The 144,179-nt window shown below is 42.2% G+C and overlaps 1 protein-coding gene across 2 annotated transcripts; it reads left to right on the forward strand.

The window, feature by feature from the left end:
• The first annotated feature begins 16,797 nt into the window (after positions 1-16,797).
• Positions 16,798-118,114, forward strand: LOC107382964 (anoctamin-4). 2 transcript variants are annotated; one of them, XM_054739510.2, is made up of 29 exons: positions 16,798-17,372; positions 19,792-19,866; positions 45,942-46,166; positions 79,850-80,050; positions 82,132-82,280; positions 82,363-82,512; positions 84,002-84,102; positions 85,962-86,006; positions 86,460-86,591; positions 86,686-86,792; positions 87,132-87,187; positions 87,339-87,460; positions 88,052-88,186; positions 89,507-89,603; positions 89,677-89,737; positions 101,145-101,227; positions 101,544-101,684; positions 101,898-102,062; positions 102,196-102,232; positions 102,389-102,500; positions 103,339-103,396; positions 103,926-104,023; positions 105,406-105,548; positions 105,943-106,095; positions 106,158-106,305; positions 107,419-107,538; positions 107,702-107,807; positions 108,585-108,785; positions 117,573-118,114. In XM_054739510.2, the coding sequence occupies exons 1-28, from the start codon at positions 17,114-17,116 to the stop codon at positions 108,771-108,773; spliced, it is 3,468 nt and encodes a 1,155-aa protein (XP_054595485.2). In that variant the 5' UTR covers positions 16,798-17,113; the 3' UTR covers positions 108,774-108,785; positions 117,573-118,114. The 2 variants fall into 2 exon arrangements, with proteins under 2 accessions (XP_054595485.2, XP_054595486.2); XM_054739511.2 differs by lacking the exons at positions 16,798-17,372; positions 19,792-19,866; positions 45,942-46,166 and adding an exon at positions 50,672-51,110.
• The last annotated feature ends 26,065 nt before the right edge of the window (positions 118,115-144,179 follow it).

Genomic DNA, 144,179 nt, shown 5'->3' on the forward strand with positions numbered 1-144,179 from the left:
AAAATAAAATGTTTCCTGCTTTTCATCAACTTATATGTATATTGCTTTAAATTAGACCCTCACATGCACCTACTGATTTCATCGTGATGTAAGAATTTTGCTGCTCAGCTTGATGTAGGAGAATTCTTGTTGCGTAAGACAGCAAAAATATGTCGGGACATAAATGGAGAATTAACAAAATACAATCCTAGCTTTACTCACTGCTCGGTATATATTCTAAATATAATTTTCATTATTTATAAAAGCAAGACTTTCCTGTTCTCTGTAACTGAACACTGAAATCAGAGTTATAAACTGTGATGAATATGATTTGGGAATGGTAAAATGAGCTGAAAAATAAAGTGTCACTCCTTTGGTAAACACTTGAGTTTTATTTGAACAATCTCTGTGAAAAATGCATTTTCAAAAATAAAACAAACTATTGTTTCCTCTCAAATGTAACAGTAAAGGAATGTGGAGGAACATTAACATGACATAGTAACATGTGCATTAAACAAATGCTCTGAAATATCCTTTTGGATGGAGGTTTTCCCTCTCAAGAAGAATCACTAAAAGGTGAAAATACAAATCTAAAAATTGAACATGATAAAAAACTTAAATACACATCAAAAACAATTTTAAAGTAAGTATTTGATGTGAATCTGGACTTCATTATGCTCAATGCATTACCTCAGAAAGGAATAAAAGAAAAATGCTCTTTCCAAAAACATTACATAAAAATAACTGAGATTTACAGCATGTTTTATACTGTTTAACTTAAAAAAAATCTTAAGATCTACTGCAATAATATGACCCCTTAAACTAGTTATTTATGTGTTATTATCATTTTTTTTTTACTTTCTGGCACAAAAACGTATTCATGTTATAGTTGTGCATTGCCTTTGTTTGTGTTCCTGACATAATCTTGCCTTTATTTTCCTGAGTGAAATGCAAGTTTTCCTTTTGAACTTCGTACACTGTTGGACTTTGCTGGCATTTGCTAATATATTACTGTAAAATCAACAGTAAAACACCTCTAAAAGTGTTTGCAGTGTAGTACTGTAATTTCCATGCACTGTTAGACTGTGCTGTCATTCCTATAGTATATTACTGTAAAATCAACAGTAAAATACAGCTAAAATCTTAGCAGTGTAGTACTGTATTTGGCATGTAATGGTGAGTAAATTCAACAACATCACATATTTTTCATGTCACTGTTTAAAGGAAACAGGTAAAGTACAGCAAATATAAAAATTTGGTATACCTCTGACATTTTTCTGTCTGTGGTTTTTCAGTGGACATTTTAAAATACCTTGCTCAAATCTTCATTCAGAGTGCATTACCAAAACAATTCTTTGTGAGATCACCAATGAAAAAACACTATGCCCCATAGTAAAGAGAAAATGCTCCAAGAATAAATGTTTTAATTGAGCTATTATAAAAGCATACAGTATGTAAACACTCACTAAAATCTGTTTAAAAATATTTTAATTAAAATCCCATAAAAAAAAGATTGGATGCTTTAACCAAGCCTACATTGTAAATAAAAAATCATCTCAGATTAATAAAATCATGTTTAAGCTAATCTATTAGTCCTACTGCCTAAATGACCGTAATTGACATCTGCCTGGTGGGCGATTTAAACTGATAAATGTTTACAGAATTTTATCAAAAACCTGGCATGATACCAGTTTACAACTTTATAATTGTAAGAAATTTTATGTAAAATATTCCATAAAATATTGATCATTTCAAAATTCCATCAGTTGTTTTTTTTGTGCAAACATAGCAATATTATAGGATAATTACAGCCACCAAAATTATGCTGTTGTCTATCCATTGTGTTCACTATAGATGTAACAAAAAATTCAGACAATTATAGATGGAATCTTGAGGAAATGGGCCAAGGAAGAACTCATCAAAGGTATTTTCCACCCCTAGGTATGTTTTATGTTGTTGGGTTTCCCAGAATTAGATAAGTGAAAAAGAATTCATCACTTTCACCTGATACAACCTGGATATTTGCTTTCAAAACAACAACATTGGAAAGACAATATATGATCGTTGTCTTGCACTTTTAGGAAAAGAAGAAATAAAAACATTTTCCAAATGTGACCCATTACAGGGGAGTTGGTCTGTCTGGTAAGTATTTTACTGCATGTTTTGGCTTTTAAACTACCTATAGCTGTGATCTTCATGCAAATTCTGCAAAATGGTCCCTGTCCATAAACGTGTAAACACCTCATTGAAGTTACCCGGATGTTTTAAAAACTGACAAACAAGGTGATTAATTTTCAGCTGCTACCCATGCAAAGTAATGTGATGCTTAAAACCAAATTTGTTAAGATCTACAAACACTGCATAATCTATTTTTCAATTGTCAGCATGTGATTGTATTTTGGACTGATAGCCAAAGCTAGATTTAACTTAAAACATACGACATTTAATGATGTTCTTTACCTCATGGACAATCCAGATTCTAAAATATTTGATGTTTTCTTTTTGTAAATATTCTATGTAAATAATTTATTTATTCATGTAATTGGAAAAACAGTTCTCTGTTCATCATTTTCTTGAATAACTTTTCCTTATATTTTTTTCACTCAAGCACATCTCAGATATGAATAAGAAAACTGCTTGTGCCAAAATGTTTCTGCTACTTATTGTTTTGCTCTTGATCATTTTTTCTTTTTCTTTTTTTTTTCTTTTCAAAGGTAAAAGGATTTGCTTCACATTTTCTGTAATGGAGACTGCTATCAAAGTCAGTTTGTTTCCTTGACTTCTCTTGTGTATGACATTTGTTTTCAATAAAGTTAGGAGCAAAAAAATCAAAGGCTAATTTGACAGTAAGTGTTTGCAGGTGCAGGCTGCTGGCTGCTGGCAGTGCATGCTGTGATATGCAGATTAAGTTGGAGAGGTTTAACTCTGATATTGAGGTCAAATAATTTTCCTTTTTGTGGCCAATGTGAAAGCTATACTACTTTCCTTTTTTTGAGGGGATGTTACATTTTAGGCATATTTGAGCCTTTTATGACTATTTAGCCTACTGTTAAGGTACTGTTTAGTTTTCTATGCATTTTTGTTGTATTCCTTAAAATATCCCTGGAAAAGAAACTATTGAAGATATAGGGTACTTAAAATGTTTCTCTGTAAATATTGTGGATTCCATGCACACAAATTTATATTGTTCAGTTCACATGTTAGAAGCCATAAACACAATGCAAACTATATGTTTTCTTGTGGAATCGAGAATTCTAAAGCCACTTTTAAAACATTCACTAACTTTCGTTCCCATATGCACAGAAATCATAGACGAGGGGAGAACACTGAGGAGGAGATCTGGAAGTTCACTGGAAATCTTAGCTGTCAAGTTCCTGGATGTGGGTATGTTGGACAAAATATTAAAACTCTTTGTGTCCATCTGAGGATCCATATTAAAGATAGAAAAAAGTATTATGCCCATTTAGAGGTTGCTCTAAATATTTCAGTGTTCGAACATCACTCTCTAGTCATATTTCTCGGAAACACATGCAGTCAAAGACTGTTCAACAGACAAGTCAACAAGAAATTGGTGACATTAACATGGTACAAGGACAAGACACAAGGACAGAACAGGACACCTTAGAACAGTGATTCCCAAACTTATTTAGCCGCGCACCCCCTTCTATGTCCCGACCATGTTGACGCACCCCCCAGCCCCACATCAGGGCATGGCTATATATATATATATCAGACGTCACGCTAAACCAGGTGTCGGCAACCTGTTCCCATCAAAGAGCCATTATTACCCGTTTCCCCCTGTAAAGAAAACACTGCAGCAGCCGCAGCGTTGTGGGCGGGGCCTACCCTCAGACAGCAGAGCGCTGCTCACAACTGGTGACAGCAGCCGGTACCGGTCGCTCGTGTACGTCAAAGTTATCTTTCATAAGAAGATAATCAATAAAACGATTTATATAAAGTGGATCCAGAAGTTGTAGCCCGTCTCTGCCTACAATATTTTGATATTTTTCACCCTGTTGGTGGTTTTACTGAGCAGGTGCCACTTTTGTCATACGTTTCTTTTTAAAATATGTTTAGACTGTTCAGAATACAAATCCAGACTCTGTCACGTTTGATTGTTGTAATTAAACTTTGTAGGTGGGGAAGGTCAGAAAAGGATCTGATCATTTTGTTTTTCCCTCATTTACAGTGACGGAGACAACGGCGCAGTGCGCCTGGCTCTGGTGTTAATCAAGTTAAATGTGTAACAATTTTCACAAGAAAACAGAATAGTTAAAAGCAGGGCTTGTGTTGACCGGCCAGTTCCCGTAATTGGCCGTTTATTTTGATGGAGAAAGAATAGAAAGAATTACCCCGACGCATGCAGACGAACTGACATTTTATTCGTTTTGCAAATCGCAGATGTAGCTAAATCACTCAAGAAATGATTCCCATCTGAACATCTGAGCTGGACATTGCTCAGCGCAGCTCACTGTCAGCACGTACGTACGGTGCACAGCGAGCTGAAGATGTGGAGATTTGCTTGGAGCGTGTTGCAGAACCAGAGCACATGCGGGAAGATTCCTTCCACTGAAGCGAGAGTTTTCCAAACCCGGTCTCTCAGAGAGACTTGTCACTTAGAAAATGTTCCCTGATGATGAAACTTTGGCTGAATTGTGCTTGTTCCTGTCTCCAATGTGGCGTCTGAGGAGAGTCCCAGAATCTCACATCGTCTTCAGCTCAGAAAGCGCCGATATGATTACGTACAAGCGTGACCCGTCAACCCGGTCTCACAGTCAGACTGGGTTGGACCTGTTCAGGTTTACGCAGACAATCTTTACATTTAGAATTAGGTTACAGATGTAAAATTAATGCAGTAAAATATAAAGCATTTTATTTAAATATCCATTCATTATTTTACAAGCACAGAGAGCCGCATCAGATGGATGGAAGAGCCGCATGCGGCTCCAGAGCCGCAGATTGCCGACCCCTGAGCTAGGGCATGTGCAGAGGACACACACACACACACACACACACACACACACACACACACACACACACACACACACACACACACACACACACACACACACACACACACACACAAGCAAAATATACTTGTTTTCAATTAAGTGAAGCTAAGTGGGCCCACTTACTTTTTCTTTGGCCCACCCACAAATGAGTTTCTGGCTACGCTAATGGTGACATTTGACAGACTTCTCTGAGCTCCGCAGCCATTACACTTTTCACCTCGCGCACCCCCTAGCGGCAGCTCGCGCACCCCCAGGGGGACAAACGACCGCGATCAGCGAAATTCGTCACTGTCGCTTTTATTACCTGACACACGGGAGGCGACCCGCGGCAGCAGCCAGCGGCAATGCCGTCTACGCGTTCTGTTCCATGGCGAAATTGAAACTTTCATTGTTTTGTTTGGCTGTGTCAGGTTGGAGGGAATTAAGGTTGTTTAAGCGGTTCAGTTAAAAAAGTGGTAGATATGATGTTTCACAAGGTGCTGCTAGAGTTATGTGAAATCTTACTTCTGATTTTACTTTATAAAACATAATAATAATCAACTTCTCCTCCATGCTTGCTCGGAGATGTACGGAGCATCCTGTCTGGTCATTGGTCAGTGAATGAAACCTCCGTTGATTGGTCCTCGTCCAAGCGACAGCGGTGAAAAGTTGAAAATGTTTCAACCTTCTGGAATCGCATCGCTGAGTCGCCTGTGCACGACACGTGCACGAGCGCAAAATTTCACACGCACTTTTTTCGCGTTTCGCTTGGTAGGAGGGAGACCCGCGATTATCGCTTTGTCGCACATGTCTCATTGAAAATGAATGGAGGAGAGGCGATGTCGCCTCCCGTGTGTCGAGCCCATTAGAAGACAGACATTTACAGAATGCTACAAATAATGAAGAGCCATTTCTAAATCAATTGGCACCGTTTTATTTAAAAATGCAATCTAAAATGCTTTTGCCAGCCAGCACTATACAGTGCATCATAGAGGTATTCCAAGATCTTCACAGCTCTGGAGTGCACAATGTTCTTGGAAAACTATTTGATAAACTTTCTGCATTTGATATACCTGAAGCATCTATAAACAACATTATTCAGGAACTTTCACAAAATGACTTCCTAACACAGTACAATAAAGGTGTCTTGAGGTCAGACAAAACAAGAAAGACATTTTTCAAAGAAAACTTCAGCTATATAGAGCCCACTCAAATTTATTTAGGATGTGACCGTACAGGGAAAAAGCGTTTCCTTTATTATGTGCCAATTACAAAACCCTAAAGCCTCTCCTAGGACAACGCACAGTGCAGGAGCAGTACAAACAGTCAAAACTCCATCAATCAAAAGACATGCTGTTAGAGGATGTCTCAGATGGTCAAAATGTCAAAGATAATTTACTTTTGCAGCAGTATCCATCATCTCTGTCCATTATGCTCTACCAAGATGCATTCGAAGTGGTCAATCCATTAGGTCCAGGCAAAACAAAACACAAAATCCTAGCAGTGTACATGACACTAGGTGAGATTTTACCGCACAACCGGTCTTCTGTTGATGCGATGCAACTTGTTTTGCTTGCAAAGAAGCCAATTTCAAGACTTTTGGCCACAACAAAGTTTTTGCCAGTCTTACTGCAGACCTTAAAGATTTGGAAGAGACGGGATTTCTGGCAGCAGACGGAAACATGATCAAAGCAGTTTTGATAGCCTTCTTAGGGGGCAATCTGGGCTCACACTGCATTAGTGGTTTTACTGAGAATTTCAGTTGCAGCAAACATTTTTGCAGATACTGCTTAGTTGACAGGGAAGGCTTCATTAAAAACCCACTAGCACTTGGCCCAAAAAGAACTGCTGACAACTATAAAGATAGTATAGAGATCCTCTCCACAACTGACCAGTCAGTTGTGAATGGCATAAAATTTAACTCTGTATTCAATTCACTGAAGTACTTCCATGTGTGCTCTGGGCTACCTCCATGTTTGGGCCATGACCTATTTGAAGGAGTAGTTTCAGGTGACTTGTCACTATATATAGATACCCTTGTTCGAGTTGAGAAGCATTTCACATATAATGAGTTAAACAGAGCTATTGCAAAGTTCAAACACATAGGAAGTGATGCTTTAAGTAAGCCATGTGAGGTGAAAACAGGACAGAGGTTGGCAGGTTCAGCAGCACAAAACCGGTGCCTATTGCGACTTATACCTCTGTACATTGTACTTAGGTTTGAGAGCAAGCACTCTTATTTCAAACAATGTTCAAGAAAAGTGCATAACTTTGTCAATTTATGCAAGACTCTTGCTGAACGGCATCAGCTACTGCAGTCCTACCTCTTGGCAGGGCAAATATTTTCCTACAATTCAAATCATTGGGGAAGCGAATGATTATAGACATCATCACAACTCTGCCACTCAGGATGCTGTGACAAAAGCAAACGTCTCTAATCATAACATGCTAGATGTGCCAACAGTTGTTTACAAAGGTACCAAATATGTCAAAGGTCATGTTGTTGTAGTAGATCACACTGATGAGAGCACTGACTTTGGGAAGATAATTGTGATACTTGTTACTGATTCTAAATTGTACTTTGTGCTAGAATTGCATCAGTCAGTACGCCTTATTGACCTTGGACTTTATTGCCTACACTGCCCTGCAGACAGAAGTTTGTGTGTAAATGCTGACAGTCTGATGGATTATTACCCAATACCCCTTTATAACATGGCAGATCTTTTTGTTGTCTCCCTACACCATTCAGTTTCTTCATGATTTTTTCCTCTTATATTTCAGTGATGGAAATTGAGGATGAAATCACATGCATCCTGCCGGAATTGGAGAGACAGAAAGTACTGTCCATTGCAGACCACCTGAAAGATGTCATTGGTGTCCAACAAAAAACTGACCTTCTGTTAGTAGAGGCAGATGATCTCAAACAGTTTCTTACACCAATTCAAATACGTAAACTACTACTTGCATTTAAGAAAGGTTTGTATACATTTTGTATACATCTGACTATGTATCAGCTGTAGGTCACACAGGTCACTGATTCATTTCTTTTTTACATTATGACCATCAGTTGCCAATTTCTTCTCACTATACCATTCTGGATGTTTAACTACAAAGCATTTTATTGAAGAGACTTTTACCAGCTATTGGTATGTTTTTCTGTTTTAATGGAAGAAATCAAATAAAAAAAAAGATAATCCAGTGAATTTTGTTTACATCTTGATCTTAAATATATCTAACTATTACACAAACAAGTGTCCAGGTGTGTGTGTGTGCGCGCACAAGTATAAACCTTTTATTTTGGGAGCCTTTATTTTATTACAGTATGTTACCATTTACTCATATCTTAGTAAAATATGACATGAAAAAGGTAAATTACTGCCCACAAAAACACAGTACCCTCTGACAGCGTTGACTATTTTCAGTAGCAAAAGTGTATGTTTACGGTAAATCACTGGAAAAGGTATTGCAGCATACCTTGAAATGAGCTTACGGTAACATACCATAAACATACAGCACAACACATATTTATTAATCACGGTATAATGTTGCGTTATTGATGTAATTTTCTTGTGAAATATATTACGGTATTTTACTGGTAACACTGTTGCCAGTACCTCACCGCCATGCAGTCAGAGGGTTTTTTACAGCAATAAAATATACGGTATAATTCTGGGATCAACACTAATTGGTAAGTTACCGTTAACCGTGCATCACGGTATCATGCTGGCAACAGTGTTGCCAGTTTATTACCTTAAAGTGGATAGGTAAAGTCTAACAGTGCACCTTTGGCTGCTCAATATGCTGTCAAACTCCACACACAGCTCTGGGAAAGACAGGTATGTCCAAGGTAGCTCCAAGACTGGACCACATGTAGGGCTGCTCGATTATGGCCAAAACAATAATCGCGATTATTGTGACTGAAATTGAGATCTCGATTATGTAAGACGATTTTTCAATTTATGTTGATTTTATTTGTTTTTATTCAGTCATAAAATTGCCCAGGGCACAATCAGGACAAAAATAAATGAGAAACAAGATTATCACTAAAATATCTCCTGATTCCCAGTATAAAAAGACCAATATACTTATAGCTCATAGTTTATGACCCAAGGGCTATATTTCGAAAAAAATCTCGTTAAAACGTGATATAAATCACGTTTTAACGAGAATTTTTCAAATTTTAACAAGAAAGTATCTCGTAATAACGAGAAACTTTGTTGTTAAAATGATATTTATATCACGTTTTAACGAGAACATTTCTCGTGATTACGAGATACTGGTCCTGAGTTTTTTCCCCGCACTAACGGTAATACGCTTCCGTAGTTGTTAACTGCCACCCTTGTAGATCCGCCTCTGGCAGAAAAACATCAGCCGTCTCACTCAAGAAAAGTGCAGCTCTAGGAACAGCTAAAGCCGGGCGTACACTGTGCGACTTTTTCACTTTTTTGAGCCGATTTTCCAGCCGTGCGAGAAGCCACGACATCGGGGCGAGTTTTGCGCCGAGCGGTCGTGTAGTGTACAGGGGGTTACGAGAGGCGATTAACACCACGTGACCAGCCGCCGATCAGCAGTCGTGAGGTCACAGGGACTTCTGGTGTGTTTAATATTTCGCTCGTCCCTCGTGAGGGTATCGCACTGTTGAAGCAGCGCTGCGAGCAGCTACGATCCAAAAAAGTATCAGAACCGCTCACGGCGCATGCGCGCGCAATCCTGCATCAACGCCGGGCGCTCGCTATTTCCCTAATAACACACGCTGTTCGTTTTTGTTTCTACACGTTTTTTTTAACTCACAAAGATTGTCAAGAAAGCGTGTTTGTCGTGTTCATGTCAAATTAAACTGATCACAAAACACAGATTCACTTTCTTTATTTCGTTTTCCTCATCCAACCCCCAAAAATCCCTGTGTCCTCCTGCAGCACTCCCGAAGGACAACAGGCAAGACAAAAAAGTCTGACGTGTTGAGTAAAAACTGCTATTTTTAGCACATTTTTAGGGCCGACGTGTTGCTACCAGACGTACAGTGTGAGCAGTCAGGTCGCATGCGAGAACTGGGTCGTGCAGTGTGAGCACATAAAGCCGGGCGTACACTGTGCGACTTTTTCACTCGCAGCGTTCAGCTTCAGCTCAAACTGTACGACTTCCTCGCAGAGCAGATCTCACGAGTCATGCGCTCACACTGCACGACCCAGTTCTCGCATGCGACCTGACTGCTCACACTGTACGTCTGGTAGCAACACGTCGGCCCTAAAAATGTGCTAAAAATAGCAGTTTTTACTCAACACGTCAGACTTTTTTGTCTTGCCTGTTGTCCTTCGGGAGTGCTGCAGGAGGACACACAGGGATTTTTGGGGGTTGGATGAGGAAAACGAAATAAAGAAAGTGAATCTGTGTTTTGTGATCAGTTTAATTTGACATGAACACGACAAACACGCTTTCTTGACAATCTTTGTGAGTAAAAAAAAACGTGTAGAAACAAAAACGAACAGCGTGTGTTATTAGGGAAATAGCGAGCGACTGGCGTTGATGCAGGATTGCGCGCGCATGCGCCGTGAGCGGTTCTGATACTTTTTTGGATCGTAGCTGCTCGCAGCGCTGCTTCAACAGTGCGATACCCTCACGAGGGACGAGCGAAATATTAAACACACCAGAAGTCCCTGCGACCTCACGACTGCTGATCGGCGGCTGGTCACGTGGTGTTAATCGCCTCTCGTAACCCCCTGTACACTACACGACCGCTCGTCGCAAAACTCGCCCCGATGTCGTGGCTTCTCGCACGACTGGAAAATCGGCTCAAAAAAGTCAAAAAGTCGCACAGTGTACGCCCGGCTTGACTCGTGAGATCTGCTCTGCGAGGAAGTCGTACAGTTTGAGCTGAAGCTGAACGCTGCGAGTGAAAAAGTCGCACAGTGTACGCCCAGCTTAAGATTCTGCACAGAACCCTCAGGCTTCCAGGCCTCTGGTAGAGGACCCGACCTGGAAAATTGGTTTTATTTCATCATCAGAAGATTTCAAGTGATAAGCAGGACTTGGCCTGCACTAAAGTCTGATCTTTTGTTTTGTATAGGGAGCCTTTAAGTCATGCCCATCTACTTCTGGACCATGGGTCCCCAGAAGAAAGAAAAGAAAGCAAGGCAATGGGGCTATAAAAGTTATTTCCTAATCCTGTTTGCTATGGGCAAACATGATGCTCGTGAACTTTTAACAGCGCATTTTGAAAGCGCTTCTTTTCAAAAGATGTGTAGAACTACAAACGTTTGTCTTACCATATTGGTGTCGTTGCACCAGACATGGAGAAGAAAATGGCTGTAAGTTTAGTGATCTGTGAATCTTTCTTCCAGGACAACGGAAAGAAAAATGAACGTGGGGAAAACAAAGCAAACCAATCTGGCCATGTTGTAAATTAGTGAGATTCTGCGGTGACGTCATATGTGCGACGTCTGATTTGTTGTAATTTTATTTACGCATTTTGACAAGCTAACAAATCCTAAATTACATGACAGACATAGTCAAAACTCACTTTATTTCTTTTCATAAATATTGAAATATATGTGTGATCCTGCATAAGGTGATTTAGGCCCTCTTTAATACATTTTCATCTGATATATGATTTGTTGCACTGGATGAAAGCTGGTTTATGTCTCATTTAAATGTCTTTTCCCCCTATCTAGACAAATGTCCCGTTCCCTTAAGACCCAGATTATTACTGTCTGATATGATAACGAGATTGTAAAACCTGTTTGAGGTGATTTATGACTAAGCACAACTAAAACCAACAGACTGCTTGGAGACAAGCACAGGCTTGTGAATATGGAGCAACATAAGGGATCTCTGCAGCAGCTGAGTTATTATCTGACGGATTTGGGCTGTTTCCCCGAGCCAGAGGCACCTCCTCAAGGTGATGAGAAATCCTCTCAGAGTCCTCAGCAGTGCACGGCCAAGGCTGGGGGACGGATATTTTTCTCAGGTTTTAATCAGGTCTCATCATCAGTTTTCATGTAAATTTACTACTTAGGTGTCAGGTGTCTATGGCAGAGTGGGAAAAGACAGTCAGCAGTCAGATGAACAGGTTGGATCTTTTTAAGACTCAGAGTCCAGGTGGGTTGTGTGAGAGGTGTGTGGCCAGGAATGTAAAATGTGAATGATCTCCACACAGTAATGATTTGACTGGTAGGTGATCAGGTCAACACCCCCTTAAGAGCAGGTTCACTGAGAAAACACTTTTTTATTTGTTACTTTTGAATCATGATCAGTCACTCATAAAGGCTGAACAATAAAAATATCTTCTACTCCTATTTCCTGTATTTGCAGCCAATAGAATATGGACAGGGAAATGCTCAGGTCAGAAAATGCCACGCAGATCTATGTCACACTGAAAATTAGCATTCATGGAGTCACCTATCTTAGGTTCAGACCAATGACGTCTGTTGTTGATTTAGCATGCAGCAGAGAACAAAGCACGTCTAAGCACGTTTATAACTGTAATTCAGACCTCCACTTTCCCTCCCTCCCTCTCCTATTTTCTCCACATGCATAGAAGAGAAGAACGAGACCGGGCTCACCACCAGAGTCAGGGAGGTCAGCCATCGGTGTCCCTCTGGATAGTTTATGTTTATGTGTTTAGCAGATGCTTTTGTCCAAAGCAACTTACAGGTGATAATCAAGCCAACAGGTTGCCCTTGAGGCCATTTGAATGAGAGGATAGAAAAGAGACTCAAAAAGAGGTTCATAGCTATGGCACCTGCTCTCAGGTAGTTATCCACAACAATACACAGATTGCGTAACACTGATGTCATGGAGGGGGTGCTGGTGCCTATTTCCAGCAGTGTTTGGGCAAGCAGGCCGGGTACATCCTGGACAGGTTGTAAGTCCTGTGAAGGGAAACATGGAGACACTGAGGACAATCAATCAAAAACATGCACTCACACCTATGAACAATATTATGAGAGACACAGAGAAACCAATCAAACTGCCATGTTTTATGAGTGTGGGAGGAAGCCGGAGAACCTGGAGAGAACCCACATATGCACAGGGAAAAACATTCAGTCTCCAAGCAGATAGACCCCTGGACAGGATCTGAACCCAGGATCTTTTTTTTTTTTTACCGTGTCCTGTCTGGCTGTGAAGCAAACAGATTTGATGTCTGAGTGCTGGTAACAAGCCTTACAGATCTTCTTGCTGTAGGGCAACAGCGCTAGCCACTGCACCAATTCAATTCAATTCAATTTATATAGCGCCAAATCACGACGAGTCATCTCAAGGCACTTCACAAAATAAACATTCCAATACAGGTCAGTTCATTAAGCCAATCAGAAAAAAATGTTTCCTATATGAGGAACCCAGCAAATTGCATTATATTTATATTTAGAACATAATGACCTGCCTGGAACATCAGCATGTATTCTCTGGGAGGCAGGAAAAGCAGTGATGGGAGGTAAAATAATCTCTTTCTCATCACATAAGAAAAAATCAGAAAACAAACGTATTCAGGAGTTAGAAGAAATCATTAAGTCTTTAGAGGCATCCACAGAAGAAGAGTTAATGAGCAAATTACGTAAAGCTAAATTAGAACTTCTTGGAATCATTGACAAAAAGACACAAATTTTAGCACAAAGACTACGAATAGAAAACTTTGAACATATCAATAAATCAGGTAAATTTTTAGCTAGCCAGTTATAAATAAAGACAAAACTACCATATCTGCTGTTAAAGACCCAACCGGGAATATAGTTTGACCCTGAAAGCATAAACAACACCTTCAGAGACTTTTACCAAACTTTGTACTCACCACAGATAAACCCATCAGATAATGAGATCAATGAGTTCCTTGACAGGATAACACTTCCTAAATTATCAGACAGCCAAGTTACAGTCCTGGACTCGCCACTAACATCAGCGGAGCTCCAGGAAGCCCTTAAATCCATGACGAATAGGAAAGCTCCAGGTCCAGACGGGTTTCCAGCAGAGTTCTACAAAGAATTCTGGATCATTCTGGCTCCAATATTTTTCAGAATGGTGAGGGAAATCGAAGAGAGCGTCAGATTACAGCCAAACATGAACTCAGCCAATATTAGTCTCTTGTTAAAACCAGGCAAAGACCCTGCATTTCCTATCAGCTATCGCCCAATCTCCCTTATTAATATTGATCTCAAAATAATTTGTAAAGCCCTGGCAAAAAGATTAGAGAAGGTAACCCCCTTCATAATACACCCTGACCAAACTGGTTTCATCAAGGGTAGACAGTCATCCACAAACTCGCGTAGATTACTTAATTTTACTTAATTTGATAGATTTCTCTTACAGTAGAAACATAAACTAGTATATTATCTCTAGATGCAGAAAAGGCTTTTGATAGAGTTAACTGGAAGTTCTTATTTGCAACTTTACATAAGTTTGGGTTTGGGAACTTCTTCTACAAACATTATACAGTTCGCCAACTGCACGTGCAAATTCAGCTAGCTTCTGTCTTCAGAGGGGGACCAGGCAGGGATGCCCACTCTCCCCCTCACTGTTTGCCATTTTTAATTGAACCACTTGTGGCAGCAATTAGGCAAGCAACAAATATTAAAGGGATAGAGTGTAAGAAAATAGAACATAAGATCAGTCTTTATGCAGATGATGTTTTACTCTTTCTCCGGAATTCTCAATCCTCTCTCCCATTCAATAGAACTGATTGTCATGATGTGAAGGGTGGAGATGGTGGACCAAGTGTGGTGGAGGGTTCCAGGAGGCAGAAGAGCAGGCACGGATGGCCCCGACCACCCTGAAACAGCTAGGATGCGCCGGAATCTCCCAGAGGGCTCGACCACCCCGAGAACAGGTAGGATGCGCTGAAAAACCAAAAACTCCAGGCTGAAATCTCCCTCCGCTGAAAGGGACAAAAAGAAAAAATAATCCTCCAGAAACAGAATGGTAAGCTCACCACAGGTCTAGGTTGGTCGGATCATTCTGTCATGATGTGAAGGGTGGAGACGGTGGACCAAGTGTGGTGGAGGGTTCCAGGAGGCAGAAGAGCAGGCACGGATGAAATAAAAATGGGTTTAATAGCAACAGGGAGCGACAGGACAAAACGAGACATGCACATACACAAACATCCGACAAAGGACAGGAGAAAACAGGTGGTAAAAATACACAAGGCTAATTAGGAAAACATGGGCAGGTTAACGAGGGACAGGTGAGAACAATATGGACTAATCAGGGCATGAGAGAGACAGTCAGGAGGGCAGGGGCAGATCGTGACACTGATAAACTCTTTTTCAAGAGTTTCAGATTACTCTATAAACTGGTTAAAATCCACAGTTCTACCAATTAATTTCTCTTTTGTCAATTTGCTTAATACACAATTGAAGTCAGGGTATATCACATATGTCTCTCCCAAGTTAGCAGATCTGACCAAACTAAACTACATCCCACTTTTAAAGAAAGTGGAAGATGATCTTGCAAGATGGAAATCCTTACCAATATCACTCATGGGGAGGGTTGCTACAGTTAAAATGATGGTCTTACCCAGAATAAATTACTTTTAAATTACTTATTCTCGATGGATATAATTAATTTTACTTGTAAAAAAATTCCATAAAGTTATTGCTGCTGAGGGCTAAGGGAATAGATGGCTCAGAGCTATGATTCTGTGTAAGTTTAGCAACTGTACTGAAAAGAATTTTAGGATTATTCTTATTCTCCTCAATTAACGCTGAAAAAAAAGCACTTCTAGTTTGTTGAAGCTAATTTTTATAAAGCACAAGACTATTTTTCCAGGATAAGTAGGACTCCTCATGGTACGTAGAGCGCCATGTTCTCTCCAATTTCCTAGTTTTGTTTTAAGGCTCGTAAATGAGAATTAAACCAGGGAGCCGGCTTCCTGTCCCTAATTACCTTCTTTTTTAAAGGGGCACCGTCATCTAATGCCACACGTAAAGAGGAATTAACATGATGAACTAAGGCATCAATTTGTGAGGGGTTAGAACTGAGAATATTGCCCTCTGCTACAGGCCTCTGAGATGCTGAGGACAGTAAAGATGGAACTGATTTAAAAGATGCAACTGCGTTGTCAGATAGAGACCGACTATAGTGAAATTTACTTTCATGTCTCGAGAACTCAGTTATAAAAAACTCAAAGGTTATCAGAAAGTGGTCCGAGAGGACTGGATTATGTGGAAAGATTGTTATTTCCTCACACTCTATGCCATAAGTCTGCACAAGGTCTAATGTATGATGGCAGGAGTGAGTGGAGCTATGTATTCTTTGAGTAAAACCAATTGAGTCTAAGATATTACTAAAGGCTACATTGAGGCAATCATTTTTAATGTCCACATGAATATTAAAATCCCCCACTATAATGACCTTATCAGTATTTAGCACCAAATCAGATAAAAAATCAGAGATCTGATCCAAAAACTCAGAGTAAGGGCCTGGTGGACGATATAAAACTACAAACAAGAGTGGTTTTACAGTTTTGCAATCTGGATTAGGAAAACTAAGAATAAGATGTTCAAACGAACTGTAGCTATTAATTGGTAGGGACTGATTAATAAGTCCGAATGAAAAATGGTTGCTACTCCTCCTCCTCGCCCTGTACTTCGAGCAATATGATGATTTAAATAATTAGAAGGAGTCAACTGTTTAAAGTAACATAGTCCTCGTTTAAACTAGCAAAGTCCTCTTGCAGCCGAGTCAAGACCAATAATTCATAAAATGTGTAGTGACTTCAATACAATTTGGGTTAAATTAATCATTTTTTAATTAATATACATTAAATTGTAAGAAGTATGGATAAAACAAGCACGCACAATATTTTAGATCGACTTTTATTGGCAGCAACAGGATCATGATGAAACGGTGAACAGTTGTAACGGTTAACTTTTACACAAAAGTTGAAATAAGAATATCACTTCACTCTGACTATTGTGTTGTCAGTTATTAACAAAGATATTCCCATATGAGCCACTGCGTCTTCATCAGCCACGCCTCGCGTGCGTAAAAGTCCGCAACATCCACGCGCAGAGCCCGAGAGCTTTTTTGATGGAGCCGAGGTAAGCCGGTGCAGGTGGACTCAGTTCTCACATTAACGTGTCCAGTAGGAGGAGTTCGGGATGCGTTCGGTACCGGAGCACTGTCTCACGTGCCGACATCATGACGCGTAATGTATGAGCAGAAGGAGGAGGAGGAGGATGCTGGATCATGATAAGGCAGGAGGAAGCATGATGAGACTGGTCCAGCAGCAAGTCGAAACCGGTATGAAGATCCAGGCCACGGGCGAGCACGTCGGCTGCAGCAAGGTTGGAGAGAATCCCGACAGCCAGGTCATCTGTCTGCAGTGTCAGGAGGAGGTGGTTCGGGTCTGTCCGGGGAGTCCGAGAAGTCCCCGCCGCGCCGTCGGCACGCGTCTCTCCTCCGGTTCGGCAGGTAAATGCGTCCCGGGCAGCGAATCAGGTTAGAGATAGAGATACAGAAAGAGGGAAACATCCTTGTTTCTATCAATCAGTGGTAAAGTGGGAGAACTTCAAACATCTTTCTTCAAGAGAACGTTGCATTGTGATATTGTGCATCAATGAAGCTGTCCGACATGATTAATTATGGATGGCTCTGAAATGGCTCTAAAGGAGCTCCAGGGCTTTGACAAGAAATAAATTACAGTTTATCTGCAAACTTGGAATCAGGACGTGAAGGAAAATGAATGTGCTGCGGAAGATCTTTTAGGATGCAGCTGGGATTAGAAATAAGAAAATGAGAAATTCCTGAAACGTGAAGCATTTAGTATCTGTTTCTCATAAAGTCAGTGTTGTGAAGAACCTGTTTCCAGTCTAAGTTCCAGTTTGTTACCCTGAAATAACATACATTTATAATATAATTTATGCAAGAGTCACAGAGATGTGTTTTAGAGCTTGTTTGAAAAAAAAATACTTTTTGGTGCATCTTAACTTAAAATAACCAAATGGGTTAAATGTGTTGCTGTGACTGATTTAGTTGGTCACGGGTGAAAGTTGCTCTTCTTTGCAAAATTGAGCTTGCAAACTTCAGTGTCACAAAAAGTAATAATTTGCATTCTTGTTTTTGTGTTAAATTTATAAATCAACAAGATTTTACCCATAGATCGCTTCCTGAATAGCCTCAATTTGGAGAAGTAAGGTTTACATCTAGGACTGATGAGCTAACGGCTAGTCTAAGTGCAAGACTAAAATGTTGCTGCCATCTTAAAACAGCTCCAGCCTGATAGTTTTGTCAGTGACTCATGCAGATGTTTTGTATGAACTGTTACCTCACAATCAATTATTAACTATGAAATAATGGAGGAAGGTGTCATGTTCCTGTTCCTGCCATGCCCCATTTTCACAGCAACGTCAGCCTGCATCTCATCAACTTCATTCATCTCACCTGTTCCTGTCATCAGCTCATCACACACACCTGCTCCCACTGCTATATATTCACCAGCCAACCACCAGTTCCCTGCCAGATTACTGAACGCCACAGCTAGTAAATTCTCCAGCCTCGTTACCTACCTTGCCATCACGGATCCCGAACCCTGCCTCGTCTTCTGACCTTCCTTCTCGTTGTACCTTCCTTGGATTATTCTGCCTCCTCCCCGACCCCGTCTTTGGATATTCCTGTTTGGCATTCTGCATCTCTGCTCCTCTGGTTATGATGCTGCTCCGCCCTCGACCTTGTTTTTGGATTTCCCTGTCTGCACCTCTGATCCTCTGGCTACGACCCTGCTTCATCCCCGACCTCGTTATTGGATTCCCCTATCGGACATTCCTCACCTCGGATCTCCTAGTAACGACCGCTTGTCTCCTGACCAAGTCTCTGCCCCCTCCCATCATCATCTTTCCCCTTTTAATAAATTAGCTTAAAACGTGTCATTCTGTGTTGGGTGTTTCTTACGGGTCCGCCAGTTAAGTTCTTGTCAAAGGGCCAAATTAACTGCATCATAATTGTTATGAAGTATTGCTTGATATGCTATGAAATGTATTAACTGTTTTGGGTCAATTTGGTTAAGCACATTCTTCGGTTTGTTAATGCAATCCACTTGGACTCACTCCAGCCGTCTAAAATCAGCTCCTGGAGCCACAAGTTCACCGTGTTAATGCAAATTATTTGATGACCCTTTACATGTAGGTCAGTCACAAGCTGCTGTCATGTAACTTGTGTGTGAAAGTTTGTAAAATTATGTTGCAAAAGCTACTTAGGACATGTTTCAGGACATCAGCAATACACTTTAGTTTTGCCTCTACTTTACCTAGCCGTTAGCTCATCAATCTTTAACAATATAAACATTATTTCTTCAGATGATGCCATTAAGAAAGTTGTCTAAATATGTAAGATCGTGACTGTAGATTTTATTCAGCAGGAACACAGAACAGTAAAAATGCTATAAAAGGAAATATGTTATAACATATATTAATTGTGGCTTTAAAAATGAACAAAAAAGTCCATTTCATTAATTCATTCATTCTTTGACAGCGGATCGTTTCTTTCAGATCTCATTCTCTTAACTCCACCAGTGTTTGTTTCCTGCTGTGGTTTGTGGCACATAAACTGCAGGATTAAGGGTTTCATTCCTGCGACCTCACAGATTAAAGACTTCTCCCTAGTCCCCCGAAGCAGTTCTTAAACTTATGAGGCTTGGTGGACATATTTGAAAGTGTAACATACACCATCATCTCATCCCCAGAGACTACAGAAACTTTTCCCCTCACACTACAGAAAGCTTTGATTGTGAAACTAACAAATGTTCACCGATTAGAGAAAAAAAAATCAATTCCTTTATTGCAGTGTAAATTGCTTTTGATACAAACCCCATGTAATGTGTTTGCCTCATCCACAGACCGTGAACTCAGCAGCAGCAGCTACAATGTCTCTTCAGGAACCTTTTACAGCTGTGTCAGTCAGATCACCATCGGTAAGTCTCAGAGTAAACACGTAAAAGGAAGAATACAGCTTTCTCCATTCAGGTGTGTGTGTGTGTGTGTGTGTGTGTGTGTGTGTGTGTGTGTGTGTGTGTGTGTGTGTGTGTGTGTGTGTGTTCATATCTCAGGCAGCAAATGTTGCAGAGAAAGTTATTTACCCTGGATAAGCAGCCTTGATCTAATTTCACTTTCAGGCAGAACGTTGAACTTTGCTTGAACACATAAAAAGGTGCACAAATACTAGGTTGGACAAACAAGAGTGTACATGTGTTTCCAAGTCTACAACACACTGTATGCTGGCACACATTCAACAAACTTTTTTAGTTATTTGAAACCTAAAATATCTAATTTTTCTGCAGCTTTAAAAAACATTGTAATCAAAGTTGTAGTGCTATGTCTAAAAAGTTTGTATTGCACGTGCAACATACAGTATACGTCGCAGTGTACAGCTCTGCCTAAACAGAGGCGCAAACTTGTGAAGTGGCTTTCAGCCCCTTGTTCAAAAGGAACCTCTACCTGAGAGAGCCATTAGCTCCTCTTTGCTTCTCTGTTTATGTTGTTCCCAACCAGGTCAGCGTTACGTCAGCTGAGGTTTTAGCTTCAGCAAGTTTGTTTTCAGCAGGTTTACTGCAAGTTTAGCTGCAGAAGTTCTCTGCATGCCTGACCACAATTTCCTGACTCCGCTGCTTCCTGTTCACAGACACGTGTAAGGTTTCAAACTGAGAGCTTTAACACTCGTCACCCACATTCATGAATATCACATCTCCTGTTTCTCCCTACAGAGGTGAACATACGTTTACCCTTTTTACAAGAATGAAAAGCCTGTGAATGGGGGGGGGGGGGGGGGGTTCCCCAACTTCTGTACTGTCTGCCCTGTGTACTGTATTAAATTTTTTTTTTTTGCAGTTTTATTCTCACAGGTGGAGCTCTATAGCTTTGGCTATAATGCCACGCCTAATACCAAAACTTTATTATAAATATTTCCAGTTGTTTTAAACACCAACCGACACGGAGACAGAAGTGTAGGAGAAAGGAGGCGAGAGAGGGTGATGGGTTCTTTATGTTTTAAGACAACATGAGAGAAAACCAATGGTCCGTCACAGAGTAGGGCTTCATTTCACAATCACCACAGTCAGCACTGGAAAGCGCACACAGCCTCCTCTTACAGCAAGTTGGGACTATTTCAATACTTTACTGACGTCAGTACTGCATAACCAGGAAATGGACCTAACACATGATTTGAAGTCTAGTTGTCCGACCACATGTTTTTACCAGATTCTGGAAGGCAAAATGTTGTAAATAATGAATAATGGTGATGTGGTGATACCACATTGTGTTTCCTGGAAAAGTTCAGAACATTCGTAATGCCCAAAATACACTTAGTTATACATAAACCCCCAGGAAACATCTGCTGCCTGTTGCCTTCAGATCAATTATCCTCACACAGAATGTACTACATAACAGGATGCTGGCTCCAATGAACCATTTACTGCCTTGGTTCTCAGGCACAACTTTGTAGCTCCAATAAAGGGAGAAGTGGAGGAGTGGGGTTCAGAAAAAAGAAACAATAAATGATGAACAAGAATCTGCTTCTAGACCCGCAGAAAGAGAGAGAGAAAAAAGGGGAACACACAAAAATACAAGATCACTGCGCCAACAACATGAGGATATATAAAAGTTTAAATTTTTGCTGAGAAACACACGGTGATGATTCATAGCGCATTTACTGCGAACCACAGCCACCACACAGGTGATGTGTTAAAAATGCCCAAGTCCATCCTTGTGAGAGCACCATGTGAGCACCTGTGTGCGTTTCTCAATAGGAGTGTCAAATTGTGAGTGTGAGGGGCCACAGACCTGCCCCCAAAGACGTGCGGAAGATGGAGGAGTCAGAGCCATGAAGATCCGAGCGTCTCTCTGAAGCTCAGGAACCCCTGGGAGACAGCAGCCGGAGAAGCCCCAAGCCCCCTCCCGAGAGACGCAGAGGATTACCCTGGGGCCACAACCAGCAGCCGCCCACCCTCGAGCTGGCCGAGCTCAGAACACAGTGGCCCAGGACGACCAACCCCACCAGAGACCTGACAGAGCCCAGGGATCCAGACCCCACCAGGAGCGACCCGACAGATCCCAAAAACTTCCTGTCCCCGATACAGGAGCTGTAGATATGCAAACAAACCGAGGCACCACCAACTGGCAGAAAAAGTGGCAGGTGGAGGGTAGGTGAAGATGTTGTAGCACCACAAGATGTCCCAGGAGAGGGGAGGAGTCCAAGACCCCACCTGACATATACAGTCACACACAAACACAGTCACACGCTCCCTCCCTCATGCCCACACATACACATGTGACCTAAAGACTTACAAGAATGTTCGTGATACACCCACTCACGCTCCCCATACACACCCTACTCACTCTGGTCCCGGTACTGCTGCACAGAGGGTACAACCATTCCTGGACACCAGAGCTAGCACTGTTCTGCTGGGGTAATGATGAGCAGGTACCCCCGCTCAAGGCACAGCAAAGCGACACACCATCTCAGACCCCAACCAGATGACCAGCTCCCACTCCTAGCCTCCAGCCCCAGACAGCTAACCTAGAACAGAGGTATGATAAAACTGCTAGTCTCCCTCCACCGGCTCCAACGGGGTGTTGATGCGTGTTGCTAACGTGCATTCTGTGGTTTGGGGGGGCAGCGCAGGCATCGTCTGGCCTACACCAGCTGATGCCACCACACAACCCCACTTACCCCAGAACCCTCAGTGTCATGTGTTGCTTTAATGGTGTGAGCAGTTGTGTAGAGCAGTGGTTCCCAACCTTTTTCCCAAGGGATCCTGTTTTTTACCAGTAAATTTTTTTTACGACCCCCTCCCATTCTCTCTTCCAGTACAAACATTATTAAGAAATGATAAAATAGTTCAAGCACATTTTAATATGCTTTGATTCAATAGATAACAGTAATAGTAGGCTCCAGTACAGAACAAAGTCATTAACAAAACCAAACAGAGCATAATGTGCTTGACAGTTTGTATTACTTTTCTGAACACATTGTTTCTTGTAAACACTGATAAATCAGTCATTCCTTTCAATAAACGTTTGACACATAAAAAATACACTGAGCAAAATGTACTTAAATGTGTATATTACTGTTTATACTAGATTATTTACTGTAAAGGCTGTGATTAATCAACCAGTCCTATCTTTAATGAACTTTTGACACTTCAAAATAAAACAGTGAGCTGAGCAAAATGTTCTTAAAAGTGTGTTACTTTTACTGTACTAATTATTTCCTGTCTTAATATCAGTAAACTTTTCACTCATGAAAAAAAAAGTGAGCAAAATGTTGGCTATAAACAAGTAATAAATGAAGTTTTAACCCCTTAAAGTGGAGAGGTCCTGGCGACCCACTGAGAGGCTTTGGCGCCCCCTTGTGGGGGTCGGGCCCACCAGGTTAGGAACCACTGGTGTAGAGTACAGATCTTGGCAGGAGTACTAGAGTAATTTTTTGTATGTAACAAACAATGAAAATAAGAATATTCTGATTCGATTTTATAATCTTCAGAGGCTGTGGTGCATGTGTGTTTGTTTCAGACTACAGATAGTTTCCACCAGTTTCGTTTGCTGTTTTTCATGAAAGAGAGTTGCCCCCAATTAGGCCTTAAAGAGGTCCTTCAATGAGACACCATTTTTACTCATATTAACTTCTGATAGAAAATAGAAGGTGACACACTGGGATTAGAAAAGCCTGACAGATCTACATCACACTGTCACTTAAGTCATGGACTCATCCACCCTTACTAGAAACGGGGAAGGCTGTTGTTGGTTTAGTGTCCAGCAAAAACCAGAGAATGTCTCAGCTAGTAGAAGCTAACCGTTAGCATTAGCAACTCCATCACACAGCAGAACTTCTTCAGGCTTTAGAAGATAAAAGATCAATGCTGCAAAGTAAACAGAGTCAATGGTAGAGTCGTGTTGCTGTCATCCAGTCAGAGGCGAGATGCCCAAATATAATGAAATAAGACTCCAAATCCTGCCGCCTGAAGCTTCGTTCTTCTCTGGCTGAATTCTCTGTGCTGAAACAGGCGCATCTGAGCTTATTTTCCCCAGAGTACGTCTTACAAGGCATTCATTCCTACTAGAGACCACTGCAAAGATACTAAACATATAAGTGAAGGACCTCTTTTAGTCAGTGTCACAGCTCCTTTTTCAGCGGTTTCTTTTTTCTCTGAGCTCTAAAAGGTAAATTGTCTAAAAAGACACTGTTGCCAGCCAGGCTTTGGCCTCTTTCTTTGCAGTAAATTCAGAATATCTTAGTCCTTTTGTGAGTAATGTCAATGTCAATTTTATTTATATAGTACATTTAGCAGCAGCAAATAGCTGTAGCCAAAGTGCTTCACATATTAAAGACAAATAAAAATACAATCCTGAAACTAAAAACAGAATAGGATGATGATTAAAAACCAAACATAATAAATTGACAATAACTAAAAGCAAGGGAATAAAAATATACCTTAAGCCTAGACTTAAACAGGTCAGTTGATGGAGACTTGTTAATAAGTTATGGTAAAGAATTCCACAGACGAGGGGCTGCAACAGCAAAAGCCCAGTCTCTAGTTTTACATCTCATGCTGGGAACAACCAAGGTCATTTGACCAGAGGACCTTAGCACTCTGGAAGGGCAATAGGAAGCACACAGGTCAGATAAGTAGGTAGGCGCCTTCCCATGCAAAGATTTAAAAAACAACAATAAAATTTCAAACTCAATTTTAAAGTCATGGCGGCCAGTTCAGAGAAGCTAAAATCGGAGATACTGAGTCATATTTCCTTGCTCCTGCTATGAATCAAGCTGTAGCTTTCTGGACCAACTAACCTACACAATAATACATCATTATCTAGTGTGTCAATTGCAGCAGTGAGATCACGTAAAACCAGAACTGCAGCACCACCAAAGTCAATTATTAGTAAAATTTCATTAAAAAATGTATTGCTTTTCCCTACCAGTTCCCAAAATCAACTGATCTTAGCTTTGATAAACAGTTCTCGTACTTTAGCTTTGCTCAGCAACCAACTGCGCAAACAATTCCTTTGCAGTTCTTGGAAAGACAGCACGCGGACATTTTCTTGAAGCAAACAGGCTTTTAAAAACTAAGATTCACAATTCAGTTCTGTGCCATTCTTACAGATTGACCTTTTCACCTTTACGGCCACTACAAGGTGTTATTAGAACTACCTGTGTACCACCCAGCTTCAGCTATTCTGTGTTTGCGTCCTCCATCAGATTTGTGCCTCTTCTAGTGTCATTTTAAATGATTTTATTCATTTATTTAACCATTACTAGATTACAGCAACAGAAATGCTACTAAAAACACACAAATATGTGAAGCTGGAAAAATTAGAATACTGTGCAAAATTACATTTATTTCAGTAATGTAACTAGACTGAGAGACCATTTAAAGGCTCAGGGACCTTTACAGGTTTTTCTATTTGCAATTATAAATGTTAGCTGATTGGGGTCTTGGTCCGAAAGTAGAGAAAGCAGTACATTAATATTTTTGTCTTCTTCACAGAGATGGACTGGAGTACAGTCCTCCATTCTACCAACCCGTACCCTAATCTGAACCCTAATCATATTAAGACACTACGATACCAAAATTCCCTCGATTAAATCAGTGACTCCCTCCTAACGTGAATGCAAACTTCACCCTTTCTTGGTCTGTAAGACTCTTGTGGAGGCTCTATTTGATTTTTTCTGTTCATCACAATGATTCTGACAGATCTCTGAGGTGTGGATATGAGGCTGCAGTAATAAAAATGTGGGGTGTCGGTTGACCCAAATGAGGAAGTGCAAACGCGTTACAAATGGGTGTTTAGCACGTACTCATCTGGAGGAAATCTGAGTTCCAGCTGGACAAGTATATTGATAATGGTGAATTACTGTGTCTGGATCAAAGATGATGGAGGTTGAGAAGAGCTTGAGACATGGACTGAATAAATCGATGACTGAGTGGTGAGCAAGTGAGTCATCAGTGCTGTTTTGGGGGCAGTCTCAGACACGTGGCTGCTGCTAACTGACAGACTCTTTGTTCCATTAAAAAATTAGATTTTAAATCTGGACGTTTTTATTACATGAAACATGTGAGCGTGTTTTATCTCCACCAAGCCACAAAATACACAGTAATGATAGACTCCCTTATTTACTGGTGGTATCATAGGCGTCAGTTTAACCGGGGACGCCGGGGACATGTCCCCGGCAAAATTTGTGATTGGCAGCTGTGTCCCCCCCACTTTCAAAAAAGCCTGCTGATGAGGATTTTTGTTTTACCATCTCAGATCTTATACCAGGGGTCGGCAACCTATTCCCATCAAAGAGCCATTATTACCCATTTCCCACAGTAAAGAAAACACCGCAGTAGCCGCAGCGTTGTGGGCGGGGCCTACCCTCAGACAGCAGAGGGCTGCTCACAACCAGGTGACAGCAGCAGGTACAGGTCGCTCGCATGGACATCGCACCCGTGGGGGATTCAACGCCCACACTTTTCCAGCTGTTTTGCTCACCTCCACACCAGTCTGGTTTCTTTATGTCGCACTCACTCTGTTTGCCTCATCTCCTTCTTCACCTCCGCTTCTGACAGCCGATGTCGGGTTTCCAGGAGAGCAGGAGAGGGAGGGACGGAAGAGCTCGACTGAATTCATAATTTTACATCTTGACATTAGCTGTACAAAGTCTGAGTTTGATAAAGTGAAGAACAACAATTTGCAGAGGTTTATAACTGGCGCGGCGCCAGGTTTTCATTTTTGGGTGGGCCACGGTTTTTGGACAGACCTTAATAAGCAGTGACTTAGTGAAGCAGGCAGGTCGCGCTAGAAAATTTAGTTTAAAAAGACGTCATAAATGTGTTCCCCCGTCATTTTAATTTCTAAAATATTAAGTAAAAACTCACAATTTAATTTTCATTCATTTGTCATTAATATGTAGTCTACACCTGTGCGTTAAGTGGACCATCTTCCAGTAAAAGCAAAGCATCCAGTCCATCTCTCCAAATGCGTAAAATGTGCATCACAGCCACTAGGCGCCCCACGCGCACCGTCAGCTACATCAGTCCAGACAAGAGCAGAGCAAATAGAATAGAGGATCATTCCGTCTGGATGTGGATTGAGATTAGATTTTACAGCAGCCTGATCATCATTTAAATAAAACCATCACCTGTCTTCTAGTCCATGCTATCAGCATTATTTTAATTGGTGTGTGTGTGTGTGTGTGTGTGTGTGTGTGTGTGTGTGTGTGTGTGTGTGTGTGTGTGTTTTCCACTTCAAACACTGGTCTAACCAACCAGACCAGCGTGTCCAGTAACATATTAATGTTACACTTCATGTAGGCTAGGAACGTTTCACCTGCCGTGGCCCGACCGCTTCTGCTCCACATAAACTTTGTGCGTGATCAAATGTCTCTACAGGTGCTTTCTGCGCTGCTATTCTGCCTCAGACTGGATGCGTCATGCGTGTCCATATTAGAGACGGGAACAAGCGCTGTTCAGCCAAACTTTCATAATTTCATAAAAAGAACATTTTTCCAAGCTCATCCATGCGCATCAGTGTGCGTCGGGGTAATTCTTTCAAAACAGCCAGCATCCTTGAGTTTATCCGTCAAAATAAAAATCTAATATAAATATCTGTAACCTGCCATTTAACTGTTTTGCCTTCTTGTGCATGAAGATTGTTGCAAAGAGAAACAACTAAACCTGATTAACCCCAGAGCCACGCGCACTGCACTGTACATCATGACTGTAAATGAGGGGAAATGATTTAATCGGATCCTTTTCTTTTCAACATGGTTTAATGTAAAGTTTCATTCAGTACAAACTTTAGTTACACCGATCTAACGAGACAGAGCCTGGATTTGTATTCTGAACAGTTTAAACATGTTTAAAACGGAGACATGCGTGACACGTCTAAAATTCGCACCTGCTCCGCTGTTATGGAAATTAAACTAACAAGATGAATAACATCAAATTATTTTAGGCACAGACAATATTTCCCACACTTTTGAAAATCTTGCAACGCGCCTGGTCGCTCGTGTACGTCAAAGTTATCTTTCATAAGAAGATAATGAATAAAACGATTTATATAAAGATGATCCAGAAGTTGTAGCCCGTCTCTGCTACAATATTTTGATATTTTTCACCCTGTTGGTGGTTTTACTGAGCAGGTACCACTTTTGTCTTACGTTTCTTTTAAAAACATGTTTAGACTGTTCAGAATACAAATCCAGGCTCTCAGAACCAGAGCGCATGTGAGAAGGTTCCTCCCACTGAAGCGAGTGTTTTCCAAACCCGGTCTCTCAGAGAGACTTGTCACTTAGAAAATGTTCCCTGATTATGAAACTTTGGCTGAATAGTGCTTGTTCCTGTCTCCAATGTGGCGACACATCCAGGAGCCGTCTGAGGAGAAGCCCAGAATCTGACATCCTCCAGCTCAGGAAGCGCCTATGATTACGCACAAGCGTGACGCGTCAACCCGGTCTCACAGTAAGACCGGGTCGGAACTGTTCAGGTTTACGCAGACAATCTTTACATTTAGAATTAGCATACAGATGTAAAATTAATGCAGTAAAATATAAAGCTTTTTATTTAAACATCCATTCATTATTTTACAAGCACAGAGCATCAGATGGATGGAAGAGCCGCATGCGGCTACAGAGCCGCCGACCCCTGTGCTAGCCTATATTGTCCCCAGCAATTTTTAAACCCCACTCAAGTGTATGGTTATTGTCCCCAGCAGTTCTGAAAACAAACTGACGCCCTTGGGTGGTATTGATGGTTTATGACAATAACCTTTAATATCCTTTTGTACGTAGTTTTGGCCGAGGGTAAAGATTGTCTGTCAGCTGCACAACTGCAGTAAATTTCCTTCGCCAGTAAAAGGAAAAAGAAAGATTATTATTGATTAGAACTTTTAGGGACCTCCAGCACTGCTGACCTGTTCTTTCCTCTAAAACAAAGGCCGTGGCATTTCAATTACAGGAGGCTCTTTTTGATGTGAGAGAGCCAGACTATAGATCTTTCCCTTTGTCAACTCAACAGAGTGGGTCCAAAGCTCTCCCTCAGCACTTCATTAGCTTTTTAAATCTTCTTTTATATTCAGCACAGAGGAGCGAAGAACACCTCCATTCAGCAATAGAACTTGAGCTGAACGCTTCACTGTCAGAACTCTGAGCTTTCACCCTCTCGCTCTGCAAAACACGTTGATGGTAATTACCGCAAAACGCCATGGGGCCAAATGTTCCAAATAGGAATGAGATGCAGTTTTATGACACTGAAAAAACTGCCTCAAAGAGCTTTTCACTATATAGTGCAGGGGTGTCAAACTCAAACTCACATGGGGCCGAAATGAAACTCTGGGACGGAGTCGAGGGCCAAACTTAATATTTTTTGAAAAAGTGACGGCAAATTTGCACATTTTCTTTATCAACATATATGCAATTTTGAACCTTTAAATTTGGAAACAAACTTATTTCTGCATTAACACTGAATGTGGAATAACCAAATTACACACGAGCAAGTCAGTTTGAAATAAAAGGCATCAGTGGTATTCATTACTTGTGGTATATTCAGCATTTTTAAAATCTATTCAGGATTTATGTTTTCTTGTTGATTCATTTTTCTTATTTTTTATTCTCCTTTTTTCTCCTGTAATAAGTGTCATCGCTGCTGTGACGTCTAGCTTTCCCCACTGAGGAACAATAAAGGGATTTTCTATTCTATTCATCTATCTGCAGCCTTTCCACTTCCTGTTTACTGTAGGTTAAATCTTTTCTCATGGGCCAACAACAAAATAAAAATATCATTTTATCTTAAATGAAAATGCAACATCTCACCTGTTAACTTTCATGTTTTGGAGCATAAAAAGAGCATAAAACCAGCATATTTAAAGCTCAGTTTGCTCCACTGGTTTACTGTGATGCTCACCTGTTCCAGCCAGATACCTGCATCATGGGGTTGATCTGAGCTGAGGAGGAGACTCCTGTTGTTTTGTTCATCTTCATCATAATAATGACAATGACAACAGCTGCTCACATAGATTTGTGCTGATGAACATGTCTGAGCAGCTTGACCACGTTGTTGTGTGTGTGTGTGTGTGTGTGGGGGGGGGGGGGGGGGGACACGACAGCAGCCACAGAGTCGTGCTGGTTTGAGCATGTCGCTGCTCGCTGGAGTTATATCAGCTCTGTCTGGAAGTTAGTTTGAAAACTTTCTCCTTAAGTCTTGAACACATTACTGAGCGGCTAGAATCTCCGTTTCTGGGCTTCAACGTCAGAAAACAGCTGAGTGAACTCGGCGCTGAGTGAAAGGAGTGTAGTTCGTCCGAGACAGCGGAGCTGCAGACACCCAACTACCTCTGACTGCCTCGGCGCTGAAAAAACACAAAGGAGGGGGCGCGTCTGCTCCGCGCTGGCGCCGCAAAGCATCATGGGAGTTGTAGTCTTTGCGGTAAAATCGGCCAGCGGGCCAGTTTTAATATATTTTTGATATTTATCTCGCGGGCCACATAAAAATGCTCCGCGGATCTGGCCCGCGGGCCTTGACTCTGACATATGTGATATAGTGCCTCCACCCAGTAAAGTAAAATATTATTCAGATGCAGGTGATGCAGCATTGACTCTGTTTTCTCTGCAGGGGGGTTCATTAAAATGAGACCATCAAGCAATGTCCTAAACACACAGAAAGCATTGCTCTGCAGTTTTTCATACTTATATAAAAATGATTAAAAATCAATTGGCATCGTTTCCAAATATCAAAGTTTTCATTGCAGAAAGTTGCAAATTATTTAAAAGATTTTCAAAACTCACTTTTTAACCCTCCCACTGTCTTCATGGGTGATCCTGCAAGAAAGTTGACCATTGAGCAGGATTGATGGTTTATCCCTTGAGGTCCATGTGGCTGGGGTGAGGTGATGCTCACTCCTCACCCCAGCCACATGGACCCAAGGGATAAACCAATCCTGCTCAATGGTCAACTTTCTTGCGGGATCACCCATGAAGACAGTGGGAGGGTTAAGGTAACTGCAGGCATCGATATTAGCATGGTAGCGTGTCGAGCCTTCAGCTAATCAAATTTCTTTCAGCCATTTCATTTAGATCTGAGCTAATTCGTCATTTGTTTATATCATAACTAATTAAGCAAGGTCACCTTGCTGTCTCTTTTCTTTGTTGCACCATCAACTGATGTAAATAACTTTCAGCTACTTACTTAGCCTCTGGGGTGTTGACTTAGTCATTGCTAGTTAAATTGAGCTGAATTGTGTTGTGGTAGCTGAAAGGGTGCTAAGACTTCCCCAGCCCACCCCCTCTCAATCAAGATGGCCGTCATGGCAAACACAAAAAATGGCTAGACCTCAGGTATTTTTTTTATCAGGGACAATGTCATTTATTTATACTTGTGGGTAGTTTTGGTTTGCCAGGATATGAGATCCGACATCCCCCGCTCTCACACCAATTCCACAATCATCATTAAAGGTGCTCACTCACTAATTAATTAATAAACAGTGCTTTACAATAAAATGCCATAAAACAAAAGACGGCTATCTCATTAATAAAATACCTTTAACATGAACATAAATAAATGAGTCCTAATAATATGAGTGACAAGTTATAGATTGTTATGAATGGTGGCATCAGTAGGAACAAAACTAGCTCTATACCTTCTAGCTCGTCACCTTGGCACCAGAAACCTCACTGAAATGTAAAGTGCATTACACATAAAAACTATTATCATTTATTATTCACAGTAATCATCAGGGCAGCTGAAAAAACAGGAACAAAAGTAGAGTGCTGAAAAAGGGGCAGAAGATTGGTTGAACAGAAATTAGGACTAAAGAGCAAAGATTGGATGAAAGGCAACACAGCAGACAGACAAACAGACAGCTACTGCCTAAAAGGATTTAATAACAACAATAAGCACTTTGTGCTTCTGCGCCTCGTGATTTTTAAGCGCCTCGTGATTTTTATCTTGCGAGGCGCTATAGAATTGCTACAGAGTGCTACAGCAGAAAATCAGAACAACCTAAAGAAAAAAATTTAACAATCAATAAAAACCAATACAAACTATATATAATAAAACTGTGATGGTTTGTTGCACCTTCGTTCACTAATCTCTAGGTTTGAGTACTTTAGTTACAGCACAGCCTGTGCAGAATAAGAGTATCACGTTTTCAGCTGGTGTTCAGACTGTAACTCCCTCTAATGGATTCCCCCTCATTGTCCTCTGTAGACACTCACATCTGACCTGTTATTGCTCGCTGCATCCTGTGACCCACATATCTGCACCTGCATTGAGTTTTTAGACATTAGAGGTGAAGAGTTTTACAGATCTGGGCCTTACTCTCCTTTGAGAGCCACGGGGGCACATTTTTTCCGGATGGCTGTAACACAGATATTGCTTAGAACACACCTTTGTGAGTTTTGGAGGTCGGTCAGATGCCAGGTGTGCATTACTGCGATGCCCCTCCCACTCCTGTCAGCAGAAGTTGCTTTTACGTGACACTTGGGATCAAAGGCTGAAATCAGCCATCGCTGTCATTCAAATGGCAAAATGCCTACTTTTTATAATGTCACTGTGGAATAAAAGAACACCAATAATAAAATTATTACTTTATACATTAACATCTCAACTTAAGCTTTGCTGGTGGATTCTTCTCTTTAAATTTTCACACTTGATCACATCTTTTGTGTTGTACTTGTATTTTTAATATTGCAGCCATCTCTGTTGTGTGGCACAAGTGACTCATTCCTTAAAAAAACCATCATTGTCCAGTTTTGTGCATCCTGCAGTTTGCAGCCCACCTCATTTAGCAGTAACTGATACGTATGCACTGTAAATGACACTGTGGTATAATTTATCAAACCATTCTGCTCTTTTGATCTCCTTTAAATAGACGCCAGTAATACGAGCTGTCCATGAATTATTGTTTTGTAGCTTTATCTTCTGGACCCTATAGGAGGTTTGGGGTCGATGGGATATTCCAGAACACTGTCATGACTGAAATGTCACAAAAGTCTAAAAATGTATTTAAAGAGTGCACTTGCCCCATCTGTTAGTTTGTTGATGGGTACCTGTAGCCTAATGAACTAGACCAACTTCTTCCTTTGCAAAATTTGGTCTAGGAACGCTCCACTGGAACCTCTGCAGCCCCTAGCAGCATTCTGGTTGGCCAATCACAGCTCTCTAGAGAGGTTTCAAACACATAGAGAGCTGCGATTGGTCCATAATGGTGGGCCAATCATAGCGCTCAATCTGCTTTGTGAAACAGTAACAGCGCTTTATCTGCTTTGTGGGCCAATCAGGGCCTTCTATTTGTCTGGTGGGCGGGATGATGCAACAGAGTGGAACAAGATGGAAACAGCTCGTTTGAAACGGCTTTTACATCAATTTTGGACTATTCGGACTTGGGCTTTATTATAATCAGGAGCAGATAGATGTATTAAGTTATTTTTTTAGAAAACAGGATGTATTTTCACCTTCTTCAATAGCAGACTGTCTCGTTTACCAACATCCATTGCGGTGAGCAGTCACGTTGCTCGTTGTCCACTAGCATGCGGAGATCGTTTGAAAGACAACTGTAGAACCCTCCCCACGACCGAGAGCCTTCAATGGAGCGTTGCCAGACTAATCAACATATTTATTTAGTCTGGCTTGCCGTAAAGATGCACTGGGGGTTTAGAACCCTAGAATAAAGGCCATATACCAGGGGTGTCGAACTCAAATTCACACTGGGCCAAAATGAAAAACTGGGACGAAGTTGCAGGCTTAACTCAATATTTTTATAAAAGTAATGGCAAATGTGCACATTTTCCTTTATCTACAGATATGAAAGGTTGAACCTTTTCATTTGGAAACAAACTTATTTTTGCAGTAACATTGAATGTGGAATAACCAAATTACACACAAGCAAGTCCACTTTAAATAAAGCATACTTTAGTGGTATTCGTTATGTCTCAACTTTTAAAAAAATATTTTACTCCTTAAATCTGCATATAATCAGCATTTCTTCTTATTTTTATCTTTTGAATCTTTTAAGTGTTTCTATTTTATGTTTTCTTGTTTATTCTTTATTTTTTACTCTCCTTTGTTGCTCCTGTAATTAATGTTATTGCTGCTGTGATGTCAAGCTTTCCCCACTGAGGGACGACAAAGGGATTTTCTTTTTTTTTTCTATTTTATTCTTGTATCTGTATTCTGTCCTGTTTTAAAGTAAGTGAAATCTTTTTTCACAGGCCAACAACATGAATAAAAATAGTAATTCTCTTAAATAAAAATTCAATATCTCACCTATTAACTTTCATGCTTTGGAGCAGAAAAGGTTAATAAAACCAAAATAATTCAATCCCAGTTAGGGATGTCCCGATCCGATCACATGATCGGAAATCGGAAGTCGGAAATCGGCCCCGATCACGTGGTTTCAGACTGATCGGGACTCGGCTTTACTTCCCGATCCGGACTCGGATACTGGGTTCAAATTATAGGAGAGCAACTTGGTTCTCCTTAAAGATTGTCAGGCTCCCTTGATGCCCTTAACTTACACACCCAGAAGGAGCACAAAAAAGATCCAGTTTCTACCTATATTATATTATTTATATGGACTCAGTGTAGCGGGGATTCTTTTGAGCAGAGCAGCAGGCAGACCGCTGATTATTCATGAACTCCAGCTGCGTTCTGCACACGGCCACAGTAACATTTTCTAAGTTTCTAAGTGGTGTCACCAAAAAATATATAATTAACACACAGTCATTCGTGTCCGTCCATTTTCTCTCTGGTAAGTTCTGTCTGTATTTGATCATGACGTGTGGACGCGCTCGTCACTGGCGCAACCGGGCAGCGCAGTGCACACTTAGCTTTTTTTGCAGTCAATAGATCAATTTGATCTGCTAGTTAAAAAGTTACTTGTGAGGTGAAAAAGAAGGAAGCAGACAGGAGTTTTTCTGGAGGACTGGGAGATGCAGGAAGATCAGAGACAGACAGGACAGGAAGATAGGAAAATAAAAACCAAGAAAACAAAACAAAGTTCTTAAAAAAATAAAATGTAGGTAGATTTATCCCACTACACGTTTTTACCTGTATAAAGCAATAATTTATCAGCATGTAGTATTTATATAGATTATACAATTCAGATCATCTTCAAAACACCGTCCCATGCCCAGGGACGTATCTAAGCATTTTGGGGGCCGAGGCAAAATAAACCCCTGCCAGGTATTTCAAGTTGAAGTGCTATCTGTTTTTATATTAGACTTTTTATATTTGCAATAAAGTCCAAAAGTGAAGAATTTATGTTATTTATTACTTGATTGTTCAAGCTACCTCACAGAAGTGATCTGTTGTTAAAAATTAAAATAAAAAGGTAATTAAATAAGAAATAAGGAACATTCTGGAACTGTTTCTTCTTTTTCTTTTTTTTTTTAATGTATCGAAAGTATCGGATCGGGACTCGGTATCGGCAGATTCTCAAAATCAAATGACTCGGACTCGAGGGCAAAAAAACCTGATCGGGACATCCCTAATCCCAGTTTTCCCCACTCTGATTTCCTGTGATGCTCACCTGTGCCAGCCAGACCTGCATCTGTGGGGTTGGGCTCTGAGCTGAGGGAGGAGTTCATCAGTGAGAAACAGTTGCTCACACAGGTTTGTGCTGCTAGACATGGAGAGCATCTGGATCACGCTGTTGTGTTGGGGAGGGGGATAAAAGCCGCAGCAGCCACAGAGTCATACTGACCTGAGCGTGTCACTAAACTGGAGTTAAATCATCTCGGTCTGGAAGTTGGTCGGTGCACTTTCTATGTCAGCAGCAAACAGATTACCAAGCTGCTAAAATCCATTTCTGGGCTTCAAAGTCGGCTAATTGCTGAGTAAACTCGGTGCTGAGTAAGAGGAGTGTTCAGTTTGTCCAAGGCGGAGGAGGTAACGCTGCAGACGCTGATGCTAGTAGCATGGACGCTAATGTAGTGTATCAATAGTTACATCTTGCGTAGGAAACCATCAGAGGTGAGATTCCATAGAAAATATGGAATCAATTTGATGTATCTTTGAATACTACCTTTAATCAGAAGATCGGAACTTTTTATTGCAGGGATTAGGTAACACTTCATAATAACCCAGAGTCAAAAAGAGAGAGAGAGACAAGTTTAAAAGTTTAAGAAGATTTATTTCTAAACAATTTAAACAAGGCTAACTCTAACTCTAACTTTAAACACTAATGAATGGATCTAGGTGAATGAGGCAAAATGGAGGGTGTAATGTGGAATGTTATCAGAACTCTTGTTTCCAGAGAAGCATTAGTTCTGTGTGGGAGCGAATGTTTTTCTCTAAACTATAGTCGGAGTTTCAAAAACCACATTCAGACGCTATCTTGCCATTCTACATACCCTTGCGGAGACCTCCGTTGTAGATCCAGAATGCCAGGTTCTCGAACCCCTTTTTGGTACCGGAGCCAGTGAAACAGCGTACGGTACGACAGACTAGTCTTGGAATGCCTCCAGGTACGCCGCAGTTAGTTGACAGCGTCAACGGGACCCTGACGGGTCTGTGATTTCAGCTTTTACTCTGAAGGAGCATTGCGTCAGGTGGAGCTTGCAACAGGTTTATTTTCCTGCTTGTCGTTAGGTTCTTTGTGGTTAAAAAGTTACGAATGGCCGGCTCACAACTCTAGAACATTTGAACTGAGTTAAGGGTGACGTGGGAGTTAGTTTTATAATTCAGATGTTTTGATTTATTGTCAAATCAAAATTGGACAACAAATATAAACACCGCACAGATCACACCTCGCGTCAGAAAGGAAAGCTCTGATTGGAGAGACAAAGGAATGTGTCATGTGATTCTGATCCTGCTGCCGTCTCCAGCGCCGAACCATGGATTCATTCATGCCAAGCTTACATGCGGCAGCACTGTTTCCCTCCTTTTCTGCCAGATCGATGGCCTTCAACTTAAATGCGGCATCATTTGAACTCATACATGTAGTTACCATGATGAGGGGGTATGGATTTGAAAAAAATTCTTTGTCGTGCCGGCTGCTTGCATGTGCTAAATTAAAATGAGCACTTTCTTCGATTTCCAATTTTGACTTCCACATGTTTCACTTTCTGCTAAAGCGCCCCCTGGCAGGTGAAGGAAAATCTTCAGTAAAGCCGCACCTCATTATAAGCCGCATGGTTCAAAGCGTGGGAAAAAAGTAGCGGCTTATAGTCCGGAAAATACGGTATTATGGGAAATGTAGTTTGTAGTCAATGTGCGTTTTGAAGCTGCATAGACTTATATTACAGATTTTCTCAATTGCTAAAACACTAAAATCCATTGACTGAAGAAAGTTCTCAGTTGCTTGAACTCATTAAGCTAACTGTTGAGCCTGTTGTCAAAACCTTAAACAATCTCACACGGTTTAGCAAAACTCTAAACACATTCTCATTCTTAAAACACATTCAGCACTCTAACGTACATCATGTCATCCATAAAGGTAAGCACAAGTGGCACACATTTACCCATAACAAGAGCACAAATGTCATTGATTGAACACAATCAGTCAAAATTTCACTTGTTTCAAATGATGTGACAACCATTATAACAAGTTCAGAGAGCAAACAGGTTGTTGAAGGTGGGAATGAGAAAGTGTGACAATGGATAGAAGAATTCATGTGAGAGGACAAGGACAGGTGCGTATGGGAGGTGGGGGATGGGGAGGAGGGCAAGAAAGAGGAAAAAGAGGAGGATGAAGAGGAAGAGCAAGACAAAGTGGAAATATCCAATGAAATTTGAACAACAATCATAGACCATGCTGTTGTCCATGGGCCGACAGTGAGGGAAGCAGGACTTAGAGTGCAACCCAATTTGAGCCTCAGGAGGGAAAATATTTCATGTGATGCAGATGAAGTGCTGTGGCCTGACCCAGCCCAGACAAGAAGAGGCCCATTGATAACATGTTTAGTCTTTTGATGTTTTTCATTTTATGTATTTTTTTCACTGTCATTGAACACTGTAGCACAATGGACTGCAGGCTGTATATGGTACAATAAACTAATTGTATGGCCCTGAACATTGTGCCTCCTATTTTTTGGTGTATTGTTTACTGACTGCTTGATGGTGTATGCAATTTTGAGTAATGTGTTTATGATTTGAGAGCAGTGCTTGATTTTGAGCACAGCTAAAACTGTTTTGAGGTGAAATTTTGATTTTGCAAGAGAAATGAGAGGTTCTATTCTATTCTATTCTATTCTATTCTATTCTATTCTATAAGTTTATTTATATAGCTGTAGCGTTATGAATATCCTAATTGTCTGCCCTTAACAGCTGCCCCTTTACACAGTAACAACGTGTATGAATCACAACAAGAGTCGTCTCAAGGCACTTCACACAGTAAACATTCCAATTCAGGTCAGTTCATTAAGCCAATCCAAAAAAATATTTCCTATATAAGGAACCCAGCAGATTGCATCAAGTCACTGACTGGTGTCAGTGACTTTACCAGCCTGGCAAGCCAGACTAAATAAATTTATTATTTAGTCTGGCCACTCTCCATTGACGGCTCTCGGTTGTGGGGCGGGTTCTACCGTTGTCTTACAAATGATTTCCGCATTCCACTGGACAATGAATGTGACGTACTCTTGTTTCACTCTGTTGCATCATCCCACCCACCAGGCATATAGAGTGCCCTGATTAGCCCACAAAGTGGATAAAGCTCTGTGATTTGTTCACTAAGCAGATAGAGCACTATGATTGGCCCACCATTATGGACCAATCACAGCTCTTTATGTGTTTGAAACCCCTCTAGAGAGCTGTGATTGGCTAGCCAGAGTCCTGGTAGGAGCTGCTGAGGTTCCAATGGAGCATGCCTAGACCAAACTTTGCAAAGCAAGAATTTGGTCTAGTTCACTAGGCTATGACTTTACAGCAATCCTCATAAGAAAGCATTTAGTGACAGTGGAGAGGAAAACTCCCTTTTAACAGGAAGAAACCTCCAGAGGATCCTGGCTCAGTATAAGCAGCCATCCACCACGACTCACTGTAGTCACTCACGCTAGTAGGACTGAAAGCCGTGTAAAGCCTGATTTATGCTTCTCCGTCTGCGTCAGTGCGGAGACACGCAACGCCATTATCCGTCCTTGCGTAGGGCACGCAAGTACGTACGGAGTCGAGCCCACTTTTTTAAACATCCGTCGAACGAGACGGATTACGCAAGCTTGTGATTGGTCAGGACGCCGCTGTTGTTTACAGCGCCGCCATTGCAAAGAGAGCCGAGGATAACTAGCAGCAGACACGGAGAAGCTTGAAGAATATCTTGCGAAAAAACTCCAAAAATATGAACGTTTCATCCTCCCGTGACTGGAGGAGTGAAAAGATGCGCAGCAAGCGTTTTATTTGTGGACGGAAATGACAGGAAACGTGGGTTTAGAGGTGGTGAGCGCATGAAGCGGTGGGAGAATGAGAGACAAATATGTCCATGTTAAAGTGTCTTATATACACAAAAAACACAATATAAACACACTATCTTGGACCGATACATGACAAGATGCCACAGAACAGCGCTACGCCCTCTGTGGTCCTGCCGGGCAATTGCATTGCAACACTCCCCAGGAGACGGAGAAGTATGAGAGTAAAACGCTTCCGTCAATCCGTGCGTGTCTGTCCCTTGCGGAGCTGACGGAGAAGCATAAACCAGGCTTAAATCATACGCTGGGGAATAAAAGCTCTGGTGCACCTGTTTCAGGAAGTAGAAAATTGCCACATCAGAGGAGAGCATCAGACAGCAGAGTTTTGGGGTCTTATTTCCTGATATTTTGACATCTTGTTTCTGACTGGCTAACAACAATGCGACTCTACCACTGACTCCATTTACTTTGCAAAGTTGATGTTGTATCTCCACGAATAACACAAGCTTGAAGGAGTGCTACCATGTGGTGCCATTGCTAATGCTAACAGTTAGCTTCTACTAGCCGAGACATTCTCAGCTGTTTCCTGGACATTAAACTAACAACAGCCTTACCCGTCATGAGTCAAGATGTGTGAGTCCATAAATGTTAAGTGACACTGTGACGTAGATCTGTCAGGATTTTCTAATCCTAGCATTTCACTGTCTGTTTTCGATCAGAAGTTGATGCAGGAGATAGGTGTAGGAGACTATTTTCATGTTCAGCCTGCATGAAAAATTCAGAGTGATTAATAATAATTGAAAAACATTTTTTTTCAGTGTTCCATACCTTTAAATAGAAGTATCATGCTTTGACCTGTGGTGGTGGTGCGCTGTACAATATAGACAAAATAAGCAAAATACTGTGAAGAACTTCGCCGTAGATACCAACGGGATTTTGACGAAACAAGTATGAAAACCTCACCTCCTTTCGACCTCCATAGGTTGGGCAGAATCAGTGAAAGTTTAAACAAGACACGAAAACACACGACTGACTGCTTACTTGACATCATTTAAGGTTTTTCACACCACCTCAGCATAAGTTAGATTCATTTTTGACCATTTTTATGTGACAACTGATGACGGAATACACAAACTTTTGACTTATCTTTTATTATTATATTATTTTTCTACATGATTTATTTCATAATCTGCAGTTTCGTCCTTTTCATTCAATTTCTTCACTGCATTTTTTGTATCCCAACTTTGTTGTAAAAAATAATTTTAATGAACCTGCTTTGTGATTTTTATTATCAACAAGTCACCTGATTTGCATGCCTGATTTTGTTATACAATCCTATTGCACGTCCACATGGATGTCCCTGTGTGTCCATAAACATCCATAAAGTTAAATAATTTCAGGACTTTTTTTCCTCAATATACTAAAATAAAATAACAAAACTTAAACAATAACAAGTGTGACCACCAGAGCCTTTTATTTGTTGTTGAAAGATCTTTTCAACACTATTTAGGTCTATTTGTGTGAGTGTGTCTGCCTGCCTCTCATTAGATTTGCTGCCAGAGAACAATAGAATACCATGGTGGCCTTACTGAGTTACTAGTGGTTACCATGGATTAATGATTCACTGACAGCAGCTTTAACGTTTCTGTTAATCTTAGTTTCCTTTCATAATTCCTACAATTTATGAAGACAGATTTACGTATTTTGTTTAAACTTTGATTGGCATCCTTCGAATGTCTCCAGAAACTTTTGTTTTTAGCTAGATATAGGTCTCATAAGTCATGTAAATCATGACTAAACAAACTAAGTGAGTCAACATTCAGAGAGGCGCTTAGATAAATGAGAAAACAGCATAATGTAAACAAGGGTGGCCCGTTTATAACCATTCACGAGAATTGTGTCAGAAATGCAAATAAACCAAAGCAAACTAGCAGCTTCATGATCAAACAAAACTATCAGTGAGACAGAAGTTCAGAAAATATGTTAATTTATATCTTAATGTTTGACTGAGTGTTTTGAACATCAGTATCATTTAATGATTCAGAAGAACATTTCTAATAATATATTGATGCACAAAATTGGTACATTTTGCATCTGGAAAAACTTCCTTAAAACAAAAATCATGGTAAACTTTGTTTTGCTGAATTGTCTGGAGGCCTGCTCTGACAAAGTCATACTCCAGTGCGTGATGGGCCTTTGGAGAGTTTGTGGCTGTAAAATGCTGGGATGTGAATTAGATGTGATGATGTACAATCCCAGCCCCTCAGAATGTATCCTCCAGCTGAATGTGCAGCGTGAGGGGCTCAGAGGCCACCAGGCGTTCCACTTCCCTGGTATTGATTGAACTGTGTTTGTTTGTTGCTGATGTGTTTCCAAAATCTGCTGGGCTTGGTGTTTTACAGGAAATGTGAGTGAGTATATCTGGATGTGTTCTGATATTCAGGTCATTATATAAAATATTATTTTTTTTTTTTTACAATATCTGGGGCTGAAATCAAACTGTATTAGATTTATTGTACACTCACCCACTCACACATTTCTGAACCACTTTTTCCTAACTGGGATCTCAGGGTGCCTAACTCCAACAGTCACTAGAGGAGAGCTAGGGCAGGGGATGCCCATGACAGGTCACCTGTCCGTCTCATGGACATATAGAAACAACCAGCCACACACACACACACACACACACACACACACACACACACACACACACACACACACACACACACACACACACACACACACACACACACACACACACACACACACACACTTATAGGACAACATAGAGTCTTCATTCAGCCTAACATGCATGTTTTTGGTATGTGTGAGGAAGCTTGAGAACCTGGAGAAAGCACACACTTGCATGGAGAGAACTCCACAGAGAGGCCATAGTTGAGATTTGAACCTGCAGCCTTCTTGCTGCATGACAACTGCGCCACTTTTCGGCCTGTAATCAATCGTTTTAGAAAATATGTAATCTGTTTGCTGTAAAATGTATTGAAGTTGTAGTTGGTAACATAATTAAAACTGGTATTATTACATGAACATTACATGAACAAAAGTGCAGCATTTAATTTTTAAAGGAGCAATATGTGGATTTTTGCACCACCTACAGGTGAAGTTGGATATTGAATTAACTCGTCGATTCCCAGTCTCTCACTCACCTTCAAAGCCTGAAATACAAACTGTGTGGTCTTTTGAAAAATGTGAAGGACTTATTTTTAGAGTTCATATTTGGTTTGTCCTCTCTGGGCTACTGTAGAACCGTGATGTTGCAACATATAGTTGCTGATTCTGTGGAAAAGGACCTACGTTGTCCTCAGATTTAAGTGAACAAAAGACCAGGATTTTTTTTTGTTACTCAGCACAAACCTTCTTGAATATTAAATTACATTCCAGTCCATATTCATTATCTACAAAAGCCATTTTGGTTCGTAGCTGACAATACAGGATAACAAACGAAAAAGCATCAAAATAATAGCCAGTAACCTCATTATGGGTTTGCTTTAGATGATAACAACTATTTAATCAGTTGATTTTGTACCAGTATATGACAAAATTATGAAGAGATTCAATAAAACATTTTTATTAAAGTCATGTTGTCATTACAGTTTTTTACAGACGTTAGGACCCATTTCTCAATACTTAGGTCACATTTGCAAAACTCTACATACAGTGTGCACAACAGAACTTTATGTGGGCCAAACTGAGGATCAATTATCATTGCTTTGGCGCATTGAGTGACTACATCTCTCAAATGTCATGAAGTCCCTTCTCACTCAGACACAACTGCCAAAAATCATTGTACTAACAGGATATTTTGCACTTGCTTACATACTATTTACAAAACTGTAGAACTTATGTTCAAAACAATAACATACTGCAAAACTGAATATGACAGCAAAATCCAACAGCAATATGTTATTGAAACATAAATGCAGTTTAACCAGCCACAGCTGACTCTAATTGTAGATGAACAGCTGCACAGGTGTTACACTTTCAATGTCATTAGAAAAGTAGTCAACTGCTGAATAGGTTTGTGTTGTGATGTAAACATGGACCCAGTCAGAAATGGAGAAGTGGCTGAAAGGGGAAGAATAGAGGCTGCGAGAGGGCGAGGAGTATGTATGCATGGTGGCAGAAGAATAAGAGGAAGATCAAGAGCTGGAGTCTCAGATGAGATCAGAGCTACTGTAATTGATCATGTAGTAAATCATGGTGTCTCAATGAGAGAGGCTGGTCAGAGAGTGCAGCCGAATCTGCAATGCTCTACAGTGGCATCTTTTGTTACAGTTTTCCGGCAGACCAACAGGTAACATATTCTGCAAGGGTATGTGACTCAATTGCACATGTCAGATGTAAATCATGTCATGTGTAATTGTTTTTGCATTTCTGCTTACTAGGACTCAACGGTTACCTCACACAGGAGGGAGAGGAAGGATGTTCACTGATGTGCAGGAAACCGCCATTGTTATGCTAATCAGAAACAATGGGATAAAGCTCCCTGAGATCAGACGCAGTATCTTGGCAGACAACGTTACCTTTGCAAATATTCACAGTGTAAGCCTAACAACAATTTCTAGAGTCCTGAAGAAACATCAGGTCAATAGTCTTTCAGACTATTGCACCCAGACTTTGGAACAGTCTACCTTCAAATCTCCGTCTCTCTAACACTGTAGAGGTCTTTAAAAATCATCTAAAACCTCACATTTTCATCCAGGTGTTCCCTCCCTAAATGTTTCAGAATGATGGCTTTGTTCGGGTTCACACCTTCACTTTGTTTATACTCATGGATTTTATTTTCTACGTTTATCACTGCTATTGTTCTTCTGATGTTTTTATTGGTTAGAGGTATTTGCCCTGATCTTTATCATGTTGTACAGCGTTTTGTGATCTATATCTGTGAAAGGCGCTCTATAAATAAACTTTTACTTACTTACTTTACTGATATGCATTTGTTTCCATAGAATTTACATGTTCAGTTTTTATACCACTGTTGTCTGACTAGGAAAAGTGTGTGTGTGTGTTATTTTTAACACAAACCTAAACCAAATAGACAATACATCTAATGATTTAACCATATTTTTTCTGAAGTTATGCTTAACTGAAATAAGAGTAGAGTGTATTTTTACAAGACAGAAATGATTTTATTTGCGGTCAATTTTTCCTAGATTAAAGACAAACATACATACAGTCTTAACATATTTTTCACTTAGCAGCCTTTTCTTCAGCAGAATTAGCTGGAGTCTGACTCAAAGTAAACAGGTGAGAGAAGGGGGATGCCCTGGAAAGGTCACCAGTCCATCAAAGGGACACAAAGACCCACCCACTCGAATCTAGAGACATTTCAGTCTCCAATGAGCCAGACAAATATGTTCTTGGCCTGTTATGGTAAATGGTAAATTACCTGTATTTGATATAGCGCCTTCTAGAGTCCTGGAACCCCCAAGGCGCTTTACAACACAATCAGTCATTCACCCATTCACACACACATTCACACGCTGGTGGGGATGAGCTACGATGTAGCCACAGCTGCCCTGGGGCGCACTGACGTGGGTTAAGTGTCTTACCCAAGGACACAACGACAGCAACAGACTGAGCGGGGCTCAAACCTGCAACCTTCTGATTACGGGACGAGCACTTAACTCCTGTGCCACCGTCGCGGCACCGTCTGGTACCGCCCTGTTGGAGGGTACCAGAGCGCACAGAGAAAACCACACTTGTTTGCAAGTAACATGCTAACTCCTTGCCAACAGGCTGCAGAGCTGGGATTCAAACCTGCAACCTTCTCGCTGTGGGGCAACTGAAAACCCAGTTAGAAAACACGCACATTAACCTGAAAACGTCTTTGAGGGAAGTTTTACTCTTTTACCTTCATGCAAATGTTAAGTAACCTCAAAGCCAGAACAGCAGGACAGAGGGAGTCAGTAACCAGTTAAACTGAATATAAATTTTTAGTTATAAATCCAAACAGATATCAATACTTTACTATTGTTGTTTTTGATATTATAGAAATGAGTAATATGTAAAAAATAGTTTTAGTTTGCTGTACAGATGTTTTCCATCTGGTTTTATCTTTTGCCCATCATTTCCTCATCAGCTTTCTCTGTATTGTAAAGAAGAAGCTCCCAAACAGTGGCCATGCTTGGCACACTCTTAGGGACTTCGAGCTAAATCAGATGAGCTGAGCTGGGTTTAGGAGACCTTGTGAGGCTGAGAGAAAAGCCTGCCGAGGACAAATCGAAGGCCAGAAGCGAGTAAAGCTGGATCAGCAGTCTGCATGTCTTCATGAGGCAGAGAGGGCAGCGCATAATGTGGAAGCCAGAAGATTGTTTTCTAAACCGTCATCAGAAATATGCAGTTAAAATGAATCAACTCACATGAATTCATCAAAAACACACACATTTTTATTCTAGTCTATTTTATTAGGTTTCTGTGGTTTTGTTTAATTTTTTTACTTTTGCATTTTGTCCATTTTATTGTTTATCTCAGATAATCACTTTTATCAAAAATTATCAAACTCTTGCAGCTTTTTGCCCCTCACCTTTTGAACACCAGCCATGATGCTAACACGTTCCTCCACCAGAGGACAGAATTTCCTTTTTCATCTAAAAAACACAGAGAAAATCCTCAGCATTTGATCTGATTGTTCTGTTTCAACAGGGTTTGAACTCGGAGGTCAAGTGGCTATTGGGTTCTCCCACTGGAAGAGTCCTTTCCAGTCCAGCAGTCAGAATCTCCCCAGTCCAGACTGCGTTCACTCTGAGGCCTCTGCCGTCCCGCCTGTCAGTGAGCACCCTGAGCCGGTCTCCTGCCCTGCGTCGCTGTCCATCACCCCTCTGCCCACCTTCAGTGCCAGTCAGGAGACACTGTGTGACAGCAGCACAAGTATGTTAAACTTTACATGTTCACTTTAAGTCGGTTTTGGACAATTCTAGTGATAAAAATGTTGCCAGCTGCTACAAATAAAGTTAGGAGACCCATTTCTTATCAAACTGACTATAAATGAGATCAGCATCTTCACCCTTTCGTGTTACGTGATCCAATCCAATCCAATCCAATTTTATTTATAAAGCGCATTCACAAGGCATTACAACCAAACAAGGCGCTGTACACTAAAAATGTTGGTTAATTAAACAGGCGTTATATAAACATGTCGAACACAGATAAAAGATAAAAAGGAAATACAACAAAATTCCCAAAAATAACAGCTAAAAATCATTAAGACACAGGGTGAAGTAAAAATAGGAAAAAACATTTTACAAAGAACCTCAATAGTACGGAAGTCGATAATTGTGGGGTCAGTTTATAGATGTCAGTGAGGTTCATAATTATGTTGTATAAGCTAGGTTGAAGTAGTGAGTTTTCAGGCATGATTTAAAAATGCTAGCTGTTGGTGCTTGCCTCACTAGTAGTGCTAATGCTTTCCACAGCTTCGGTGCACAGACAGAGAAAGCCCTTTCTCCACGGCTTTTTAAACGTGCATTTGGAACAGCTAGGAGGAGCTTATCTTCAGACCTGAGAGCACGCGGCGGGTTGTAGTAGTGATGTAGTGATGGTCAGACAGATCTTGGGAAAGTGATGTTAAAGGTCTAACTACAATGTGGGGTCAGATCAGCCCTTCTCTTTCTACAGTCTCTGGATCAGTCACATTTCTCCATTGTCCCTTGTTATAAGCTTCAGGGCAGATTTGCACCGATATCATTAAAAGTGAATCAATACCAATGCAGTTGCCTGAAAGAGGCTTCACTGTAACTTGTCATTTCTGTTCACCTAATATTTTAGTTTTGTGATCATTTCTATTAATATATTTTATTTTTTATCTGTCTCACAGTCTTTTCCTGTTAAAAGCGAGAAGAAAATAAAACCTGTATTCCAATTCATTGCATATTTATTTATTTATTCATTTTTTGTGCGTGGTAGAAGTATCAGTGTCGGTAGTTGGTATCTGCAAGTACTCAGCTCCAAGTATCTGTATCGTATCGGTTTGGAAAAAAGTGGTATCGCTGCATCCTTAAATGGGTGTAACATCTATTAAAGACCACAGTCCAGGAAATAAGTTTAAATTGCTGTCATGGTCATTGGGACCAGAACCTCTATGGAATGTTTCTTACAAGTTGGGTTAAAATATATTGGGGTTATGATGCTTAACCCTTCTTGAACCATTTTGCATGGTTTCCATGGTGACAGAGGAGTTAGGACCCCACCTCGTAATCGGTGGGTTGCAGGTTCATGTCCTGCTCAGTCTGTTGTTGTCATTGTGTCCTTGGGCAAGACACTTTATCCACCTCTCCTGCTGGGGGTGGTTGGAGGGAATCAGTGGTACCAGGTGTGCAGCCCCACCTCTGTCAGTGTGCCCCAGGGCTGACGTGGCTTCAAAGCTACACTGTGGCTCATCACCATCAGTGTGTGAATGGGTGCTTATCTGGGTGAATGACTGACTGTTTTGGAATGTGTACTCTGTGAAATGTCTTGAAACAACATTTTTCATGATTTGGTGCTATATAAGTCAACTTAATCGAATTGAATTTAATCTGAATTGAATTGAATTGAATCTGAATCTGAAACAGAGAAGGGTTTTATTGGACCTGCTTAGACTCTATTAATGCCATGTTCTCTGTCCTTGTAGTCCCCAGCTCCCTCCTGGTTTCCCTCATGTTCCCTCCCTAGCGTTTCTGTATCTTTTTGGTTCCCCAGCCCCCTCCAGGTGTTCCCCTCCAGGTGTCCATGTTCATGTTCAGCGTACCTGTGTTCCTCAGCCCCTTCCAGGTTTCCCCCTTGATTTCCCTTTATTAGATCTTCCCTTTAAGTTCTTGTTTTAGGTTTAGGCTCCCCCATCCTTAGTATTATATGTTCAGAGTAGTTCAATTTTCCCCTTTCAGTACTTGTGTTTTCCTTCCCCACTTGTTAATTAGTCTCCCTGGCCATTCCATGTATATATAGTTCTGTCACTCCTTATCAGAATCAGAATCAGAAAAAGCTTTATTGCCAGCGCTCCAGCGACCCAGAGCATAGGAACTTGACTCCGCAGCACAGCCTGACCAAGGTTACACACACACATGTAGACAGAACAGATACAGGCAGACCACGAGAGCAGCCATAACGGCGCTCATTGCCCAGACAAGCTGGTTCCCAAAGTCAGAGACTCTCTTGGTCAGCTTGCTTCTCACACCAAACCTTCTGTCAGAAATCTTGGCGTGACCTTTGACCCAGCTCTCACCCTGGATTCTCATGTCAGTTCTCTTGTTCGCTCTTCCTTCTTCCATCTCAGGAACATTGCTAAGCTGAGTCCCATTCTGTCCCGCTCTGAACTTGAGACAGTTATCCACACCTTCATCTCCTCACGCTTAGACTACTGCAACACTCTTTTCACGTGTCTGAGCAGAACCTCCCTGAACCGTCTACAGGTGGTTCAGAATGTCTGTGCTCGGCTTCTGACCAACTCCTCCAAACACACCCACATCACTCTAGCCTGGCCTGCCAGACTCTGTTTAATTCCGCCCAGAGAAAGAGTCTGGTAACTCACAGGAAGAGAGGCACTTGAAGGGCAGGACTAGACAGCTCAAAAATAACCAATCAGAAAAAAGGCGGAAATGCCGACTGTACCACGCGATGCTGTATTTTTTGCTGTATTAAAAAAAATGGCATCTAGCAACGACGCAAACATATTTTACTTTTAGAAGAAATGCTTTTAGTACTTCTACTTGTTGTGGTTTCAAAGACATTCAACTCATTTAGAACAGAGGAAAGAACCGCAGCGAACTCCGCCGCTGTCTTCGTTGTTTATGAAAAACTGAGCGTCGCTGTGTGTGACATCCGCGATGCTGTAGAATTTTTGCTGTTGTCAAAAAAGCACCTGGTGACAGCGCAAACATCTTTCCTCAGAAGAAAGACTTTCAAGCGCTTCTACTTGTTGTTGTTTTAAAGATGTGTCCAAGTCATTTAGAACAGAGGAAAGAGCCACAGCGAACTCCACTTCAGTCGCCATGTTTATGACAAACTCGGTGTTGTGGTGTGTGACGTATGCTACTCAGCGCTGATTGGCTTGGTTAGAATTATCATGAGGTGGGATTATGTGAATAGGAGAGTTCCCAGACACTTTCTCTGTACAGAATTAAAGAGAGGAGGAGTCTGGCAGGCCAGGCTAACACCACCCCATTCTCATCCAGCTTCACTGGCTGCCAGTCAACTTCAGGGTTCATTTCCAGATCCTGGTTCTGGTCTATAGGGCCTTACATAGACAAGTACCATCTTACATTGGTGATCTTAGTCCCTACACCCCCAGCAGGTCCCTGAGGTCCAGTGATCAAAGTCTACTGGTTGTGCAGCACCAGGCTAAAGACCAAAGGTGACAGATCATTTGCTGCTGTGGCCCCCAGACTCTGGACCTCTCTCCCCCTGAGCCTGAGATCAGTGGACTCAGTGGTCTCCTTTAAAAAGCAACTGAAACTCACCTGTTCAGGCTGGTTTTGGTGTGACCTTCATCATCACCTTCTCCTTATTCTGCTCTTTCTACCAATTCTTCCATTCCTGTAATCCACTGATTTCCCTCTTTCCTTTTCCTTACATGTTTAATCACTTTGTTTTCTCATGTCAAAAAATGGTTTAATCATTTTTAAAAAATCATTTTTTTTATATTTTTATTTTTTTGTTTTTGTGAAACGCCTCGTGATTTTTATCTTGAGAGGCACTATGGAAAAGATTTCTTTCTTTATTTCTTTCTTTCTTTCTTTCTATGTGCGAGAACCACAACATTAGTAAATTGCTGCGCAAATTGTTGCACAGCTCCTTGGGGGGTTCTAGGACTCTCGAAGGCACTAAATAAACACAGGCCATTTTGCATCTATCTATCCAAAGGTGGGTAAATGCAAAAAGCTCAAACTTTCTGTACATCTTTGTGCTTTGGGTTTTGAAGTAACTGATGTAGAAGTCTGATCCTTTGTTCATCATGTCTACAGGGAAAGTTTTGTTTATCAGCGTGCTTCTAAACCCTGGGTTGATCATCTCCATTCTTTTTTGTGAAAACTCCATATTGACCTGAGATGTGTGTGTGTGTGTGTGTGTGTGTGTGTGTGTGTGTGTGTGTGTGTGTGTGTGTGTGTGTGTGTGTGTGTGTGTGTGTGTGTGTGTGTGTGTGTGTGTGTGTGTGTGTGTGTGTGTGTGTGTGTGTGTGTGTGTGTGTGTGTGTGCCCTTGAGTCTCCACTGAAGGTACCCCTCACACTGTGATCATTGCCAGCTGTCATTGTGCTGGACTGCAGCAACACTGACACAGCCAGCCCTTTGTCCTGATTGGCCACTATCAGAGCAGCTTCACCTCTGATTGGTTGCCTGGGAAGTCTGCTTAGAAAAGCCGATGAGTGTCATACACACCCACCATCTCTCTCTCTCTCTCTCTCTCTCTCTCTAGCTCTCTCTCTGACACTGTAAACATCCTACTCATGCTTGTGCAATTTTGACTTCTTTTTTCTCCTTAAAAGATCTTTGACAGCTTTAACAACCTTTCCTGTGACAGCTCCATCTGAGTGTGTGTTTGTGTGCTTGAGAAGCATCAGAAGAAGGAGTAATGATGAGTTTGGACTAAAGTGGGGATGCTGCTTTCCCTCGTGGAACGTCGTGTTTGTTTTCCACAGCGAGGTCATTTGTACACTATCGCTGAAGGGAAAGCCGGGGTGATTGCTCTGTGCCTGTGTGTGTTTGCATGTTTGTGTGTGTTTTTGGAGGAGTCATCAGGCTGTTTTGGCATTTGCTTCGGCTCAGCTGAGAAGCCCCCCTCCTTTCTCCTTCGCTCTGAGGGGTGAAGCTGCCTCTGTTCCTCTGCCCACCTTCACACGGTGAGTGTTGTCAAGTTGTCTTGAAGCAAAGGCAGCTTGTTCTTCAGAGAGGGTGGTTTTTCTGCTGCAGTGCCTTCTCACATCTCACTCACACTCCTCTGTATGTGTTCTCATTTCTCATGATCGCCTCTCTGTGACCATGCAAGCAAATGACCTTCACACACCCTCCCAGCTTTGCACCTTCATCAGAGAAACCCTTCATTCACGCCAAAGCATCACTCCTGACATACACATGTGGGCTGTGTCATTTGCAAGGACACAGTTTGTCAGTGTGTGTCTGCTGAAACCTTGTTGCACAGGCAATAATAGCAGGTCAGCAGATTTGAACTCCATCATTCATTTGGGAGAACATGTACCCAAGGGCATTAGACCCTATTCCCTCAGCAACATGCTCTTTTAATTTCAGTCTTTAACCTTGTGTGTTATCTGAACATGAGACTGAGAAATGTATTCAAGCAAGACACCTAATCCTACTGGGTGTGACAAAGCGTCTGAGGAAAACTTAAGATGTTGCAAATCCTGATGGTCACCTTAAGAAGAAAGTAGAGTTTGTGAGAATGGTGCAACTGCAAAATGAACACAACTAAACTAAACTACAGATGTTTATGAACTAATCAAATCTTTTGAACAGTTCTTCAAAGCAAAATGTTTCAGCTAGGGGCTGCAGTAGCGTATGGATGCATACTTACAAACCTGGCTGCTTCACGTTAAGCTTTGGAATATTGCTGCAGGAGTTCATGAACCAGTGTGGTGGTGCTGGTCACTCTAGCACAGGGGTCACTAACATGGTGGCCCCCTGAACCATATAAGGGTCCCACAGGCCTTTTCTCTGAAAAGCACAGCAAGTCTAAGATAAAAATAAACATGTTCTGTTGCCATTTTTTAAGTACAAATGCATTACTATAGATGCAAAAAGTTAAATATGTTTATTATAAACAAAGTTTACTTTAACTGTGATCTGTTAGTTCAACAGCCACTACCTCTTCATATGGTTTAATACCCATCAGAATCAGAATCAGAATCAGAAAAGGTTTATTGCCATTGTCAGTGAACAAACAATTCACAAACTAGGATCTTGCTTCGGTACTAATGTGCTACATATAACATGAATAATAAGATTAAAAATAGAATAAAATAGAATAAAACTTTCAGCGATAAAAAATGGCAGGTAATGATAACATGGCCGATAACGTGACGTTGTGTCGAGTACAGAAGATGAGCATGGTTGTGTGTTTATAAGCTATTCACAAGTCTAACGGCAGATGGAAAGAAGCTGTTCTTATGGTGGGAGGTTCTGGTCCGGATGGACCGTAACCTCCCGCCTGAGGGAAGCGGCTCAAAAAGTCTGTGACCCGGGTGAGAAGGGTCAGCTGCTATCCGACCTGCATGTCCCCGAGTCCTGGAGACGTACATGTCCTGGAGAGATGGAAGGCTGCAGCCAATCACCTTCTCAGCAGAGCACACAATGTGCTGCAGTCTATGTTTGTCCCTCACTGTGGCTCCAGCGTACCACACAGCGATGGAGGAGGTGAGGATGGACTCAATGATGGCCGTGTAAAACTGCACCATCATCTGGGTCGGCAGCTTGGCCTTTTTCAACTGCCGCAGAAAGTACATCCTCTGCTGGGCCTTTTTGATCAGGGAGCTGATGGATGGCTCCCACCTAAGGTCATGTGTGATGGTGGTTCCGAGGAAGCGGAAGGAGTCCACAGTGGTGACGGGGGTGTCCGTCAGGACGAGGGGGGAGAGATGGGGCTGTGACTTTCCTGAATTCCACAATCATCTCCACTGTCTTCTGAGCATTGAGCTCCAGGTTGTTGCTGCTGCACCAGTACACCAGCCGTTCCACCTCCCTCCTGTAGGCGGACTCATCACCGTCAGAGATGAGCCCGATGAGGGTGGTGTCATCTGCAAACTTGATCAGTTTAACGGAGTCATGGCTCAAGGTGCAGCAGTTTGTGTACAGGGAGAAGAGCAGAGGAGAAAGTACACAGCCCTGTGGAGATCCTGTGCTAATTGTCTTAGTGGTGGAAACATTCTTCCCCAGCCACACGCACTGCCTACGGTCTGTCAGGAAGTCAGTGATCCACCTGCAGGTGGAATTGGGTACGTTTAGCAGTACCCAGTATGAAGTAGCTCTCAGCTTCAAAATGGTTGGTGACTTCTGTTCTAGCAGATGCACGTAAAAAAATAAAAGAATATGGTGCAAAAGTTCATTTAGTTTTGTAGCTCAGCTTAAAAGGTGAAACTAACATATGAAAGACTGATTATATGCAAAACCAGATATTCAGAATCTTTTAGCTTACATCTAACCCAACATTCAAAATCTCTTGTGAATAGGTTCAATATTCTAGTGTGACACTCCAACCAGCTGATTACACCTGCAAAGGGTTCCTGAGCCTTTAAATGGTCTCTCAGTCTAAGTAGAATTACTGACATAAATAGATTTTTGCACCAGATTCAAATTTATGGGGGGTTCATCTGTACTTGTGCTAAGATTATATGAAGTGTAGCACCTCCAGTGGTTCATGTGTTGAGAAATTCTGGATAATTTCCCTTAAAATTTAAAAGGAAAACCAAATGTCAAATGAATTTGCAGTGTTTGCCTCTTTTGAAGAAGAAGCACACAAACATCTTCTGGTGGTGTTCTTAAAGTAGGAGCATAAGAATGGCCCAACCTTCCACATGAAGAGGTGTAGAATATCCTTTCATTGTCACCAGTGTCTGAAATGTTTCATGGAATTGATTAGTGGTGACCTGTGACGTCCTGCTGACCTGTCATATGTTCCAGTCTTTCTAGGCAGTAAAGTAAATGTTGGTGCCTAATCTACGTGTGTTCAACCCTCCCATTGTCCTATCGGGTGACCCCTCTTGGAAAGGCAACTGTTAAGCAGGGTTGATGGTTTATCCATTGAGGTCCATGTGGCAGGGGTGAGGTGGTGCTCACTCCTCACCCCTGCCACATGGACCCAAGAGGATAAACCATCAACCCTGCTCCTTTCCTGGAGGGGTCACCTGGTAGGACAGTGGAAGGGTTAAAAGTAAAACTGTCTGAATTTTTCAAAAAGACTTGTTTAATTTTCTCACCCTAAACTGTGCTGATGTTGGGTCCTCCACAGTTTGAATTGATTTTAGAGGAATAAATGTAATTTAGGTTTATTTTGTACAGCATATTTTTTGTTTATTAAGTAACAGCAGAAATCTGCCACCTGTTGAAATAATTTAGTGACTAAATGGCTGCATGGTGACGCAGTGGTTAGCACTGTTGCCTCGCAGCACGAAGGTTGCAGGTTCGAAACTCGGCTCGGCTGCAGTCTTTCTGCGTGGAGTTGCGTGTTCTCCCCATGCATGCGTGGGATTCCTCCGGGTACTCCGGTTTCCCCCACAAATCACAACATGCCCTATAGGTTATAAATTGTAAGTCGCTTTGGATAAAAGCCTCTGCTAAATGAATAAACATAAACATAATGAACATAAACTACAGTTTCTTAAAATGTGAACTCTTGGATTGTTATGTTTTACACAGTCAGAAAGTGTTTTATAAAATCCTTTCATTTCAAGAGAAAGTGATCAGATTATATGTCTGAAGGCATTCATTTATTAATTCAACTTTGCAACAATACTCTGTTAGGATGAAATGAGCACAAACTAAATGCCTAGCAGACAGATGCTTTCTGGGTGTGTCCTCTGGGTGTAATGCTCGTGTTCATTTTGTCTTTTCACCCAAAGAAGCACATGCTCCATCTTAATCGATCCGATTTTAGTATTAAACTAAATATTAATTATTATTTTTCCACAATCCAGCAGCTATATTTTAAATGTTAAAAATAACATTTGAACAGATGAACTGTTCCATCCATCCATCCATCCATTTCCATCCGCTTATCCGGAGTCGGGTCGTGGGGGCAGCAGCCTAAGTCAAGAGGCCCAGACTTCCCTCTCCCCAGCCACTTGGGCCAGCTCCTCCGGGGGGATCCCAAGGCGTTCCCTGGCCAGGTGAGAGACATAGTCCCTCCACCGTGTCCTGGGTCTACCTTTAGGTCTCCTCCTGGTTGGACGTGCCTGGAAAACCTCACCAGGGAGGCGTCCAGGGGGCATCCTGATCAGATGCCCAAGCCACCTCAACTGGCTCCTCTCGATGTGGAGGAGCAGCGGGTCTACTCCGAGCCCCTCCCAGATGACCGCGCTTCTAACCCTATCTCTAAGGGAGAGCCCAGCCACTCTTTGGAGAAAACTCAGTTTGGCCACTTGTATCCGCAATCTCGTTCTTTCGGTCACTACCCAAAGCTCATGACCATAGGTGAGGGTAGGAACGTAGATCCACTGGTAAATCGAGAGCTTCGCCTTCTGACTCAGCTCTCTCTTCACCACGACAGACCGGTACAACGCCCGCATCACTGCAGATGCAGCACCAGTCCGCCTATCGATCTCACGCTCCAGTTTTCCCTCACTCATGAACAAGACCCAGAGATACTTAAACTCCTCCACTTGAGGCAGGACCTCATCCCTGGCCCGGAGAAGGCATTTTACCCTTTTCCGAATCAAGACCATGGTCTCAGATTTAGAGGAGCTGATTCTCGTCCCAGCTGCTTCACACTCGGCTGTGAACCGCTCCAGCGAAAGCTGAAGATCACATTCTGATGAAGGAAACAGGACCACATTATCTGTAAAAAGCAGAGACCTGATCCTCAGGCCACCAAAACGGATGCCCTCCACACCTTGGCTGTGCCTAGAAATCCTGTCCATAAAGGTAATGAACAGAATCGGTGACAAAGGGCAGCCTTCGCGGAGTCCAACTCTCACTGGGAACGAGCCCGACTTAAGCTTGGTTTAGGCTTGACGCATTCACTTTTCGCTTGGTGATGCAGCTCGCGGCTGGAAAGCGCTTCACAACTCGCAGCGTTTATGGTTCATGCGGCTTGTCTCTGCGGTGAGCCAATGTTCTCCCAAACTGAATGGGGCAGCATGGAGCTCTACAGCATGCATCCAACACTACACCATAGTAGAAGTAGAAATTACTGTTTAAAACATGGCATTCCAGCATTTTTTAACAGCGGCCTCGTCTTTTCCGACAGTGCAGCTATTTCTCTCCAAGAATTAATAACAACATGTTGATCACGGTGATCTTTGAGAGCTGAATCATACAAATGTCTGTATTTACGAACCTCTGCCACACTAGTTCTTGCCAGTCCGCCATGTTTTTCCGCGTCCGACCGTCCGCGTGGTTAGAAATTTTCCTAGGTGCGCGTTGCGGAAATTTTGGGCTGTGCAGAGGCGCGGTGGAGGGGCGTGGCTGTTAAAATGATGCAATTTCGCCCTGGAGCCGTGCGGACCTCGCGGACGCGTCAAGCATAAACCAACCTTTACTGCTGGCAATGCGGACCAAGCTCTGACACCGGTCATACAGGGACCTAACAGCCCGCATCAGGGGGCCTGGTACCCTATACTCCCGGAGTACCCCTCACAGGGCCCCCCGAGGGACGCGGTCAAATGCCTTCTCCAAATCCAAAAAACACATGTAGACTGGTTGGGCAAATTCCCACACATCCTCCAGGATCCCCTTAAGGGTATAGAGCTGGTCTAGTGTTCCACGGCCAGGACAAAAACCACATTGCTCCTCCTGAATCTGAGGTTCAACAATCCGACTGACCCTCCTCTCCAAAACCCCTGAATAGACCTTACCAGGAAGGCTCAGGAGTGTGATCCCCCTATAGTTGGAACGCACCCTGTGGTCCTCCTTTTTAAATAAAGGGACCACTACCCCGGTCTGCCAGCCCAGTGGGACTGCCCTAATGTCCACGCGATATTGCAGAGCCTTGTCAGCCAACACTGCCTCACAACATCCAGAGCCTTAAGGAATGCCGAGCGGATCTCATCCACCCCTGGAGCCTTGCCACAGAGAACCTTTTCAACCACCTCAGTGACCTCAGCACCAGAGATTTGAGAGGCCAACCCAAAGTCTCCAAACTCTGCTTCCTCACTGGAAGACGTGTCGGCGGGATTGAGGAGATCTTTGAAGTATTCTGCCCACCGATCTACAACGTCCTGAGTAGAGGTCAGCAGCACACCGTCCCCACTATAGATAGTGTTGGTAGCACACTCCCCCTCTGAGGCGCCGGATGGTGGACCAGAATCTCCTCGAAGCCGTACGGAAGTCTTGCCCCATGGTCTCACCAAACTCCTCCCATGCCCGGGTTTTTGCCTTGGCGACCACCCGAGCCGCGTTCCACTTGGACTGCCGGTAACTGTCAGCTGCCTCTGGAGTCCCACAGGCCAAAAAGACCTGATAGAACTCTATCGTCAGCTTGACAGCATCCCTAACCGCCAGTGTCCACCAGCGTGTTCGGGGGTTGCCACCACGACAGGCACCAACGATCCTGCGACCACAGCTCCGGTCGGCCGCCTCAACAATGGAGGCACGGAACAGGGTCCATTCAGACTCAATGCCCCTCGCCTCCCCCGGAACATTTTGAAAGTTCTGTCGGAGGTGGGAATTAAAGCTCCTTCTGACAGGAGACTCTGCCAGAAGTTCCCAGCAGACCCTCACGATACGTTTGGGCCTGCCTGGTCTGACCGGCATCCTCCCCCACCATCTGAGCCAACTCACCACCAGGTAGTGGTCAGTTGACAGCTCCGCCCCTCTCATCACCCGAGTGTCCAAGACATGCGGCCGCAGGTCAGATGAAACAACAACAAAGTCGATCATCGAGCTGCGGCCTAAGGTATTCTGGTGCCAAGAGCACATATGGACAACTTTATGTCTGAACATGGTGTTCATTATGGACAATCCATGACTAGAACAGAAGTCCAATAACAAAACACCACTCGAATTCAGATGGGGGGCCATTCCTCCCAACCATACCTCTCCAGGTCTCACTGTCGTTGCCCACGTGAGCGTTAAAGTCCCCCTGCAGAACTAGGGAGTCACCGCAAGGAGCACTTTCCAGCACCCCCTCCAAGGTCTCCAAAAAGGGTGGGTAGTCTGAACTGTAGTTTGGTGCATAAGCACAGACCACAGTCAGAGCCCATCCCCCCACACGTAGGCGGAGGGAGGCTACCCTCTCATTCACTGGGGAAAGTAAAAACTGATATCTGCATCTGGTGTATTCTACAACTGCATCTTATTAGGGTTCCAAGCCCAAAGGGCAGGGAACCCTATTGTTTTTCTACAGATTTTTCATTATTTTTCTTCTTCTCCGCTAATACTGTATGGGGGCAGGAGCCTGAAATTGCCAGGAAAAATCTGACATGGCAGTCTGATAGAAAATCCTGACCGCTACTCAGATTAGAAAATTTGGACCCCGAGTCACCTAGGTGGCGCTATTGCGGAGGTGAACACGTTTCACCTACTAGCTCCCAAACCATAGGTCCTACAGTCAAAAACTTTATATGTACATGATCCTTGATTGATTCTGCATGTTATTTGTATTGGCCACGCCCATTTCCGCCTAACTTTAGGTTACTATCGTAACCCCGGTTCTCTGAGTAACATGAGTGAGATGTCTCACTATGGGATACGCCCCTCCGCGGACTCCTCAGAAGCACTTATCTCAATACGCCAATCCTGATTGGCCAGTGACCGTGACGTATGCGTCCCCCTGCTACTATAAGTAGCAAGCGTCCCCACGCACGCACTATTCAAGATAAACACCTCTTCTCGCTTCGCCCAGCAAGAAGGGTTGTCTGGTGAGACATCTCACTCATGTTACTCAGAGAACCGGGGTTACGATAGTAACCTAAAGTTCTCTTTCTTAACATTCGTTTCAATGTCTCACTATGGGATATGGAGACTCCCGTATTGCCAGACAGCTTATCCAGCGATCACCAACCTACAGGGATACGTCTTGGCCCGCCAAAGACCCCACACTCAGAATCGTGTGAGTCATTGCAGGGACCGAAACATCAAGCTTATAGAAGCGTGCAAATGCAAGTGGAGAAGCCCAACTTGTTGCAGCACAAATCTCCTGGATTGACAGCCCCCGAAAAAGGGCCCAAGAAGCAGACAGGCCCCTAGTAGAATGGGCCCTGAGCCCAACAGGTGCCTGAATGCCCTGACAGGAGTAAGCCATAGAAATAGCCTCCACAATCCAGTGGGAAAGCCTCTGCTTTGTGACGGGTTTCCCCTTACGAGGCCCACCCCATGACACAAAAAGCTGGTCCCCCCTACGAAGGTTCTCCGTCCGATTCACATACTCCTTAAGCGCGCGAATCGGACACAGCTTGTGCCACCGCTCCTCCTCAGGAGAGGAGAAGGGTGGTGGGTAGAAAGCTGTGAGGATAATAGGAGAAAAGGAGCCCACTACCTTAGGCACAAAGGCAGGGTTGGGCTTCAAGGACACCTTCATGTCACCTGGTGCAAACTGGGTGCAGGATGGGTGCACAGAGAGAGCCTGTAAGTCACTAACTCGCTTTGCAGATACCAAAGCCAGGAGTAGCACCACCTTAAGAGACAGAATCTTAAGGTCCAGGCCGTCCATAGGTTCAAATGGAGGCCCGGAGAGGGCCGACAGCACCAAGGACAGATCCCATGAGGGCACCAGGGGTAGAGACACAGGGAGAAGCCTGCACGCGCCCCTCATGAAGCTACACACCAGGGGGTGTTGACCTGCCAATTTCCTCCCAAAACCCAAGTGTCGGGCGGAAATGGCTGCTAGGTACACTTTAATGGTGGAGAAAGCCTTCTTCCCATCCAACAAGTCTTGCAGGAAAGACAGAATGACGTTCACCGGGCATTGGAAGGGTGAGACCTCCCTGCCCTGACACCAGGCTTCAAACACCCTCCATTTACAGTCATATAGGGACCTAGTGGAGGGGGCCCTAGCATTCTGAATTGTTCGAATGACTGCCTGGGGCAGCTCTGCTGACACTAGCCCACACCCCTCAGGGGCCAGGCCCACAGGGCCAGCCGTTCTGGATGAGGGTGGAAGATCGAGCTTCCCGCTTGGGACACCAGGTCCCTGCGAAGTGGCAGTTTCCAAGGTTGGCCCTCCAGGAGCTGGAAAATGTCCGCCACCCAATGCATGGCTGGCCAGTATGGGGCCACAAGAATGAGAGTGTGGCACTGGCTTCGTACACTCAGCAAGGTGGGTGGTATCAGGGCCACTGGGGGAAAAGCGTAAAGCAGTCCCCGTGGCCAGTCGTGCGCCAGCGCGTCCACGCCGAGTGGAGCGTCTCGGTCGCGCAGGGAGAAGAACAGAGGACACTGAGCATTCTCCTTGGAGGCAAAAAGATCCACTACGGCTGTGCCGAACCGGATCCAAATCTGTTCCAACACTGCTGGATGCAGGCTCCAATCCCCGTACAGGGGTGTCCCTCTAGACAACAGATCCGCCCCCCGATTCAGAACACCCGGGACGTGGGTGGCTCTGATTGAGAGGAGATGCCTGCTGCACCATAGGATCAGTCTGCGTGCCAGCGTGTGTAACCGCATGGAGCGCAGCCCCCCCTGGCGGTTTATATAAGCCACAGTCGTGGTGTTGTCTGTTCTCACTAGGACATGATGGCCGGAGAGAAAAGGCAGGAAGCGCTTCAGGGCCAGAAAGACCGCGAGGAGTTCCAGATAATTTATGTGTGTCCCCCAGAGCTCTCTGCTCCACACACCCCTGACAGAGCGACCCTCCAGGAGCCCCCCCCCCCCCCCCCCCCAACCTGACAGGCTCGCATCTGTCGTGACCACTTTCCTCACGAGAACCAACCCCAAAGGCACCCCCTGTGCCAAGAGGGAGGGGTGACGCCAACAACGGAGCGCTGCGACGCACGCTGCAGAGACCGTCACCCTGCGCGCTCTGTGGCGCACTGGAGAGAGACCCAGAGAAGCCACCCAGCGTTGAAAATCTCTCATGTGTAGACGGCCGAGTGGTACCACTGAAATAGCCGACGCCATGAGACCCAAAAGCCTGAGGCATAACACAAACCGCACCGAACTGTGTAGGCGGAAGCGCGCCAGGCAGAGCGAGAGCGCGTTCACGCGCGGTGTCGAGAGACGGGCCGTGAACGCCCCTGAGTCCAGATTCAGACCTAGAAAGGTTATTTTCTGGGAGGGGAGTAAAGAGCTTTTCTGCCAGTTTATTCTGAAACCCAGACCACACAAGTGATGGATCACAACCAGCGTGTTTGACGCTACCTCCTCTCTGGACCGTGCCAGCAGGAGCCAGTCGTCTAAATACGTGGCCAGCCGAATGCCCCTCCCTCTCAGAGGGGCGATCGCCGCCTCCGTACACCTGACAAACACCCACGGGCTCAGCGAGAAGCCGAATGGGAGCACGGTGTATTCGTAACACACTCCCTGAAAGGCAAACCTCAGAAATTTCCTGAGGGGAGGGTACACGGGAATATGAAAGTATGCTTCCCTCGGGTCGATTGAAGTGAACCAGTCGTTCTGGTGAATCAGACGCAAAAGGGATGAGAGCGTGAGCATTTTGAATCTGTACTTTCTGAGGCATTGGTTCAGGGCCCTCAGATCCAGGATCGGGCGAACCCCGGTCCCTCCCCGTTTTGGGACCAGGAAGTACCTGGAGTAGAAACCGCTCTGAGACCGATCGGGAGGCACAATGCATATCGCTCCCTTCTCCAGCAGGGAGGAGATTTCTCCCTGAAGGATGTGAGCTGACGTCCCCTGGGCGTGGGAGAACACTACGCCGGAGAATCGAGGAGGAACAGAAGTGAATTGGAGCCTGTAACCCCTCGAAATAGTTCTCAGCACCCAACGTGAAGCAGAAACCGCTGTCCATTCCTCCATGTGAGTGGAGAGCGGTGACGCAGCCGTGACACACGGAGCAGCAGCTCCCTCCAGAGGTTGTGGGGCAGCGGTGCTCGTGGCAACCACTGCGCATGCGCGGGGGCTTTGTGCTTTGACGGCCCAGGCGTACGGGGACGACCCGTGGCTGGCGGGAAAGTCCGCGAGGGGCCGCCCCCGCCTGGAACTGCTCATGGGCAACATTTTTATTGATTTTTGCTGTGCCCTTGACATTTTGTCTGGATGCGGCAGCGAACTTTTTAATGCTCCTTGAGCATGACATGTTTGTGAAAAACAATGTGAGTGCTTGTGACGTGTGTTTTGAGCCGGCACAGCCGGCTGCACGTCCTGGCCCCACCCTGGACCGCTCGGGGACTCTGCCGGAGGGGTTCCGTGAGGGGGGGAGAAGGCACCATGGCAACATCGAACAGGAGGAGCTGGCGAACGGGGAACTGCCAGCTGCAGCGTCGGGAGGGAAAGAACTCCGTCAGGCTGCCCTCTTCTTCTTCCGCACCTGCTGACCGCCGGGTCGGGTGGGTTGTCCCGGCGGCGGAGCGGCTTTGTTGCCGGATCTCTGAGGCCAAACTGGTCGAGGCGCTGAGCCCGAAGGAGCTGGTTGGACAGCTTGAGGCTTCGGGCGCTTTGGGATCCGGAACTGAGGCTGGGCTCGGACAGCCGCCTGAGGAAGGTTCGGCCGAGCCGGCACCGCCGGTGAGGGCTTACGGGGAAGGCAGAGATGAAGGGCTTCATCCTCTTTCTTTTTGGCCTCACACCGTTGCTGCATTGATGCCAGGGCAGAGCCAAAAATGCGTTCAGGCACGATTGGCATGTCCAAAATGTCCTCCTTCTCTCTATCAGAGAGGTTGGTGATGTTCAGCCATCGTGCACGTTCTTGAAGCACCATCATGCCCATAGCTTTACCCGTGGCCTGGACTGCGCAGCGCTGCACACGCAGGCAGATTTCGGTCAGTACGATGATTTCCTCCCACACCTCCGTGTCCGGCTTCGTATTCATGTCCTCACAGAGCTCGGCTTGGTACGCCGAGAGCATGGAGGAGACATTCAAAGTTCGGACGGAGATGGCGGCAGCCTTGTACGCCCTCTTGTTCAGCGCCGACTGGAAGCGGTCCGCCTTCGCAGGGAGAGCGGGAGGCCTGGAGGAAGTTGCCGAGAGCCGTGGGTGCAGGTGGGCTGCAACCAGCGGTTCCATCGGCGGCATGCGAAGCATGCCAGCCTTCTCCATCCCCTCGAAGTCCAGCGAGGAGGCTCCTTGGACAGGAGACCTGGAGCTGAAAGGGTGTTTGTCCCAGGAGGACCTCACTTCTTGGAGAAGCTCCTGGAAGGCGGGAAGGAGAGGCTTTGCCGCCCTTGTGGCCTGAGGCAGCTTCTTCCCCTCGTAGCGGGATCTGACAGCCTCAGTGACCATGGTGGGCCAAGGGATGTTGAGCCTGGTCGCAGCGCGTCGGCAGACTGACTGCATGTCCAGGTGGGCGGCCGGAGAAGTCGCTCCATCCCTGGGAGAGGACGGAAAGCTAGGCATGGAGGCCTGAGCGATGGGGAGAAAAACGTCGTCATCCTCGTCCTCCTCTGAAATGAGGAGTTCCGAGGTGTCCTCGTCGTCTCCGTAGTCCAACTCCAACACGTCCTCGACGGGGTGGCTCGGACCGGCCGGTTCGAGCTGTGAGCCCCAGCTGAGTTCGGCACACGGTTCCGGCTCCGGGAGGACATGTTCGCTGGCGTCCCCAGGCGGTGGCCCAGGGGCCGGCAGGCAAGGTTTCCTTCCCCGTCAGGCTAGCTTGGCGCGCTAGCCGCCGGCGAAGGCTCTTCAGGGTGAAGCAAGCACAGCTCTCACATGACCCGGGGACTTCCAATGCCAGCTGGGCGTGTTCCAGCCCGAGGCAGCTCGAGCAGACCTTGTGCGGGTCTTTGCTCGAGATTTTGTTCCCACAGGTACAGAGGCGAGCTCCTGCGCCGTCGACTCCTCTGGTGGGAGGAGTGGCTTCCATGTAGACTAACTGGTGTGTTAGCAGAGAACGAACAGGTGCACTAGAGTGTGAAGCTGCTCGTTATGCCCCGAGCCTATGGTGAAGGCCAGGACAGAAGAACAGTAAGTTAACGTTCGGCGACGGAGAGAATATTAGCTGGCTCCGTCTGTGAACAGTTGAGCTAACTTACCTCAGAGATAAGCGACCACCGAAGCGAGAAGAGGTGATTGAATAGTGCGTGCGTGGGGACGCTTGCTACTTATAGTAGCAGGGGGACGCGTACGTCACGGTCACTGGCCAATCAGGATTGGCGTATTGAGATAAGTGCTTCTGAGGAATCCGCGGAGGGGCGTATCCCATAGTGAGACATCGAAACGAATGTTAAGAAAGAGAACTAGATTTTTTGCTAGATCGCAAAAAATGCAAAACTTAGTTTTAATCACCTATTCGTCATTTTTCGTCGAATCAACTTCAACTTCGTACATATGATCTACAGACTATGATAAGTTGTTGTGACGAAGAAAAACGTGAAAATACTGAAAATTGGGCTAATGACACCATGTCAAAATCGGTGAGCTAGCTAGCACATGTCCTAATTGATGATATCTCCACCATTTTTCACGATAGAATGATGAGACACTAGACCCTTACAAAGTATGAGCGGTAAGCCCTATCTACCCAATTTTGTTTGGATTCGCCAATAAGGGGCGCTAAAGAGTCAAAAAGTTTGTTTCAGCAAAACGGCTTGATGGATTTCCACAGAACTTGGCACATATGTTAATCGTCGGACCCTTAAGCTATATTTTGAAAATGATTAAAAAGTGGGCGTGGCTTATAGGCTTTAAAAAATTTTGCCCTTTTCCTCATGAAAAATACATATTCTATACAGAAAGTTACAATCCATATCAGTCATAGCGACATCTACAATCGCAGAAAAAAGTTTGAATTTTGTCCAATAGGTGGCGCTGTTGTACCCCAAAAATGTTTTTGGCATGTTTCTCCCCATTTCTTTCGTAAAAAAAAAAACAAATGGTCTCATCCAGTATGTTCATTGAGTCCGTCAAATTTAGAAGAGTATTTAAAAAATAATTAAAACTAATTAGTAGAAATTTGCATAGTAAGTCAAACGTACTTTCGTTAACTCCTCCCGGCCGTCAAACTCAATCACATCACAACTTTCCCTGACAAGAGAGGAGGAGCGGCTGACCAAACGATGTGAAGGGATTTTGGATAATTAGCTTTTTTTTAATATGATTTTTTTAAATAATTTTTTGGGAATGAAAATGTTTTTTTAGGATAACTTCAAAAGATTTTGACATTTTTCAAAGCTCTTCATAACAGTCATACCTAAGGTCGATTTAAGTGTATGTCTTGATTTTCAACTTGATTAAACAATAGGGGGCGCTATAATAATAATAATAATAATAATAATACATTTTATTTCAAAGCGCCTTTCAGGACACCCAAGGTCACTTTACACAAAACACGTAATAAAATACAATAAAACAATAATAAAACCCAAAGAAGAAAAAACAGAGAGAAACATTTCAATAAAATCAGAGCTTGGAGAGCTATAAATAGGAAGAAATTATACTGCTGAACTGGCTAAATGGATCTGCACGAAACTTAGAGGTTGTCATCATTATAGAGTCTTAAGACTACATTATCAATATGGTAGTGATTGACTAAAGTGGGCGTGGTTTATGATCATTTAAAATTTAAAATTTGAAAAATTTCCTAAAAATCATTATTTGCATGAAAGAGGCTAAGATTGGCAGGTTTTGTTAACTGGGTAGCCTTGAGCTTATGTCACGAAAATCGCAGCTCCATGAAGAGGTTTGCGCTTTACATTTATGAAAATACATTTTTAGGCTAGCAGTTGTAGCGCAAATTCTGTTAACATAATCTTCTTGGAATTTGCCACAAAGTACACTCTTAGGTGGTTTATGAAACATAAATCTTGTCGTCTTGATTTGAGCTCCCCCTTGTGTTTAATTATTTGACTTATTTTAGTTTACAGCCACTAATGCAAATATTATTTTATTGTAAGAAAAGTTTAACATTTATGATCCTTATAAAAATACGAGCAGAATAGTGACATCACAGAGGCAATCTGGGAATATTTTGAGATTTTTGTACAAAAGCATTGATTTTTAATGAATTTTTTACTTTTTGCCAGTTTTTTTGTATAGTTGGACAAAAAGTTAATAATTTTTGTTAGAAAGTTTTTTTAGGAATAAAGTAAATATAAAACATTTATAACATTCCACATGTACCTATGGTGATCTGAGATTTTACTGTTAATTTTAGAAAGTAGCACTATTTTTTTATGAATATTTTAATTTTTGTTGTGACCCTTATAGTTATATTTACCAATTTTTCTTCAAAAAACTTGGAGTCTACTGATTTAAAAACAACATCATATTATTCCACATGTTAACATTGCCATGTGAGAATATTTTGGTAATTTAATGATTGTCTATTTCTTTTTCAGGATTTTTTAAAAACATTTGATCAGAAAGTCACAAAATGAAACTCATAGTTTTTGTTGAAAATCTATTCAATCTATGGACATTATCAAGTATTGATGTTATTCCTAATATACTCTTTATGTATAGATTATTGTTTGGTAATCTTTAGATCAAATATGCATTTTATAATGTAGTTTTTGTTTTGGACTCTTTCATCCATTCAACCACCCAGCCACACGCTGGTGGGAATGGGCTAAAATGTAGCCACACCTTCTCTGAGGTGCACTGAGAGACGAGGCAGCGTTTTCTGGTCAGAGTTGGGATCGATCCTTCATCCTGTTGATTACCGCACATGCCGTTCCATTTCCTGAGCTAATTCTGTCCCATGCAGAACATGATTTCGCTCATTAAATCTTCACATTCTTTGATAAGGATACAGTGGAATTTGATTGTATTAACGATTGAGAAGTCAGCCATGCCTGTGAAAGATATGTGTATAGGCTAAGCAAAAAGTTTCATGACGTATCCTGAGTGTTACTTTCATTGCGCCGGTTGAAGTGAGCTGACGGGACGCCGGCGGGAGAACGTGTTTTTGGGGCGGGACCGCGTGAGGACTGGGGAAGTTGAGGGCGGGGCTGGGTGGGCGACTGGCGCTGGTGGCTTGGAACCCGTTGATAACTGCTTGCAGTTCTAGTTTATTTTATTTTTGGAATTCTAGAAATAAATACTTCGTCAGCATTATTACTACCCATTCTGGGAACCAGAGGGTTTTATATAAAACCCTAAATGCAGTTTTGTCAACTGATAACTCTTCTACGGTTGCAATCACAGATGATCTCTGCTCCCAATTTTTAAATTTTTTCCCAGACAAAGTCTCCAATATTAGGAGTTTAATCATTTCCCCTGGAGATGTTCTGCTACCCGTATCTGTTTGTACTGGATGCTTTGATATAAATAAACTTTACTTACTTACTTTGACCATTTTGAGCCTATCACACTGCCTGCCCTGGAGAGACATTAATATCTTCCATGAAGCCATCAGGATGTCCTGATGACATTGTACCAGCCAGACTCTTCCGGGAAGTTCTTCCAGTGGTAGCCCCTTATGTGCTCAACATTATTAACTCCAGCCTTGTTTCGGGAATTATACCCTCCTTTTTTTAAACATGCTGTGCTTCAACCACTATTGAAAAAATCTGGCCTAGACCCAACTGTCCTTGGGAACTTTCGCCCCATTTCAAAGCTCCCTTTCTTGTCAAAATTGTTGGAAAAGGCTGTTTATAATTAAATTATGCCCCATCTGAACAATTTTTGGGTCTTGGATAAATTTCAATTTGATTTTAGACAATATCACAGCACAGAATCTGCTCACATCAGGGTTTTTAATTATATTATTTTAGCCACTGATTCCAGTTCCCATGTTGCCCTGGTGATGTTGGACCTCTCAGCTGCATTTGACATGGTTGACCATGACATTTTATTGTCCCGCCTTGAGAATTTGGTCGGCATTAAGGGATCTGCGCTTGACTGGTTCTGCTCCTACTTTGACAACAGGTCTATTAGAGTTAGGATGGATGACTGTTCATCTTCCTCTGCTGCTCTTCCTTGGGGCGTGCCACAGGGGGTCTATCCTCGGCCCCCTTTCATTTAGCATTTATATTCTTCCACTGGGACTAATCTTCAGGAAGTTCAACATTAACTTTCATCTTTATGCGGACAACTGCCAGATTTATGTTCCCTTAAAGACTTTTACCTCCATCCAGCCGCTCCTTGATTGCCTGGGTGAGGTTAAAGACTGGCTGGCAGCAAATTTTCTGCTGCTGAATGATTTTAAGACTGGGTTTATTGTTTTTACTCCTGATGGCTCGTCTTCCTCCGCTCCTGATTTTTCTGCTCTTCCTTTTAAAATTAGTCAAACAATTGTTAATCTTGGAATGAAAATGGATGTGGCTCTAAAAATGTACCCTCACGTTAATCACATTTTTAAATCATGTTTTTATCAGCTGAGACATCTTTCCAAACTAAAACCCATTCTGAATCGGCGCCACCTCGAGACAACCATTCACGCTTTCATCACCTCAAGGTTGGACTACTCCAAGGCAATTCTGTTTGGTATTTCAAAAGCCGCATTAGCTCGCCTTCAGCTGATACAGAATGCGACAGCAAGATTTCTGACTAATAAGGACCATCGGCAGCACATCACTCCAATTTTAGCAAGACTTCACTGGCTTCCTGTGCACTATCGTATATGTTTAAAAATTTTATTGTTTGTTTTAAGGCATTGAATGGCTTAGCACCACCTTGCATTTCCGAGTTACTCACTCCTTATGTGCCGGGCAGGACTCTCCGTTCAGGTGACCTACACCTACTACAGATTCCCCATCTACGCTGCAAAACCCGTGGTGAACGAGCTTTTTCTGTCTACACTCCGAAACTCTGGAATGATCTCCCGTTGAATATCAGACTCTCCCCCTCCATTGGGGTTTTTAAGTCTCACTTAAAGACTTACTTTTATTCCCTTGCTTTTACTGCCTAGCTATTTTATCTAGGTTTATTTACACTATTCTTTTACCGATTTGATTGACTTCTCTTGTTCGGTTCTTTGTGCTATGCTCTAGCTGTTTTATTCTTTTACATTATTCTTTTAACCTTATATGTTTTTACCCCAGTACAGCACTTAGGTCAGCTCACATGCTGTTTTTAAATGTGCTCTATCAAATAAATGGAATGGAATGGAAAATGAACTGTTTGCAGCTCTAAATGAACTCATTTAGAAATATAGAGAGCCATTTGTTCATAGTTAAGCTTATATTAAGAATCACAAGAGACCACAGCTACCTAACACCCACAGAATATTAAATGTTTAATCACTTTGTGTTGGCTAAAGAGACACTGGCAAAGCCTTAGAATAAAGAGACCATCATACACTGATTAAATATGTATCTGACACACTAAGATGCATACCCTACTTACCTCTGCACATTTTAATTTTAAAGAGCTGCATGCTCAACATTCTGCAGCTATATGGAGCTGGTTTTAATTATTGAGATGGTGTACTGAGAGAAAGCAGATGAAGTGGGATCAGTTCAGTCAATAAACTTGGTTTTGCTATTATTACTAATTTTATTTTATATTTCAGCCATAAACTTTACCAAAAAGCATGCATACCTTATTTAAAAGTGAAACTAAAGTAATCAAATTGTGTATTCAGTAAGAATAATCTTAACACAGTTTTAGTACTGACAGGTCCATCGTCTTTCCTGCTAAATCTTGACATTTGTTTCTGGAATATTTAGTTTATATGGGGGGGGGGGGGGGGGGGGGGGGCAGGACTTAGACTTACTGCAGCCCACCACTAGGGGGCATTTGGGGTGATTTTACTCCTCTGTGCAGCTTTAAATGTTGGTGGTGACAATTAATCAAGTGCATTATGTTTTTCAGTAGAAGCCATAATATAACATTTGATTTTTTTATAATCTAAGCCACCACCATTGTTGTGTCTATCCTCAAACTTCTATGGCACGTTGCAGCATCTTGTATCAGAGTAAACAAATAATCACTTTGTTGTGAACTGAAGTAAGATTTCTGTACTTATTTTACTTGTTGGCCTGATTAAGCGTAAGAAGAAGAAGAAGAAGAAGAAGAAGAAGAAGAAGAAGAAGAAGATCATTTCAAAAGTGCCTCTCAAGATAAAAATCACGAAGCGCTTCACAAAAACAAAAAATGAAAAATATAAAAAAGCATAAAATGTTTAAAAATTTATTTTTAATTTGCAAAAATAGACAATTGTGATTAAAAAAATGTTAAGAAACTGGCTACAAACATCATACAGTTCGCCAACTGCACGTGTAAGGACGAACGACCAAATATCAGCTAGCTTCTGTCTTCAGAGGGGGACCAGGCAGGGATACCCACTCTCCCCCTCACTGTTTGCTATCTAGCCACTAGCGGCAGCAATTAGGCAAACAACCGGTATTAAAGGGATACAGTGTAAGAAAATAGAACATAAGATCAGTCTTTATGCAGATGATGTTTTACCCTTTCTCCGGAATTCTCAATCGTCTCTCTCTCTCATTCAATAGAACTGATAAACTCTGTTACAAAAGTTTCAGATTACTCTATAAACTGGTTAAAATCCACAGTTCTACCAATTAATTTCTCTTTTGTCAATATACTTAATACACAATTGGAGTCAGGGAATATCACATACCTGGGAATTAATGTCTCTCCCAAGTTAGCAGATCTAATCAAACTAAACTACATCCCACTTTTAAAGAAAGTGGAAGAGGATCTTGCAAGATGGAAATCCTTACCGATATCACTCATGGGGAGGGTTGCTATAATTAAAATGATGGTCTTACCCAGAATAAATTACTTATTTTCAATGATCTCAAACAAACCAACAGCTGACTGGTTTAAATCTCTGGACTCCTCAATTACAAATTCCTTTGGCAGGATAAACCTCCACGAATTAGCTTAAAAATGCTTCAGAAGACCAAAGACTGAGGAGGACTGGATCTACCCAACTTTTATTATTATTTCTTAGCCAACAGGCTGCAATATATACCAAGATGGTTGCAAGATAACCCACTAGATGAGTCTTGGTTAGACATAGAACAGACACTTTGCAATTCGATAGAGCTTTCAGACTTACCATTTATTAGCTCAAGCATAAGAAAACACGAAGGCTTCAAAAGTATTAGTATCAGCACCTCTCCGACAGCATGGTGGGAGTATCTTAAAATGACAGTCTTCACTAGTACCATGCAGACACACACCTATCTGGAATAATTCTGATATTTTGCAAAATAATAAAATGATGAACCTTCCGGACTGGAAAAATAAAGGAATCCTATACCTGGAACACATATATGAAGGATTGGACTTCATCCCATTTAATAGAATAGTCTCCCAATTTGGAATGGATAAGAATAGCTTTTTAGAATACCACCAAATTAAATCTGTAGTCAAACAAAAATTTAAGCTCGATAAAATAGAATTACAAACACCACCAAGGGTATTAGACTTCTATAATCTCAAACCCCCAAACTACTGTCTAAAGTATATAAGACACTGGGCTGCATGGTGGCGCAGTGGTTAGCACAGTTGCCTCGCAGCACGAAGGTTGCAGGTTCGAAACTCGGCTGTGGACTTTCTGCGTGGAGTTGCGTGTTCTCCCCATGCATGCGTGGGTTTCCTCCGGGTACTCCGGTTTCCCCCACAGATCACAACATGCCCTATAGGTTATAAATTGTAAGTCACTTTGGATAAAAGCGTCCGCTAAATAAATAAACATAAATAAACATAAGACACCGTCCAAAATAGACGATAGAATAGCAATCCCTATTGAAAAATGGGAGGTGGATCTATCAGTCAGCTTTGACCAGAACTTCTGGTCCCAAACTTGTTTAAAACTTATAAAATGATCAGACACTCCAATTTACAATTAATTCAGTACAAAATTCTACACAGGGTACACTATACAGGTCATCGGATGTTCAAGATGGGGTTGGTGTCGTCTGACACCTGTACACACTGCACAAACAACGTTCCTGACAATTACATTCATGCACTGTGGTCCTGTCCACCTGTCCAGGAATTTTGGGGTAGAGTGTGTGAAGGCCTGTCAAAGTGTCTGAAATGTCATATCCCAACCACCCCCTCTCTTTGTTTACTGGGAAACCTGGACGATGTCCCGATAGAAACATCTTTGGTTCACGTGGTTCTGACTGCCATATGCATTGCTAAGAAAACTATCCTCTTGAATTGGAAAAATAGAGAAACTCTCTGCATTAACCAGTATAGAAATCTTTTGTTAGATCATATTACACTTGATTTAGCCTCTGCTTCCACTTCAGATCAATCTCTCTGGGCTCCTTTGATTGGTTCCATCACATAGCGAGGGTGGGGGACCGTTGGTGTTGTCCTGCGGGATGGTGTGGGTGGGGGGATGGGGTGCCTGAGTTTGGAGTATCCGGATGTTCCCTGGAGCTGGGTTCACCTGGGGTGTCTGGGACTGGGGGGGCATTGCCCCCCTCTGGAGGTGCTTGGGTTGCCTCGGGCGGTGGACTACTGGCGGTTGTGAGTGGGGCCCCTTGGAGGTCTTGGCGGCGACCATGGGTCACTGCCTGGCAGCTGCATTACCCCTGAGTGGGTCTGGGTGGGGACCTGGGGGCTCGGGGTTTGGGGGTGGCTGGCCCCGAGTGGGGATCTGGGTGGGGCCTTGGGGGTCGGGTCCTGATATGTATGCTGCCGGGAAGAAGGCAGGAACATGCAGCAGTGCCTGGCCCGGGTTCGGGGGCCTCAGGTAGACCTTGGCTCCTCTGCTGTCCCATCGCAGGGGAGGGGGAGGTCCAGGAGGGGGAGGACCCAACCTTACCTCGATGTCCCATGTCTTATATATTCTGGAAGTTGTGTAAATGCAGGGATGGGCATAGATATTCTGCTGGGGTGGGGCTGGGTGCGTGCCCTCGGACTCCGTGAGGCTCTGTAATGCTGCTGCTTTGGGCCCTGGCAGGATGGGCTCGGGTCTCCATGCCCTGGGTGGCAATTTGACAACAGAGGTGCCTATTGGGGCCAGTAGGGGAGCTGGCTCCCTGGAGGGCTAAGCCCAACCTGCCATTCCTCCCCGTCCCCACATATTTCTCTCCTCCTGCTCCCTCACATCATCACACAAACATACACATAGGACCTTGTGGGGTGGACAAGTCAGGGAGTGCGGGTATGGACCCCATTTCCGCATTCCTGTGGCAACCTGCCCCCCAATTTTATTTGCACCTTATACACTTCCACTGACGACATTCCACGCAAACACACACTTAGGGCCTTGGGAGTGAGCACATTCAACGGCACTTGGCAGGGGGATTTCTCAGCCTCCTCCCTGGTGCCAGTGCCCACTTCCAATTTTAAACCGCACTTAGACACTGAGGCCTGTGGGTGCAAGTGGGGTGATGCGGTGGCATCAGCTAGCATAGGCCAGACAATGCCCGCACTGCCCGCTCACCACAGCCATGGAATACACCTCATGAACACACAACACTATATTGGAGCAGGCGGATGGAGACTAGGGGTCTTAGCACACCTCTGTTGTTGCTTGGCTTCCTGGGGCTGGAGACTAGGAGGGAGATCTGGCCATTTGGTTGTGGTCTGGGGTGGTGGGTTGCTGTGCTCAGCATTGGGCGGGGGAGCCTACACATCAGCACCCCAGCAGAAAGGGTCAAACTCTGGTAACCGGTGATGGTTGTACCCAATGTGCAGCAGTACCGGGACCAGGGTGAATAGGGTGTGTATGTGTATGTGCATGTGCATGAGTGGGTGTCTGGCGTGCATTTTTGTAAGTCTTGGGTTGTATGTGCATGTGTGAGCATGAGGGAGGGAGTGTGTGACTGTGTTTGTGTATGACTGTATATGTCAGGTGGGGCCTTTGACTCCTCCCCTCTCCTGGAACTTCTTTTGATCTTCATCCCCCCTCCCCCTGCCTCACATGGTGTGGGGTGTGGTGCCTTGGTCTGCCTGAGTGTTCAAGATTTTTGGCATCTGCCTGACCAATACCAGTGGCTGCCTGGTGGGGTCTGGGTCCCTGGGCTCTGCTGGGTCCCCAGCGGGGGTGGTCGCCCCTGGGTCCCGGGCCGCTCGGTCCCGGGCTCAGCCGGCTAGGGGGTGGGAGGCTGCGGGCGGGCCTGTGGGCTTGCCGCTGATATCTCCCGGGACTCTGCCGGCTGCTGGTTGTGGCCCCTCGGGGCGATCCTCTGTGCCTCTCGAGGGGAGTGGGGGCCTTTCTGGTTGCAGTCTCCCTGGGGTTCGTGTTCTGGGGCAGCGTCTGGATCTCTGGGACTTGGAGCTCCCCCGTCTCCTACACATCTTTGGGGGGCAGATCTGTGGTCCCTCACACTCTCTATTGGACGCTCCTATAGAGAAACCTTACATAAACAAGCGCGTGTACACACACAGGTGCTCACATGGTGCTCTCAAAAGTATGGGCTTAGGCACGTTAAACACAGGTCTTAAGGCTATGGTGGGCACTTGATGCACTGTGATTTATTATCGTGTGATTGTTCAGTTAAACAATGTTGATTATATATTTCTGCATCAAGTTGACACAGTGATAGCTTGATCTTGTTGTATTGTTGTTGTGTCCCATTTTTTTGTTCTTTTGCTTTTTTTTCTTGTCTTTTTCTGCAGGTCTAGAAGCAGACTCTTGTTCATTATTGTTTATTTCTGTGGACCCCCCCCCCCCCCTCTCTCTCTCCCCACCTTTTGTTTTTTCCTTTCACTTTCACCTCTGACTCCGTGTCTGGTCGGAATTACAAAGCATTCAAAGACAATAACAATAAAGTTTGAAGTATCAGGCGGGACATTAAAAGCAGACGCTTTGATGCTCCACCTGAGAGTAAATTTGTAAGGCTTGTTACCAGCATTCAGATATCATTTCTGTTTGCTTCACAGCCAGACAGGACACGGTAAAAAAAAATAAAATAAAATAAAAGATGGTGCTTGTCCATGTAAGGCCCTGTAGACCAGAACCAGGATCTTGAAATGAACCCTGAAGTTAACTGGCAGCCAGTGAAGCTCGAGGAGAAGCGGGGTGATGTGGGTGTGTTTGGAGGATTTGGTCAGAAGCCGAGCACTGGCATTCTGAACCATCTGTAGACGGTTCAGGGAGGTTCTGCTCAGACACGTGAAAAGAGAGTTACAGTAGTCTTAAGTGTGAGGAGATGAAGGTGTGGATAATTGTCTCAAGTTCAGAGCAAGACAGAATGGGACTCAGCTTAGCAATGTTTCTGAGATGGAAGAAGGAAGAGCAAACAAGAGAACTGACATGAGAATCCAGGGTGAGAGCTTGGTCAAAGGTCACGCCAAGATTCCTGACAGAAGGTTTGGTGTGAGAAGCAAGCTGACCAAGAGAGTCTCTGACTTTGGGAACCAGCTTGACTGGGGCACAGATGAGGATCTCAGTCTTATCTTCATTCAGCTGAAGAAAGCTCCCAGCCATCCAGGTTTTGACAGAGTCTAAGCAGGTGTGTAACAGCTGCAGCTTAGACATCTCATGGGGCTTAAAGGAGATGTACAGTTGGATGTCATCTGCATAAAGATGGTAAGAGATTCCTTTGAACGAGCTCAGGATGTGCTGAAGAGGAAGCAGATAGAGGAAGAAGAGGCCCCAGCACAGAACCTTGTGGGACACCATGGTTAAGGGAGGTGGTGGAGGACCTAAACTTGGAGACGGCCACAGAAAAGGAGCGCTCAGAAAGATAAGAGGAGAACCACTCCAGAGCAGTTCCTGATAGGCCTACCCAGTCTCTCAGCCTCTCCAGTAGCAGATGATGGTCAACAGTGTCAAAGGCTGCAGTCAGGTCCAGCAGGACCAGAACAGAACAGTCCCCTGCATCACTGTGAGTCAGAAGGTCATTAGAGACCCTAAGAAGAGCTGTTTCAGTAGTTAGCATAACTTCTGTTTAGCAGAAGTTCCAGTTGATTACTACATTGTTTTATTTTTGTGTTTTCAATTATGTTTCAATAATAATTCCATTTTAAAGCTGTTGTTGTAATGTGGTTTTAAGGATTGCGGCTTTTATTTTTGTTTCTGCATGTTGTTGAACCATCTGGGCCACCATACACAATCTTCATCTTGAAGCAACCAATGTCCATAACACACAGAGTCATTGGAGATGTAAAGTGATTAAACAAGATATTAGCATATTTACATTTGTGCCGCATCTTTTCTGAATCCTTGTGCCTGGATGATCATTTCTGTTGTGTCAACAGAATGCATTTTCATCTTAACACTTGGGGCGACGGTGGCACAGGAGTTAAGTGCTTGCCCCGTAATCAGAAGGTTGCAGGTTTGAGCCCCGCTCAGTCTGTCGCTGTCGTTGTGTCCTTGAGCAAGACACTTAACCCACGTTGCCTGCTTGTGGTGGTCGGAGGGACCGGCAGCGCCAGTGCTCGGCAGCCTCGCCTCTGTCAGTGCGCCCCAGGGCAGCTGTGGCTACATCGTAGCTCATCCCCACCTGTGTATGAATGTGTGAATGGGTGAATGACTGGTTGTGTTGTAAAGCGCCTGGGGGTGGGGGTTCCAGGACTCTAGAAGACGCTATATCAAATGCAGGCCATTTACCATTACCATTCACCATAACACTACTCCCAGAGAGCCGCCATTTGCCCCCCCCCCCCCCCCCCCCCCCCCCGATCTACCAGAGAGCCGCTGTTTGGCACCGTTGTTTTCACCTAGCATTCTTAATCACTTGTGAACGTTCGCCGTTGTTCTGTAAATCACTTCAGGAGATGCTGGTGCTCCCCTCACCTCCTAGCCTATTGAACTAGACCAAATTCTTGCTTTGCAAAGTTTGTGTTAAATTTAAGTTAAATAATACATTTATTTAGTCTGGCTTGCCAGGCCACTCACCTCCCCCTCTTGCCTGTTTTTTTTTCTAGCCGTCAGGTAAAGAGGAAGCTAGAGAAAAAACAGAGACACAAAAGTACTCAAGAGTGTCTTCTGTCAGAGGCTGGGTTTGGTGCAACAACATGTTTATATTTTCAACACAATAAAGAGTAGTTTTACCTTATTTTTGCTGATGTTTTGGCTTATGCTGTAGCCTTCCTCAGAGCTCACCGATGTTGTTGGAGTCACTTCCTTCTCCACTTATCCTCGGGTAGCAGAGTATGATGTCGCCCTCTGCTGCCCATGCTCCCCTCACCGATGGCTTGTTTCTTTGTCACATTCTTTTCTCTGTTCAAGTGTTCGTGTGCTGAGTTGGCGTCTGGTTTCTCCGATGTTTTATTGCATAGTTTAAGGATTTTGTACATGACTCCACACTTGTGTCCTGCTGATATAATTTCTTTTGGGTGCCCTAGTCTTATTCTATTTGTGTATGGTTTTGGTGTGTTTATGTTGTGTTTTTTCATTGTTACCATTATTTTTTACAGCATTTTTTAATATATTGAAGATTAAAGATTTTGCTATCCCTGCTACTAACATTTACCGCAGTTGTGATGGTTACTCATCTTTGTAAATAGCTGATAAGAAACCAGTAGAAAGGTTTTAAGTCCCTCAGTGCTAACAACAAGCTAACACTAACACAAACAGACAGCCAGGAAGTAAAAAGATCCACACTTTTGAACTAAACACATTACTTACAATTCCAGTTGACACAAAGCCATGATCATCATCAGTCTGTGATGTTGTAGCCTCCTTCCTCAAATGAGGAAGGCTGTGCCGATGTTCACTTTGGTCTTAGCTCTTGGACTCACCATGATGTTGACCACAAAAACAAAATTCTTCTTTTTCTTCTTCTTCTTGTGGTTTTTTACTAAGGGTTGGAGAAGTGAAAAAGCAAACTGCTAGCCTTTATATAGCTACTAGAGTAAAGAGTTAACAGCTGTAAAGGTAGAGAGCTCCTCTTAGTGGACCTACCCGTGTCACTTAACGGTTAAATGTGGTTTCTGGTCAGCAGAGGGCTGCAGAGTGCGGTGCAATCCTAAGTTGGTCCATTTTCTACCTCTACAACCACTAAAACCAGTTTGAAAGCAATAGCTTATAATGTTAAAAACTCTTTAATGTTGCTTGAACACATTTCTGCTATCTTAATATGTCATTTTGAATAATTGTGAATCCATCCATCCATTGGATGAACCCGCTTTGTCCACGTAGGGTCGCACGGGGGCTGGTGCCTATTTCCAGCAGTCATTGGGCAATCAGGTGGGGTACACCCCGGACAGAGAGCCAGTCCATCGCCGGGCAACACAGAGACACACAGGACAAACAATCATGCACACACACACACACACACACACACACACACACACACACACACACACACACACACACACACACACACACACACACACACACACACACACACACACACACACACACACACACACACACACACACACACACACTCACACCTAAGGACAATTCAGACCAGGGGTGTCAAACTCATTTTAGCTCAGGGGCTAAATAAAAAAAAAACTTCAGATTGTTTTCTTTGTTTTAATACAATCAATATAAAACAAGGCTAGAGCCTGAGGACAGTGTAGTACTAGTACAACACCTGAAGTGTACTTGAAAAATTGAAAAAAAAAATCCTTAGTGATTCAAAGAGCTTACAGATCACATGGCTAGATAAGTTTCATGCAGCACTTAAAGCATATTTGACTCATTTTACTTTACATCTTCTAGCTTTCACCAGCACATCAATATCAGAAGTCACATCCTGAGTGGCAGCCAACTTCAGGATGTGATTCAAGTTCTTGTGTGAGCCTTGAGCGCAGCTTTGTTTTATTTATACTCATTACAGAGGAAACTTGCTCACAATGATAAAGTTTATTTTCACTCTACATTGTAAAGTATGAAAATAAAGTTTACACAACCATCTCACGGGCCGGATCCGGCCCGCGGGCCGCATGTTTGACACCCCTGATTTAGACAGACCAATTAACCTAACAGTCATGTTTTTGGACTGTGGGAGGAAGCCGGAGTACCCGGAGAGAACCCACGCATGCACAGGGAGAACATGCTAACTCCATGCAGAAAGATCCCAGGCCGGGAAGCAAACCCAGGACCTTCTCACTGCAAAGCAACAGCTCTAACCACTGCGCCACTACACAGCCCGTTTGTGAATCCATTTGTTTAATTAATTTATTTTGTTGACGTATTTATATCCTAGCAGAGCATCATGCAGAACTCTTTACCGTGACTTAGAGATGGAATAGTGGGCATGTGAAGAAAAACGATGCTGAGCTCCATTTTTCACTAGCAGGGAGTTTATTGTCCTTCTATTAGCTGCATCCATGGGCTCCAGCGTTCCGAAGCATCAACAGCTGATTAAAGCTGCTTCCCCCGTCTATCTCTGTCCCTCTTAGGACGTCTCAGCAGAAAAATTCAGCTGAGTCGCCTTTGCCGTCACAAATGAAAATTCAGAGTGCAGACCCCGGAGACAGCCAGCATCCTCATTAAGTATCCTTCCCTCCAGAGAACTGACAGTAGAAAATTCAGACTTATTTACTTTGAGTTTATTGAAGTTGTTTTGATAAGCTTTGAATAACTCTCCCCACTTAAATCAATATGACTGATTAATGGACTTAATTAGCTTTTCTTCTTGTGAATAAAGTCCACAGTTTAGTTTTTTTAATGTTTTTCTTTATTAACATAGAAGCCATTAAAGGGGTTGTCAAGATCAGAGAAGATGTACATTTGTGTTAAAATTATGAGTAATTACCATCTTACTCTTAGATAGGTGTGTGGTGACAGACTGGTGGCATACTGGAAAGAAGGAACCATCGACAACTGAATTAAATAGACTGGGAGTATAAACATAGTCTTTATCTGGGCCATGAAACTGTCTCTTCCCTTTGATTTACATTCCTTTCATTTTTTGTGTGTATGTGATAAGAAAATCAGACTAAAGGAAAAAGGAGCAATAACTAATTTGTTGCAATCTGCAAGCTCACCGCTAAATGTCACCAGATAAAAATGAGAGAAGCAATAATTTTAACATCTGAGGACAGGAAGCAGCAGCTCTTGAGGATTGTTGATGTGTTTTGTAGATGTGAGTTTATCTCTACATGGATCTGAGCCCAAGCAGCAGAGCCCCCACCGACGCAGAGCGCTCGCGCAGCCCTCTACGTCTGGCTACCAGTCAGCTGACAGACCTCTCACCATCCTGCACTTGGAGAGGGAGGACATCATGGAGGAGTCCTCAGCTGAAGCTCTGGACTCCAGCATTCAAGACCACGTGCCTCCACTAGGTGAGACGGATTACCAGCTGGGCTTGAAATGTGTTTTTGATTATCCTCAGTCTTGTGATTTTGTGATTGAATTGAGGAGATCTTATTGTGTTTCTGTGAAAACTAGCTTGTTTTTGGTTTTTACTGAAATGTCTTCTGCCAGGTCTGGTTAAAGGCTGTGTTGGTGTGATTTTACTTTTCAGTCAAAGGTGGTTTGTTCAGAAGGAAAAGCGTAGAATGCCTTCTGGATGGATGGCTTGTTTGTTCATGCTTTACATTAGAGTTGCTGTTCTCAAGCCTCATATCCAAAATCAGCTCCCAGAAACAACTGATCCAGGAGGGAAACTCAAACATCCATGAGTTCATGGGACACCCTAAAACCTCTTCAGAGGTAGGAGGTATCCTGAAGATGTCTGAGCCACCTCAGCTGACTCCTTTCAATGAGGAAAAGCAGAACTGAGACTCCTAATAGCTTCTTGTAACCAAGATGTATTGAGATCCTTTGGTCAGGATCCAAATCTTTTGGCCGTGATACTTGGTGAAGCAGTGAACCGAGAGCTTTACCTTTCAGCTCTGCTCCTTCTTCACTGCCACAGACCTTAGCATCATTACTAAAGATGAAGTTCTGATCTGTCTCATAATTTTACACTGCAGATCTTGATGCACACTCCAATTGTTTGATAAGATCCAGTTTTTCTGTGTGATGTTTCTTTTATGATTTAAATAAAATCATCAGACTCCAGCGTAAACAGTCTGGAGCCCAGAGGTGGCCAGAGGAGGCGTGATGTCACTCTCAGCACTCTGTGATTACAGAGGTAAATATGGATGCTACACAATGAAGTGTGCATTTGTTCTGAAGTTGTTTGAGCTGACAAAATAATGCCCAAGTAAAAATGGGAGTCTTGTTTCACCCTTTGTTTACATTTGATCTTACACATTCAGTTCAGTTTGATAGGATAAGGAAACCAGGAGATTGTTTTTAATCTCACTTCAAATGGGCGGGACACTGAAAAACCATTTTTTAAATCATATTTCTTATCATAATCAGTCACTCTGAGTTTTTCATGCAGGCTGAACAGGAAAATAGTCTCCTACATCAATCTCCTGCATTAACTTCTGAAAGAATATAGACAGTGAAACTAGGATTTGAAAATCCTGACAGATCTACATCACACTGTCATTTAACATTCACAGACTCACACATCTTGACTCACTACGGAGAAGGCTGGTGTTGGTTTAGCATCTAAGAACCAGCGAAAACGTCTTGGCTTATAGAAGCTAATTGTTGGCATTAGCTACTTCACCACCTGGCAGAACTCCTCCAGGCTTGTGGAGATAAAACGTCCACATTGCAAGTCAGTGGTAGAGACGCGTTGCTGTTAGCCGATCTGAGGCGAGCAGTTCAACGATCAGGAAATAAGGCTCCAAAACCTGCTGTCGGAATCTCAGCTGTGATGTGGCTCACTTCTAGTTCCTGGAAATGGTGCACCGGTGTTTTTTGTTCCCTGTGTACGACTTACAAGGCATTCGTTCCTACTAGAGACCACTACAAATGTATTGATTAAACAAGTGTTTCACACCTTTAACACAATCCTTTATTGTGAGCAGCAAATTACAATGAGGGACAGTAGAAAGTAAAAGTTACTTCTACCTTCAGAACCAGAACCAGGCTCTAAAGGACAGGAAGGAGACACGGACCAAACTGCCATTTCAGTGGAAGATAAACAAAGTTAATGACAGCAAAAGCTTTGAATGCAAACATGGAACGTACAGACAGCAGAGTGAGGAACTGAGGTCGGTGTATCCTCCAGCAGTCTATACCAATCGCAGCATAACTAAAGGGATGAGCTGGGATAAACAAAGCTAAACATATGACATTTTTCATAAACTAGTCTCAATCCTCAAGGATGGAAACTGGGAACTGGTTTCACAATAGATGAATCTGAGTACCGAAAGCTCTGCTTCCCGTTCTACTTAGAAGCTCTAGGAACCAAACCTGCTGTCTGAGAGCAAAGTGAACAAAAACATCTTTTACTTCAGATGGAAAATTGTTCATCACAACACTAAAATTGTATCTGTTTTGTTGGTGAACTTCTGTTCAGCTGTGAAAGACTTGAAGCTGCTGCTGAAGAAGGAAAGGTCAGATTGTGTCAGCAGTTCCTCCAGAGACGATGACTCCACCCTCCAGAACCCTGGAACCCACAGCAGCATCCTTGATGAAAACACCAAGTCTGATTCATGCATCCAAGAGGTGACTGGTGCCACTTTAGTATGTCTTAAAATAAAAAAGTCAAATGAATCTGAATTTTTGTTCTTTTGTTTATTTTACTTAGGGTAAAAGTAAATCCATTAAACTTTGCTTCAGCGATGGGAAGAGCCGTATAGACTACATCCTGGTTTACAGGAAGTCCAGCTCCCAGTCAGAGAAGAGGGAGGTATTTGAGCGTAACATTCGTGCCGAAGGCTTACACATGGAAAAAGAGGTAACGAATTACTTACATGATGAGAATAGCACATACACACTACAGACTTCTACATTATCTTCTGAAAAATGTAAGAAAATACAGAATGTTGGACCAGCATGAAGTCTGGAGCTTCTGGAGCTGATGGGTGAATTAAACAGGCCCAACTTGTGTCTTTCATCTTCATGTATTTTCCAGTGCAAATTACAAATGAGTGTTTTTAGCATGTGTTTCATAAGATCTTCTGATGATCGGCTCTACTGTTGCTGCTAGGTTTGTGCAGTAAATCCAGTTAGTGGCTTTGGCTAATTCCAGGGGCCGCATCCTTCCAAGTCCACATTTTAAGACAGACTACGTCACAGCGAAACATCAAGGTTGTCCAAAATCAACAGATACTCAAAATGAGTCCTTAGTTACCCTGATTTGTGAGGATTCAAAAGTTTGTTAACTAGACTGATGAAATCTTAGGTGTGTTCTTGCTGTGTCTTTGTAAATCCATGCTTTCGTTCTTTTTTAAACACAGAAACAGTTTTGTTTACCTGTTTGTAGCTACAAACAGGTAAACAAAACTGTTTCTGTGTTTAAAAAAGAACGAAAGCATAGACTGATGAAAGCCAACTAACATCAACCATCTGGGTTCATTTTATAATGTGAACTCAAGATATTTTAGGGTTTACATAATTAGAAACATCTGCTAAAAGAACAATATGACACCTATTGGTGATAACAAAAAAATGTCCCCCCATTTCATAGAAAATAATCAACTGAATGAGAAAAAAAACATCTTTGGTAAGTAAACAGAGATAATAGAACACTGTGCGTCCTACCGAGAGACGACTTCTACAGATGTGGACAAATCTGATGGTACCCTTCGGTCAATGGAAGGGTTAAAAAGCAATGTCTGACTTTCACTGGTTATACTTAATAGAACTTGTGTGTGTATGTGTGTGTGTGTGTGTGTGTGTGTGTGTGTGTGTGTGTGTGTGTGTGTGTGTGTGTGTGTGTGTGTGTGTGTGTGTGTGTGTGTGTGTTTAGGGTGACACTCTTAATTTGACGAACCACACCAAACGGTTAGCTTTTAGCTGCATGCATTGTGTTTCTGAACCAAATGTGGAGTCATGTTAAACATTCAGGGCTTCACCGTTGTCCAGAATAATACAGATTTTTCCCAGGATGGCACGGCCCTACTAGATTAGCTCTCGAGCTTCTGAAAGCAGAAACAAAAATGTGGATATTTCCTGAACTGTGTTAACTCTCGGATGCTGCAGCATGAAGATAATGTTCACTTACAGCAGTAGAGTAAGACGGTGACAACCTACAGCCCACTTGTGGGAGTTTCTTCTATGGAGTCATTCAGTTATTTTAGGTCTATTTGCAGTGTGCTCCTGAGTTTTAACTCTCTGAACAGACTCCCACTCACTCACTCAGTCAGCACAGGATAATGAGAAGTAAGACTTTTGAACAAAAGACGGTGATTTTGACCTCATCTTGTTTTTTCTTTCCCTTCCAGGCTTCCTTAACAAACAGTGATGTGATCTTCCTGAAGCTTCACGCGCCATGGGATGTCCTCTGTCGCTACGCAGAACTCATGAACATCCGCATGCCTTTCAGGTGAGACTTAGATGGTGATCTGCTGAGTGTGTAACAGAAACAATCAGTTGTTTGTAGGCTTTTACACTTCCTATTTATGTGAAAGACAAAACATCACGGGGACACAAATGGGAAAGATGTTAACAGTGGACATTTCTTTCATTTGTCTGGGTCAGCATGACATTTTGTTCCCACTGTTGGTCATAAAACCACTTAAACTGCCCAAATGAAGTCTGAACTTTTAATTTTATCTCATCACCTTTCCAGTTTTACCATCTACAAAACTAAATACCCAGCTGGATGAAATTTTTGATCCGATTCAGATGTCTCTCAACAGATATTCACCCCTGCAGTTTCTTCTGCCATTTGTACTTGCTTACATTAATTATTCTTATAGTGTTTGGTCCAAAACACAAAAAGGTCAGTTTCTTCTTAGAAAAGGACTTTGATAATAACGGTGATGGCTGAAAAAGGTCCTGCAAAGTGGGATTTCTATACAGAAAACCCATCCATCCATCTTTTATTTACAGAGCACGTTTTAAAACAGTGTTGCAGCTGATCAAAGCACTGTGCATACAAAGTTAAAAGGTTACAAAAGTGGTGGTCAAGTCTAGGCAAGTACAAACGACAAAGACAGACCACAGAGTGGAAAATATCATAACATAATAAATAAGAACATTTAAAAGCCAAAGATTAAAGCATGACTAAGTGTAGAGTAGGCTACAATAACAGGGAACCGATGGGAGAGAGCCAAAAGCAATGCTGAAGTAGTGGGTTTTTAGTCGTGTTTTAAATTCATTTAGAGATTATGCCTTCTGGATGTGCAGGGGTAGTGCGTTGGGGGCTGTGTGAGAGAAAGCTTGATCCCCATGAGATTTGTTGGACCTCCTTGGTACCATGAGGAGGCTGAGGTCAGCAGATCGAATTGAACAGGCTGGGGTGTAAGGCTAAGGATACGGAGGGGAAGAACTGCTAGGGCGTTATAGAAAAAGGTGAGAATCTTGCAGAGATGAGAACTGTGGCACCAACAAGTGAACTCCATGCCATGATTTTGTTCTGCTCAGCAACTGAACGAGGTTCATTCCCTCCACTGATCGAAATCACCTGGTTTAGTTGCTGAACTGAAGAAAAACATGGCGCAGAGATGACTCATTGATGCCACAATTCCCCATCGCTGGAATCTTGAATGTAAAACGGTAAATGGTAAATGTCCTGTATTTGATATAGCGCCTTCTAGAGTCTTGGAAGCCCTCAAGGCGCTTTACAATACAATCAGTCATTCACCCATTCACACACACATTCACACACTGGTGGGGACGAGCTACAATGTAGCCACAGCTGCCCTGGGGCAAACTGACAGAGGCGAGGCTGCCAAGCACTGGCGCCACCGGTCCCTCCGACCACCACCAAAATGTAATCCTGTATTGCTCTGGAATCCAGTGTAGACTGGCAAGGATGGGGGTGATATGACATCAGTGTTCGTGAGAAACCTAGCAATCGGTTAAGGCAGGAGAAATTTGCACCGGTCAAGATAGAGACAGACATATTGGACCAAATTTAGCTTCTAATCATGAAGGTGAACATAAACATTTAGAATTAACATTAAACAAACATAAATATTTAAAATCTACTCATAATCGTCTGCATCTACATATACGTGCAAACTCTAAGTGACATGTCTATGTACCAAAATAAAAGCAGGGTGATGCGACCTGTATGCCTATTTGTCTCCAGTTTGTTTTTATGTATTTTCGTAGAGCTCCCGCTTTAGTAATGTCAATTCTGACATCAGGAAAACTGAATCAAAGCTGTTTTAGCATTGCAAACCTGTTGTCTTGTTATTTGTTTTGTTCTAAATTCTTTATTTCAATCATTCTCAGGAGGAAGATCTTCTACATGCATCGAAGGCACAAGTTTTTGAGCCGGTTGGTTAAAGGCATACTTTGCAACTATTTCATATTTTAAAATAAACTTCTTGAGCCAGTATGTGCTAAAAGGACCCTTTAAAGGGTTAATGAAATGTCACTCAGACCCTCACCGTCTTCTGTGGCCAGAATACCACACTTGCAACTTTGGAGTGCCTGCACGTTTCCTGCTTGTTTTAGATCATGAACACAGCTGATTTGTTTAATTTAGTGATGAATCACTCCTGTAGACACTAATGAAGGTTGGCAGACATTTTTGCTGTTAGATTAAGGTGTCAAAAAGACGAGCACACAGCGGGGAGATAAGTTTTGCTTTTAGTTCTACTAAATGAACACTAGGGGGTGCTGAAAGCAAGCTAAAACTGCCTAGTCTTCATTTGAATAGTAAAAACAGTTGCAAATTTTCAGAGCTATGATTCACTGTTGCATCAATAATACGAGCTTCTCTTGCAGGATGGAGAAGCGCATCAACCAGTTTCGAGGATGGCTTCCTCGCAAACCCATGAAATTTGACAGCAACACTCTGCCCTACCTGGAGGAGAATGAAAGCTTTACTGCCCCCTTCAGTCGGTCGAGGATCCATCAGTGAGTTTTCATCTCTTCTCTTACGTTTAAAAATAAACAGCCTCAAATATCAGTCACACACCACTGATTGTCCCATTCGTTCCTTTTATTGCAGTTTCATCATCCACAACAAAGAAACATTTTTTAACAACGCCACTAGAAGTCGTATCATCCACCACATCCTTCAGCGGGTCAAATACGAAGAAGGGAAAAATAAAATGGGTCAGTTTGGCTCTGTGTTGTTTTGGGTGCAGGAAACGTTTAAACAAGACAAGTAAAAATATAGAATAAGATAAAAAAAATAACATTCATGTTTTTTTTTTCCATTTACCATTTAGTGTTTAATGTAAGAATCTCTTCACTTTTGTAGCTCTTTGATCCCTGCGGTGTGCTTTGCCTTTGCTCTCATGACATGCTCAAATTTTATACTTCCTGTAATTAATGTGTCAAATCTAGCCCTGTTTGCTTTTTCTATAAAAGTACGCGTGCCAGTTTGTCACATCCTGCTTGACTTTCAGCAACATACATCTGATGTGTGTTTCCTCTCATCTCTGACTGCAGGGCTCAATCGTCTTTTGAGCAACAACTCGTATGAGGCAGCTTTCCCTCTTCATGAGGTAATTAGGCTGATCTTCCCTCAAAGAGATTCACCAACTCACTTCCACCTCCTGTTTTAAACTGTGAATTCCTGCTGGAAATAATCAGTGGGTTTTTCATTTAGAGTTTCTACATCGAGTAGGTTAGACGTCTGTGTCATGCCTCCAACAGGGTTGGTATCACAGCAAGAACTCCATCAGAACGCATGGAGCGGAGAACCATCGGCACCTGCTGTATGAATGCTGGGCCTGGTGGGGGGTCTGGTACAAGTACCAACCGCTGGACCTCATCAGGTGCTGCTCATATTTTACGTCACATTGACCATCTGTAACTATCATATTGATTTCAGTCATGGACCAACTCATATGATGCTTAATTAGAACCAACATCCAATCACATTGCGGTGATGTCACATCTCCACAGACCCAGCTATTTTACTTTTCTAAGCTCCAGGACGTCTCCTCGAATAGTGGGGAGAGGAAGGATATCAGCTAGTCCAAAGATTTTCCAAAAGTGCTGTTTTCAAATTTGTCTTCGATGCATTCAGCTGCTGAAGCCTGTTAAACCTGCAGTGTTGCACCAAAAAGCTGATATCAAAGTCTTACCAACATTATGTAAAGAAGACTTTGGTGAGACATGACAATGGTTGCAGGGTTTGTCCTGGGTCATAGACCTGTTAATGGTCCAGAGATGAAACCAATATCACAGTTACAGACCAGTCTTTGCAAAAATGAAATAAATAAATAAAAATAAGAAAGAAATCAACAGCAAAACTGAATATTGATAAGTCTTGTGTTAGTTTGAAGACAAGTGGTTTTGACTTATCAAATGCATGATTTTCAGAACGATGACGAATGCACTTGTGTTCTTTTGTTTGTTTGCAGGAGGTATTTTGGGGAGAAGATTTCTCTGTACTTCGCGTGGCTGGGCTGGTACACGGGGATGCTGTTTCCTGCAGCTGTTGTTGGCCTGCTCGTATTCCTGTATGGGGTTTTTACTCTGGAGCACTGCCCAGTCAGGTAAACACTGCCTCTCTGTTTGGCTTGATTTGGTTTTCATGAGTGAACAATCTTCTGAGGCTTTTGGGTGTATTCTGCTTTTGTAAGGATGAAAAAGCCTTGTTGAACCCACTGCTGTTTCACATCCATTCTTTAAGAGCAATCATGGTTTCTTATGGGATGAATAGGATTCTTGTTTAAGGGTGGATTTATTATTCAGCATACAACCTGTATATTTTTTAATCAAGAATAGAAAGTGCATTTCACTTTATTGCACCTTTTTTCTCTTCCACAAATGGGTGAAGGTAAACAGACATTCTCATGTATAAATTACCGTAATTTCCAGACTTTAGAGCGCACTTCAATAAAAGCCGCATCAGGCTAAAGGCCGCAGATATCTACTGAATTGAAAACGTAGTTTAACTGTCAGTGTCGCTCTCCGTGTTGCTGTCATCATCCCAGGGTGAAGCTGTGAAAACACGCAGCGCCGTTTTACTGTGAAAAAATCCTCCAGGGCGCTTTCCGTAGAACTCCTTTCCAGCATCCATCCTTTTAAAGCCGCACCTCATTATAAGCTGCGTTCAAAGCGTGGGAAAAGTAGCGGCTTATACTCCGGAAAATACGGTACACACTGACTGAAATGTGATGAAAGGTCTTTTAGCAAACCTCACCTAAACTAAACAGTCTTTGCAGGCATCAGCAAGCTTCTTCTGGTTGATATGACAACTATACTTTTACTAGTTTTTTTAAATTGGTAGGTTTCTCGTCACTGTTTTGGCTTAACTGTTTTACTTGTTATTTTTTAAATATGATCGATCACTCGGAGTTTAACATTCAGGCGAAAACTGAAAATAGTCTTCTACCTCCATTTTCTGCATTAGCCCCCAATAGAAAAAAGACAAGCAAGTGCTCAGATTTGTAAAGCCACTCAGATCTACGTCACAATGAAGATCAACATTCATGGACTCACCCATCTTGACTCACGATGGGCAAGGCTGTTGTTGTATTAGCGTCCAGCAAACAGCAGAGAACGTCTTGGCTTGCAGAAGCTCACCATTAGCAACTCCACCACAGAGCAGAACTCCTCCAGGCTGGAGTTCTTTGTAGACATAAAACATCAATATTGCATAGCAAAAGAAGTCAGTGGTAGAGCCACATTGCTGTTAGCCAATCAGAGGAACGATGTTGAAATATCAGGAGACAAGACTCCAAATTCTGCCGTTTTCTGCTCCCCTCTACTCCCCAAACAGGTGAACAACATGTTTTATTGGCTAAAGGACATGAGATATGGGATATCGGGGTACTGTCAATGATTTTTTTTCCCACTTGGTGTTTCTCCAGCAAAGAAATTTGCCAGGCTACTGACATCATCATGTGCCCCATTTGTGACCAGTACTGCCCCTACCTGAGACTGTCAGACAGCTGCATCTATGCAAAGGTACACTCGTAGCAAATTAGACATTTTCTCAAACTTAGACATTTGCCTCAACAATGCCCTGTCTTTGATTAAGGTGACCCATCTGTTTGACAATGGAGCAACAGTTTTCTTTGCTGTATTTATGGCAGTTTGGGGTGAGTTTTTGTTACATCATTCTATTTCCTAAAATATCAACGTTCAGCTGGATTTATCAGCTGGAAGTTAAAGAAAATACCTAAAATATGTTAAAATTTAAGCTGGTCCAATATGTGAGGATTAGTACTAGTGATGAATTTCTAATGGTTAGCTATTTCGTTCTTAATCGAGCCTGAAAGTTGAAGCTAATACAAATGAGCGCCCCCTGGTGGCTGGCTCCTATATGTTTCAAGCCATGTTATTTCCACTTCAATACAAGGGGTCGTAGTCTGTATGTTGTCTTTTTGATTCACATAGTTCTCACTTTTCTGCTGTATGTTTATATACTAATGAATGTTTAAAGATATTTAGCTCTAATTGGTCATTAGATGTTTTTATGAAATACCATAATTGTGTTTTTTTAACTGAGTTTTAAAAAATCTATATTTTTTGTATATTCTGTAGATTTTAAGTTCAGTGCAGATTTCATGAAGATAAAGTGACTAAAAGATGCTCTATCAAGCAGTTGAGCTGCAAAACTTTTTAACACATTTATTTTATGTGACTTTTGCCTGGAAACACTTACTTGTTTGGACAAGATTTGAATCTCGATCACTCAAACTTTATTTATAAGGCACTTCGAATGGGTGAAAAACAAAGTGATTTACAGCAAAGAACTAAATCCAATTGGAAAAATATTAGAAAACTCTTTAAAAAATAAAAATAATTAAAAATGCATATATTTAAGTTTAAGAAAGATTCAAAAGCAGTAGCAGCATTATGAAAGGAGCAAAGGAACTAAATGTGTCATTTCTAATTTTGCTATTGACAAACACCAGGGCTGAATTTACAAACAATAAAAGCCTGTGAGTACTGAAAACACTTTCTCAATGAAGAGCTAAAATCCAAATAAAATTGTCAATATTCTTATGGTAAAATGGGAAATTCTTCATAAGAATAAGCTATTAAATCATATATATATATATATATATATATATATATATATATATATATATATATATATATATATATATATATATATATACACACACACACACATGTATACAGGTGCTGGCCAGAAAATTAGAATATCATCAAAAGGTTGAAAATATTTCAGTAATTCCATTCAAAACGTGAAACTTGTACATTATATTCATGCAATGCACACAGACCAATGTATTTCCGATGTTTATTACGTTTAATTTTGATATTTATAGGTGACAACCAATGAAAACATCAAATCTGGTATCTCAGAAAATTAGAATATTCTAAAGGCCAATGAAAAAATGTTTGTTTCTCTAATGTTGGCCAACTGAAAAGAATGAACATGAAAAGAATGTGCATGTATAGCACTCAATACTTAGTCGGGGCTCCTTTTGCCTCAATAACTGCAGTAATGCGGCGTGGCATGGACTCGATCAGTCTGTGGCACTGCTCAGGTGTTATGAGAGCCCAGGTTGCTCTGATAGTCGTCTTCAGCTCCTCTGCATTGTTGGGTCTAGCGTATTGCATCCTCCGCTTCACAATACCCCATAGATTTTCTATGGGGTTATGGTCAGGCGAGTTTGCTGGCCAATCAAGGACAGGGATACCATGGTCCTTGAACCAGGTGCTGGTGGTTTTGGCACTGTGTGCAGGTGCCAAGTCCTGTTGAAAGGTGAAGTCTGCATCCCCATAAAGTTGGTCAGCAGCAGGAAGCATGAAGTGCTCTAAAACTTCCTGGTAGACGGCTGCATTGACCCTGGACCTCAGGAAACAGAGTGGGCCAACACCGGCAGATGACATGGCACCCCACACCATCACTGACGGTGGAAACTTTACACTGGACCTCATGCAACGTGGATTCTGTGCTTCTCCGCTCTTCCTCCAGACTCTGGGTCCTTGATTTCCAAAGGAAATGCAGAACTTGCTTTCATCAGAAAACATAACTTTGGACCACTCAGCATCAGTCCAGTCCTTTTTGTCCTTGGCCCAGGCGAGACGCTTCTTGCGTTGTTTCTTGTTCAAGAGTGGCTTGACACACGGAATGCGACACCTGAATCCCATGTCTTTCATGAGTCTCCTCGTGGTGGTTCTTGAAGCGCTGACTCCAGCTGCAGTCCACTCTTTGTGGATCTCCCCCACATTTTTGAATGGGTTTGTCGTCACAATTCTCTGCAGGGTGCGGTTATCCCTAGAGCTTGTACACTTTTTTCTACCACATTTTTTCCGTCCCTTCGCCTGTCTGTTAATGTGCTTGGACACAGAGCTCTGCGAACAGCCAGCTTCTTTAGCAATCACCTTTTGTGTCTTGCCCTCCTTGTGCAAGGTGTCAATGATTGTCTTTTGGACAGCTGTTAAGTCAGAAGTCTTCCCCATGATTGTGGGGCCTTCAAAACAAGACTGAGGGACCTTTTAAAGGCCTTTGCAGGTGTTTTGAGTAAATCAGCTGATTAGAGTGGCAGCAGGTGTCTTCTATATTCAGCCTTTTCAGAATATTCTAATTTTTTGAGATACCAAATTTGGAGTTTTCATTAGTTGTCACTTATGAATATCAAATTTAAATGTAATGAACATTGGAAATACATTGGTCTGTGTGCATTGCATGAATATAATGTACAAGTTTCACGTTTTGAATGGAATTACTGAAATATTTTCAACCTTTTGATGATATTCTAATTTACTGGCCAGCACCTGTATATATATAGTGTGTGTGTGTGTGTGTGTGTGTGTGTGTGTGTGTGTGTGTGTGTGTGTGTGTGTGTGTGTGTGTGTGTGTGTGTGTGTGTGTGTGTGTGTGTGTGTGTAAAAGCTACAATAATGGAACAATATTGTGACCCTTCAATAAAACGACTTGGTTTAGCTTGAAAACAAAGAGCGATATGAGACATATGAGCACAAATTATTTTACCACACTATTAAATGCAGACTACCAAAATATAACTGTGTGTGTTCTCAGCAACACTGATGTTCAGAAATAGAAATTATTTTCCAGATGCTCTACAGTGTGTGATGGTGGAAGGTGGGGACGGGTGCTGGGGGGACATCCTGGAAAAATGTGAAGGTGTAATTTCTGTGCATCATGTGCACAGTGTCAGTGTGTTTTGCCCTTGATCTCCAATCCTTACTGATGTTTTGTGGAATGAGAAGGAAAGTCTTTAATAATAGTTTCATTAAAATTAAAATTAAAATGTGATTTCTCGGACAGTTCATTAATTCACAACAGTCATTTTGTTATGATTTGGCACAACCATAGACTACATACGCACTAAGCACACTTTATGTTGATAAACTGATGCCACAAAAAGTTTAATCATAAATCAGGTTTAAAGTTCCTAAAGCTGCTCAGCTCTGAACAAGGTCCCAGGGTATAGAAGGAGCAAGTGGAGGATCAGAGCGATCATATTCATCCTCCGTGGTATAGGAGGTAAGGTAAGAAGCTCCAGCAGCATCAGCACAATGCCAACAGGTAGGCTGTTTGTAAAGGTTACAATGCAGCTCTGTAAAGAAAAGAAATCAGTTTTTAATTTACAGTACATTTGAAAGGTTTGGAGCAAATTAATATAAAGATTCTTAACAAATTCAACTAAAATATTTACAACTGAGCACCACATTTTCTATAATCTAAAATATAATTAGTTGTCTAATTAGTAAAATGAACGGATGTAAAAAAGTGCTCACTGTTCAGCTTCATAAAGGTGCCGGGGTGTTTCAGAGCCTCCTTAACTCTGTTGTCAAACCTCCAGCATCTCAGCATGAAGAGCAGAAGGAGACACAGCTGCAGGGCAAAGGTCAGCACGCCCAGCACAACAATGGCATTGTTAACTGTTGAGGGTGAGAACAGGCAGAAGGGTTCGACCTGTAGATGAATACTTCATATCCAGTGTGGATAAACAAAATAAAACTAAACCCATACTAAAAGCAGTGCCTCGCTGTATTAATAATTCATGCGCTGGGACAATGTCCTCCCTCCAGAGGACATCCAATCTGTTTCCCCCTCATAAATGTTTAACGGTGAATTGGAACAAGACTGGGTCTGAATCCTACTCTGGACAATTACATTTATACATTTCAAAGCTCTTCTAATAAAGACTATGAGAATATGAGCAGGCTCAACAGGAAAGTTGACACATTGTGGAGAATTTTAATTCAAACATTGAGACATTAAAAGTTAAACAAATTTTGTGTTTTATTTTTAAATCAGGTTTCACTTTTTTAAAGATGTGGAACCCTGAAAATAATTTTTTTAATGCTTATTTCACATAATAATCAGTCACTCAGAATTTTTCATGCAGGCTGAACATGAAAATAGTCTCCTACACCTATCTCCTGCAATAGTTTCTGATGGTTAAACGCTAGAATTTGAAATGCCTGACAGATCTACATCACGCTGTCATTTAACATTTATGGACTCACCCATCTTGGCTCATGACGAGGTTGTTTTTTTAACGTCCAGGAAACAGCAGAGAACATCTCGACTAGTAGAAGCTAACCATTAGCATTAGCAACTTCATCACACAGCTAAATTCCTCTAGGTTTGTGTTATTTGTCGAGATGTCAGAGGTGAGATGCCCAAATATCAGAAAATAAGATTCCAAAATCCACGGACAGAACCACTTAGACGCCTCATTGGGCGCTGGAGAGCATAACAACATCACTGCCATATTGGATGGGTCCCTCACTCTCCAAGCCCAACTGGAGTCAATGCAGGGTGAGCAACTTGGCCGTTTTTATACAGGCTGCAACAATCGGCGTACTATTGAAAACAGACTGTATGGTAACAAAGGTGTTGAGGGGAACCATTTGGGGGGCCTAAGGATTGAGCCTCTGCCTTTTGCTGATGATGTGGTCATGTTGGCTTCATCAGAACGTGAGCTCTGGCTCTCAATGGAGCGGTTCGCAGCCGAGTGTGAAGCAGCTGGGATGAGAATCAGCTCCTCTAAATCCGAGACTATGGTCTTCAATCGGAAAGATTGAACTCAGATAAATACAGACACGGAGTAGATAGCTGCTTCTCTAATTCTTGCCACTTTTTACATTAATAATTTTATCATGAGTGTTTTATTAGTTCTTATATTTGCTTATCTCTTAATTAATTTTTTTCTATCTTACCTTCTGCACCAAAATACCGCAGCAATTTCCTAATGTTGTGACTTGGCACACATATGGAAAAAAAAACTTCTGATTCTGATTCTGATTCTGAAAGGAGTAGCAGGCCTTCTCCAGGTCAGGGATAAGGTCCTGCCCAAGTGAAGAAGTTTAAGTATCTCGGGGTCTAGGTCACGAGTGAGGGAAAGCTGGAACACAAAATCGACAGGTGGATTGGTGCTGCATCTGCAGTGATGCGGGCGTCGTACCGGTCTGTCGTGATGAAAAAAGAGCTGAGCCAGAAGGCAAAGCTCTTGATTTACCGATCAAACTGCATTCCTACCCTCACCTATGATTACGAGCTTTGGATAATGACCGAAAGAATAAGATTGTAGACACAAGCGGCCAAATGTTTTATTTGCAGGGTGTCTGGGCTCTCCCTTGGAGATAGGGTGAGGAGCTGGGTCATCCAGGAGAGGCTCGGAGTAGACCTGCTGCTCCTCCACATCAAGAGGAGCCAGTTGAGGTGGCTCAGACATCTGGTCAGGATGCCTCCTGGCCTCCTCCCTGGGGAGGTTTTCTGAGCACGTCCAAATGGGAAAAGACCTAAAGGAAGACCGAGGACACGGTGGAGGGACTATGTCTCCCAGCTGGCCAAGGAATGCCTTGGGATTCCCCCGAAGAAGCCGGCCCAAGTATCTGGGAAAAGGGAAGTCTGGGACTCCCTGCTTGGGCTGCTGCCCCTGCGACCCAACACCGGATAAGCAGAGGAAAATGGATAATGATTATATTATGCCTATCATGCCATTCCATATGTCTGATTTTGTGCAAAAGCATGATAAAATGTTCTTTTATTTAGGTAAACACATTCCTCAGCAGAAATAAATACACTGGGTACAAATGGAGACCCATCCAAGGTGGTGGCCGGCCACTACAGCAGGTTTAATAGGCAGCGCCAGTCCACAGGGCGTCTATGCACATGATTTCTGTGCCAAAACCTCCTGTCTGAACCTCATTTGTGATAAGAGCAACTTCTAGTTCCTAGAAATGGTGCACCGGTATATTTTTTTCCCTGAGTACGACTTACAAGGCTTTCATTATTACTGGAGACCATTACAAATGTGTTGACTCAACGGGTTTCCCCACACCTTTAAACTGTTTGATACAAAGTGCCTTCAGCTCAGCAACACAGCAAAAAGGGTTGATGTGACTGTGAAGTAGAGTAATAATGACGCCATGATTTTGTAAACAATGTTGACTAAATATCTTCAGTTTGTTGAAAGATGTGTGAGAAATTGTTGACCTGGAATGGCCCACTCTACTGAAAAAGCTCACAACACTCACACCTTTTTCTACAAGAAGATGTAAAATCAACCTCTGTAAAAGTTACAATGCAAGAAATTATATTTTGTACGTGTTTGGTCCATTTTAAAAGGTCAACATCTAAAATACATCTCTGGGAAATGAGGCTAAACAAAAATAGTTTGGGTTTGTTTGTTTGAAATAAAAGTTGAAGAAAAAGCAAAACGCAGTTTTTATGAGTGTAACCATACCAGATGATGACCAGAAGGTGATCTCTATCCGAGAGAAGCTGGAATTCTGCATGGACTCCATCACAGAGCCCTGATACTCCTCCTTGTTAGCCTTTGATCAGGCTAGGACAAAAAGGTCAAATATGTACTTTAATTGTCATTCAAATAAAAGGTTTAATTCCCCACAACAGAATTAAAACATTTCAACAACTGATAAAAGCTCTAAGAAACAACAAATGGAGCAAACTTTCTAGAAAGTTGTTCATCCTCACAACTAATGTACTAATTAATCTCAGTAAATTAGAATGTGATTGATTCAAAAATTTGAAACTCAAATTAAACTAGTTATTTAATTGATCTAATTTTTATTATTATTATTATTATTATTGTTATTATTATTATTATTTTAATGATTATAGTGACTCTTGATGTAGACTCCTAATTCAGTTTGCCAGATGAATTTAAAAAAATGTACTATTTCTAACATGAATGTTGCCTTTCTGAACAGTATCTGTACTCGGGTCTTGGTCGGGGATCCTTTTTGTCATGGTCTGTGTCTGCGTCTTTCCCCATGTGTCTCCTGATGTCCTCCATCCCTCTTTAGATTCCCCTCTTAGCGCCCTCATGTGTCCTTTGTCTGCGTCTTATTTATGTGCCTTCTGTTTGTAGTCTTTCAGGTCATCCCCAGCCCCTCCAGTTGTAGCTCCAGCCTCTTTGTCCCCAGCTTTGTGTGTGTGTGTGTGTGTGTGTGTGTGTGTGTGTGTGTGTGTGTGTGTGTGTGTGTGTGTGTGTGTGTGTGTGTGTGTGTGTGTGTGTTCTTCTCCAGCCAGGTCCGGTGTCCTCCCCTGTTCCTTCCTGCTCCTCCTCCCTGATTAGTTATTGCCTTCACCTGGTTCTCTCCCCACACACCTGCAGCTCATCTGCCTCCCATTATGCCCCAGTCTATAAAGTCCTGTCTGTTTCTCATTGTCTGGTCGGTTCATTGTTGTTTGTTCAGTGTTGTTTTGGTGCTCTGTGTGAGCTTCCTGTCCCGTCCCCAGTTTGTGCTCTAAGTGGGCTTTGGTTCTCATGTTCTGGATTTTTGGATTTTGGCTCCCTGCCTTTTTTTTTTTTTTGGATTTAATTCTGTTTATCCTACAATAAATGGATTTTTTCTTCATATCCACTCCTGCCTTGTGTCATCCTGGGTTCTGCATTTTGGGTTCTAACATCCCTCAAAAACGTGACACTTTTTCATGGATTTCTGCTCCGTGGCAGGGAGGTGATGGGTCGAGGCAGTTTGTCTTTCATCTTCGTCTCTCAAAACAGACTGAATTTGATTTGGACATCAGATAACATTCATAAGAATCAAAATTACCGCTAAAATACCTAGAATAATTATGATAAGCTGTAATGTTTATAAGATAATCATAACCCTACCTCACACGAGGTACATGAGTACTGCAGAACATGAGTATGCTGTACAGAGCCATGGTTGCATGGAATGCAAATCCTAGATTTTATGATTTTTGCTCTTGGGGGGGGGGGGGGGGGGTAAAAGTTTGTAATTAAAATGTAGGAGACCTCAGGAAGAATAGCTCTGCACTGCGCACTAAGGTGGGAGCTAATGAGGTTCTCAGTAAACAAGTAAAATATCAGCTGTTGGTGGCCTTTCTAGATCGATCTGATATGTTTGAGGTGTTTCAATCAGGAACACCACCCTGTTGCTGCTGGTTTAAAATGATATCTATTTAGCTAGAGATCAGGTTGCAGCTGTGGTTCTATTGTTATTAGACTGAATAGTGGCTTTTGACACAGTCAACAGTTCAGTTGTGTTGTTCTACAATAGTTGCGGACTTCAGAATAGGAGGTTCTGTGTCATGGTGGGTGAAGTCCTGTCAAGTCAAGCTTGGATTTTCCTTTATTTTTTTCATAGTAGGAACCACCTTCAGCAGAAGGGGTTCCACAGGGACAATAAAGGTGATGCACCACTCTGAGGTGTAACTTTACCAGGTGTAACCTGACCCGAGGTGACATGCTGAAAAATAAACATAAAAGCAAAAAGTAAAGCATCGTTTCAGTCTCTGAGCGAAATCCAGTTTCGCAACTCTGGGTGGATGTTTATCCCTCTCAAGTGGGAAGGCACGAAAGAGTGCAGGACTTGACAAGCCCTAATCACAATGGGAGGAACTGTAGTGGGGGGTGCCACAGGGTTCCGTTCTTGGCCCCTCTCATTTGCTCTCTGTTGCCCCTGGGTAACAGAGTCAGAAATGTTATCAAAACGCCCAACTTTTTATCGAGATAATGTTTCCCATGTCAATAAATTTGATAATAAAAAAATGAAAAGATGTGTGTAGGTTGGCAACGTTCATGTCCCCATAAGAAGCTGTACCACCTTGAGTCACGTAAAAATGTGACTCAATGTAATACATGTGACAGCCTTATCTAGTGGACAACCTTTGTTTTTGTGCATACTTTTAGTTATCCATTTATCGTTGTGGAGGTGAAATCCTCAATATACCGTGATATTGATTTTAGGTCATATCGCCCAGCTCTACCCCGGGAGGTCCTCCTATGCCAGCATGATTTTAAGTTTCATTTATATGCGGATGACTGCCGGATCTATTTTCCTCTTCATCGTTTGTATGACTGCCTTGTGATTGTATTTTAATTGTCTCTTTTATTGATTAACCTGTTATTTTGCATGTGTTGGGCTTCCATAAAGGCAGTGGAAGGCACTATATAAATAAAGTTTCTTTGATTGATTCATTGATTGATTGGCTGGTTGACTGATTGATTGATTGAAAATAAACAGTTTGTTGATGAAAAACAAAGCTCTATTTATGAGGTCCAGCTTCTCCAAAGTAAGAACAATTAATAATTAAAATTAAATCAAATCTGAGGTCTTGGAATTGAAACTCTGCTACTCGTTTTGCTAAATGTCATAACTAAGTCAATCTAGCTTACATTTAGTAGATATTTAAGATAATATGAGGGTTTATGAAGTCCTACTGACTCGTGGTCAACACACAAAAAAAACGGTGAACAAGCTTTAAAAAGATAAATGCTTTAAGTAACAACATAATGAGAAAATAAACTGTTTGAATGAAATACATAATAATTTTGCTACTAAAATGTATGACACAAAGAACATTTCTCAGGACTAATTCAGGTCAAAAAAGAACTAAAGTACTGTAAATAAATACGTGCTCGTGTGAGACCGGTGTGAAGGGATTGGCCCAGCCTGTTTTGATTTTTAAACCCTTGACAAAAAAAGACAAAAGTTGTTTTCACAGCTGCACAGACACATCAAAGTCTGTACAGAGAAAATATTTTAGGTTTCTGTAAAACATTCAGATGGAAATAATGTAAATACTGACCTTACAGTCCGTGCCTGTCGGTGCTGTTTGTGTCCTAATGAGAAATCTTCACCAGCAGCAGGAAATCGGTGCAGATCCTCTCATTGTGCTTTTCAGAAGAATGCTCCCCTGTTGGCTCCCCATGCAGACAGCTGAGCCTCCACACTCCAAACATCTCAGCCTGCTGTGTGTTCCACGGGAATGTGGACACAACAGTGATAATGAGCAAACTGAGTGGTTTCAAAAAGAGGATAAAGGCCACTGATTAGCACTGAGTCCAATAAGTAAGCTATCTGAGGACTTTGTTCTGCCTCTCTGAGCCTCACCACCAGGTCTGGAGGAAGAAATCATGAATCATGCCAAAAACACACCAGTTATGTTTATTTGCTCTGGCAGTTAAACCCAGAAATGCTCTGATTTCACTTTAATGTAAATCTGATGCAATTTCTGGTGTTTGGTGTTTTAGTTGAATGCTCTTCTGTTACAAACTTGTTGTAGTTACATTAAAATACTCTTCAAATATTTTAAATCATGATTTCCTTCCAAGAAATTTCTCCAGAATTTCTTAAGGTCTTCCTGAGTTTTTTTTTAGAATCCAGCTTCTCCATTATTTTATCTTTACAAATTTTTACCATATTCTAATAGCTAATTATTGCCTAATTGTACATATTCATGCATACATTATAATGACCTTAGACATAAAAAATCTATTTTTCAACATGTGCTCTAAAATGAATAAATGAATGAATGTCAGTTTTGTTTACATAATCAGATGAAAAAAATCTCATCTGAAACACAAATATTAGAAAAAATAGCTGAAGCTATTTCAAACCCTTCCCAAATCCCAAATCCTCAAGCCTGAAAAACACTCGTTTATAACCTCAAACACGTCCCTCTGGACTCTTTAATCTGGTGTTACCATAAATTAACATTTGAAATGTTTTACTGATTAAGATCATTACATGTAAAAACAAAAATCATTCCTTCTCATTAATGCATCAGCCTAATGTACGTTCTGTACTTTCTTTGTTCATCAGTCATTTTAAAAGATCTGAAACATAGCGACGCTATTTGTAAAAATTGTGTCTTCATCTTGTCAAGTTAAGTCAAAATGCACTTCTATAGCACATTTCAGTTGCAACACCTGTTGCCTCAAAGTGCTGCACACAAAAGGGTTGGAAATTATTCAAATCTAAAAGCAAAAATCCAAAAGGCACTAAAAGTGTCCATAATGGTGAGCAGAAGGTTCAAGGGGTTGCAACAAGAGCCACTGATAAGGCTCTGGAGGCAGGCTGGAACGTTGACTGGGACAGGATCGGGATGAGAGATGCCCATCTAAAACCTCCAAGACTCCAAGTGACTTTTTATAACCCAGGAATAAATAACTCAGGCACGCTAATTCAATTCAAATTCAATTCAAAGATACTTTATTAATCCCAGAGGGTAATTAGAGATCCCGTTAACCCGTTTTACTTTGTCCTGCTTTGCAGCAACAGTCTTCCTAGAGTTCTGGAAAAGACGCAGGGCTGTCCTCGCTTACGACTGGGATCTGATCGACTGGGAGGAGGAGGAGGTAAAATGTTTCTTCATGGTCTCAGTCAGCGGGTCCGCTCTTTCTGAAAAAAAAACAACACAAGTCAAATCTGAATTTAAGTTCCTGCATTTCATTGTAGTTCAGGTCATATGACATTTGTCTAATAGAACTGTGTTTAACTGGTCTGAAATACAAATGTTGAATAAACACACCTATTCTGCTGAAATGCAGAAAGTTTACTCAGTTAAATTAAATTCTGTTAAAACAACAAATGTGTTGAGTTCTTTCAGATCAACAAAATAATAACCTTATCAGAATGGAATTACACTTTTTGTTTCACTTCGCTGGACCTCAGGATGAAGTACGACCCCAGTTTGAGGCCAAATACTCCAAGAAGGAGAGGATGAATCCCATATCTGGGAAACCTGAGCCGTACCAGGCCTTCACCGACAAATACAGTCGCCTCCTTGTCTCAGCATCTGGGATATTCTTCATGGTGAGTTTCACATAGTTAAAATGAAGGTCATGTTTATTTAAATTATTTTGAATAAATGATCCTGTTTGTGATGCATGATGGAATGAGGTATAAAAGTACATTTATTTAACAATAATTTGAAGTTTTGCATGAAAAAACTCAAATTGAACTGTTTGTTCATATTGTAAAAATGGGGTTTGTGTATAAGTAAGAGGGTATTTTTCCATTTTACAGATTCTGGTGGTGATTGCAGCTGTGTTCGGTATTGTGATTTACCGCGTTATCACCGTCAGCACCTTCGCCGCCTTCGGCTGGGCGCTCATCAGGAACAACTCTCAGGTCGCCACCACGGGCACGGCCGTCTGCATCAACTTCTGTGTCATCATGCTCCTCAACGTGGTGAGTTTCAACTTCTGCAGCAACAAAAGAAATCAGAGCTACTGCAGTAAAAATAAGAGTAGCTGAATTCACACCGAAAAAGAATCTCAACCTGCTTTTACTGAAACTTTTCAACCAAGTTTTTTTTTGACAGCTTTATGAAAAAGTTGCTCTTCTGCTCACAAATTTGGGTAAGATGCTGCACCCGTGTTAAATAGATTGATATAAAATATGTTGTTGTTATTAGACTAAAGGAAACTTGTGTATCCAGTGAAAGAGTACTTTCTGTGTTCCTGTATGAATCTGATCATGTGGTAACTTCTCTTTATCCTTTTGGTCGGCCACAGAGCAGCCAAGAACAGAGTCTGAGTGGGAGAATAGTTTCACCTTCAAGATGTTCCTTTTTCAGTTTGTCAACCTCAACAGCTCAACTTTCTACATTGCCTTTTTTCTGGGAAGGTAGGGGGAATAATGCACACCTCACTAATAGATGTAACACAGGAGAAATGATACAGTTGTGCTTTCTGATGCAATAGATGCCTGTAGCAGCAAGACAGACAAAGATTTGAGAGCAACAGCCTTTTTGTGAGCAACAATTTTATGAAAACAATAAATTAAAGTAAATCCAATAAGTTTTAGTTCAGTAAAGCCCAGGTGGGAAGCATCAGTGATATTGCATTATAAACATTGGTTGGTGTTGTACCAATATTTCCAAATGACACAAAGAGTGTTAAGTTGATTATTTATGCTTTTTTTTTAGCTACACTGTGCAATTTTTTTTCATATTTTCAATTTTCTTGAGCCAGTATTTGCTAAAATGACCCTTTAAAGGGTTAGTGAAATGTCACTCAGACCCTCACCACCCTCTTTGGCCAGAACACCGCACTTGCAACTTCAGAGTGCAGGTCTAGTCTCTATTAGACTTAGTAAAGTGGAGCTGACATAGCTGGTGCTGCAGTCTGCTTCCAGCACGTTCCCTGCATGTTTTAGATCATGAACACAGCTGATTTGTTTGATTTAGTGGCGAACTCTCCTGTGGACACTAATGAAGGCTGAGGAGACATTTCAGCTGTTAGAATAAGGTGTTAAAAGACGATCTCACAGCAAGGACATACGTTTAACTTTTGATTTCACTAATGGAACACTAGGGGGTACTACAAGCAAGCCCAAACTGCCTAGTTACTCTTTAACAAACAACTTTTTACAAGAAACCAGATGTGTCACCTTTTCTAACAGGTAGACTTTGTAAGGCTCCTGCTTTAATTCTTTATAACACACCCACTGCTTCTGTTGACAGATTCACAGGCCGACCGGGAGCATATCTACGCCTCATCAACCGCTGGAAACTGGAGGAGGTGAAAACTTTAATTTTCTTGTAACATTAATGATAAACAATGAATTAAAGAGAAACAACAAAACAACTTTGTTGCCTCCAACAAGATTTTTTTTCTGCCATCGGCTGTAAGCGGTACGTCTGGGAACATCCAAGGAATAAACACACTAAAGTGGTCCATAGGGACGAGAGGCCTGAGCTGACACTTTTAGCTGAAGAGCTAATGGATTCATTTTTTTGTTTCTGCAGCTGCAGAAATGGAAGAAAAATAAATAACTAATTGACACGAGGAGCACAAGCGTAGCTGCACTTAGCCTTTTGTTGCTATGGATTTTTATTTTCATAGAGAATGTTATTTTTGTTGATACGCTTTTGTAAGGATGCATAAAACTGTAAAGATGATTAACATAATATAATAAAGTGTATTTTGTTCATGGGTGACAGTAAATGATGTTTATTGGGTTCCTACACACTAAAGCATGTGTTCTAACAAAACGTGACTGCTAATGCCAAGTACACCCAATGACCCCATCTTCATGTTTCTGCTGCAGTGCCACCCCAGTGGCTGCCTCATTGACCTCTGCATGCAGATGGGCATCATCATGGTGCTTAAACAGACATGGAACAACTTCATGGAGCTTGGGTACCCGTAAGTTTAACTTAGTTTTGAAATGTCTTATCACCCTTACTTGTGTGCATTGCCTGTTGAGAAATTACCACCTTTAGACATTCTAGTGGGTCGATTAATTACACACAGCTTCTCTTTCCACCCTATGTTCATTGGTTAGTGCATAAAGAGCAGGTTCCCTGAGAAACCATTTTTTACTTGTTATTTTTTTAAATGATCACTCAGAGTTTAACCCAGCAGGCTGAACATGAAACTAGTCTTCTACCCATATTTCCTGCATTAGCTTCTGATAGAAAATAGACGGTGAAACTTTAGGATTTTAAAATCATGACTGATCTACGTCACACTGTCATTGAAATTGCATGGGACTCAATCATGACGACTCATGACGGAGAAGACTATTGTTGGTTTAGCATCCAGGAAACAGCAGAGAACATCTAGGGTGGTAGAAGCTAACATTAGCATTAGCAACTCCACAACATGGCAGAGCTCCTTCAGGCTTGTTTTATTTGTAGGGATAAAACATCAAAATTGAATAGCTAATGGAGTCAGAGTTATGTTGCTGTTAGCCAATCAGAGCTGAGATGTCAGAAAATTAGGAAATAAGACTCCAAATCCTGCCATCTGAAACTACTTTCACCTCCAGCTATCTCTACGTCCTCCATCAGGAGCATCTGAGATTTTTTTTCTCCCCAGAGAACAACTTACAAGGCATCCAGTCCAACTAGAGACTGCTGCAAATCTACTAAAGATATTAGTAAACTTGATCTTTAATGCAGAATCTCATTTAATGAATGTCTGTATAGCTAGCTAGCAAATATCCACTGTATCCTGTTTATTTACTTTACCATACAGTTGTTTTATTGGACAAAATAATTCTGTTTGAAACTCCATTAGACCAGCACTTAACAGTCATTGTCAGTTATAGTCATTCATATTTTGGGATATTCCTTTTACATACATTTGACCTGAAATACAGAAAATCATGAAAGATAATTATGAGAGCATATTCTTCCTTCCAATAATCATCCACTCATTGTGTTTTCAACATTTATGTCCTGGGAGTGGAGGGCGTGTGGAGGGGGAAGCACCCAGTTATGTAAAGTAAGGGAGGAATGGCTAAACATCAGGTGTTCATACAGCCTTGCAGTGTTTCCTATCACAAGTTACACTTCAGATTTTGTCCTGTTGTGTTTATTTCCTCTGAAAATGTTTCGTTCAGAGCAGTTTTCCTACTTGGACCGCCATCATTTGCACATCAATGACATAGCTTGAAATGCTTGTGACCAGTGGCAACAGTTCACACCCAGTAGTTCACATTTGCAAAAAATATTAAATTTATGTTTATTGCATTCCTTAACAACTTGCTGTAAACAATAAACTGAGTTGTGTTGCTTCGTCAGACTCGTCCAGAACTGGTGGACTCGACGAAAGCTGAGGAGAGAGCACGGCCACCACACCATGGCCAATCTGCCTCAGTGGGAGAAGGACTTCCACCTGCAGCCTGCAAACGCCTACGGACTTTTTGATGAATACTTGAAGATGAGTATGTTGTCTCTTGGTGCTCTTTCCTACATCATTTTAATATTTAGTGGACGTTGTGATAACTCGTGTATATGATGCAGTAATCTTCCTGAGCACAGCTTTGTTCCACCGCTGCTGTCCTTGCTCTGTAATTGTTATGAAGACCTTCAGTGGAGTGGTTTGAGAATGGTGTGTCTATCTGTTCCTTCCATTCTTATTGTTCTGTGATGAATGATACACAATAATCAACAGTCTTTACAGATAAAAGAGACCTAAACACACAATTACAACAAATTTAACTGCAGCTGGACAGAAACACAAGTGTGGCTTTAAGGCAGAAAATGCTTGTGATTAGGTCAAAGTTCAGACTGAAGTGACCTCAATCATGTAGCTGATGGCTTGTTTCTTTGCCCCAGTTTTACAGTTTGGCTTCACCACCATCTTTGTAGCAGCGTTCCCTCTGGCTCCTCTCTTGGCGTTGATCAACAACATCATTGAGATCCGTCTAGACGCCTACAAGTTTGTCACACAGTGGCGCCGACCTCTGCCATCACAGGCCAAAGACATAGGTACGGAAATAAACATTTCCTCCTGTACATTTATTTTCCTGCCTAATCACTGCTTCCATCAGGAATCTGGTATGGAATTCTGGAAGGAATTGGCATCTTGTCTGTCATCACCAACGCCTTTGTCATTGCTGTTACCTCGGATTTCATCCCTCGTCTCGTTTACGCCTACAAGTATGGACCTTGTGCTGGTCAGAGCCAATCTGCAGAAGGGTGAGAAATGACAGTATTTTCCTGTTTCACGTGTAATTAATCCTAGATCGTATTTTAGGCTTGGGGAATGACACAAGCAATGATCATACTTCCTCCGGGATCAGGCGACTTACAATTAATTGATGTCTTTCTGAGTGCTCCTTCTCAGTTGAAGAAGTGTACTCACTCACATTTTAGCTTTAGATCAGCCATTGATAAAGAATGGTACCTAACCATCCTCCCAGAGGGACTCCTCCCAAACATCCAACAGCAGTGATTAACATTTGCAGTATAGTGGAGCATCATATCATAGAATTAAAGCCATGAATTAAGTGGCCAAGAGAACAAAAACAATCTATTTTCTCCTCCTTGTCCCTAGTCAGAATGCAGGAAGGAAGTTAAGAAATCTTCTTTGCTCCTTCTGAGGGGTTCCTAGACATTACCATCTTTTAATTTCTGAATCAGCTCTCTGGTGTCCTCCCAGAGCTCCTCACCTTTCCTCTAGAGCTAACTCTGGCCACTCTGCAGGGGAAGATAATTTTAGTGGATTGTCTCAAGATATTCCTTTCCTCCAGTTTAGATCCAAACCTTGTGACCATAGATGAGTGTTCAAACGTGAACAAAGCAGTTAAACTTTTCTTTCGGCCTCAGCTCCTTCACCATCACAGACCAAATCAATATCCTCATTATTGCTGAGAAAGCCTCAATCCTTCAGTCTATCTCTGGTGCCATCCCATCACTCAGGATTATTTCTATTGTGAGACTTGGAATATTTTACACCAGTGTTTGATGATCGTGGGTCATCAACATTTCTTGTAGCCCTGATTTGATGAATCTTCCACAAAGGTCTGAGATACAAGGTTAATCAGGTAAGTGTAATATTTGATGTAAAGTGATGTTGGTCTGTCCTTTACTGGTCGATTAGGTGAACGTCAAAATGTGACTCACTGTATAAACTTCATGTATTTGAAAACCATGAAATAAGCAAATTTCTAATTCAGTTCCAATAGAAACATCTAGCAGAAAGATCAAGGAGCACTGAAGCAGAAAACTTTGTAAAGACATGTAATTCTCTGACTTTTGACCAGGACTGTAGGTGTGTTGATTAAATGTACTTTACATTGTTTTCCTCAGATGCATGATGGGATATGTCAACGCCAGTTTGTCCATCTTCAGAGTGTCTGATTTTGAGAGGAGATCTCAGCCCAGGACTAATGGTTCAGACATGTTTGAAGAAGCAGTGAGGTTCTGCAGGTAGTGTGGGGTTAAAACCTTAACAACTTTTGGGTGAATCAGACTTTTTATATTTCTCAAGAACAGAATGGAACTTTACGAAACCATGGCACCAAGCCATAAAAACATGCAGTTACAAAGCTTGTGAAAATGTTCCACTGCACCTCTTCCCACCACACTCCAGGTACCGTGACTACAGAGAGCCTCCAGACTCAGCCGAGCCCTACTCCTACACTCTGCAGTTCTGGCACGTCCTGGCAGCCCGGCTGGCATTCATAATCGTTTTTGAGGTCAGTGATTTGAAATTGGATAAATGACACCTGACAGGATTTCTGGTGTTCTGGTTTTGTGAGCCTTCTGCCTTCACCCCTCAGAGCCTGTCTGCATGATGTTCTGGATTTCGCTCATTTTATCACAAAGCACTACCAATTAATCAGGGGTGCTAAAAAAATTGAACACGAGTGTGGAGACTGTCTTCTTCTATTTTCTGCTGCTGAAGCATGACCCGACTAAGGTTTATTGTCTCACTAATCACTGACTAATGTACAGACTTGAGTAAAACATCTTCAGCAGTCCCAATCTTTTTATTTTGTCACTTAAAACTGTTGGTTTGATTAAACCTTGCTACAGGTGGATGTATTTATTGCATAGTAGGATCTGAGAAGGGGCTTAATTTACAATGTTTACATGTGTGTGTGTGTGTGTGTGTGTGTGTGTGTGTGTGTGTGTGTGTGTGTGTGTGTGTGTGTGTGTGTGTGTGTGTGTGTGTGTGTGTGCGTGTGTGGGTGTGCGTGCGTGCGTGTGGGTTTAAGTGGTCCACACTCAATGCAGTTTTCCTTGGCTGCATGGCGCTGCAGTTGGAATCCTGCAGCCGTTCAAATGGAGTTTGTCTTTTGTCTCCATGCTTGTGTTGATTTTTTTTTTTTTTGGGTACTGACAAATTCACAAGAGGTATTTTAGTTCAAACAATTAAAGCTGGATTGGATGTCAAACACCAACAGTTTCCCGTAGAGATAACCCACACAGTTTATTCTGGTTAAAGAGATATTTTCTCTCTGTTTCTGCAGCACATGGTCTTTGCCATCAAGACCCTGATTGCTTACCTGATCCCCGACCTTCCCAAGGACCTGCGGGACCGAATGCGCAGGGAAAAGTATCTGATCCAGGAGATGATGTATGAAGCCGAGCTCGAGCGGCTGCAGAAAGAAAAGAGGGAGAAGAAGAAGGGCCGAGTCCATCACAAGGAATGGCCCTGAACATAACAACTGGTACAGATTCATGAACCATTTCACTTTTATTGTTGAGTAATAGTTAGTAGAAAAGTGTCTTCTTTCTCCCACTAAACGAAAGTAATCCAGAGAAACAAAATACATTTGAATTAAACTACCTCAGCTTTTTTTTGTTTTTAACTAAAACTGGTTATATTATTAAAAGAAATAATTATAACTAATTTTGGACACATGTTCTCACATTAGGACAAAATGACCAAACACTTATGAAGAGGGAAAAGAACAATATTCTCTTCTTTTAACCCTCTGTGATAAACTATTTATAATATAAGTCTAGGGGAAATGTTTCCATATTCATGGTAGATTGATACATCCCACACTTTAAAATAATCAAGCATAAACTAGCATCTTTATAAATCAATTGATTGACCATCAAAATGGTGCTTATTTTTTACTTGAATTTGTGATCATCATTCCTTTGTTTTATGGTATTAAAACAATGTTATTTTATGGTAGACATTGTTTTACTGATTTGAATTTGTTTTAAGATCATTATGATTTTATGACTTTATGATTTGTTTTGTTTTGATCTATGTGAAGCACTTAGTGATTTTCTGTCTGAGTGCTATATAAATACATTTACTTACTTACTAATTAGGATATCCAACTGGATTTCTTCAGACAAGGCATCATGCACTAAAACTTTATATTAATATATTATGATGATGATAATAATTTGCTATCTTTCTGTTTCATGCTTTTTGTCTCTCAGTATTTTGTATTAATCAGAATAAAATAATTTTGTGCTGATTTTTTTAAATGGTCATACAATTTTTAAGTTGGATTCATGAACAAGTGAACAAACAAAATAAAGCTAACTGATTGATTTACTTTTGTTATTAGAGTCAAAGAGGTTTAAATATCTAGCCTGGCCTGCCGGACTCATCTTCTGTTTAATTCAGCAGGCTATTAAAGAGCAAGTCACTCCAAATCAACATTTTTTTTGTTGATAAACTATATAAATGAGTGTCTGGTTATGCTGTAGAGAAATGTAGTCAATAACTAGGCACTTTAGTGCATCTTAGTTAAAATTTAAATATTCTGCCTAAAACTGTCAGCGATGCACTGTCGTCAGGCAAAAACTCAGCACTGCATTTGAATTTAAATCTGCCATCACTATTGGCTAAGAGGTACACTGTGATGTTAGATGGTACATTATGATGTCACAATGTCATGAGTGTGTGTATTTGTTAGCGGCTCCGCCCTCTCGGTCTGCTAAGCAAAAGCATTTGTTGCTTTTTTCAAACAGGAAGTGGGAGTTGAGTAAGTATCTGGCAAGGGATGACTTGCTCTTTAAATCTCACATCTGCGTAAAACTACAGAAATTAGCTCAAATGAGCCTTTGTTGGAATTCATGACTAATTTAATGCCTAATTTAAAGTGTATAAGCATTTGATGAAGTGACAGAATGCACATCCAAATTAATGATGTTTTACGAATGTTTTTCCTAGAACGTGTCATGTAGAAAATCTTGTAAACTGATAAAGAATGTTTTTTATCCAGACGAACTCAGACAAACATGCATGTGAAAAATTGGCACAATTAAAGCTGCAATAGCAAATTTGCAAAACAACCTATATCAAAACCTTTTTTTCATGCCTCTTAACAATGTTCTAACATAATTCAATTCAATTCAAGTTTATTTATACAGCGCCAAATCACGACAAGAGTCGTCTCAAGGCACTTCACATAGTAAGCATTCCAATACAGGTCAGTTCATTAAGCCAGCCAGTAAAAAGTTTCCTATATAAGGAACCCAGCAGATTGCATCAAATCACTGACCGGTGTCAGCAACTTTACAGCAATCCTCATACTATGCAAGCATGCAGCGACAGTGGAGAAGAAAACTCCCTTTTAACAGGAAGAAACCTCCAGAAGATCCTGGCTCAGTATAAACAGCCATCCACCACGACTCACTGGGGATCGAGAAGACAGAGCAGACTCACACACACGCCAACACCAGTGCACCCACACACACAAACACACATCCACTCACACAACATATATACCAAGTAGTGTTTCTATGGTTACATTGTGATTTCTTTGTAAATATTCCATTTGGTGAGAGATAAACTTTATTGTATTTATCCTAGTGAATCTATAATTAAACGGGTAAACTAGTAGTAGCACATTCAATGTCAAAGAAAGTAAAAAGTTATCAGGAGAGGGAGAATGTTTAAGTGGTTAGCAACAGTGTTCAAGCTGATGGCCCCCTCCACGTGGGCACCCTAGCTCAGCAGATCATTGTATCTTCTTCTGGGGAGAAAAAACACTTGGAGAGAAAATAAAGTTAACAGCTGAAATAACAGGAAATAATACAGTTAAAGAGCAAATTGTAGAAGAAAGTAGTCGAGTGTGGAAAGTGGTGAGTATGTCCTCCAGCAGTCTAAGCCTATAGCAGCATAACTACAGAGATAACTCTGGATAATCTATCCTATTTAGATGGAGGCATGTTGGAGGCAGGGCAAGGGAGAGCTATCTTTACCGACTGTACACTCCACCTCCCTCTACTCCCCCACTTGTCCAGATCTAGGCTAACATCAGATTTTAACCATAAGCCCTATCAAATAAAAATGTTTTAACCCTCTGGAGGCAGGTGTTGCAGATTTGCAACGTTAAAACCTACCTACCTGGTTACTCCACATATGTATTTCATTAGCATTTTTAACTCAGAAGTACCCCTGAAGGTCTTAGTTGTTCGTCCTTTTATCAAAACTTATTTTGAGCCTGAGAGGGTTAAGCCTAGTCTTAAAAGAAGACAAGGTGTCTGCCTCACGGACTAAAGCTGGGAGTTGGTTCCACAAGAGAGGAGCCTGATAGCTAAAAGATCTGCCTCCCACCCTATTTTTAGATATTCTGGGAACCACCAGTAAACCTGCAGTCTGAGAGCAAAGTGCTCGGTTAGGAACATATGGAACAATCAGGTCACTGATGTATTATGGAGCTTGATTATTAAGAGCTTTATGTGTAAGAAGGAGGATCTTAAAATCTATTCTGAATTTAACAGGTAGCCAGTGTAGGGAAGCTAAGACAGGAGAGATATGATCTCTCTTTTTAATTCTCATCAGAACTCTAGCTGCAGCATTTTGGACAAGCTGAAGACTTTTAACTACATTCTGTGGACTTCCTGAGAGTAATGAATTACAGTAATCCAGTCTTGATGTAATAAATGCATGAACTAGTTTTTCAGCATCACTCCTGGAAAGGATGCGTCTAATCTTAGCAATATTCCGAAGGTGGAAAAAGTAAATCCTTCAAACCTGTTTAACCTGGGATTTGAATGACTCGTCCAGGCCAAAGATAACACCAAGGTTCCTTACTTTGTTCTCGGAGATTAATGTAATGCCATTCAGGTCAGGTGATTGACTAAGCAATTTCCTTTTCTGGATTTCTGGTCCAAAGATGAGAACTTCCGTCTTGTCTTGATTTAAAAGCAGAATGTTTAGAGACATCCAATTTTTTAATGTCTTCAAGACAAGCCTGTAATCTAACTATCCGATTAGGTTCGTCAGGGTTAATGGATAAATATAACTGAGTATCGTCAGCATAACAGTGGAAGTTTATCCCATGCTGTCTAATGATTTTACCAATTGGAAGCATATGTATAGTAAAAAGAATTGGTCCAAGCACTGAGCCCTGGGGTAATCCACAAGTAACCCTGGAGTATGAAGACGATTTGTCATGTACGTTTACAAAATGAAATCTGTCAGACAGGTAGGATTTAAACCAGCCTAGCGCTGTTCCTTTGATCCCTACAGCATGTTCAAGTCTTTAAAGAACATTGTGATCAACTGTGTCAAAGGCAGCACTGAGATCTAACAAGACTAGAACAGACACAAGATTCTTATCTGAGGCCATGAGAATATCATTTGTAACTCTCACTAATGCAGTTTCAGTACTGTGATACTCTCTAAAACCAGACTGAAATTCCTCAAACAGAGCATTAGTGTTTAAATGCTCACATACTTGGATGGCCACTATTTTCTCCAGGACTTTGGATAAAAATGGAAGGTTAGATATTGGTCTATAATTCATTGGGTCATCTGGATCCAGAGAATCCAGAATAAAATAGAATTACAAACACCACCAAGGGTATTAGACTTTTATAATCTCAAACCCCCCAAACTACTGTCTAAAGTATATAAGACACTGTCCAAAATAGACGATAAAATTGCAATCCCTATTGAAAAATGGGAGGTGGATCTATCAGTTAGCTTTGACCAGGACTTCTGGTCCCAAACTTGTTTAAAAACTTGTAAAATGATCAGACACCCCAATTTACAATTAATTCAGTACAAAATTCTACACAGAGTACACTATACAGGTCATTGGATGTTCAAGATGGGGTTTGTGTCGTCTGACACCTGTACACACTGCACAAACAACATTCCTGACAATTACTTTCATGCACTGTGGTCCTGCCCACCTGTCCAGGAATTTTGGGGTGGAGTATGTGAGGATCTGTCAAAATGTCTGAAATGTCATATCCCAACTTCCCCCTCTCTTTGTTTACTGGGGAAGCTGGACGATGTCCCGATTGCAACATCTTTGGTTCACGTGGTTCTGACTGCCATATGCATCGCTAAGAAAACAATCCTCTTGAATTGGAAAAATAGAGAAAGTCTCTGCATTAACCAGTATAGAAATCTTTTGTTAGATCATATTGCACTTGATATAGCCTCTGCTTCCACTTCAGATGAATCTCTCTGGGCTCCTTTGATCGGTTCCATCACATAGCGAGGGTGGGGGGCCGTTGATGTTGTCCTGCGGGATGGTGTGGGTGGGGGGGTGTGGGGTCTGAGTTTGGAGTATCCGGATGTTCCCTGGAGGTGGGTTCACTGGGGGTATCTGGGGCTGGGGGGCCATTGCCCCCCTCTGGAGGTGCTTGGGTTGCCTCGGGGGGTGGACTGCTGGCGGTTGTGAGTGGGGCCCCTTGGGGATCTTGGCGGCGGCCATGGGTCACTGCCTGGCGGCTGCAATTTCCCTGGGCGGGTCTGGGTGGGGGCCTGGGGGTTCGGGTTTTGGGGGTGACCGGCCCCGTGTGGGGTTCTGGGCGGGGCCTTGGGGGTCGGGTCCTGACATGTATGCTGCCGGGAAGAAGGCAGGGACACCCAGCAGTGCCTGGCCCGGGTTCGGGGGCATCAGGTAGACCTTGGCTCCTCTGCCGTTCCATCACAGGGGAGGGGGAGGTCCAGGAGGGGGAGGACCCAACCTTACCTGGATGTCCCATGTCTTATATATTCTGGAAGTTGTGCAAATGCAGGGGTGGGCATAGATATTCTGCTGGGGTGGGGCTGGGTTGGTGCCCTCGGACTCCGTGAGGCTCTGTAATGCTGCTGCTTTGGGCCCTGGCAGGATGGGCTGGGGTCTCCATGCCCTGGGTGGCAGTTTGACAACAGAGGTGCCTATTGGGGCCAGTAGGGGAGCTGGCTCCCTGGAGGGCTAAGCCCAACCAGCCATTCCTCCCCATCCCCACATATTTCTCTCCTCCTGCTCCCTCACATCATCACACAAACATACACATAGGACCTTGGGGGGTGGGCAAGTCAGGGAGTGCGGGTATGGACCCCATTTCCGTATTCCTGTGAAAACCTGCCCCCCAATTTTATTTGCACCTTATACACTTCCACTGACGACATTTCACACAAACACACACTTAGGGCCTTGGGAGTGAGCACATTCAACGGCATTTGGCAGGGGGATATTTCAGCCTCCTCCCGAGTGCCGGTGCCCACTTCCAATTTTAAAACGCACTTAGACACTGATGGCTGAGGGTGTAAGTGGGGTGGTGCAGTGGCATCAGCTGGCATATGCTGGATGATGCCCGCACTGCCCACTCACCACAGCCATGGAATACACCTCATGATCACACAACACTATATTGGAGCAGGCGGAGGGAGACTAGGGGTCTTAGCCACCTCTGTTGTTGCTAGGCTTCCTGGGGCTGGAGGCTAGGAGGGAGATCTGGCTGTCTGGTTGGGGTCTGGGGTGGTGGGTTGCTGTGCTCAGCGTTGGGCGGGGGAGCCTGCTCATCAGCACCCCAGCAGAAAGGGTCAAACTCTGGTTACCGGTGATGGTTGTACCCAATGTGCAGCAGTACCGGGACCAGAGTGAATAGGGTGTGTATGGGGAGCATGAGTGGGTGTCCGGCGTGCATTTTTGTAAGTCTTGGGTTGTATGTGCATGTGTGAGCATGAGGGAGGGAGCGTGTGACTGTGTTTGTGTATGACTGTATATGTCAGGTGGGGCCTTTGGGTCCTCCCCTCTCCTGGAACTTCTCTTGATGATATAGATCTCTGTCCCCCCTCCCCCTGCCACACCTGGTGTGGGGGCTTGTGCCTTGGTCTGCCTGAGTGTTCGTGGCAACCGGGTCTGGGGCTTTAAGATTTTGGCATCTGCCTGTTAGATCCCGGTGGCTGCCTGGTGGGGTCTGGGTCCCTGGGCTCTGCTGGGTCCCCGGCGGGGGTGGTCGCCCCTGGGTCCCGGGTCGCTGGGTCCTGGACTCGGCCGGCTAGGGGGTGGGAGGCTGCGGGCGGGCCTGTGGGCTTGCCGCTGATATCTCCAGGGACTCTGCTGGCTGCTGGTTGTGGCCCCCCGGGGCGATCCTCTGTGCCTCTCGAGGGGGGCGGGGGCCTTCCTGGTTGCAGTCTCCTTGGGGTTCCTGCGTTCTGGGGCAGCGCCTGGATCTCTGGGACTTGGAGCTCCCCCCGTCTCCTGCGCATCTTTGGGGGGCGGATCTGTGGTCCCTCACACTCTCTGTTGGGCGCTCCTATAGAAAAACCTTAAATAAACAAGCGCGTGTACACACACAGGTGCGCACATGGTGCTCTCAAAGTATGGGCTTGGGCACGTTGAACACAGGTCTTAAGACTATGGTGGGCACTTAATGTGTTGTGATTTATTATCGTGATTCTTCAGTTAAGCAATGTTGATTATATGTATATATATATTTTTTTCTTTTCATCAAGTTGACGCAGTGATAGGTTGATCTTGTTGTATTGTTGTTGTGTCCCTTTTTTGTGTCCCTTTGTTTTTTTTTTGTCTTTTTTTCTGCAGGTCTAGAAGCAGACTCTTGTTCATTATTGTTTATTTTTGTGGAACCCCCCCCCCCCCCCACCACCACCTTTTATTTTCCTTTCTCTTTCACCTCTGTCTCCGTGTCTGGTCGGAATTACAAAGCATTCAACAACAATAACAATAAAGTTTTAAGTATCAGGTGTGACATTAAAAGCAAACGCTTTGATGCTCCACCTGAGAATAAATCTGTAAGGCTTGTCACCAGCATTCAGACATCAATTCTGCTTGCTTCACAGCCAGACAGGACACGGTAATAAAAAATAAAAAAAAATAAAATAAAAAAAAGATATTGGTCTATAATTCATTGGGCCATCTGGATCCAGAGAAGGCTTCTTAAGTGAAGGTTTGATTACGGCAAATTTAAAATCCTGTGGTACATACCCATTTACTAAGGATAGATTGATTATATCTAGAATGGGGGCAGTAACCAAAGGAAATGCATCTTTAAATAATTTGGTTGGGATTGGATCCAAAATGCAAGTTGGAGGTTTGCATGATATATGACATAGTATAGCTATAAAAAATATTGTGGAAATTAAAAAAATTTAAAAAAAAAGGTGTGAAATGGTTCCCTTAACATTTGTCTAAAAACCTCTGCCAATAACACTCTTTGGACCGAAAGCAGCTATTGGAACATCCGGCTGTCAGTCTCTCTGAATCGCCGCACTTCCCTGAGTCCTTCACTCATAATGGGCTCGACACACGGGAGGCGACATCGCCTCTCCTCCATTCATGTTCAATGAGACATGCGCAACAAAGTGATAATCGCGGGTGTCCTTCCTACCAAGCGAAACGCGAAAAACGTGCGTGTGAAATTTTGCGCTCGTGCACAGGCGACCCAGCGACGCAATCCCAGAAAGTTGAAATATTTTCAACTTTTCATCATTGTCGCTCGGACGAGGACCAATCAACGGCGGTTTCATTCACTGACCAATGAGCGGGCAGGATGCTCCGTACACCTCCGAGCAAGCATGGAGGAGAAGTTGATTATTATGTTTTTATATAGTAAAATCTGAAGTAAGATTTCCCATAACTCTAGCAGCACCTTGTGAAACATCATATCTACCACTTTATTAACTCTGAACCGCTTAAATAACCTTAATTACCTCCAACCTGACACAGCCAAGCAAAACAACGGAAGTTTCGATTTCGCCATGGAACAGAACGCGTAGACGGCTTTGCCGCTGGCCGCTGCGGCGGATCGCCTCCCGTGTGTCATGTGATAAAAGCGATGGCGACAAATTTCTCTGATCGCGGTCGTTTGTTGCCTCCCGTGTGTCGAGCCCATTAGCCTCACGTATTTAGCAACAGAACACCACTGGTGTGAGAGATTCTCCACTCAATAATATCAGAGAAGGAGTAACACCTGGCTGCTATAATTTCAACTTTGGGACAAACTACCAGAGTCCAAAAAAGAAAAACATAATTTGAAGTCAAGGACACACGTTTACACCGAGAAAAGGCGACTGGTGTTTAGCACTATCTCGTTTCCTCTGACAATGCAGGTTCTTGTATCAAGTGGGCGAGGCCTAGGAATGATAGCTACAGGAGGGGTTTAGGTTCTGTGACTGTAGTTAAAAGCTAGCTTGTTTTGCAGATTTACTGTTGCAGCTCAAGCAGTAAAGGTACAGGTCAAAATGAGCAACTTTTGTTTTTACAGTTTTCATATGAGGTCTCTGTGTTTTCCAGATGATCTTCTGGTGTTTTCTTTGCCCAGAGGAGGGCTAGCACTGGGTTCCCTGCATGTTCTGGACTCTCCTGCTTTCTGCCTGCCATGTTAGGCCAGCACCTCCTGTTGGACAGTTGCAGAACTGCACCCAAAACGTGTCTGGACACACATCAGATGGGACAACCGGCAGCAAGTTTTGGCACATATTTCTTCTATTTGGACTCTGGGTAGAAGCCAGCTTCAGCTCCTGAATGTAGATCACAAGCAAGATTCAACTTCTGTAGATTGTTATTTTTATTTTTTTTAAGTGACCGGATGCTCCGTAGGGCTTAATGAACTATGGACTCTGTTTACATTTCTCCTTGGTGGAGGAATTCCCACTTTGATTTCTTGTTAAATAAAAGTTGGAATGAATGGTCTGCTCTAGTGTAGCGTAGCTACATAAAGATCCCTTCTACCGAGGTTGCTGTGGTACAGTCCTCTGTCAGCTCATATTACAGATGCTTTCCAGTTGAATTTAGGTTGATATCTGCAGTAATAAATATTATTTATTGTAAAGAAATGTTACCTTTGTGAGTGTTTTATTAATATATATTGCCAAAAGCTGTTTAATCTCAGAATCACGCCCCTTATGAATACTTTCCTAACTTCCTCCTGCCATGTAAGACCAACACCTGCCAGAACCAGAAAAAGCCAACTAAATGTCCATGGAGGAAACTATAGTTTGGTTTAACTCTTTACTAGAAATACAAACTATTCAAACCTGTATCACATTACATGAACATGTTCAGGCAACGTAAGTTAAAAGATGTTCAACAAATGCAACAATTCATGGATTAGATACAGAATAGACAATTAAAGTCCATTAACTGATCAACTGGATAACCAGTTTGAGTTAACTTTAATTTAAAACATCCACTCAGCCTTTAAGGAAAATATTGAACTCCGTGTGCTGTAAAGGGCTGCATGGTGCATGTGTGTAGCCTGGCCTGCCAAACTCGTCCTGTTTAATTCTGCACAAAGAAAGTGTCTGGGAACGGTCCAAATTCAAATGACCCCACCCCCTGAGAATTCTAACCGAGCCAATCAGCGCTGAGTAGCGTACGTCACACACCACAACACCGAGTTTGTCGAATATGGCGACTGAAGCGGAGTTCGCTGCGACTCTTTCCTCTGTTCTAAATGACTTGAATGTCTTTAAAACAACATGTAGGAGTGCTAAAAGCATTTCTTCTAAAAGATTAAAAGATGTTTGCACCATTGCGAGGCGCCTTTTTTTTTACTACAGCTAAAAAACTACAGCGTTGTGCTGTACAGTCGGCATTTCCGTCTTTTGTGCTGCCTAGTCCCGCCCCTCAAGTGCCTCTCTGCCTGTGAGTTACCAGACTCTTTCTCTGTGCAGAATTAAACGGGATGAGTCTGGCAGGCTAAGCTAGTGTGTGTGTGTTAGCACTGTTGTTTTTCAGCAAAGTTGCAGGTTCAAATTCCGACTGCAGCTTCTCTGTGAGGAGGTAGCATGTTCTCCCCGTGCACATGTGGGTTTTCTCCCAGTGCTCCGGCTTTTTGCCACAGGCCTAAGACATGCTTATCAGGCTAATTGGTGACTCAGTTGTTTGTAGGTGTGAGTGTGTGATTATTTTATTCTGAGTTTTATTCTGCGTGAGCCTGTGAAGGACTTTATCCACGTCTCCCCTAGTGACTGCTGGATGGACACGAGCTCCCTGGAGGAATCCTTCTGAGGAAAAAACACTCCAAAGAATGAATGAATTCAGTACAGTGAAGGAAACAAACCCTAAAACTCGATCTCTCATCACTAAGGAGGTTTGGTTCTACTGCTCAGAATAATTTGAATGAAGCCACATTGAAGGGCTTTCCAGCTTGTTTAAGGTCAAAGGGCAAATGTTCTCCTTCAAGGCTTTTGCAGAGCAGAATTCATGACTGCATCAATCACACCAGGTGGTCCTGAAGCAGCCCCAGACCATCACACCACCCCTGCCAATTGAGGTAATTTTTGCTATTTGTTATTGCTGAATCTTTTACCTTAACCAAGTGAAGCCCACCAGGCTGTTGTTCTGATTTATTTTACATGATGTGCTCCTTTTTGAGATATTTAACCTACTTTGTGCCATCAGGCTGGTTTTAATGAAGTCATTTCTTAATTCTATGTATCTGGTGAACTCAGTTTTATAAAAGAAAATAGTTGTTCACTGTTAATTAATGAATTAGAAAGAGGGGCAATCACTTTTCTAGATAAGGGCCAGTTTGGTTTGGATGGCTTTATGTCCTTAGTAAATAATTAGAAAACAGGATTATTTTTTATTTTGCACTCAGGTGTTTTTGTCTGATACTTAAATGTATTTATTGGTCTGAATAAATAAGTGACAAAAAAGCAGAACCAGAATTAATCAATAAAGGGGCAAAAACTCGTTAGAGCACTCTAGACAGAACTTCTTAAATTTGCTATAATGTCCTATCCTGGGTGTCACCATCACTGTTGGGATGAACACCAGCCTCTCACAGCATAAATTACAGAAACACATTTTAAATATATTTTCTTGTTAAATCTTAAATCATCCTCATTCCCAACCGGAGATGACCATCCGCCATCTTCCTACTGACGACTGTTGTCTCTGACTTGGAGGTGCTGATCATCTGAACGTTTATGATTGAAAAATATGTTTTCATAGTCATTTGAAACTTCACAATGTTTCATTTCTTTTTTTTTTTCCTCAAATAATCTTGAAATCGAAAATGATTTGAGGCAGTAGTTAGCGTCTTGTAGCAAGAAGGTCCTGGGTTCAAATCCCAACCTGAGGTCTCTCTGCATGGAGTTTGCATGTTCTCCCTGTGCATGCGTGGGTTCTCTTTGGGTACTCCGGCTTCCCCCCACAGTCCAAAAACATGACTGACAGGTTGATTGGTTCTCTAAACATTTTTTGGTGTGTGTGTGTGTGTGTGTGTGTGTGTGTGTGTGTGTGTGTGTGTGTGTGTGTGTGTGTGTGTGTGTGTGTGTGTGTGTGTGTGTGTGTGTGTGTGTGTGTGTGTGTGTGTGTGTGTGTTGTCCCATGTCTCTGTGTTGACCTGCATTGGACTGGCAAACTGTCCAGAGTGTACCTTTCCGGTTTGCCCAGAGATTGCTGGAGATAGTCACCAGCCTCCCACGACCCTGCATGGACAAGCGGGTATGGACGGTGGATGAACTTTATTTTAATCCAGCTGAAAAAATACAATCAAATCTGAAGGTGGGGAGGTATGTATTCTTGCTGACAAGTCTGGATGTGTAATGTCTGCTTGGACCAGCAGATGGAGTCAGAGCCTGGTATCAGGTGAGCATCAGTCTCACAGAGGAAGGTTGGTGCTGATGTCGACTCTTCCTCTGGCTTCTACCGTTGCATTTCTATGTTTTGAAATTGTTAAAAACTTTAAACAAGCTTCTAGAGTACAATAATATTTACTTAATGAGTCAAAGAAGCTAAATGATCACATTCTGACTGTAAATTTCATCAGGGACGTCCAAAATACTGCCAAGAGGTCGCTTGTCCTCTGGGGGGTTTCGTGAGGCCCTACAGCTTGCTTTCCCCTACAGTGAAGCGTTGATAAAGTTTTTTATTTTTGTTTTTTTTTTTCCAAAAAGAAAAGGTGAAGGATAACACAACGTGTCTGGTTTTAAATCACCACTTGGAACAAATATGTGAGCACACATTTAAAAGGTGACCCATATCCTGTTGATGTAACTGATGATGGGCTTAATGTTTATGTATTTAGCAGACGCTTTTGTCCAAAGCGACTTACAAGTGATAATCGGCACGTTGCCCTTGAGGCTAACAACAACAATAACAACAACAACTTGACATCAATAATGGAGAGGAGGGAACAAGGAGTGGACAGTAGAGAGGGGGGGCGGGTGTAGGCAAGGTGCTAGTTTAGAAGATGCTCTCTGAAGAGCAGAGTCTTCAGGAGTTTCTTGAAAATTGAAAAGGAAGCCGCAGTTCTGGTAGTGCTAGGAAGGTCATTCCACATTTGTGGAACGATGCATGAGAAGAGTCTGGATTGTCCTGAGCGTGGTGTTGGCACTGCTAGCCGACGATCCTATGATGACCGGAGCGGCCGGGCCGAGACGTAAGCCTTTGCAAGAGGATTCAGGTAAATGGGAGCCGTACTATCTCAGACTTTGTATGCTAGTGTTAGCAATTTGAATTTGATGCGTGCTGCTAGCGGTAGCCAGTGGAGCTGGCTAAATAAATTTATCTTCGAGTCTAAAAACCTAAAAACAGCATCAATCCATGGAATCTAATATGTTCATTTTAATAAAAATAAAACCATTTCAGTGTTTAAATCTGCTGAAATCTTCAGATTCATTTTTCACAAAAAATGAGATATTTCCTTTTAATTCAGATATGGTGTTTCCCCTGTTATTGCACAGGTAAAAATAAAAAAATAAGATCACATGTTTGTGGCCTGGCCATCACTAACTTCATTACTTTGGCTTTCCACAACAGGCACGTGCAGAGGGGGGTGCGGAGGGTGCTTGAGACCCTGCCCCTTCTGTCCGAAGTGCCCAAAGTGCCCTTTTTCCGGTCGTTCGTCAGATTTTACCGTACAAAACTGTTATACTGTGATACAAATTGGGCACTAGGACCATGTGGAGGCAGCCGCCTCAAGCTGAAGGCTATTTTCCCTTAGACCCGCCTATAAGCTCACTGATTGGCTCTGCCGCATCATACTAACGTGTGATTGGTTGTCCTTGCTGTTGCTCTACCTTTTAGCCATGGAGACGACAGACCGGTGTTTTCCCTGCGGACAGGAGTCTGCGTTCATCTACCTGTAAGTTTTTTTTTCTGCCTGCTTCACGTCAGCTGGATAGATTTTAATATCAGAGCTTTTGTTTACGTGCGTTTGAGTCCGTGGTTAGTGTGTGTGGAGCAGAGTCAGGTAGCTGCATGTCTGGGACAGAAAATGAGACATGAGACAGACTTCTCCTGAAGTGTTGAAGAAACTCACAAAGAATCACGGATGTGTCTCACTCTAGATTCTCCGGGTCATAACTTCTGAATTACTAATCGAATAAAAATACTTCAAACGGTTTCTAAAAGTACATAAAACGAGCTTTCCAACGGGGTATTACATGATGTAATTCATGTTACTCCAAAAATCGCTATTAGAAGGAAACCAGCTTTGCAGCGTCACAGAAAGAGATGGAGCGAACCGCGACGGGAGAGCAGAGAACCGAAAGGAGGAGATGATCTGATCATCTTCATCAGCAACTTTTATAAAGTTATGGAAACATCACAAATAAAATCCACCTGGTTGGTCAGGTGTCCCAGAAGGCTGTTTCTGTAGATGGTGACATGAGGAGGGACAGATTAAAGTCACACTGGTTTTTATTTGAACACACAACTGTTTACTAAATGATTCAGCTTCATTCCAGCATTATTTATACGTACAATAAATATTTATTTAGCTGAAAATATCATTTTATCAGTGCAGAATTTTATTAGTTGACTTTTTGTAATGAAATGTTTACATTTAACCTTTTATCTGCTTATTGATCTTCATAATGCTGGTAGAAATGCAGCTACAGCTGTGAAGTAGCCTATGAGTGTTATCTAGTATTTATCTTACTGTATCCCGTTCTCTGGACCAGAGCATAGACCTGTGGTCACAGACAGGCTGCAGTCATTAAACTGGTTAACATGAGGTCAGGGGTCACACTGTTTTCTGAGTGTTTGCAACACAATTCTGAGTTTAAATATCGGTAGTTCTTTTGACATAGTTTGCTCGTCATTTTGAAGTTCCTGTTTAGTAATAAATGTAAAGAAAATCTGTTTTTTTTTTCATTTAAGCTGCAGTTTTACAGACTTTAATAAACATAAACACAAATACAAACTAGACACTGAAAGCTGAGGTTGTTCTGAAAAAAAGGAGCAGAGTTACAAACATTTTACACTTTTATTACAATGTTAAAGCCATAAAACAAAGCAAAACAAAAAAATACTTGTTATATTTATGGTCATAAGAGGGTTAACCGTGATAAATGTTCCACCTCCCACAAGGAGATGGTAAAAGTGAATGTGAGCATAATTATATATGTTTTATTACTTTATTATGTATTTTTTATTATTGACTATTACTCCAAAGAGTTCAGATAAAGGCAACTGGACTTCTTTGGTTTCTTTAAAACGTTTCACTTCTCCTCTGAGGAGCTTTGTCAGTTCTAACTGGAATATGGGAGAGTCAAGCTCATAAGCTGTAGCTGTCTGTTGTTATTTAAAGAGCAGAAACTACTCTGAGTACCCCGCCTCTCCATCTCCTGATGAGTCGTTAGCCTCTATTGATGGTGAGTCATCGTGTTGATTAGATGCAGGAAGATGTGACCTAGACTGAAACTGAATGAGATTAAAAAAAAGTTCTAATCTTTTAAACAACGCTGTTGATCCTCTTGGTCCTTGTTCTGGTTTTCTAAAACCCTGTGTTAAAAACCTTGGTGTGTTTTTAGACGGTTCTTTTAATCTTTACAGACTGGTGAGTGCAGTGGTCCAATCAGGTTTTTATCATTTAAGGCAGATAGCAAAGGTGAAGCCATACCTTCCTGCTAATGTCCTCGAACATGTCATCCACCTGTTCGTGTCTTGCCGATTGGACTACTGCGACTCCCTGTATTCTGGCCTGGACCAGTCCTCCCCACACCGACTTCAGCTGGTCCAAAATGCAGCGGCTCGCTTGCTGGCTGGAACCAGCAAGTGGGATCACATAACCCCGGTTCTGGCCTCTCTCCATTGGCTTCCTGTCTCTTACAGGATCAGTTTCAAAATTTTACTTTTTGTGTTTAAATCCCTTCATGGCCTGAACCCAGTTTACATCTCTGAGCTGCTGTCCGCTTACGTCCCTGCCAGAACCATGAGGTCCAGCTCTCAAGCTCTTTTTAACAGTTCCAAAAACCCGCCACAAGACTCGCGGCGACAGAGCGTTCTCTGTGGTTGGGCCCAAACTGTGGAACAAGCTACCTCTCAACATCAGGACCACACAGAATCTAGAGCATTTTAAATCCCTTCTTAAGACACATTTTTTGATTTGGCTTTTAATGCAGGTTGACTTGAGCAACTTAATAGTTTTTAACAGTTTTTATCATAGATTGTGACTGTTGTGTGCTCATCTTATTTTAGGTTTTTATTGTTGATTTGTTATATCTTGATTTGTTTTACCGTGTACAGCGCTTTGGTGTAGCTTTGCTGCTGTAAATGCGCTCTGTAAGTAAAATTGACCTTGACCTTGACCAAAGCTGCATTATTGGTACTGGAAAGGTGAAATCTAAGCCCCGCCCCTATTTAAAGTGGGGTTTTCACGTTTTTACATAGATAGCTTCTTTTACTCCTCTCTCAAATCATCCATCTTCTCTGTCCAGAATGTGGACTTTGTCATCTTCAAAGGTGTGTCCCTTGTCCTTCAGGTGAAGGCGGACTGCAGAGTTTTGACCTGAAGAGGTGACTCTCCTGTGTTGTGTTATGTTCTTGTGTAATTGTTGTTTAGTTTCTCTAATGTAAACATCTGGACAGTGCTCCTACACTGGACTGCATAAACGACCCCACTGAGCTTCTGTTTGGGTGTTTTGTCTTCTGGATGGACCAGGTTCTGTCTGAGGGTGTTGTTGGGTTAAAGTTTACCGGAATGTTGTGTTTGGAGAAGATTCTTCTAAGTTTCTGAGACTCCTGCCACGTATGTGATGATGGTGCCTTTGTGTAAAGGGTGTTGTTGTTAGGTTGGTAGCAGAGCTCTCATGTTTAGTGTTAAGTTCAGTAAGATCATGGAATGGGATCAAGAATTTTCTACAGACAGGAAAAAGATGTCAGCTAACATAGCCGTAGATCACACTGGATAAGTCTCTGTGGTTGCATTTATTTTACATTTATTTTACTACCTCTTACTAGAGCTGTCTTTAGTAAGCACAAAATATCTTTGGTTGTACAACTGTGCAATAGCAATAAAGTATCTTGATTCCTGTTAAATGTACTTCCTGAATGAGTGACCTTTTCAGGCTAAAACAACAAAATAACAAATACAGACAGAAGGACGACTTCTTTCTTCTTTTATAATGCGTTGCATCACCACCTGGTATCAGAACAGGACTCAGTATTGGAAGATAATCAAAAATCAAACAACTTGGACTCGGATCAGGGGCAGAAATGTGGTTGTAACATCTCTAGATATAAGTCAGCTTTATAAACTAAAACTGTTATTTATGAACTAACATTAACACTAATGACACTAATTTATATATTTTTATTATGTTGTTTGAACCCAAGGGTCTCATTATCTGAATTTTCTAACTTATTGGATTGCTCTATAAGTGCCCCTTTTTTTTACTTTGAGCACCCGCCCCGTCAAAGGTCTCTGCACGGCCCTGTTCCACAACATATTGGGGCACCACTGGCTTAAATCACCACTATAAGGTGCTGGGAAATCTTGAAAACTCATCTTGAAATTCCTTGAAAATACTTAGATTTTGACTTTGGTTGGAGCATAATAATCCCTTTTTTGTCATATTTGTGAAAAATACAGCCAATTTTTGTATTTAGGCTGTTTTCTTACAGAAGAGTGGGCCCTGTTCCTTCACAAAAACAGTGTTCCCTTTTAACGTAGTTTCAGTTTCTACCTGCATCAGCAGCAAACACCATGGTGACCATCAAAGAGCTGCTGGACATCTCTTCTGATGTCCTTTAATACATGAACACGTGTGTTTACCCAGCAACCTCAATCTGATCATTCTGAAGTAATCATAGATTAGAGCGCAGAGGCATGTCCTCCCCTGGATTACACTGCTGTATTGGCCTAAACGTCCCAAAAATAGATAAATAAACCTCCATTTACATTATTAAATGTTGGGAAGGAGGAGGCAAACTGTGTTTTGTTTCCTAGTGAAGCAACTCCTCTCCGTATAAGAGGATTATCTCTGACATACGCTCAGGAGTTACATAAGACAGAGGATAACGCAGGACATTTCTGCATATCCTGTGTTTTGGCAGCTCCCCCTGTGTGGAACTGGTGAGGCTTGATGAGGTGTGGTTCAGCAGAGGGCGTACAGTGGAAAATACAAATGAAACCGCAGCATGGAAAGGTTTAGGTGCTGTGACGAACTAAACAAGGTGATCTGATTTACATAAAGGCACCAAATGAACTTTTTTTTTATCTGAATAACACAAGAAAAATGTCTCTGACTAATGACTGAATACGTACAGTTCACAGTGTATGATCCTGATCTTGTTTGGAGCAAGTTAATGACTGGATGCAGTCACACGTCCCGCAGTTACAGAGACAAGACAGATGTTTCTGCACAACTTGGCTCCAGAGGAGTAAAGACAAAGACCCAGGTTAGAGATGTTGGTGTAATAATTGATTCAGACCTGAGCTTCACTGGTGACACTAAAGCGTCTCATGTCCCATGAGGTCTCCTCCCCAGACAGGACCTAGAGAACCTCATTCATGCAGCCATCTCCAGCAGGATGGACCATAGTGATGGTATTTTTTCTGGTTTTCCCAAAAAAGCTGAAGCAACTGCAGCTGATTCAGAATGCTGCTGCAAGAGTCTTAACAAGAACCGAGCACATCACCCCTGTTCTTAAATCTCTACACTGGTTACCAGTAAACTACCAAATCAATCTCAACGTGCTCCTACTAGATTATAAATCACTCAATGGCATGGGGCCAAAATACATGTTGGATCTTCTTCCAGTATATACTCCCAGCAGAGCTCTGAGATCCTTAGGAAACAATCAGCTGTTAGAACCGCAGGTCAGAACCAAATAGGGTGAAGCTGCTTTTAGCTACTCGGCTGCTCACAGATGGAATCAGCTTCCTTACTCTAGTAACTTTGAAATCTGAATTGAAAACCTTCATGTATTCATCAGCCTTTGAATGACTGCTCTTTTACAGCACGTTCTTCACTGTGACTGCTCACCCTTTAACTTTGTCCTTTTGCGGATTCCTAAATCTGAAAAAAAAGTGTGTATTTAATTAGATCTAAATGTATTTGTGTTTTTTAAACGTGCTAACACAATGATTTAGATGTTCTTGCTATACTCACTAATGGAAAGCACACTGAACTGCCTCTGTGTATGAAATGTGCTACACAACTAAAGCTGCCATGCCTTATTATTTTTACGTGTTTACTTTTGAATGTATTGTGTCAGATTTAAAAGATTTGGTGCTCTTGTAGGAGCAGATATCTGGAAGCCGTACAGAAACCGGAGCACGTCCGTGCAGCACTCTGTGAAACAGGTTTGAGCCCTGACCTTGGGTCACTGGAGGGAAAGTGGAAGTGCAATGAAATTTAGGAGACTGAAGACGGTTTTATCCAAGTGAGTAAATGTTAGTTTCTCATTCTGAATAATAAGTGTTTAACTGTGGTCAAATAAGTAAAAGTACATGAGACTCACCGCCAGAGTTAAAGCAGCTTTGTAAAAATGTGACTCAGACTCAAACAGACCAGCTGATCTTTTTCCACAACAAATTAAAAAGCTTAACTTTAAATAAACAAGGTTTTCATTTCCTCTTCTGAGACACTAGACATGACATTCAGCCAGCAGCAGTCCTGAAACCTGAACACTAATCAATATTTAATGACTGGTGTTTGGCACCTTGTTTATTCACATCTTACTTCACAAACTAGAAATAAACACCAGTATCCTAAAGGCTGAGACTTCTATTATCTGTCTTTGGAAATGATGGAAAACCTAAAACTGAATTTTATTCAATTGTGTTTTATTTTCAGTTTCCAGCACCAGTTTTATGTGCTGAGTCAGACTTAGAGAACACTGTTGGGCTGGATTTGTCTTTTCTGGACAATAAAACAAACTAGAAATAAAACATTTTGAAATAATTCACTCATCCATCATTGTGGCATTAACCCCAGGCTGCATGACCTCCTGTGCTTTTCAGTTTAAGTAATGAGCTCCATGGGCTCAAATGGTTTCAAGCCAAGATTTAATCAAATGAAACATTTAGGAATGACTCCTGTCTATTAGATGTGATGTTAGTCTACGCACCTATTCATTTATCTATACATTAAATGTGTGTGTGTGTGTGTGTGTGGGGGGGGGGGGGGGGGGGTTCAGAATAACTAGGTTGTTTTAATTTCACATCGTGCACATACTTCAGTATATTGGCAAATGATTAGGGTTTCTGTGTTGTTGATCACATTTGTTTTATTACAAAACAGTCATTTTGAATAATTACTTCATCAAATATTGAACCAAAATGTCTGCAGGTACTTTAATCTAAGATAAGGGCAAATGAGGGCTACCTACAAGTTCACAACTTAGATTTGTTACTGTTGGTTGGTATTGGACCATGGTAGGCAAAACAAAGAAGTATACTTGTGAGGATTCAATCCAGCATTAACTGTTGGCTGAAACTTACAGAAAAATATGGCCTGTATTTGATATAGCGCCTTCTAGAGTTCTGGAACCCCCCAAAGAGCTTTACAACACAGTCATTACACCCTGGTGGTGATGAGCTACAATGGAGCCACAGCTGCCATGGGGCATGCTGGCAGAGGCGAGTCTGCCGTGCACAGGTGCCGCCGGTCCCTCCGACCACCATCAGCAGGCAAGGTGGGTTAAGTGTCTTGCCCAAGGACACAATGACAGTGACTGAGTGGGGCTCAAACCTGCAACCTTCCAATTACAGGGTGAGCACTTATCTCTAGTGATGTTACCTGTGACACGCAGGATTCGAAGCTTGTATCACCAAAACGAACCACAGCAGAGCAAAGCACTGTGTCGGAGCTTGATTTGTTTACTGAAAGTCACGTGACCAATGAGCGACGACGCTTCAATTCAACCTTCCACCCACGTGACCGCTTCACACGTCGTTTCAAACATTTAAAGCAACGCAAACCGAGAGGCGCAGGTTTGTACGGCCTGAGATTGACGGTTTAGGATTCAGTATTCAGTGATTAAACACCGAGTCGCAAAGTTGGATCCTGTAGCAAAAAGAGGGCGTTCTGAAATGTGGGAATGTTTCAATTTAATCTCTCCAAATAAGGTTTGAAAATGTATTTGGTCTAGTCTAGTAAATTACCTTTATAGTAGTAATACTTGGTGCATATTGTAGGGCTATATCTTTTAGACCGTCTGTCATTTTCCTTTAATTAAATTAAAATCTAGTTTGGTATGATTTTTCTTCTTTTATTGGTAATTAATATAATAGTTGATGAGCTTTTCAGTTTGGTTGTACGTGTAATGGAATTTAGTATGTCCTATCCTTATGTGAATTTTCTAATCTTCATTTTGTTACTCTATTTCTAAAAAAGATACATAAATTGAGCTAATTATTCCTGCCTAATAATCCAATAGAAATGTGAAAAGTAAAATATTTGAATATGTAGAGAATGTTAATATGTGTAAATTAGATATATTTCATCACGTATCCAATAAAAATGTATTGTTTCAATAATATTTGTTATGTGTTGCAGGTGCAGTGTGTTATTTGCAACCAACAACTGGCTTACAATAACAACACCTCATCAATGTTGAGGCACTTTCGTGCCAAGCATGATCGACACTTCTGCTCGAGCTGCAGCCAGGGTAAATGTCAGTATGTATGTGTTTTAATGTCACATTATCTGTTTAAATAACTTGTTTTGTTTTATTGTAGACAGCAGAAAGGACAACATTGATGAAGCCCTGGTCAATATGATTGTTAAAGATTTGCAGCCTTAGCATTGTGGATGACAAAGAGTTCAGAGCCTTTGTAAGCCTTTTGGATCCCACATATGTCCTTCCATCACAGCTGGCACTGAAGAGCATGGTTGATGCCAGATATAAGAGGGAGAAAGAGAAGGCCAAGGAAATCATTCAGAAAGCCCCTGCAGTTAGTCTGACATCTGACATGTGGACATCTATTCACATGGATGCCCATCTTGCCATAACCTGCCATTTCATTAATGAAAGTGATGAATTAACTTCTATCTTACTGACTGTTCGGAATTTTCCTGAGAAACATACAGCAGCTAACATCGCTAAAGTTTTGGCTACTTTGATGGGGGAATGGAACATACAGTCAAAACGTATGTGCCTTGTGACTGATGGTGCTGCAAACATGCTGGCATGTGCAAATAATTTGGATGCAAGGCACAGTCACTGCATTGCACATGCCCTGAATCTAGTAGTAAGGAAGGCCCTTGATTTGACCCCTGGTCTTGGGGACATGAGGGGCAAGGCCAGAAAGGTTGCTGCCTACCTCAGGACCAGTACTTTGGCCAGAGAGAGGCTGCTTTTCCTACAGAGGCAGATGGAGGCAGTGGCCCCTGTCCATAAATTGATTCAGGAGGAGGACACAAGATGGAACAGCACTTTTGATATGTTGTCCAGGCCGTATGAGCAGCGTGAACCAGTAGGTACAGCTCTGGCGTCCTTACTTACTGATGTGGCTCCCCTGACCTCTGCAGAATACGACGCCATCTCTGAATGCCTTGAGGTATTGTCACCCTTAAAAGAAGCATCTGTGGAGCTGTCGGCAGAGAAATCTGTGTCATGGTCAAAAGTTATACCCTTAATTCGTATGCTGAGGCACAGCATCACCTCAAAGCAGAGGCAGGTCAGGGGTGTTGTGGCCAGCAAACTGTGTAGTAACATTGTGCAGCTCATGAACGAAAAGCTTAGCCACTATGAGACAGCCAGTCAACATTCTCTCGCCACTCTCCTGGACTCCAGATTCAAGGTGATGGGGTTCTGTAATGCTACAAATTCAGAGACTGCGGTAAAAAGACTGACCGGCAAATGTGCCACTCTGCTGCGAAACAGTGGCACAACCCTTGACCCACCACAGCCTGCAGCTTCCTCATCGGCAGAATCCTCAGGTAACAGCTTAAAGTTCTCATGCATATGGTGCCGTTTTCTGACACTTTGTTTCTGATTATTTCAGTGGCTGGCCTGTGGGATTTGCTGGACAGCCAGGTCTCAGAGAAAAGGAAGGTGTCCAGTGCCATAGCAAATGCCACAGTCGAGGTGCAGCGATATCTTGTGGAACCAAACATTCCAAGAGGGGAGGACCCTCTTAAATATTGGGCAAAAAAGAAACATGTGTACCCTAGTTTATATGTACTTGCCAAGGAGGTTTTGTGCATCCCAGCGTCCTCTGTTCCCTGTGAAAGGGTTTTTTTCCAAAGCTGGGGAGGTTGTCAGCAAAAAAAGAAATAGGCTTAGCCCAGGAACTGTTGAACAAATTCTGTTTATGAATAAAAATGACATTTGATCCCCATATTGTCACCAAGCACAACCACCTGTTCACAACCCCCCTCACCAAAATCACCTTCACAAAGTCCTCGGGACTACAGATGGAAAAAAGCCATCTGGCCTGTTTACATTCATGTTGTCCCTACATGTATGTCCATTAACATGCACTGTCCCAAATAAACATCATTTCATTTCAAATATTCACACCAAGAAAAGCAATTTTATTATATTTATTGTAATATTCAAATTCAAGATAATTTTATTATATGATCCTGAGGAAGCTTTTTAATGCTAAAGTTCAATTACACCATTCATTTTCAGTAGAATTGGCTGAAAACAATACAATGAAATACAAACATTTACCAGCAGATGTCCTCACAGAGTTTTGAAGCATCGACCCTTGAACCTTTTTTCAATACAATTGGATTGTAAAGCTTTGTTGGTTCAAAAGGCTTCACATCATCATCATCACTACTTAACTCCTGCACCACCAAAGTGGAATTACTGCTCCTGGCGGAAGACCGCAGACGAAGGATGAGGTTAAGAACGGGGGAAGTACTGCCACCTACAGGTCTGGCATGTCCTTAACAACGTATTTATCTGGGTACGTGTGGACAGAGTTTTTTTTTAAACGAGGTGGTGTGGATGCAAGTTTTTGGAGGGGCGGATATTCGTTTTTTTTTTTAAAACGGCTACATGTGGACTAGGCCCAAGTAGCCAGAGATCATGATCAATTGGGATACAGTGACAGAATGCTCACACCGTCACAAAAGCTTTTGTTTTCAGAAAGTAGTTATTTGCTTAATGATAAGCATTAATCACATCTAAATGAATTATTTCCAAAGTATAATCCCTTGTTATTTTTATACATGTAAAACTCTAACTCATAGTTTTAAACAAACAAAAGAAATAAACTCTTTTTTGCACAGAACATGTTGAGTATAGACCTTTTACACATATCAGTTGCGCAATATCAGATGGAGTGTGGGATTTCAAAATAAAAGCCTGAGAAACTACTTCAGGTATTTTTTTGTTGATTTCAAAAGTTAAATTCCTCCAAACAAACAGAGCTGACTTCCTAAAAATATCTCTTGTTTACTAAATGACCGCTTAGGTTTGGACTTTCCAAAGTAAAGCTCTAAACAACTGACAATTTTCTGAAAATACTCACGTTTGCATTATTATTCACAAAAAATGCCACATCTACTTGGTTTCTTTTAAAGTTTCAGAAAAATTTGCAATCCAGAATTAAGTATCTTACGTTAAAAATACAGTAAATTCACATTATATCAATGGCTTTCTTAAAATAAAAATGTGTGCCTAATTTTACTTGCAGTCCATCTCCACAAGACAAAGTTTCAGCCAGACCTATAACGAGTAACTTTTAAACTTTGGTTCAACCTTTCAGTTTTTTTTCCTCAACATTCTAACTTTAATCCTAAAATGTTACAATATTATTCCTCTTGTTATTTTATGAAACATCATCACAGCCTCAACAAGACGAAGCCAGGTGTCAGTTCATGTTTCCTCCCACTTGTGACCCGCACAGGTGAACCCTCGCTTTTGTGGTCACGGCGCCAGGCTTGAGGATGTTTACACAAACACAGAAATCAGACGACGGCGCCTCAATGTCACATCCTGGATCATCACCACAAACACCCAAGGTGAAGAGAAAAATGGGAGGCCAAAAGGTAGCCTGGGCAACACAGCTGACAAGTCAATCGCTATCTCTCTTCATCTTTTAATTTCTTCTTTCTCCGTTTTTCTTCTACTGCATGTCCTTTTTAGACAGTAAAATCAGGTTTATTCTGTGTGATAGCAGAATTTAAACAGGAAACAGAGGCATGTGTTTCCTTTTTCTGCGTCATCTTCAGGATAGAAAGTGGAGAGCTTGCTGAAAGTGATGTAAAGAGGTGCTTGTGAAAACAATTCTCTGACAGCAGACAAAGAACAAGGGGAGAAAAGGAATGAAAAAGACTTCTTTAATTTGGAAATTTCTCTATGAAACTTCTAACTGAATCCCTTTTGCTCAGTTGCATTTGTTACGACGCGGCTCTCCTCACTCTAGAAGAGGGAATCCAACAATGCATATTTTCAAGATTTATTTGATTCCTTTCGAACTTTAAAGCTTGGTGCTCTGAAAATTATTAAAAGAAGTACAGCCATCCTGGTTTATTGTGTGTCCATTGTATGTTCCAATTACAGAGAACACCACATCTGCAGAAGCAGTGCTGGGCAGCGTGCACACAAACAAGCCCAGCACTTCGGACTCAATGGAAACAACCTTGGAAGGTAATAAAACATTGATGATAAAAACAAAACATGGACCTCATGTCTGAGTTTCCTTGAGAACACTATCTAACATCATTCTAGAACAGAATCCAGTGTTGTCCACATAAATGAAATTTATTCTAAATCAATACAAATATTATATCTGAGACAGCTTCTTTTCAATTATGTGTAATTATATGTAAAAGAGTTCATTTACATCTAATTAATGGACCGTGAAACATAAGATTCCATAGTAAAAATGAAATTAATCTTACGGACCATTGGGTTATTTTAACCAGAAGATTGGGACTTTTTATTGTAGGGATTATCTAACATTTTGTATTAACTGAGAGACAAGAGAAGAGAGAGTCACCTTTAAAACGTTTAAGAAGATTTATTTCTAAAGAACTTTAAAGAATTTTAAACAAGACCAACTCTAAACTCTAAGTGATGAATGGATCTGGTGTCAATGAGACTTGAGATAGATGGTGTATGTGTGAGTGATGCTGTAATCAGAACTCTCGTGTCCAGAGAAGCAAGTCTGAATGATGTTGTGATGTTTTGCTTTTAGCCATGATCAGAGTTTGATCGGAGTTCCATAAACACATGAGACGCTATATTGTCGCTCCACACATACCCTTAAGATGAGACCTCCGTACAGATCCAGAATGCCCCCCCCCCCCCCCCCCCCCCCCCCGGAACAGGAGCCAGTCAAAAAGCGTCAACAGTACGACAGACTAGTCTTTGGATTGTCTCCAGGGAAAAAGCGACAGTTGGTTGACAGTGTCAGATGGACCCTGAGGGTCAGTGAGTTCAGCTTTTATTCTGAAAGGAACCGTTGCTTGGTTGGTAAAATGCAACAGATTTTATCCAGCTTGTTGGTTCTTTGCTTAAAAAAGGAGGTCCGGGTGGCCGGTCCAATACTTTGCTTAGCATGCGGTGAACTGCAGTGAACTGTAGAGAACTCAAGAGAACTGAACTTAAGATGGCGTGGGAACTGGTTTTATTAATCTAGATGTTTTGATTTCTGGTCGAATCCAAGTTGGCAGATTTATAAACACCACAGAGTCTATGCCACGCTTCAGAATGGAAGGTTCTGATTGGATCAGTGAAAGCAATTTGTCATGCGTTTACATTACGTGTCATCAGAATGTCTAGTGCAGCTAGATTAAGTCATATTACTTATTAAAGCATATTAATCATAACATTGTTATTTCACAGATTGGTCAACATTATATTATTGACTAACACTTTGTTTGATTAGCTTTATTAAAAATAGAGTTCTTTGATTAATTAAAAGGAAAGAGTTCTTTATCTTCATTCTTCTCTTGAGCTGGAAAGAAAGCAGTTTAGAAGCGAATGCATGACCTTGAGGCAGTCTCATGCAGCTTAGTACTGTGTTAGAGGCTGCAACAAAAAATGTACTCCTTAAAACAAGTCACAAGGACATCTGCAGGTAAAGATGTAAAAAGACAAGATTTAAAAGAGATGTTTATGTATATGTATTTAGCAGACGCTTTTGTCCAAAGCGACTTACAAGTGATAATCGGCATGTTGCCCTTGAGGCTAACAACAACAACTTGACATCAGTGGCGGCTGGTGAAAAATAATTTTGGTGGGGCTGTGCTATTTTTTTTTAACAAACGTGCTTTCTGAGCTTTGTGCACAACTTCACTATTTTCTGACTTAAGCACAGCTCTTTTATTTCCTGTCTTACATTATTGGACAAAGGGATTAATCCACGTGTGTCTGACTATTGGCACGCTGCCTTGCGGACCAAGGTTGAAAAATACTGCATTAAATTGCACATAAAATAACATGACCATACATGGTCCACATCCACATTACTGTTTGTGAAACTAACATACTGGAGAATTTCATCACAATAATATTAAATAAACAAGTATGTACCTGATCTTTTGCATGCTGTTGGTGAAGCTCTGGATGACCCCTGTCAGATGTAGACAGAGTCAATGTTCCTCTTCTGCAGCTGGTTGAACAGCATGTCCACATGTGGCATGATCTTGTGACACAATGCCAGCAGAAAGCCGAAATCCTCTTCCTCCAGCATTCTCACAAAGCCTCCTGCCTCTCTCTCAGTGACTGGATCAAAGTCATCTGAGTCTCTGATCATCTGGAAAAATCTGAGGAGGTCATCCTTGTGCTCATACACTGTGTTGACATCTCTCTCTTGGACAAAATGTGCCGGTTCTGATCCACTTCTTCATTGTGTTTCTTCACTGCAAGCCTGTGTCCCTTGTCTCTAGCTGCAATGTTTCATGTCTGTAACTCCTGACTCAATCCATGCCTTATCTGTCCCAGCCGTTTTGAATAACAAACGCAGAAAGCAAAATAACGCATTAGCGTGATTGCATCCAGCTAGCCAAGCCTTCCTGGTGTACCAATTTCGGGATAAGCCTGTGTGTACAGTTTACCTCTCTCCTTCTCCTGCTGGCTTATCTTTACGTCGGGCTGATCTGGTCCAAGCTCTTTGACATTAAGTTTTTCCACCATAGTTCTCCTCTTGAACGGATACTGGAGAAGAGACCGAACTGAATTCAGTGGCTGCTGAGATCCAGTATCCATGCTGGTTGTAGGCTCACTGGCGGCGTCCATGTTACATCTGCGTCACGACCAAAAACGACTCTGCCGAGTTCTACCGAACACCAACGAAAGCCTTTGGCGGTGGCTCTATCGCCCATCATGCTTCTGAAACAACGTTGACGCTGATTGGATACATTCCCATTCCTACCCTTTGATTTTCTTGTCAGCAATTGGTCGGCTGGTTCCGTGCTGTTTGGGCAATTCAAAAACAGCCTACAGTGTAGAGCCCTGCACGGGCTTAAAATCTAAGCCCGTGTCCGGCCCGGCCCGAGGGGGTGGAGCCCCAGCCCGACCCGGCCCGAAAAGGTTTTCAGGATTCTCTGACCCGGCCCGAGCCCAAGCCCGACTTTTTTTAACCAACTAAATGAAAACAAAGTGCGTCAATCCTGACCAATGTGTTAAAAGACGTGCAGGATCCGAGCGTTGCAGAAGCGCATGCGGGAAGCTTCCTCCCACTGAAGCGAGTGTTTTCCAAACCCTGTCGCTCAGAGAGACTTGTCACTTAGAAAATGTTCCCTGATTATGAAACTTTGGCTGAATAGTGCTTGTTCCTGTCTCCAATGTGCGACACATCCAGGAGCCGTCTGAGGAGAAGCCCAGAATCTCACATCCTCGTCAGCTCATAAGCGCCTATGATTACGCACAAGCGTGACCCAACACGGTCTCACAGTAAGACTGGGTTGGAACTGTTCAGGTTTACTCAGACAATCTTCACATAGAATTGACTTACAGATATAGAATTAATTCAGTAAAATATAAAGCATTTTATTTAAATATCCATACATTATTTTACAAGCACAGAGAGCCGCATCAGATGGATGGAAGAGCCGCGGGTTGCCGATCCCTGCTCTAGTTCAAAATATCATTAAAATTCCAAAAGTGCTGAAAAGATTAAAAATGGGGCTTTCCGTGCATATACAATACATAACGGTATCCACCGGGATTCCCTGTCTTGAGCGCAACGAATCACAACACAGATTCAGAAACGTGCGAGTTTGTCATCTAAAATGCTCCGTTTTATAACTTTTGAATGGCTGATCAGATTCAAATAATTCCAACGGTTCCTAAAAGTACGCAAAAGCAGCTTTCCAACGATCTATAGCATGAAGCAATCAGAGTTAGAGAAAATATTGCTACGAGGGGAAATCCTGCTGTACAGCCTGATTGAAACGGAGCGCAGCGCTGCGGTGAAAGCGGATAACCTATAAAATGACATGTTGAGGACGCAAACTCAATACATCTCTTTTATTGTGAGGTAATAATTTCCCCGAGTTTTGCGGTTGCGGGCGGGAGTAGACATGCACGCTGCAGGTGCGGGCGGGAGTGTAACACACGTTGCGGTTGCAGGCGGTAATGGTCAGAAATTCAGCGGGAGCGGGCAGGAGCGGGATGAAGAAAACAGTCCTGTGCAGGGCTCTACTGCTGCGTTTAAGTGTTTTAATTTTTTTAATGATTTCGATTAAAAATAAAGGCGCCCGGCCCGGCCCGTGTCCGAGGTAATTGCACAGTCGTTGGCCCGAAGCCCGGCCCGACAGCCCGAGGGCCGGGCCGACCCGAGGGCCGGGCCGACCCGAGGGCCTAGGGCTTCAGTGCAGGGCTCTACTACAGCCTTTCTGTCGCCTCCACCGCTCGGCAGAGAACTTCTCATCAATATAAATATATAAATACATGATGTTTTTGTTAGAAAACACACAATTAACTTAGAATATGTGATTATTGTTAATTTTATTTATTTATTTTTTTAAATAAAAATTAAAAACACTGGGGAAAACTGGGAGGGTGGCGCCCTATCACCCTCTACTGGCCAGCCGCCACTGCTTGACATCAATCATGGAGAGGAAGGAAGAAAGGTGTGGACAGTAGAGAGGGGGGATGGGTGCAGGGAGGGTGCTAGTTAAGAAGATGCTCTCTGAAGAGCAGGGTCTTCAGGAGTTTCTTGAAAATTGAAAAAGAAGCCGCTGTTCTGGTAGTGCTTGGAAGGTCATTCCACATTTGTGGAACGATGCATGAGAAGAGTCTGGATTGTCCTGAGCGTGGTGTAGGCACTGCTAGCCGACGATCCTGTGATGACCGGAGCGGCCGGGCCGAGACGTAAGCCTTTGCAAGAGGATTCAGGTAGATGGGAGCCGTACCATCTCGAACTTTGTATGCTAGAGTTAGCAATTTGAATTTGATGCGTGCAGCTAGCGGTAGCCAGCGGAGCTCAATGAACAGAGGGGTGACGTGTGCTCTTCTACATAAAAAGCCAAAGAACAAAAAGGACATTGTTTTTCATGTCTTCCTATGTTCCCCTTCTGTTAGTTTTTAGGATGTTGTTTTTATCTTTTGTCCAATTTGCTTCTACTCAGTAAATTAAAAACAGCATCAACCATCGTTTCAGTGTAATTTTGAGCATTTTGCTTGAATTTGCCTTTCTCCTCTGAGTTTAGCTGATCTCCCTTCCTAGTATAAAATATAATATGTTTTGATCTTTCCCTTTACTCTGGTATTTGTGGTAATGCACGCGCGTACTCACACACACACACACACTCATCCATGCCTGTAGGCGTGGCCTGATGATGATATCTAACAACATGCTGGTGAAAACTCATCTTACATCCTTTTGCTCCCAGGCTGCAGCCACTCTGGAGTGTCTGATCTGACCGTTTTAAGGGCAGAGCTGTCGTCGCCTGCCTCGGAGACAGAGGAAATTACTTTACAGATAAGAGTCTCCTTTCACCTTCTCTTTATGGAATCTGGGTCAGCCCCGACTGGACTATCAGGGCTTTGCACATTATTTCACTACAGCTGTGTTCCAAGCTCAGGAAAACACCAACCACCACTGATAAACAGGACAATATTCTTGTTTAATGGATTAAAGCAGTTTGCAAATGTCTGAGCTGGTTACCGTACAGAGCACAATTATTGTCATGTAGAGGTTATTCCATCTTCCCTGATGGCACGGGCGTACGAGCGTGAGACATCATTTTCACACATGGATTGGCCACCAGAGTCCAGACCTTAACCCCACTGAGAGTCTTTGGGATGTGCTGGAAAAGGCTTTGTGGAGCGGTCAGGCTCTACCCTCATCAATGCAAGAGTAAAACTTATCCACCTTTACACCTGTCCAACATTGCTCAATCTACTGAAGTCCATTAATGCTTTTGATTGTAATTCTAAATTTAAGCAGTTACTAAAGTTTTCTTTTGTGGCATTTGCAGCATCAGATGGTTTCTAAATAACTCCAAACCAGAAGAAATATAAAAAGTCTGTTCTATTGAAATATGGTATTAAGTGCCACTATTCTTTTTATTTGTCTAAGATTTTATTATTAACTAACCATCTGACATCATTTCATAACAATGTTCTTGCATCTGCACGTAAATGTTCTGAATATCTCATATCTTGAACCATTTAGACAGGATCAAATTTGAAACCGACTGTCAAAAAAAGCAAATGTTGACCTTCCTGATTGGCTGATCAGGCTCATGTTGTAGACTTTACCCTGACTGTCTGCAGTTGTAGCCTGACACGATCTTCATATCCCAGCAGAACAGAGCAACATGTCATAGAAAAGCAAAGAGTGGCACCCTAGAGTCAAGACTGTAATTTCATGGACCAATGTGTGTGGGATTGACCTGGGCAGAACAGAGACATTCAAAGAAGAGCTGAAGATCTGGTGGAACATGACTCTGACAGAGACACAGAGTTGAACGGGGTCATGGAGAACACAAAATCAAATTAATGACGTCCAGAACAAGATTATCTCAGACTCAATTGTAAATTTGATCCCGTGCAATGATGATTTATAGGTGAACATCTGAGGAAATAAATGCAGAAGTCCAAAGACCTTGGAAAACTGGATCAAAGAACTTTCAACAACAATATGTATTTTCAAAATGTTACAGAAAGAGCAAACTAACTCTGTTATGAAGCTTTTCCTATTTTCTGTGTCTACAGTAGTTTGGAGTAGATGTGGGGTTTTCATGGTTAAAGTATTCAGTTTGCCTTTTTACATTTCACTACAGTTTGTTGATGTCATTAGAGACAAAGCACAGATAATAAAACTAAAGAGAATCTCGTAAATTACACACTACTGTGTTTCTCATCATAAACAACTTTCTTTATTTGGGCTGAGAGAAAACCAGAGTGCCTGAGGTGGAATTAAAATAACTGCATAAAATACCACCAAGCTCTCTTACATTTATTATTCTATAATTATTAGCGTTTGCTAATTACATCCATCCTTTTTAGGTAAACCTTTCCCCTGCTGTCTGACCTCCTTTCTTTGTCCTTCAGGTCCACTCCCACCTTGGTATTGGGGGGAATAATACAAAAAGGTGTGTATTTTCATGAAATTATCCAGAGGACAAGGGTTGGCCTCCCGAAGCCTCCACCTAAGCTTTTCTGTCACGCCGATAGGATCGCTCCGAATAAACGCCACCTGCCACCAGCTGACGCAAAACTCCTTCAGAGTTATTGATTTTTTGAGACGCAACCAGTTTCATCAGTCATTGTGACCCGGAGACATCTCAGGACCGATTTGGTCGCACTAAGGTTCTTCTACCCACCTCGTGCTTGGGGTTCGTCATCCCACCTGCCATGTCGGATCCAGAAGGGGGGTCTCCTAACTGGGTGAGGTGGACACTTCCGACAGATTGCGTCCGTATGCTGTTATCTCTAAGAAACAATTTAGTTAGCTGCAAAATAACTCTTTCACCCAGAACGCGTTTTCTCTCTCTGAAAGAAACCTTCTGAGATTCCATCCAAGCATCCACCACACGCATTTCATTTTAGGTTCCATTCAGACACAGGTTGCTTTTAATACCAAGTTTAATATCACAGCCTTTATAAATTGTCATTTATAAATTGTCATTTTTAAATTGTCATCTTTAAATTGTTAGTAATGAATTCTTAACTTTTTAAACCTGACTCTTCTTTGAAATGAAACACAGAATGGTGTATATTTGGTTATTGAACAAGCAAAGATTCCATTAAGTCTTCTGATTTAATAAATAACTTTTACTATTAATTTAAATATTTTAAATTAAATATTGATCTTTGGATTAAATATAGACCAAGACAGTTGGTGTATGAACTTCTTTCGATTATATAAATATCCTGGATATTTATTTACGATATAAGCTTCATTTGCTAATTTGTTTGATCTTCCTCAGAATCTAACAAAGCTGATAGCAAACAACGTTAATTCTAGTATGTAGATTTTCCACGCTACACATTTCACTACAGTTTGTTGATGTCATTAGAGACAAAGCACAGATAATAAAAGAGAATCTCGTAAATTACACACTACTGTGCTTCTCATCATAAACAACTTTCTTTACTTGGGCTGAGAGAAAACCAGAGTGCCTGAGGTGAAATTAAAATAACTGCATAAAATACCACCAAGCTCTCTTACATTTATTATTCTATAATTATTAGCGTTTGCTAATTACATCCATCCTTTTTAGGTAAACTTTTCCCCTGCTGTCTGACCTCCTTTTTTTGTCCTTCAGGTCCATTCCCACCTTGGTATTGGGGGGGAATACAAAAAGGTGTATATTTCATGAAATATGTTCTGAAAATCTGATTTGCATTCAAATGACCAATAATGTTTTTATATTCTTAAGCTTGCCTCAATAAATAATGCTACATGTGATGCAGCACTACACAGCTGCAGGATTTTGCACATTTTCCTATGTATTGTAAAATCCTCCTTTAGGTCTGGAAAGCTTTTCCTACATGTTTTTTAGCGTTACCTTGACTCCAATCTACAGTCACAGTATTCCTCCCTATCTCATTGTGGGCTAAACACTCATCGCTTGAACAAACAGCTCACATCAGTCTCTCAGCGCTGAATCACATTGCCTCCTCCGCTCCCTCGGATACGCACCGTAAACTAAAGCGTTTCACCACATGAAACATCCATTCTCTCCACTCAGCTCTCACTGCTCTGGGCTGGAGCACTTTATCATTTTAAACAGCATCACAACACTTTAGTTTGGGCTCAACTGGAACCTTTTTGCTGCTCATTCTGACATTGTTGTGTTAGAAGAACAGCTGCGGCTCAGACAGTGTGGTTGGACCAAAAATTGCATGGATGTTAGTTTGATCAAAGACATCTACACACACACACACACACACACACACACACACACACTGGCTGTAAACCCAAGTCAAGGGCAACCACTGAGCATGACAACGTTGCCACTTTTAGTGGGATGAGCTACAGTCAGGGTTATATTATATAGACCAGGTAGATTTAGTGAGCATAGAGCTTATGAAGAATATTTTCCCATCCTTCTCATAATTTTAAACTTATATTCTGCACTGTTGTTTGTTGCTATGTGTAACTCTGACATATCAGATCAGAATCGCATTTTAATCCTTTGATGCATAATGGTCACTACAGTGGACAGGTACTCACAATTGTTATTTATTTATTTTTCCTATTAAGCACAGCTGTTGAAGACTTTATTGCATTTGAGCCCCTCCATTTGGACTTCAGTAAGTCAAGCCAACACATTTCATGTTCAGAATGCATGCTGTCCACTGAGGTGGACATGTAATAAATTATTTGTCAATTATTAAATTTTACAAAAAATATTTGTTGAAATTTGTTTCATTCACACCTAAAGATGACTGAAAAAATTGTAATTAGGAACAGGAATAAAGTTATAGAGGTCAGCAGGTTAAAGATCAGCTTAAATTAATTTCACCATTAGAACAAAGGATGTTTTGTAGGCGTGAGATCACCAAAGATGATAGAATCTTTTAAATCTTACTTTCAGATAAGCTGATGGCGTTCAGCAGCTGAAACTGGGGGTGAACTGGCAGGAACTCAACCGCAGAGAGAAAATGAATACCTGCTAGGAACAAAATAGAACAAACAAACCGAAAACTCCATACTGCTGGGATTCAACAATACAGCTTATCTGTGCAATAACATATCAAAATGATTTTGGTTTTAAGATAGTTTCTGTTTTCCTTCAATGTAACATCAACTTATCAAGAAATATGTCATCAAATATATACCAGAAAACTGAGAAGGTTGCATATGCATTTTGCATGTTGTAACTTTTACTCTGAACTTTATCAAGTGTTCACTTACATAAATGTTAGAATATCACCTTAGGTCCCGTACATGCAGACTCTAAGGGATAGATAGTAACATATATGTAACAGTAAATGAAACAGTGCTTGACTGTTTAAAGTCCATTTACAACTTAGTGTAGCATCCTGTATGTTGGGGTCAAACTTCAAGGAGCTTCGTCAGTGTATACTTAGGCCCCGTTCATGCAGGCTCTAAGTAACATTTAAATGGATGTCCAATAAAAGGAAGGCTCTTCATATGTTATGTTCTGCCTGCAAATATCAGAAAAATGTTCATGGTCACAACTTCTGACAAGCACATAACAAAATGTACAGACAGACTAAAAGATATGACGATTACAGCTTTTCTCTAATCTCCATAAAAATGGATTAATTTTGTGAGCTTCTTGCGGACAGTTTTGCTTTCTTTTATCCGGTCCGTCTCCTGCC

This window comes from Nothobranchius furzeri, chromosome 1 (genome assembly GCF_043380555.1).
Source record: "Nothobranchius furzeri strain GRZ-AD chromosome 1, NfurGRZ-RIMD1, whole genome shotgun sequence".
In the NCBI taxonomy this organism is placed as follows: Eukaryota; Metazoa; Chordata; class Actinopteri; order Cyprinodontiformes; family Nothobranchiidae; genus Nothobranchius; species Nothobranchius furzeri.

Bases quoted from the DNA above. Each gene is read 5' to 3' on its own strand.
- LOC107382964 (XM_054739510.2), top strand. From the start codon at position 17,114: ATGAGCAGAAGGAGGAGGAGGAGGATGCTGGATCATGATAAGGCAGGA. The intron at 103,397-103,925 runs GTGAAAACTTTA...TTTCTGCTGCAG, and splicing joins ACCGCTGGAAACTGGAGGAG to TGCCACCCCAGTGGCTGCCT. The intron at 106,096-106,157 runs GTACGGAAATAA...TGCTTCCATCAG, and splicing joins ATCACAGGCCAAAGACATAG to GAATCTGGTATGGAATTCTG.